This window comes from Hibiscus syriacus, unplaced genomic scaffold (assembly GCF_006381635.1).
Source record: "Hibiscus syriacus cultivar Baekdansim isolate YM2019G1 unplaced genomic scaffold, ASM638163v2 tig00110213_pilon, whole genome shotgun sequence".
In the NCBI taxonomy this organism is placed as follows: domain Eukaryota; kingdom Viridiplantae; phylum Streptophyta; class Magnoliopsida; order Malvales; family Malvaceae; genus Hibiscus; species Hibiscus syriacus.
In genome coordinates this window covers 56,694-172,851 of record NW_024062630.1, presented here as the reverse complement: position 1 = coordinate 172,851, position 116,158 = coordinate 56,694, and the positions used below count along the sequence as shown (strand labels likewise).

The window sequence follows — 116,158 nt, the reverse complement described above, 5'->3', positions numbered from 1 at the left end:
GGAGAGTATTTGGATGCGTTAATTATGGGTGTCCTAGGAGAAATTGTAATTTCTTTGTTAGATATGACCCCCCATTGAATCCACCTTCATGTACTGATATCATTGGTTTGCTCATGAAGATGAGAACCATTGAGAGAGGAAAAATGCTTGAGCGAATGATTTGGGTGGTTTGTTTGGGGATTTTGTTGTTGTTGATTATGTTGGGTTAATTGGTGGGAAATTTAGCCTTTAGGGTTTTATTTTGAGGATTTAGGGTTGTTACTTCAAATTCAATTTGATATAATAGATTTTGAGAATAGATTATGAATTTGGGGTTGAGCATGTAATTGAAGTACTTTGGAATTTGAGCTTTAGAATATAATTGAAGTATTTTGAAATTTTGGGTTAAGAATATAATTGATGATTGTGTGGCAAGTCTTAAAAGTTTGATGACCTAAATGCAAATACCTAAAAAGTTTAGTGACCATTTATATATTTTACCCTAATTTTTATAACTGCAACGGATTCCCCACTTGCCATGTCATCTTCGTCTAACGGCAGTGAAACGGCCGGTTACATCAGGGATCACATTGCAAACGAACTAAATGTTTGATGATTGTGTTGCAAGTTTTAAAAGTTGGGAACCTAAATGAAGCACCTGAAACGTTCAATGACCATTTATATACTTTACCCTTAAATTTATATAAATTGTTTACCATGTTTATAACATGTTTATTTAGATATGTCTAAAGATTTTAAAGTACATTTGATAGAAATCTACGAATTGTTGATGGTCACATATTTTTATAGAATCCCTCCCATTTTCAGATTTTTTTTCTGAAATTCTATTGAAAATTACTAGAAAGTTTACATGATCAGAAAATTTTATATTTCCAAAAAGATAAACTTAATGAAGTAATTAAATTTAGAAAACTTATATATTCATATTTTTATTTTTTAATTAAATTGATGTTATCTATTGACTTTAATACTTTCAAATTCAATCAGAAACTCTATTATATAATAGAAATAAAGATAATGGTAATTTTTTTTAAAAAATAGTGTATTAAAATATATATTTTAATTATAAATATTCTCATATATTTTGATTATAACCTTTTAATCGTACAAGATTTTGTAACATTTTTGCCTACAAGAGTTAAAAGTGTATTTGGTCCGCGAACATTTTATAATATTAATATTTTATATCAAAATTCTAAGTTTACCAAACACATAAAAATTAAAATATTCTTTTGTAGTGGAAGATCATAATAAATATTTAAATATAATTCTTATAAACACTTTGTATTATTAAAATAATATAGGATTAATATAAAAACAAATTTCTAAATTATATTATTTTTTTCTCAAAATATTGCCTAAGTTTTGTTGAGTAATTCAGGTGTCTAATATTACACGTTACTACGTTAGGTACATCGACAATAAAAAATTCTATAAAAAATCTTTTAAAAACCCTACAATTTTTGAAATTTTTTATTTATTCCCTAAACTCACGCCTATTGATGCCCTTTATTGTCTCCGAACCTCCATCTGACGACCAATAACCTCATGAATAGTCATAAAAACAAGAGCCAACGAACGGCGAATCATGTAACCCCCAACGAAGAACAAAGCTGCAAATCGTGATCCCACGTGATTTCGACAGTCAATCGACTACAAGTATGACGACATTTGACTAGGAAGATGACAAAGATGATGTCGACGATGATGGTCGTTGCCAATAAGGGATGTAAGGTTAGGATTAGGATTATAGGTTTGATTTTTTTTTGTTATCTAAGATAAATTAGGATTTTTTAAATTTGATACTAATTTTAAGTTTTTTAAAATAAAATTTTTAAAATTACTCGAAGATGACATGTGTCACTTAGCAAGGTTTTTTAATGGCAGTAGACACCTAAAATGATAACATTTGTAACATTAATCACCTAGATTGATTAAAAAAATTAAATAATACTTTAAAGAAAACAATATAATTTAAACATTTATTTTTATATTAAACCAAAGATATATAGTGCAAAAACTAACAATATACTTTAACGTTGTACAGGTGGGTGAGTAGGAATTTTCATCGGAACCCAACATATATTTGATTAGTTGAATAAAATTTAACATAACTTAAAATATTATGTGAAAACTGAAGATGAAATTGAATGTTGAAATAATAAATAATAGAAAAATTGAATTGAAACAAAGAGAAATCAAAACTCGTTCCACCCGGTAGCGTAGCCGGCCTAAGTTTGTATATCATGAAATGCAAGGTCGTTATTGGTTAGGGTTTGTATGTTGTACCATTATTTTGTTTGTATGCCGTCATATTTTATACGCTTTGAATACCACATATTGCTTTTTCAAAATATAAGCTCATTAAATGATTTGAATGATCAAATTGGACGTTATTATTTTATAAAGATTATGAATTTAAATAATTATATTTATAGAATGTTTATGTATTATTAATAAGTTATATTTTATTAAATAAATATTATTTTATAGCTACTTCAAATTATTTAAAAAAATAGTTACATTTTGATGGTGACAAAAATCTTTCTACTTATAATTTTATAGGAAATATTTTACTTAAACTTCGTTACTATCATTGCATTACAATACTACTTTTTTGTCACTTGCATTTTGTTCTGCTCTACGTTTCAATCTCACATTTTATCTTTTAGGATTAAATACGTAAAATATCTTTATATTTTAATTTATAATATTATTTTTATATTATTTTCTATTTAATAATCTTTATATTTTCACTAATTTCATACTATTTTATCCTTAGTTGCCGATTTGATTATTAGAATAATATGAATTAAATATTTTAATCCTATATTTTCTATTTTTTATATTCAATTTTTAATCTTTAAAATAAAAATTTATATTGATAGAGAATTAAAATAAATAGAAATATATATATATATATATATATATATATATATTTATTTATAAATGATACTGCTTTATAACATTGAAAATCATAAACAAAAACCCATACGCATGTCTGCTTTCGTGTTTAGCAGGATTATCCATAGGCACCGATATTGGAACAACGCATGTTTCCGCAATACTCTCAGACTCTCAGTTGAAATTCCACCTATAGCGGTGATGCAGGTTATTCACTTGCTGTACCTTTAAAACGAAATTTAGAGTGGCCTGATTGTACAATTAATCATATTACTCAAATATACCAAGTGATTTTAATAGTATTAACTGAATATTATTTTTTATATAAAATTTTAAATTTGAATAATTGAATTTATAAAATATATATATTATTAATGACTAAAAGAATATTATAAATAAATATTATCTTATAATTACTTTGTACAGTATTTTTAAGATAATTACTAAAATAATTACTTTTACTAATTTATAATTTTTACCAATTTTAGTAATTTTGATTAATGCATACATCTAAATATTCAAAGTGAATGTAGCATTAAAATGAAAATAATATTTTGGACTACTGAAAATTAGTTTTAGTATACGGATGTTAAATAGAATCAATATTAGTACTAAAATAAACTCAATGGTAAATTAAAGTTTAGTACCTAACCTATAACTTTTGCTCCTTTTTGGTTTCTAAACTTTATTTATTTTCCTTCCAAAAACATACTTAACGTTTAGTTTAAGTATTGGTTTGGTACCCACCGTTAAAAACTTAATAGACTCGACCATTTTATGGGAAAATTACATCATTCATCACTCAATTATCTTCTGACTCCTATTTTGGTCACTAAAAATTAAAAAAGTTTAAATTTAAATACTCAACTTTCAAATTGTTATTGTTTTAATCACTCTAATATATTATGTTAATATTTTTTGTGATATGACATTTATTATTATTATTTTATTAATATATAATTAAAATAAAAAAAATAAATTTAAAATTATACTCAAACCTAAAAATTCTATCACAAACCCCAAATCATAAATCTCTCATGTATTAATAAAATAAGTTAGAGTGATTAAAATATGAATAATTTGAAAGTTAAATGATTAAATTTTAAAAAATTAAACTTCAATGACCAAATAGAAGTGAAAAGATATTTGGGTGATGAAAGATATAATTTACCCATAAAATATCACGTATAAAAGTTTCATTAAATTTTTAACAGCCGATACCAAAATGAAACATAAATTAAACATTAGGTATAATTTTGAAAAAAAATGTAAAATTTAGATACCAAAACGAAAAATAACATTAATTAATGTATTAACAGTTTAATTTTCCCTAATTCAATTTATAGTTAACCAAAATCAATCAAGCTGATAGAAATACTATTCTCTTATTCTCTTGGGTGGGACCTTTTTCCTATAAACGACGTGGGGGGTTTTTGTCCGTACGATTCAAACAGATACGTCCAATTGATCATAAATATTAAATTGGTAATAGAAACGGACGCTTAATATCGACCGGCCCTGGCGAAGATTAATTGATTTGAAAGTCTATCTGAAGGCTGTGGCACGTGGCAACAGGCAACCCTCAAACAACACTTGCTTCGTCGTTTTGAGTTTTAAGTATGTGGCTGCATGGTATCTATCTCAGCTTTCATTTTTTAAATGAATTAATATTCATTTAATTAAAATTAAAATTTTTAATAATAAATTAGGTTTTGGAAAATATTTTCATATTAACATCTATATATTTTTAAAAAATTAATTTGAAAATATTTATTATTTAATTTAAATTCAAGTTTAATTGACCAAACCAATGCGAAAGAAACCTTATTCAAGCGACTCGTACACAAATTTACTATCAATTTATATTGTGTAATTATTCTAATGTTCGTACTTTTTACTAATTTAACTACAAATGTAAAAATGCGAAAGAAAAGGACTAAAACAATAGTGTTAATACAAAAGTAAGTGTTTAAATTTTATCTTGAAAAATATTTTAGTGTTTAAAGAAATTTTAGGTGCCTAACGTATTCGTTGGAGCATTTTTAGATGCATGAACCGTAACGGTCGTTAAATTTATCTGTTAAGTGATAGTGTTATGTTTTAATAATTTTGAGAATTTATTTAAAAAATATAAATATGAAAATATTTTTTTATTATTAAGAAAAAAACAATAACAACAACAACCTAAATAGCCCGTGTGCCCCTCCTCCTCTCCCCCTTTCATGGTCGTCGTTCGACCAGTCGTGACAGTCACCATCACCTTAATCGGCATTGGCGTCGATCCTCGAGCAAATCTCAATTGGCCTTTCGTCGTAAAATGTTATCGTTTGTCGTGGATAAGTGTATAAAGGTTCATCAGATTTTAAGTCACCGTCATTATTTTCTGTCAATTTCGATCGTTCTTGATGTCTATAAGCCACACTGCCACAACTATTCGAACTACATTATAATTCCGATAAAAATCCAAGTGTTCGGCGTTGATTGTAGCCAAAAATGATCGGTGACGGTTGATAATGGGTTGAAATGTATTTTAATTTTTTAGAGTTTTTTTTACAATTTCATTAAAATTGTGGGTATTTAAAAAAATTAAGTTTCTTTTAAAGGTTTTTAAATAATATTTTTATTATTAAACTATTTTAAAAATTAAAAAATATAACATTAGACACTTAAAAATATAACTGAAAAAATATTAGACATATAATTTTAGTAAAAATTTCTTTACATACCAAATATTTTTTGAGATATTATTTAGACACTTATTTTTTATTAAGTGAAAAAATAATTGTAATAATATAAAATATGATGTTTTTTCTTAATATTGCACTCTTCTTACAATTGAACATATTTGTTAGAATGGGATTGGAGTTGGAGTTGGAGTTTGAGTTTGATTTTGTTTTGGAAAAGCTTTGATTGAATGCTTCACCTACCACTGAACTATGAAAATGCTGCCATTCTTATTTAAATGGAATTTTTGTTGTATATGATTTGACATTTCATGAAAGAGACATTTCATCATGGCCCATATTAAATAGGTGGTTGAGTGCACGTTTCACTTTTTACAAATATATACGTTTAGTTTATTAGAATTAATTTTTTTAATTAGTTATTAATATTCAATCTATTAACCAATTAATTTAGATCAGATAATGTAGAGACGATGTTGACAATCCCATCTCAGTTTGCTTAATTTACAAACATCATGATTTGAACTATTAATTTTACTTAAGAAATCTAATATTTTATCTAACTATACCAACTAGTTGTTGATAGTTTATTAAAAATATTATTATCACATGTAAGCAACTAAACGAATAAGAACAAGAATATATTTATGTATGTTTGTTTAATTTTAATCAAACAAACACAAAAAATTAAATGAACAAAATATTTTGTTCGTGTTCGTTCGTTAAAGAATGTAGTTTATCCGTGTTCATTCATATGTGTTAGTTAAAATAATGAACGAACAAAAGTAAAAAAACATAAATGAACGAAAATAAAATTAGTTTAGTTTATATTTGAGAATATTTTTTATTTTCAAATAGTAATAGGGTTTATATTTTATTTAATTAATTTGAATTTTTTATTTGAGTTTAAAATTAATTGAGTTTTGAAATATTGATGGGTTAAAGGTTAAAATTTATTATATCTTCTGTCAATGTAGCTGAAATGAAAGAAAAAAAATACGAACTAATTGACCTCCATGATAAAGGAAATGTTGTTATTCCTTGAGGACCCGGGTTTGAGCACCATAGATGGTAAGAGTATAAACGTTTAATGTTGAGAGGTTAAAAATTATCTTTTAATAGATAGTGTCTTATACTTATCATAGATTAATCCAAAAAAAATGTAAAAAAAAGGCAAAAAGGGAAAATATATGAGTATATTATGCGAATTTTGTCCATAAAGAATATATGTTCCCAATATGTGTCAAAGACACATAATTGCATAGATACGAGTTAGGTGATGACAATGACACACGTGTATTATTCTTATGTTCAATCATGTGATAAATACATGTTTAAAAAGTTATACTTAAAAACTTGAAAATATTTGTGAATGTAAAGACTAAATTGAACACATAGTAAAAGTTAAATTTTAAAATATCAATTTTAAGGAGTTTAAGTTGGTAAAACTAAAAATTGAATATGTATAAACGAACACGTTCATGAACGATAAATGAATACATTTATGAAGATATAAACAAACATGTTCATGAACATATTCGTGAACAATAAATAAACTAACACAAACATCTTAAAAAATAAATAAATGAACACGATATTAAAAACTTAAATGAACACAAACCGAACATAAACACCTTAAAAGATAAACAAACGAAGACGAACATAACATTGTTCGTTCAAGCTATGTTCATTTACACCCCTAATCTTTATTAGATCTTAAGTGACTAGTTTTGTGTCAGTGATTATAAGAAATATCTTAATTATATTTTTAAATTATGCTTATACTTATAAACTTGGCGAATTTCCCAATTAACTTTTCTTTTTGATAAATGTATAACTTTATTTCCCTGTTAGACACCCGTTGAATTTTATTTCTCGATCTAACACCCTTTGTAAAAAGGCGCAGCTCATGCACCGCGCCTTATCCTGATGTGGCGCCACATGGCAGAATGTGCGGCCCATGCACCGCGCCTTACCCATAAGGCACGGTGCATGAGCCGCACCTTTTACCACGTATGGTATAGCCCAATGCACGGGTAGCGCCTTCGCCTTAAATCCGACCCCCACCCGCCCGTTCACACCCCCATCTCACCCTATAAATTCATCCATTCTCAATCATTCTCATCACATCAAATCCTCTCAACTTCTCTCAAATACTCTTAAATTAACTCATAGCTCTTTAAGGTATATTTTATTATATTTAATATTTTGTTAGTATTTTATTTAATTATTTAAATTTGTTAATATAGTTATAAAATAGAATGTGGCCTGCTTCGTTTGGATGGAAATCATATATCTAGACATTATGTTGATACGGTAATATTTTTACATTTTAATTTAATTTAAATTATTAGTAATAATTTATTTATTTATTTTTTGATTATTAGTTTATAAATTAATTTTTGTAATTATTAATATTTTTAGGATAGCGATCGTATATTAGATCCATTTATCTGGAACCTTAAGTTAGCAATACCAACCCGGGTCTAGCCGTATTTAGTCGAGGCTGGATTCGATCACATAGCTAGATATGAAGGCCATTGTAGGATAGAACCAAACCTGATTTCTGCATTAGTGGAGCAGTGGAGGCCGGAGACTCACACATTCCATCTTTCTTGCGGAGAGTGCACGATTACGCTTGAGGATGTTTCCATGCACTTGAGGCTTCCGGTAGATGGAGATGTGATTTCAAGGATGGCGTAGGGTAACTGAAATAGTTTGTGCGAGGAATATCTAAGAGGTGTCCCGCGAAATTTTAACGGTGGTCGGATACCGTTAAATTGGTTAGATGCAATTTTTCATAATTTGAGTGAGAAAGCCTCAGAGGATCAAGTTAAAAAGTATGCACGAGCATGCATATTGCACCTGATAGGAGGGTTGCTAATGCCGGACAAATCACACAACCAAGTTCACTGTATGTAGTTGGGGCATCTTGGCGATTTTCATCTGGTCAGATCAATGAGTTGGGGCTCAACAATTTTGGCATTCCTGTATAGGGAGATGTGTCGAGCGAATGACTATAGGAAAAATGCTATCGGAAGATGTCTCCTTCTGCTGCAGTCCTGGGCATGGTATCTTTTGCCCTTTTTATGTCCTGTTATGAAGAACTCGTTCGTATTCCCGCTGCTATTGAGTTAATTACAAAACTGATATCGTGTATTAATCATTTTATTTAGTGTATAATAAAAATTATTTCCTTGAATAGGTGGTCTATTGACAGGAAAAATCATCGGGATCTACCTGATGAATTAGAAATAATCAGGCTACTAATCGATCAGAAGGTTGGCACAAAGGTATGTATTTTAATGTTTGAAAACTTATTTTGTATTGTAATTATATAATTAGATTATTATTTTGATAAGAATTATATATATTTGTTTTAGTTTGAATCGACTCCTTATTGTAATGATGATATGAGGATGTGCATCCTACCTGAGTTAAGGGGCTTGTTTGATGTTTTGATGGTTGTGGTCCATATGATCTGTTATGCGATTGTCGAATGACACCCCACTGATCGTGTGCTCCAACAATTTAGTTTTGTACAACCAATTCTGGAAGCACCTTGAAATATGGACCAATTGCATAACACAGATCGACGCGGTAAGACGTATATAGATTAGGTGGTGAGGCATTATGAGTGGGTCATGATGTGGGAGGATTGACATCGACGCATTCCCCATAGAGAACCCATTTATGTTGACCATTTGACGGTTGTAGATGGTTTTTATGAGTGGTTCAACAGTAACGGGAAATCTTTTATGCTTTCTGAGGATGCACGAGGACGGAGCATTCATTGACGTCGACAGATAAAGATCGAATGAACTTATGAATCAAAGATAAGAGAATTATTTACGGGTGATATTTAGAGGTTGAGAGGATTATTGTTTGATGTTTTCGGTTAAGAGGTTGTTGCGTGAAAGTTTACGGGGGAGTGGTTTATTTATAGCCGTGAGGAAATGCTTTAAAGCCGAGAAGTGCGTATACAATTATACAAGGTACGACCCATGCACCGCGCCATTTTGACGCGTGTCAGAATGTCAGGAAGGCGTGGCCCATGCACCGCTCCTTACCCAGCGTGACGCCATGTCAGCATAAGACGCGGTGCATGGGTCGCATCTTCTGCCACGTGGCGCTGCATCAGGGTAAGACGCGGTGCATGGGCCGCGCCTTTCTGCAAAGGGTGTTAAATCAAGAAGTAAAATTCAACAGGTGTCTGACAGGGAAATAAAGTTATATAAGGTGATTTATTGGGAAATTCGCTTATAAACTTTCATTGTAATTTTTTAATATTTTAATTAAAACTAGCTGGTTTTATCTGTGTAAAAAACTACTTCTCCTATTGTACAATAGGTACATAATATATTTTTATTACACATTTAATTTTGATTAGTTCATATTTGTAATTTTAATATTATATAGTTAAAACGTGTTATTAAAATGTAGACGTTAAAACTTTAGATATAAATAAGATAATTTAAAAAAAAAGTATACCTAATCATACAAGAAAACAATATCTATTTAATTATATAAAATATAATTATTGCACTATTAAAAGAATTAGGTACCTAATTATATAAAAGATAGATATCATATTACCCACAAGTTATATATACCTTATACTAATATCACACAGAATCAGCCTGAACCGGACACGGCGGACAAATACCTCTGGAAAACAGGTTAAAGACCAACAATATTACCGTAGAATCAACCCCCAAGAATTTGATAGCAGTCAACAAAATCACCCTGAGAGAGTGTTGTTTAAGACAAAGGGTTAATTGCACGATTCTGAATTATGGGTTGAATTCTCTAAATAGCTTGTTAAGCTTTAAAACTTTCAATTAAATCCTCAAATTAAAGTAACACTCTAATCAAATCGCTCCGTATGTTTGACTTTAATTTATGGTGTTAAATGTTAAATCATTTCCAATACATTTAAATAATTAAATTTAAGGAGTGATCTCATAAACAAAGAATATTATGTTTTTTTTTGCAGGAGATTTGGATTCAAACAATGTATGTATAATGTGCTTGAGTTTTCTTCAAGTTAAAAACATAATGTATATTATTATATGGTCACATTATGATATTAAATATATCAATTAATTCACGTAAATTTAGAACATAAACTATCAACATTTAAACGTTAAAATTCACAACTAAACGAACAAAAGATAGAGAATCTAACATTATAAATTTTTAATGAAATTATATTTTATCTTAAAAAATATGTTTATATAAAAATATATTCATAAACTTATATTCAACAGATGTTTATAACCGGAATGATAAAAATTTTACTTATAATTTAAGATAAACTATGTATTTAGTTATTCAATTATCACTTTGGTTTTATTCTGGTCATTTAATTGTTTTCCAAAATCATATATAACATTACATTTTAGTTCTTTTTTGATCACCTACTATTAAAAATAAACTAAACCACTGATGTGATAATTTTTTTATCTTATTTAATGATGCCATGATATTATCTTACGACGGCATATTAACATCATCATTAATCATTTCACGGCGGATGACTAAACAAAACAAAAACATAACTTCAAGTATAATTAAAAAAATAATAATAGTTTAATGACTAAAATGTAATCAAAATGATAGTTGAGTGACTAAATCATGTAGTTTACCCTATTATTTATTTGTGACGTGTTCGATCTTTAATTATATATTTTTATTTAAAATATTAAAATACTCTATAATAATAATAATAATCATTTAAAAAATTATACTCATTTTATAATTAAATTGATATCAAATTAACTCAAAACACAACTTAATACTAAAAGTATAGATAATACAGATAGATTAAGTGCTAGTTGATTTCTGTTCCTAAGCACCCTTTCTTCCTCCCGTATGTAAAAAATATTTTTGTTCAATAATTAAGAATATTAGTATTTAATTGAAATTAAGAATTTTACCAGTACTTCTTCTTTCATGGCAGTCGATTATAAGGACAAACGCGTTTGCGTTTGCGTTTGCAAAAAAGCATGGACATCATTTGATGCAAAAACAAGTCTCCGATGATTTTTCCTCTCATCTTTTCTCCATGTGATCGGTTTAAAACTTGTAAGTTTCACTGCTCTTCATTTGACACCTTTATCTTATTATAATTATTATTTCATTGTTTTGAGCGCAATCCATATATTATTTGTTTATTTTAATGGTATTAAAACTCACTAAGCTTGGAAATTTCAGCTATCTGATTTTTTTATTGGTAATGTTTGAAACTTTAAAAAATTAAATACTTTTGTTTTGCTTCATTGTTGTTTGTGTCTTCATTAATCCAAATGGGCAAGTTTCGACATTGCATCGAAAAAGAGGGAGCATTGTTGGAATTTGGAAAGGGCCGGAGGGGCCCGTCTTCTCTCATGTTTCCCTTCATTTTCTGGGTTTTTGTAGGGTAAAATTCAATTGAATAATGGTGGATTTGCTTGTAACTTGGGATGAAGTTTTGTTTTTTGTTTCTGTTCTTGTCTCGTATTTTGGTTGCTTTTTTTATGGTTATTTGTTTCACCAATCATGAGATAGTTATTGTTTCTGCATGATTCAACATTATGTTTGATTGAAACTGAAAGAATTGTCATTAAAAAAATCTGGGAATTTGCTTTCTTAGATGATCATATTATCAGGAAAGGTAGTTTGTATTAATCTGGGTTCTATTTTGATTGATTATATAGCTTATTTTGTTACAAGAGCTTTCAAAGAGTTCTCATATTATGCTCTGCATGTCTTATTTCGTCTGGATGTTCAATTGCATACGAATTCATAATTTGCTTTCAGCATGTTGTGTTGAAGTATCTTTCTTATGGTTGAAATCTAGTTTATATCCTTTGTTACAGGGGAATAGAGAGTGAGGCGTTTCGAAAATAGGTGAATATATTTGGAGTAGCAATGGCTCCTGGTGGCAGTGTTTGCAAAGAAGTTGTTGAATCTCTTCCTACTGTTGCAGACTATGAAGTTGGTATGACAAAAACCGAGAGTAATCCTACAACAACAAAAAGTTCTGTTGGTTTCGTTGGCAAACACGTTCATTCAAACAATGGTGTTTATCAGCTCCTTGAGTGTCCTTTATGCAAAAATTTGATGTACTCTCCGATTCACCAGGTTTGTTACATGCCAACACTTGTTCTTAAAGATATAGGCTTCTTGTAGTGTTTTCTTTTACCTTTTTTCATTATTTTTCCTATTAGAATTTGCTTTCATACGCTTCTATGGAAATAAGTGTTGATATCTGTATTCTGGAGTGAAAATGGAGGCAAAGAGCTGGCTATGATGTCCTATTAAATTAGGTTGTTCAGTTATGTAATCATGAAGTGTACGGAGTCAAGCACAAGCAAGGGTTTATGGACATAGTGTTAGAGTGGAAAAAAGGGCTATTAATGTCTATCAAAAGAATAGCTTTTCATCTTGGAGCTTAGGTGCTGCATTGAAGAGTTATTTTCATGGGGGGAGATGGGAATGTAATCATTGTGCTTGTAAACTGATTTGGGAGGAATTGGGAAAGTTTTGTCGAAACATAGGCTCATTTGGTCTTTAGTGAAATATCATTAGTTTCTATGCGGATCTTGACTACGATAAAGAAAATTTGTTCGTAACATCAAATTTGTAAAAATTATTCGGTTACTGAAAATTTACACGGTTTGTGTTCAATCTTCTTTTTCAGTGCCCAAATGGACACACTTTGTGTTTGAACTGCAAGATTAGAGTGCACAATTGCTGTCCGTCATGCCACTATGATCTTGGAAATATAAGGTGTTTAGCTTTGGAGAAATTTGCGGAATCCTTGGAACTCCCTTGTAAATATCAGAGCCTAGGTTGCCATGATATCTTCCCCTATTACAGCAAGCTTGAGCATGAGCAGCACTGTCGGTTTCGTCCCTACAATTGCCCCTATGCTGGTTCTGATTGCTCTGTCACAGGTGACATCCCAACCCTCATTGCACATCTCAGGGATGATCATAAGGTCGACATGCATGATGGAAGTACCTTCAACCATCGATACGTGAAATTGAATCCACATGAGGTTGACAGTGCGACATGGATGCTTAGTGTAAGTTTATGCTACAATACATGACAATCAATGTTTCTATGCTTCTCCCGTAATAGTTGTTTGTGAATTGCGATAAACATTAAGGTTGTCAAGTTTAAGTCGCTCAAGTTCTTGCAAATACTGGGGAGATTATGTGATTTCTCTTATTGAAGTTATAGTTAGTGCTACTCTCAAACTGCAACTCTTATGCTTTGGAAACGATTCCTATACTTACTCTTTTGAGTTTCAATGCAATCTGTCATAATGTGTTGATCTACTGTTCTTAAGATCAAATTAAATCCTGTATTTCTGTGAATCCTGGTTCTACTTTTTAATGTTAACATCGCGTGCAGGTGTTTAATTGTTTTGGAAAACAGTTCTGCTTGCATTTCGAGGCTTTCCAGATCGGGATGGCACATGTATATATGGGCTTTTTACGTTTTATGGGTGACGATAATGAAGCAAAAATGTTCAGCTATTCTTTGGAAGTTGGTGCCAACGGTCGTAAGCTAATATGGCAGGGGATTCCTCGGAGCATCCGGGACAGTCATCGGAAAGTTCGCGACAGTCAGGATGGACTTATTATTCAAAGGAATCTAGCTCTCTTTTTCTCCGGTGGCGATAGGCAAGAGCTGAAGTTGAGGGTAACTGGCCGTATATGGAAAGAAGACTGAGATGCAAAACAGTGTAGAATTCAGGTGATTTCTACAGTTTTAAAAAATTTCCAAGTCTCGTTTGCAAACAGACGAAGCTTTCGATTTTCCCCTCGATTAGGGCTTTCTTTTGTAGTTTACATATCGTCTATGTCCGGCGAATGCTTAGTGCAGGAAATTATGGTTTATTTGACGCAATTTGGTTGCTTGAAGTTTAATGCCACATGTATGCAGAGTTCCTATTGAATCCTTGAAAGGCTTTTGGCATCTGGTTTGCAAATCTAGCTTGATTTTTCCTGCAAATTTCCCGAGGAAACACGTACCGTCCCTACTCCATCTGGAAGTTAGCTCAGACAAGAGACTTTGCACTCTGACGTCGAAGCAAAATTTGACTAAATTGAATCTTTTACAACTTTCATCCTCAATTCAAACAATTAGGGACCACATTGCAAACTTGCAAAATCATCATATCAATAAAAGATTTAGCACCGGATGTTTTATTAATAATTAATGAAATGTTGTAAATATAGGGACTATTTTGAAATAAGTATAAAAGCTGTGGCAAACACACAAGTTATACCGATAAAATACAGTTTTATAAACAATTACGTGAGAAATGGTATGATATATAAGTTAAGGTATTGATTATTTTTTTCTTTCAAGTTTGATGTTCTAAAAGTTAAAAAAAAAAAATGCATGAATGTCGATACTTATTAACACGTATTAACAAATAAAATTTAAGAATTTTATTAAATTTGTATATACCTCTAACCGTACAAGCACAAATAAAATTTTAAGAATTTTAGTATGTATCATTTAAATTATAAAAAAGAAATAAAAAATATTATAAAAATTTAAATGATTATTTTAGATGATACAGCTTCACGAATCTATTATGATAGATACAATACGAATCCAAAATTTTTTTCCCTTTTTATTTTGATTGTGAAGTTAGAATAAAAGCAGACTACAAATAGGAAAAAAAAGAGAATGGAATTGGGTAAAGAGACATGCAAACGTGAACCCACGTAGAATTTGGTTAGTTTGAAGATTAGCGGTTAAAGTATAAAGAGAGCCGAGTTCGTCGCAAAACAATGAACAAACATGCGTGTGTGTTCCAAAAAAGAGCCAAGGGGGAGAATTAACCTAAAAGAAGAACGAAACAACATTGCAAAAATTCTCTCTTTTTTTCCCTTTACATTTGTTTCGTTTCTTCTCTGCAATCAGCCTCCCCCCTCCCCACCCTCTCTATTCAGCCTTTCATAGCTTATTATTATTATTACTACTTTCCTTTGAATTTTATTTTATTTTTCGATCATAGCCTTTCGGGTATGTTTCCAATGCTTTGATTCGATTATAAATATTGGAATTCGAATGATTTTAATTTTCCATGCAGGATTGAATCCAATCTAAAATAGTTTTCTCTGAATGAAAAAAGTTTACAATTTAACATCCTAAGCTATGTCGTGCTGTGGAGGTGCGGAGGAGGAACTAGACGGTCCACCACCGAACCAATATCAAGCCCCGCCTAGTCAATACGGTGGTGCCGGTGATTGCTCCCCACATGCCCCGATTGTTCTATTTTGGTTAAATTGTGATTTTTGTCCTTATTAATTTTATTTTTACAGCGAGTGGAAGAGGTAGAGGAGAGCCAAGGGGTGGCCCGACGACTAAAAGTGGGGCAGGTTCTGAACAAATTCTACCAATTGAATTACCAGCCATTCCATTAGAAGAGTTAAACCGGATGACTAATAACTTTGGGCAACAATCTTTGATCGGAGAGGGTTCTTATGGCCGAGTTTTTTATGGAGTTTTAAGTGATGGCCAGCCTGCAGCTATTAAGAAACTCGACACCGGTTCTTCTCCTGAACCCGATTCTGACTTCGGATCACAGGTTTAGTTGTTACTTTTTTAATTTAAACAGCTTTAAACATTTCTCTGACAGGTAATTTTTTTTATTTTTTTTGTCAGTTATCAATAGTTTCAAGACTTAAACATGACCATTTCGTGGAGATGTTGGGGTACTGTTTGGAGGAGAATAACAGAATCTTGGTATATCAGCATGCAACAAAGGGATCTCTACATGATGTATTGCATGGTAAAATAAAATGCTCAGTTTCACCATTCATATGAAGAAAAAAGAAGAAGAAATCATTCTTATTATGTTTGATTTATTAGGGAGGAAAGGAGTACAAGGGGCTGAACCGGGACCAGCTCTAACATGGAGCGAAAGAGTAAAGATTGCATTCGGTGCTGCAAAAGGGCTTGAGTATTTGCATGAGAAAGTTCAGCCTTCTATCGTCCATCGTGATGTGCGCTCGAGCAATGTGCTCCTTTTCGACGATTTCGTCTCCAAAATTGCCGATTTCAATTTGACGAATCAATCTTCCGACACCGCAGCTCGACTCCATTCTACTAGAGTCTTGGGTACCTTTGGCTACCACGCCCCAGAGTAAGCCTTTCATTTTTAACATAATTAACAGAGATTTTGGTCAATTTTTTTCCAAAAACTTTTTTTTGTTTCTAGGTATGCTATGACAGGGCAAATAACACAGAAAAGTGATGTATACAGTTTTGGAGTCGTTCTTCTTGAGCTCTTGACTGGGAGAAAACCAGTAGATCATACAATGCCCAAAGGACAACAAAGTCTAGTTACTTGGGTATATCTTCTTCCCCCCCCCCCCCCTCTTAATACATACATACATTTGCAGCCCTTTAAAAGGTGTATCTAACTCATTTTTCAGGCAACTCCAAGATTAAGTGAAGACAAGGTCAAACAATGTGTGGATCCCAAGCTAAACAATGACTACCCACCAAAGGCAATTGCCAAGGTTGTATTTCTCTCTTGTGTATCTAATTAAAAACAAAAACAAAGAATAAACACTAATTTCCAACCATGATATATCCTTTATAAGATCTAACTTTACATGTTGGGGCTTCTGTATTTGGATACTTATATAATATATCAGCTAGCAGCGGTTGCAGCACTGTGTGTCCAGTACGAGGCGGACTTTCGGCCAAACATGACAATCGTTGTCAAAGCTCTTCAGCCTCTTCTAAATGCAAGACCAGCAGGAGCAGAACCTCCTCCACCATCATAAAATATATACACACACACACACACATACATACATGCATGCATGCTTGCATATATATGTTATATTGTTATATTTCGGACGTAATAAACAGTAGAAAAGGCTTGTGTAGTAGTAACTATTTTCTTCATATTTTGTATATATTTCCCTGTGAGGGTTTTACTTTGGCTGAAGAAGATGATACTATTTCTTGGAGATTCAATGGTATCATCGTAAAACCGATTGCAATGTGTAATTTTTTTGGGGAGTCTGAAGTGCATTAAACTGATGTTATTTGTTCATCTGCTAAGTTTTCAATTTTTATTTTAATTTTGGTTTTGTTTCCTTGCTACTTTTGCTTACTATTTTTCCCCATTTCTTTCGCATGATAGGCTATATTTTATATTAAAAATTTAGGAAATAAAAAACAAGTAAACGTGTTTAGTTATAAAATTTAAAAATAAAAATAAGTGAAAATTTTAAAACATAAAAAAACATTTTCAGTATTTTTACTAAAATTATTTCAAAATTTAAAAAAAAACAAAAGTTTTAGATTTTTAACTTACCTACCTAAATTTAAATTTTCTAACAATATTTTTTTTATTTAATGATATCTGAGTCCCTCAAACGTTTACAAAAAAAAATGTGACCCCTAATTTTTTTTATACTCAATATAACTCTTAAATTAAGTGAACAAAATCAATCCGACCCTATAATCAATGAAACTAAACGTTAACAATTAGGTTGTTGATGTTGTGTATCATTTTGCTTACGATATTATTTTTATTATATTTTTTAATTTAATTGGTGCTTAATATGCATTAACATTATCACTTTATTATACACTCAAATAATTTTTGTGTTATGAAGTTTTTATCATTTTTTTAATATTTACAACTCACGTGTATTTTTTTTATTAATCTAGGGTGAATACAATATAGCATATGTTCAAATATTTTCAATCATATGACATTGAACACTCATATCTCTGCCTACATAGTGCTTGAACTTGGGACCTCAAGAAATAAAAATAATCCTTTGACAACTGAGTCCGTTTGGTTCGTGTACATAACTCACATGTATGGATTTTTTTAATAATTATAATTTAATTCAATCATTTGTTAATTTATATTTTAATAAACAATATACTAAACATATTTATATTATTTTCATTTTTACAAAAAAAAATCATTTATATTAAATAAACAATTTTTTAAATTTTAAAAAATGAAAAATGTATTTTTAAAATTAAAATTAAAAAACAAAAATAGTTTTTTTCTAAAACCAAACGATCTTGTATTTTCTATTGAAATTTGAATATATGTCACAAGTATATTTATTTACTTTGCTTTCTCTCAGAATTAATCATATTACAATTACCAATAAGCGTGGTATATTGTTGTAATTATAATAATAGTATTTGTAAGAGAGATTTATATAAAATCCATTAATTTTTATCGAGAGAATTTTCTCCTCCTCAACCCCCAAACCATTCATTTGTTTTCAGAACTCTTACTATGACTGATGTTTTTTCATTTAAATTACATGTAAATTATCTTAAACTATTAAGCTATCGTTACCCATCAATGCAAACAATGTTCGAGAATAAAAATCATTTTATCTCTTATATCTAAAACATAATTAATTAATAATTTTTCGTACGAACTAAAAAGAAATAAATCATAAACCTCTAATTTAACAGTCGCTTCCTTATTATCTAAACTAAATCTCCCTTGAACATCAACCTTAAGCTATTTATCCTAAACAAAATCAAACTTCAACTAAAACACAAATAACATTAATCTTTTAAGATAAAAACCTTAGAAATGCATAATAGAGAATAAAAACTCGAATTACTAAGTAGCCAATAATGTATAAATTAATTAAACAGTAAAATGTAACTGGGGTACTTTATTTGAATAAAATATACAACTGATATACAAGGACGAAATTAATATACAACTTGAACCTAAACAAGTACGAAACAAATATACAAGGAGCAAGAAACAACCTTTATTTGAATAAAAAGGAAAAACAACAACAACTCTAAAATATTATATCTGAGGACGAATGTAAGATATTGTTGCGGAAGACGGCTATCGGATAGAGCAAAATCGCAACTGATAATTTGAGAAAATAAAAAATGAAGATAAAAGAGACACAAAATTTACGTGAAAAACCCCTAAAATATTTAGGGTAAAAACCACGGGCAACGGTAGAAAAATTTCACTATGAGAAAATAGGAATTACAACCTCTCTCGATCTACCAAGGAGAAAACAATGATAATTCTCTCTAGATAAAAAGGAGAAAACAACTCTCAAGAAACTCTCTAAAATCTCTCTAGTATTGAAAGAAAGCTAGAATGCTTTGGGATGATTTTGAAGCTAAATGAGCTAGGATATTTATAGTTGAAACCAAAGGACTAATTTGTAAATACCCTAAAATTTAGTGACTAAATTGAATTATCCCATTTTTTATATTTTCAACAAAAGGGGCCATGCACCTTTCGGTGCATTAATTTAGGCATCTTTCGGTGCTAGTCAACAATCTCCCACTTGAAGATTTGATTGGAACAATCATATCTTCACACCATTCTTTCTACCTTGTACCATCATGTTGCTTACGTTTCTGTCAGGCCACTAGAGGATCGACACCAGCTAAATTTATCAGCGTTGATTGCCTTCGTCATGAAATCTGTTATATTGTCTTTGGTATGGATCTTCTGCATATCTACCGTCCCTTCTTCCACCTTTTCACGAATGAAATGGTATTGAACTCGTATGTGCTTTGTCCTTGAATGAAATGTTGGATTCCTTGCTAGATGCAAGGCACTTTGACTGTCACAAAACAGAGAGACAAACTCTTGATTGTGCCCAAGCTCCTCCAATAGCATTTTCAACCAAATTGCTTCTTTACTGGCTTGTGTAGCTGCTACATATTCTGCCTCTGTTGTGGATGTAGCCACAACTGACTGTAATTTTGAAACCCAGCTTACAGCTCCACCAGTAACTTTGAACACATATCCTGTAGTAGATTTGCTTTTATCCAAATCTCCTGCATAGTCAGAATCGACATACCCATTTATTAGTAAGTTTGATCCTCCGTAACATAATGCAACATTTGAGGTCCCTTTGATGTATCTTAGGATCCTCTTTACAATATTCCAATGCTCTTTGCTTGGATTTGCCATGTACCGACTAACCACTCCCACTGCTTGTGCAATGTCTGGTCTTGTGCATATCATAGCGAACATTAAACTTCCCACTGCTGATGCATACGGTACTCGAGACATCTCCATCCTCTCTTCTTCACTGCTAGGACTCATACTGGAGGATAATTTGAAGTTAATAGGAAGAGGGGTAAAAATTGGCTTACAATCTTGCATGTTGAATCGTGACAAGATCTTCCTCAAGTAATTCTTTTGTGAAAGCCAAATCTTCCTATTACTTCTGTCTCGGTGAATTTGCATCCCTAGAATCTTGTTTGCTGATGCCAAGTCCTTCGTTTCAAATTCCCTAGCCAGTTGTGCCTTTAATTCTTCAATATGATCTTTGTTGGGTCCTGCAACCAACATGTCATCCACATACAACAGCAATATAACAAAATCATTATCACCAGACCTCTTGAAATAAGCACAAGGGTCTGCATTAAGTCTGTTGTATCCAAGGCACATAATGAAGGAATCAAATCTCTTATACCAATACCTCGGCGCCTGCTTTAGACCGTACAGAGATTTGTTCAACCTGCAAACCAAGTTCTTCTTTTCTTTTTCTTCAAAACCTTCAGGCTGGAGCATATAAATCTCTTCTTCAAGATTTCCATGAAGAAAAGCTGTTTTAACATCTAGCTGCTCTAGATGTAAGTTCAATGTAGCACACATTGCCAAGAGTACTCGAACTGTTGTTAGTCGAACCACAGGAGAAAAAATTTCATTGAAATCAATACCTTCTTTTTGAGCATATCCTTTGACCACCAATCTTGCACGATACCTCTCCACTTGATCGTCACCATTTCGCTTGATTTTGAAGACCCATTTGTTACCAATTGGCTTCCTTCCTTGTGGTAGTGGCACAAGGTCCCATGTATTATTTTTATGAAGGGCTTCGATTTCTTCTTGCATCGCCATCATCCATAATGAAGCATCTGAGCTGTTTATTGCTTCCTGGTATGTTGATGGCTCACCGTCCTCTGTTAAAAGGCAGTATGCAATATTACCTTCTATAATATAATCTGAGTGCCAATTGGGACGTCTTCTCACACGATCTGATTGACGAGTTATTGGAGCTTCAGAACTCTCTAGTTCTTGTTTATCATGAGTTGGTTCTGCTTCAGAAGAATCTCCTTGTTCAACCTCCTTTTCCACATGTATATGAGTAGTCTCTGACTTTTCAGCGCTAGCATCGTCTTCTTTTCTTTGTAGCTTATATTCTACAAAGATAACATCCCTGCTAATGATCACTTTGCGGGCAGTGGGATCCCACAAGCGATACCCCTTTACACCATCAGCATACCCCAAGAATTTGCATTTCCTGGATTTTGGATCTAGCTTTGAAATTTCTTGGGGGTTGTACATCACGTACACAATGCTTCCAAATACATGGAGGTTTGAATAATCAGCTGGTTTACCAGTCCACATCTCCATTGGTGTCTTCAGCTCTATTGCAGTTGATGGAGCTCGATTCACCAAATAACAGGCGGTATTGACTGCTTCTGCCCAGAATGATTTTTCTAAGCCTGCATCCCTCAACATTGCTCTTGTTCTTTCTAACAAGCTTCTGTTCATCCGCTCTGCCACTCCATTTTGTTGAGGAGTGTTCGCCACTGTGAACTGTCTTTTGATGTCTTCTTTCCTGCAAAAGTCATCAAATTCTTCACTTGAATATTCTCCTCCATTATCTATTCTGAAACACTTGATCTTATTTCCAGAATCAAGTTCCACCCGTGCTTTGAAGTTTTTGAAAGTTGAAAACACATCTGACTTCTTCTTAATAGGGTACACCCAATATCTCCTGGAGTAGTCATCAATAAATGAGACAAAATATTTTGCTCCGCCTAGGGATGTAACCGGTGCTTGTCATACATCAGAGTGAACCAATTCTAGAACACTTTTGCTCCGCCTAGGGATGTAACCGGTGCTTGTCATACATCAGAGTGAACCAATTCTAGAACACGTTTGCCTCTAGAATTTGATGTGTTGAATTTCAACCGGTGCTGCTTACTTGTTATGCAGTGCTCACACAAAGTAAGTGATACCTTTGTTAAGCCTGGAAGTAGTTTTTGCTCCACAAGGACTTTCACTCCTTGTTCTGACATGTGTCCAAGTTTCTGATGCCATAGCATTGCAGAATATGAATTACATGAGGCAACAGAGGCTTCTGCTTCTAGCAAAGTTTCTCCTTTTAGCATGTACAAGTTTGCTGCTATCTTTTCGCCTTTCAGTACCACAAGCGCTCCACATAACACCTTTATGATTCCTTTCTGTGTTTCAATCTTGTTAGCATTATTATCCAACAATCCGTAGGATAATAAATTTTTCTTCAGGCCTTTCACGTGCCGCACATCTCGAACAACTTTAATTGTTCCGGCATACATCTTCAATTTGATGGTTCCCACGCCAACGATCTCTAAGGCATGATCATTGCAACTATAAACAGATCCTCCTGAGACAGGTTCATAATGATGGAACCATTCTCTTCTTGAGGTCATGTGATATGTTGCTCCCGAATCAATGAGCCATATATCTGCAAATCGTTTTCTTTCTTCTACGGTGGTTGATGCTTCACAGCATAGAGCATCTCCATCATCTGAAGTGTTTGCAGTATTACCTTGTGGATTGGAGTTTTTATTTAGACTCCAACAATCATTCTTCAAGTGACCCTTCTTTCCACAGTTGTAACACTTTAAATTCTTCTTGCTCCTCGACTTCGATCTACCATGTTTGTGACTGCTGCTTTGGCCACGTTCTGTTGATCTTCCTCTCATCGTTGTCATCGTTGTCAACGCTTCTGCTTGTTGCAGATTTACTTGTCTGTCTTCCTTGTTCTTGCGCCGATTTTCTTCTAGTAGAACAGCAGCTGCAACATCATCGAAGACTAAACTGGTGACATTACTGTTTGTCAAGTTGATGATGAGTTGATCGTATGAATCCGATAGACTTTGAAGTAGAAGTTCAGCACGTTCTTGTTCTCCTATTTTACAGCTTAAGGATGTAAGCTGAGAAAATAAGGTGTTCAGTGTATTTAAGTGCTCTGTCACTGAAGTAGATTCTGGCATACGGAGAGTGTACAATTTCCTTTTAAGGAAAATTTTATTGTGCAACGAAGTGGACTCGTACAATTTGGTGAGATGATCCCATATCTCCTTAGCTGTCTTCTTCTCCTCGATGCTTGACAATACTTCATCTGCTAATGCTAGATGAAAGTTTGCCATAACATTCCTGTAGACACTCATTTTCGCCCGGAGTTATTGTGTTTTTTTATTATAGTTTGTAAAAATGTTTTTGACAAAATATAATATATAATTTTCAGAAAATGATTTTCGAAAATTTATATATTATATAGTTTTTGAAAATATTTTTAAAATATATATAATATATAGTTTTGAAAACATTTTGAAAACGTTTATATATTATATAGTTTTTAAAACATTTTGAAAACATATATAGTATATAGTTTTAAAAACATTTTTTGAAATTATATAATATATAGTTTTAAAAACATTTTTTTGAAAACTTATATAATATTTTTAAAACGTTTTGAAAACTATGTATATATAGTTTTGGAAACTTTTTTTAAGTATAATATATAGTTTTCTAAAACATATTTTTGAAATATATATTATATAGTTTATATCATATTATTTATTTTATTTTATTTTATTAATTTAATTTAATTTCATATATTTTTTCTCCAGATCCAAAAACGGGTCCAGAAACGGGTCCAAATCCAGTCAGACAGGCTTGATCTAGCCCAGAGGTCAAATTAGGGTTCCAGTATATGTCACAGCGCCACACAACAGGGGACCGTTGGATCAACAAAGAGATCAACGGCCAATATAGCAAGGGAATCAGGGTTTGTTTAACCCACAAAGAGCTATCAGCCGCAGCCGATCTTGGACCGTTGGATCTGACCCAATCCAACGGTCAAGATCAAATCAAGGTTACCAGAAGCCTGAACGCCACCACACACCGATCACCGAGATTTCCGGCCGAGGGGATCGGGACTGACCCATCCCGAAATCCCCGGCCAACCAACCACGATCCCGAGATCGTCAGGACTCCCAACGGCCGGTGGGGGTTATAAAAACCCACGACCAACACAGTACAGAGGGGGGTTATCGGGAACCAAACAGAACCCACAGAGAGCATCATCGAGAATTAAACAACCACAAACAAACAACGAGAGTGAGACCATCAACAAGGTCAAAGCAACCAACCACGAAAATCAACTGAAGCCAACAGTACATCAGAGTCACAAAAACCAGAAACCAGAAGACATCAAAAACCCATCAAACCACAACTACCAAATACATCCAAGATACAAAGCAAAATATATCAAAGAAAGGATCGAAACCCTTGGCGCGAGGAAAAGCACCACCGTGAGGAACGAAAAATGTCGGGATACGAAGGGTTTTAAGGGTAAAAATCGAATCTTTACGCCTAGATCTACGCCGGTAGGGGCATATTTTGTGTTTTTGAGTCACAGATTTAGGTTTACGGGGTGGGGTGGAGAGGAGTATTTTGAGGGGCTTTGGTTTTTTCTGTCGCCGCTCGCGGCGGCCGTCGGCGGTCGTGGACAGCGTCGGCAGGTGGTCGGAATCGCCAAGGGAGAGGGGTTCAGAGCCTTCTCTCGTTTGAGAGAGATGAATCTGTGAGGAAATGTTGAAAATGAGCTGAGAAAAGGTGTGTTTGGGCATTTATATACGAGGGACCAGTGTGCAAATAAAGGATTCTTAAATCCTCTCCGCAGTCCCTATCATTTTGAGTCGCAGTTCAATTTGGTCACTACCTGTAAATTTGCCTCCATATTTCTGATTTAATCAATTTGGTCCCTATTTATATTTTTTTATATTCTGTGAATTGGTCCCCTAACTTTTTATTTGTTCTTTTGCAGTTCATTTTCTAATTCATTAAGCTCAAATTGTTCCAATTTGATCCTAAGTTTTATCTTTATTTTTTTTATTTTACTTTTAAATATTTTTTAAACTTAACCTTTTATTATTATTTTTTTATTATTTCTTTCTTTCATTATTATTATTATTATTTATATATTTTTATTCATTTTTTATTTATTAGCATTTTGTTTTCGCTTTTTATCTAACATATTTTGTTTCAGTCGCGATTTCAGCCGATCAAATGGTAAGTAATTCGGATCGAATAATTTTAATTTTAATTTAAATTCTAATTTTCGCAATTAAAGACAACCGATAAATTAATTGGTACCGAAAGGGCGGTTCAAAGGTGCTAATCCTTCCTTGACCGTAATCGACTCCCGAACCCGACATGTTTTTGGTACAACGCAGATCAGGTAAAATGGTGTCCGACCCACCTAAATTCGCTCTAAATTGGTCGGTGGCGACTCCCAATCCACATTTTCCAAGTCGAAGCCCAATTCCGGGGCCCAATCGAAAGACGATTGCGACAATTCCCGTCCATCTCGTTCCATTTGATGTCATCTGCAAAATCCACCGGCCTTTCACTGATAGCCGCTAGACACCCGTCTTTCCTCAGGATGGCCTTCATCTTTAATTTCCACAATGAGAAATTTCTCCCATTGAACTTTTCAATATCAAATTTCGTTGCCATAGTTTCGGATAGCTCCCACTATTTCACTATCGTGAATAGTTCTCTGGAACCTTCAAAGAATGAGTAATAACTTCTTACTTTCTTATGTTGGATGATCCACCTTTTGGTGGCAACCACAAAGACAATAAGTAGATATTACACACTCTAATCTGGCTCTGATACCAATTGTTGCGGAAGACGGCTATCGGATAGAGCAAAAGCGCAACTGATAATTTGAGAAAAATAAAAAATGAAGATAAAAGAGACACAAAATTTACGTGAAAAACCCCTAAAATATTTAGGGTAAAAACCACGGGCAACGGTAGAAGAATTTCACTATGAGAAAATAGGAATTACAATCTCTCTCGATCTACCAAGGGGAAAACAATGATAATTCTCTCTAGATAAAAAGGAGAAAACAACTCTCAAGAAACTCTCTAAAATCTCTTTAGTATTGGAAGAAAGCTAGAATGCTTTGGGATGGTTTTGAAGCTAAATGAGCTAGGATATTTATAGTTGAAACCTAAGGACTAATTTGTAAATATCCTAAAATTTAGTGACTAAATTGAATTATCCCATTTTTTATATTTTCAACAAAAGGGGCCATGCACCTTTCGGTGCATTAATTTAGGCACCTTTCGGTGCTAGTCAACAGATATTATGTTAAAGTGATTATTTTTAAAATTTTAAAAGTGAACAGATTTATAAAATTATAAGAGAGAAAACAAATGATTATTTAAAAATGAAAAAAATTAAAATATATATTAATTTAAAATTTTCGAGAAATTAATGTTCCACTCGTCTCTTAAATCCATATGTGACCGTATCAAAGTCCAAATAAAATACTTCCCTGTACATAAAAGAATTCAAAATCCTAAATCAATACCCATGTACAATTAGTTCGGGAAAAATCATTATTAAAGATAATAATCTTTAAATCTTTTTATTATTTTTAAATTTTAAATATTTTAAAAAATATTTTTTCAAATAAACAAATAATTGATTATTATGATTTATTATTTTAAAATTGTATTGACAGACCCATTTTGACACACTGAGCTTGATTCTAGTGGTTTTTTCACTAAAAAATATCTCAAAACATGTGAATATCAACTGAAGCATTTCAGTTTCTCTGCTTTCGATCTCCTATAAGTGGACTTTGGAACATGTTCTAACAAAATGGAGTTCAGATTTAGACTTAGGGATCGAGACGAAGCGACCCATGAAATCTGGGATCAAACGACCACCATCTACAATGATTGATGTTTCATTCCTCACTTTTAGTCAGATTCGGAGCATGTTTTAACAAAATGAAGGTCGAATTCAGACTCAAGGGTTCAATACGAAGCGACCGATGAAATTTGGGACGAATGACCACCATCTACTGTCGACGATTACGTCCAATGACAACGAACAATGGACAACCACCATTTACTTGACATTTATATTTTAAATTATTTTTTATTAAATATTAAAAAAATGTCATGCCATACCAAAATAATAATAAAATAATTTAGAGTGACCAAAATAAAAGTAATTCAAAATTTTTGTAAGCAAATTGAAAAGAGATTAAAATTATAGTAAGTGAAATAATAGATAGTAAAATTCAGTGATGAATGACGTAGTTTACCCTAAATTAAATTTACCGACAATGATAAATTAAATGAAAGGGTAAAGGCCCACCGTATTTGTATGTTAGCAAAATTCCATCCTTGAGAACAGGGGTATACGTGGCTGTTTTTTTAGTGGGCATTGACATGTAATATTCGCCTATGTACTGACTGATTTGACCCTTCCTGTTTTCCTCATTAAACGGCGTAGCTTTGCACCTGCCCTCAAACTGCGGGCAATGGTCCCTTCACTGCAATGAAAAGCTTCGATTACTCCTATTGCACCCTTTTCTTCGAATGCAAACAATTTTAATTAAATTAAAAATGTTAATATATTAAAGATTATCACTTCATGCATTAATGGTGCTGAAATAAATCCACAGGAAAAGTTATATAGCTATAATGAGTTCTTTTTTTAGTTATTATTTTTTAACATAATTAAAGGACATATTATAATCATACAATCATGTTTATAGACAAATTTTTTTACTATATGTACATAAAATAATTACCTGAGTATTAATATTAATTTTTTATATATATTTAAAATATAAAAGTACATTAATCACAGTGGTTGTATTGTTGTATCATTTATGTCATGTTTTCCTAAATGATTTATTTTAAAAAATTAATGTAATCCGAAATAGAGGTACACAATTGACATGTCCAATCATCGTATTACTGGATATTTCACTATTTAATCTAATAGATCTATGTTGATCTTGACATAACTTATCGATATATGTCATACTCTATCCATCGATAGTCATCACATGTAGAGTATACAAAAGATTTCTCTTTCTCCTAAGAAAATGACAAGATAAATTATCTCTTTAATTGTTTCATTCTTTCTTTCTCTCTCCTCCTATGATGAGGAGAATGTGGAAGTTGAGCCAATGTTTTTATTTTTATAATTATTATTCTTCTAATTGTTGTTTAAAATAGAATAAATGAATTGTCTTTGATCAACATCATCGTATCCTTATTCAATAACTATTCACAGAAATAATAAGAGTTTAACTACAATCAAACGCTTTCAAATTCCCTAATTGTACAACAACATAATGATGAGATGAAGTGAATATTGTTTTTCTGCCAAATGGTAGTGGAAATCAAATCCTAAAAAAAGGGACGTCAAAAATTATTCCTCTTAAAGATGTCAATTTTTTTTTTGAGAATGAGTCTTGATCACTATGAGATGAAGCTGATAAGATCAGGATGTTATAAAAACAAATAGAAAGAGATCGTCAATACAAATAATATCGATAGGAAAAAATGATCTCATGATACAAAAGAATGTCACGAGAACTCCCAACAACTAAATACAATAATTATTACAATTCGTTTAGCCACGAGAATTAGTTAGAAAGAGCTAGCTAGAAAGTATAATGTTATAATTTGGGTAATTCATGGAAACAATTCAAATTTTAATATGTAATATGTAAAGTGTAATTAGTATTTAATCTACACGTTTAAAATATACTTAACGTCAGATTTGAACTAAAAGTTAATGTCAAATCACTATTAGACTGAAGGAAGAGTTTGATTATTATAAGTTTTTAAAAAGATAAAATCCTATAGTTTAGATACGTATAGTACAATTAGACCTATTTTTATTTAAAACTAATTATCTCCTACATGATTAAAAAAAACCCTATTATTTTTTATTTATTTTTAGCTCGGATAGTTAAAAACGGGTAATTTAAGTTTGGATTCGATCTTACTATATTGGATTTTTATTTCTCTTTTATTGTTTACTAGATCCAGTTTAGAGAATTTATTTAATTTTGATTTTGTGCCAATTTTTACTTTGGTATTGGATTTCTTGAATAATGAAATATACTGTTTGCTCAGAGGCGCTAGACATTTAGCTGCCTATTTTTTTGTTTAGAGCCAAGGCACTAATATTTTAGTGCTATTCCTGGTTTTGAATTGAGTATTGGAAGTAATAGAAACTCGAAATTTGATAATTAACTTCCAACCCTTTGGATTTTCTTTATACTCTTTGTTGAGCTCAATGTGGCTTCCTGTTGTTGTATATTGCCTTTTTTCCTTCTAATTTTTTGGTTATCAAACGAAAGTGACTGAGGATTTGGGAATTTCAGAAATGGTGCTGTTTTTCCTATTAGCAAGTTAGGATGGAACACCCAAATGGTTAATAACTTAGAATGTGAAACTCCAAATAACACGAAATGGTGTTTTTTTTCTTCCTATTAGCAAATAAGGTTGGGACACCCAAATAGTTAGATTGTGAAACTCCAATTTTGAATCACCGGTTTGAGTCCTTAAGATGGGAGTTGGCAGGGTCTATGGCACAAGTTAGTGCTACCCCCTGTTGTGTAACCCAAGACCTAGTCCTTCTCTGCACTCAGCTCTCCTTGCTCCAAGTTTATGAAAATAGGGGGGGCAGTTTTGATTATGCAATTTAATAATGGAGATGTTTTATAAATGTGATTTATTGATTTTATTTTCTGATCTCTTACTAAGAGCTTTGGTTTTGTTCTATAGTACTGGAGTGAGCTGTCATTACAAGCAAGGCAGGAGCTCTTTAGAATTGATAAACAAACCCTCTTTGAGCGACCTCGCAAAAATATATACTGCTCCAGATGTAACGGGGTTCTACTTGAAGGCTTTCTGCAGATAGTCATGTATGGAAAATCCTTGCAGCTGGAGGGAGTAGCTGGTAACCTTCATCACAACAGGTCAGGAGTCCCAAAAAATGGAATTGATGGTGGATTGAGTGTGACAAATGGGACACAAGATGAAATTCAAGATCCATCTGTTCATCCTTGGGGAGGTTTGACAACAACTCGTGATGGTTCATTGACGCTTCTTGACTGCTATTTGTGCCCAAAGTCACTTAAGGGTCTACAAAAAGTTTGTATTGATCAAATTGTTTTCTCTGAGCATGTTTTCTCTTTTCTTCTAGTTGTTAATGTTTCAATTGAATCAGGTGTTTGATAGTGCACGTTCAAGGGAGCGAGAGCGTGAATTGCTGTATCCTGATGCTTGTGGAGGGGAGGTCGGGGTTGGATAAGCCAAGGAATTGCAAGTTATGGAAGAGGCCATGGAACAAGAGAAACATGTGAACTGCACACTGCCAGGCTTTCTTGTGACACCTTGGTGGATTTCTGGTCTGCTCTTGGAGAAGAAACTCGGCGATCTCTTTTAAGAATGAAGGAAGAGGATTTCATTGAGAGGCTCATGTACAGGTGTGTTTGTGGCTGTTCTTTGTGGTTAAATGTTTTTCATTTGCTATATTGGTCTGCTAGCAAACATTATGAAGACAAGATGACTATTGATCAAGCAGCTCTCAGTAGAGCTAAAACTATAAGACTGGTGGTGGGAGTGTTAGAACTATAAAGAAGAAAAAAGTTCTGTTTGATGGTATTTAAGACATGAAAGTTTCATTTGCGTGCCTTTAAAAGTTGTAGAATTCCGTGTTCTTCTAATTGAATTTTCTGCAATGCTCACTTGCTTATTATCCTTTTTGTTACTTCAATAAAGTAAATATTTGCAATCATTATGGAGTCAAAATTTTCACTTTGTGTCTTTATCTCAGGTTTGGCAGCAAGAGGTTTTGCAGAGATTGCAGAAATAACGTTATCCGTGAGTTCAAGGAGTTGAAGGAGCTAAAACGCATGCATAGAGAACCTCGATGCACTGGTTGGTTTTGTGTTGCTGATACAGCCTTTCTGTATGAGGTGTTGCAACCATATCATTAAACTTTTAGTGCACTGACTATTGATTGATACTATCATATGCTCATCTCTTATTGTAATTGTCCATAAAGAATGTATACCTAAACTTTTCTCTTCTCTCTTTACTACTACCCAGGTATCTGACGATACAGTCAAGGCTGATTGGCGCCAAACTTTTGCCGACACTATTGGAACTTACCATCACTTTGAATGGGCAGTTGGAACTGGGGAAGGAAAATCAGATATTATGGAATTTGAAAATGTTGGCATGAGTGGAAGTGTTCGAGTCAGTGGTTTGGATCTTGATAGCTTGAGTTCGTGTTATATTACCCCGAGGGCATGGAAATTGGATTGCCGCTGCTCTGAAATTTCTGTAAAAGCCCATGCATTAAAGGGTCAACAATGTGTGCATTGCAGGCTTGTAGTTGGAGATGGTTATGTTACAATCACAAGGGGTGAAAATATTAGAAGATTTTTTGAACATGCCGAAGAGGCTGAGGAAGAAAAGGTAGCTCATACTCTGTGAGATATAGGAAAAAAATTGTTTGGATATTAGAGATGTTGAAACTTTAGCTCATTTTTTCAGGATGATGATTCCATGGACAAGGATGGAAATGAGATCGATGCAGAATGCTTCCGTCCCCAAAAGCATGCGAAGAGTCCTGAACTTGCTTGAGAGTTTCTTCATGATGCAGCTACTGTTATATTTAAGGAACAGGCATGTTCCAATCTTTTCTCCTGTGTTATGCTTTAGAGTCGTGCAATATGCCTGATAATTCTTAGTCACACTTTCATCCAATTGTTTAGAATAATGCTGTCATTAGGAAGGTATAAATGAATTGATGAATCTGTTAGCAGCTAGTTCTTAGTCACACTTTCATCCAATTGTTTCTTGAAAGAACACTGTTTCAATTTTTTTTACTCTTGTTATTTAGAGGAGAAGGGCTAATGAGAAATTAAGAAGTTGCCTTTGGTTAAACTTCAAGAAGGATAAGCAAATGCTTTAAACTTGATGACTGGGAAATACCTATATGAGAAATAAATAAAGTTGAGAACATTGTAACTAGTTTGAAAAATATTACATAGGATGTTCATCACAGTATAGATACTCCGCTGGAGCGAAGAAAGGCAATTAGTTTGTTGTGTAAGTAATGATATCATGAGACAAGTATGACCTTATTATGTTAAACTGGCCGCATGCTGTTAGTTTGTTTGGAGACAAATGCTAATATGACATCTTGTTAGTTGCTTTGAAAATTTATGTTAATACAGAGGCAGTAGCGCACTTTTTACTTGAGAAAAGCGTATGTTTTTGGGTGTAGATTATAAGGATACTATTTCTAAGAAATAATCAGCAGTAGTTTCAGTTGTTTGTTTTTGCATTAACAATTGAATTCTGATTTTCAGGTTGAAAAGGCTTTTAGGGAAGGAACAGCACGCCAGAATGCACACAGTATCTTTGTTTGTCTTGCAATAAAGCTGTTGGAGCAGTGACGGATCCATAAATTTAAGATTGATGTCCAAAATTTTAATTTTCTTTTTTTAAAATTAATGGGTATGCAAAAATTATAATTTTTTCATTAACACATTAAACTAAATTTAACCACTTTTTTAAAATAATGGGATGCACTTGACCCTAGGAGCTTAGTGCATCTGCCACTGTGTTGGAGGAACGTGTTCATGTTGCATGCAAGGAAATAATTACGTTGGAAAAGCAGGTCTGAATAATTGGGCATACTTCAGGATAGGCTTTCCTTTCTGCATATAGTAGATATAGGGGGTTACTTTTTAATTTTTGATAAATGTTACCAGATTCTGCAGATGAAGCTTCTGGAAGAAGAAGAGAAGGAAAAGCGTGAAGAAGAACAGAAGGAGAGGAAAAGGAAAAAAGAACGAGAGAAAAAGCTCAGGAGAAAGGAGAGGCTGAAAGGGAAGAGAGAAAGAGAAAAAATGTGCAGAGTCGAGCATTGCACCTGCTGCTCCTGATTTATCCAAGGAATTATCTTCAACAAATATCGAGGTTGAAGAAAATATTGCTATTGATTGCAGTGACTCCGTGAGTGAGACAGGTGATATGATTGTGTGTACACAGGATTCTCTAGATGATCTAGGAGAACAGTTTTTAGATGAGGATTTGACTACAAATTTGCAAAGTCACTCTTTTGGTAGTTCTGAAGGAGAAGATGTCAAAGTAACAATGGCTCTTTCACTATGGAACAATCAAAATTTTCTCGACGGAGATTGAAATTTTGCAAGGATGGTCAATTTGATACGTCTGTGAAATGGTCTGATCGCATCGGTTTGCTGTTTCTGAAAGTCCTGTTAATAGATGTGAAGCTAGATACAGAAGTGAAAACTTTGAGGTTCCTTCAAGGAGCACCAATGGATTAAATAGGCAGTCCAGGATAAGCAGTGCAAAGTCCAATAGCCAGAATTGTGGTGTTAAGTATACTGAAAAGTTTCAGTGTCCAAACAGTCGGAGCGACAGTTATGAATTTTGCAGTTCCGGCCAACACAATGACTACAGAGCCAAGGTTGAGTCATATGTTTCTGCTACTAGAGAAGGCCGAGAACCGAAGTCTGTAAGCAAGTCAAAATCTGCATTGGATATGTCCAAGCAAGTCTATTGTGGTAACAAGCATAATCAACAAGAGTACATGCGCGAAGAATGTGGAAGACTAAAAAATAAAATTATTGCAGGAAACAACCCTTCTGGTCGAGATTCAATTCTTTCCAAGAAAGTTTGGGAGCCAGCAGAAGCCCAGAGAAATTACCCCCGGAGCAATTCTGATACAGATATTACTCTAAGGTCATCTACTTACAATGAAGGAGGTGGGGCTGATAATAACTTTGTTAAGTCATCTGGTGAGACATGCTCAAGTGAAGCTAGTGTAAATTTGGGCAAAATTAATCATGAGCATAACAAAGTCAACAAACCAATCACTCTTGCAACAGATGAAGACTGACATGTTGAAAAGCAGGATAAATATTCTTTGCGGGATGCAGCATCCAAGGAAGTTGGAGTTTGTGCTTATAGAAACCCTACCTTGAATGGAATTTCTCATTCTACGATGAGTAGCACTTCTAGTTCTGATAACTGCTCTTCATGCCTTAGTGAAGGAGATAGCATTACCTCCTCTTCGAATCAAGGAAATTTAGAATCTTCATCATCAGATTCTGAAGAGGTCAGTCAACAATCAGACGGGAAAGATACTTCAATCTCCATTCAAAATGGTTTCTCTGAACATCAGGTGAAAGATATTGATAGCATACAGCATGCAAATGGAGGGGTTGCTTTGGAAAACCAGCCATTGTTTGAACACTCACCTAACGGGAGAGATTCTTCAGTCTGCATTCAAAATGGTTTCACCGAGTGTCAAGTGAAAGGAATTGATAAAAGTCAGGAAAGCCGGGCTTCGTTTGCACATTCACCAGATGGTGGAGGGAACAAGGTTTCCCAAAATCCACAGACAACCGTTGAAATTTCTGAAAACGAAAAACCAACTGCTATTATGGGTTCTCAACATCAAGGCATGTTTCCATCAGTCCATAACCAATCTATACAGTTTCCGGTATATCAAGCTCCTTCAACAATGAGTTACTACCATCATAATCCTGTTTCCTGGCCAGCTACACCTGCTAATGGATTAATGCCATTTCCTCCTCCGAACCCTTACTTTTACACCGACCCTATTGGCTATGGTTTAAATGGGAACTCAGGTTTATGCATGTCATATGGCACTCTGCAGCATTTTGGTACCCCCTCTGCTTAATCCTAGTCTAGTTCCAGTCTATCAGCCGGTTTCAAAGGCCAATGGCTTGTATGTTGAGGATCATATTCAGGTTCTCAAGTCAGTTACAACAAAAGAAGCTTTCACAGGAGTTAACACTGAGAGGGTTGCTCCTGGCAGGTTGCATACAATAGAACAAGCAGCAAATGGAGGAGGAAGGCGAAATGAGGTCTCTTCCAAATCACACAGGGATGACACTGGTTTCTCCTTGTTCCATTTCGGTGGGCCGATGGCTACTTCAACAGGATGCAAATCTAATCCCACCCCTCTGAAAGATGAGATTGCCGGAGAACTTTCATCTCAATTTTCAGCATCTCAGGTTGAGAGTGATCGTGCTTGCAATAAAAAGAAGACTAGTATCGAAGAGTACAGTTTGTTTGCAGCAAGAAACGGCATAAGGTTTTCGTTCTTCTAATATAATTTGTTAGGTAAAGGCGACTGATTTGGCATTTCAGTCCCTACCTTTATTTCACAGAATATGGACGTTTGTAATTCAGCATACAATAATCTTTTACGGTGAAAGGAAATCCAATTTTAGTTTATAGTTTTTGTTTAGTGGATTGCTACCCAAATTTTCTATCTTTTTAAATCGTAGAGGATGAAAATGTGCCTTTGAGGCTCTATGTATTATTCTTGTTTTCATTAATGAAGCTTTGCTGGTTTGAGGTTTTGCTTTCTCCCAATTAATTTGGATTTCTTTTCATTTCTAAATTGTTTGAAATGGCCATATTGCATCTCAATGCTAAAATCAAGTATGAAAATCAAACTTATTTGCATCTTAATGCTTATCATCATTCGAATAGATTGAACCCTATCTAATTTTATGCTTTATATAGTTAATAAAGAATTAAATTTATAATAATCAAATTTTAAGTCAAAAATCAGACTCATTTGTTATTTGAATAAACGAGTTTAATTGAATCTGATCAAGACCAAGGTTTACAAGTGAAGCTCAACAATGCACAAAATAAGCTTTGAGCCACGAATTTCAAGTCAACCTCAACCTTTTGTTTACTTGGATTCAATTCAACTCATTTACACCTCTACTGCAGTGAGTTCTTACAACTAAAATCAAATTCTACCCAATTACACCTCTAATACAGTTAAATCTGGAGCTGAAACAAAATAGAATTGCATCTTGTATAGAAAAACTAACCAATTGGGTTCTGATTCAATTTACTTCGATATTGTTGCAGGCACGTGGAGGTTGCAGATTCGAATAGGCTTAGACATCTAATATCCTCTTAAATAGTATAAACCCTAAACCAAAAAAAATCCCAGTCAATCTAGGAGAACAAACAGTCCCCAAAAATGGGATCTTCTTCACCAAGTTCTTGTCATTTGGGAGACCAAATTTCACCAGGGAACCATAATCTGTAAAACCCAAAGATTTGATTTAACAATGAAGACCATAGTTTTAAGTACAAATCCAAAAAACAAAGTTAACTGTTTGCCTTGGTAAATTTCAAAACAGCAAGATAAAATCCAGGCTCATCTACAAATTCAGTCATCTCAAAGGAATGATCAGCTGCAACTTTCTGCAACAGCTTTTTCTCCGGCAAGTTTCCAATTATAAGGTCAGGAAACTGTTTCCGTTGCTGCTCTAGCTTTTCCCTTCCTAGGGGATAGCTAATCACCACTCTCGCACCTATACAAAAGCCAGTCAGAATCTCACATTGCAGAAGAAGCAACAAATGAACACAATGGCTTAAACGGTTATATACACTCAGTGTTGGTTACCAATACACGTCTGGCATCAGCATGTTCAATTTTGTTTTTCCATGTATTTGGAGAGTTCTAGGATAATTCTTACGGATGGAAAAAATCTTGAAAGTGTCGACTTCTGAGTTCTGGCTGCCCGACCTTGTAGAGGCATTTCTTTTAGTATTGTTTTTTTTTGGGGGGGTGGGTTCCTTAAAAAATGACAATTTGGTCCATTTTGGTGATGACACACTCTAAGCTTGTGTCATGGAATCAAAGGGACTAAAAATTCAATTTCAAGGACAAAGTTGGGAAAATTTGCCGGACTAATGTAGACAAAATAGGTTCAATTGCCAAGTTAATGACTGAACTCTGATCACTAAAACTAAGAGTTCAAACCCAACATTCTATTATTATATCAGAAGCTATTGCATTCTAACCATGAAAATATCATAGTTGTAGCACAAACAATATATAAAAAAATAGCTGACCCTATTCCCATATATAATGGGATAAGGGGGAGGTAGGATAGTAGGCTGCCCCCAACGCCAGGTTGAGAGCAGCTTCCATGGAAGACCTCCGTTAAAAATGGATTACCTGATGAACAACGTTTAGCCATTGCCGCAAGGATCTGATCAAGTTCGAAAGGCAAAGCTGGCAGGAAATAGAGAAATACAACATCCAATGGCGACCATTTCTCAGGAACATAAATCAATTCCCCTTGCCAACACTTAACCTCATCATATTTTTCTTTAATCATGGCTAACACAAATATAGAATCATGGACTACAAGCAACAGTTGACTAGGTGAAGATTCAACTAAATAATCCACGAATCCTTCTGAACCGACCGAAACTAGAACCCTAGAAGTGTCTGATATATTTCCGGCGGATCTGATGCGTTCGATATTCTGCTTAGCTTGATCAGAATTTAACTCATCTGAATCAAGAAACGACCAATTTTTTTCATTGAAATCTTCAATATTGATAACTGACACCACCCCCTCACTCGAAGCATTTGCAGCTACGGCTAAGGGCTGGTGATTGTATAGTAATGACTTACAAGAAAAAATGGGCTGAAAAGAAAGGCGAAACAGGTATCGATCACAATGGGATAGGCGAGGGCTAATATGTCGAGGTTGAGACTGAAGTTTAGGAAAGGACCTATGGGAAAGTGATGGAAGGTGTAAAGAGGAAGGTACCAGGAGTGACCCCATTGAAGCTTAACTAGTGTGTTCAATAATGTTAGTCGAAATCGAGCAAATGCAAGCAATTTTAGAATACACTTTAAGAAGATCAAACATCCCCTTCTACACTAGCTTCCTGCCATCAACAACAGTAAAATGTCAATGCTTTATGCTTTAACCATAGACTCAAAAGTATAAGATACAAATATGACATGAAATTATATGTATAGAAATGTATATATATGACATGTTGAACAACATGAAAACGTCAAGCATACATGAATTACTCAAAATCTACATAATATGAAAATTTACAATGGAAACCGGAAAGCCAAAAACATCCTCCCTAATATGTATAATCAGATAGCTAAGAAATAAGAGTAAACGGAAAGTCCTAATTCTTATGAATGTTTAATTAAATAATAATATCTAAGCAAACAAAGTCTGGGTACCATAATTCAGCATAAGCAATTATGCCCAGAACTTGTAAAGAGAACATCCATTCCATACAAGCTTATCTAGAAAAACAAGGTTATTTGCGGAGGGCCCTCAATTATTTTTATGCCAATAAATCTACTGTTTCAAAAACTTTGAAATATTTTCTCGTTGTTTATAAATTTTGAAGGGAAATACAAAGGAAAAGAACAGAAGAGAAGCAAACTAACCTGGCAAAGCAACTTCTTTGAGGCATGAGCACAGTAGTGCCAGCTGTTTACAGGTTTAGGAGAAGATAAGGAGTAGACTCGGCGCTCAATGGGAAGCCCATCATCTTTTGAGTTTTGGCTAATTGGGTTCGAATGCTCTCTCATTTGACCCGACTTATCCTTTTTAAGGTCACTTAATTATAGGTTTTGTAATAAATGGGTCACTTTTTCCTGTTAAAAGTTATGAATATGTCATTCAATTAAAATATTATATATAAAAAATTACTCTGTCGTTAAATTTTAGAAGAAATAATGATACTTACTAGGATAATGATAGTTTTAATCCTTAAAACTTATATATTTTATCAATTTGATCTTAATAAAAAATAATTTAATAAATTTAACTTATTTAAAAATCTCATCATTTTTGTTTATTTTCTTCCAAAAATATCATACTATTTTCTTATTAATTTTTAAGCATAATAACAATTTATCAATAATCGATGATTATTTTGTGACATAATACATTTATCAAACTACTGCTTTGATCCATAATAGATCGCGATTGATTTAACAGTATTAAAAAAAGACTAAATTGATTAAAAATATGAAAAGTTAAATTTATTTGATTATTTTAAATTATGATAAAATTAATATAGTATATGAATGTTTGAGACTAGAAATAGTATTATACAGAACCACATTAGATATTTATTCCAGTGTTAATGATTTGATAATCTGTTTATAACAATATTTTACCTGTTTTTAACTTTTAGAAAGAAAAAAATGATAACGTTGAGTATAGTTTTTCTTTCTTATAAGAAAGAGTAAGATTAGATTTAATTTCTGGCTATTTGAGTTCGTCCAGCATTATTAATATTCTGCTTTAGTTTAAATCACTTGCAGGGTAAAACAATTCCCTTTTCAAAAAAAAAAAAAAAGTTAAAACAACTCCATTAATCAATGATATGGAATCAAAAAAAAAAAATCCAAATCACAAGGTTTGAGTTCAAATTATTTAAACAACATAACGGAAAATTATTGTTCCGATAATCCATAATTTTACCTTTTAAATCACAAGTAATTTTGAGTCCTTTTTTTTATATAAAAAAAATCGAATCAATCGACTAACAAAACTTTTAACAGTGTTAGTGGTATGGACTAGAAAACAACAACGACAACAACGACAACAACGATAAAAGACCGGATTATGCCAAGCCAAAATGCAGGGGACTAAATCCGTGAATTGAGCATAGTATAGAGATGAAAATCAAAATTTAACCATTTGTAATGATGAAAGTTTAAACCGCTACCCTCCATCACAATGCACCATCCCTGAATTTCCATATAGTTTTTTAATAAGTTTTCCTATAGCAACAACAAATTATAGTTGAACTGTTATTATACCAGAAAAATAACATAATACTTGTAAAATCAAGATTAAAATGATAAAAAAATTACATACGAAGAATGAAATTTATTGAATTGAACAAAATAAAAGAAATCTGATAATTTATGGAAATTTATCATTAAAAAAAAACAATGGATGGAAATTGGAAATTGAACAGATTGTTCAAATATTAAAATAAAGATGTTTAGTACATCAGAAGTGGGGGGAAAGGAAGAAAAGAATGATACTTGTTTTGCCATTGCCATGAATCTACTTCTGACTATTCACTTGTTATGTTCTACATTTCGTATGATTGTCATGGTTTTATTTAGAGAGTGATAAAATAATTTAAAACGGCAAATTGCATACCTATTATTATGACTGCCAATTACTCTCTTGTCGTCTCTCGTGTCTGCACTCATGCAACAACTGAAGAAGAGTTCATCTCATTCAGAATGCAGTAGTACGTAAAGAAATCCGAAGTGCTACAAAGCCAGGAATGAAATCTGAAAGGAATCTCAAAACCGCAGACAGGTGTGCGGGTCATTGGAGGTAAATGCTGCTTCCAGAAATAACGAGGGCTGAATGGTAGTCACCTGAAACAATTTAAACTATGATTTGGTGAAATGCCCTATGTTACTCGGATTCAAGTGCCAGTGTTAGATGTGAATATGTGCTGAACACGGGTATGTTTAGATTTTTCTAAGTTTTCCATGCATTTGGAGGAGGGTCAAATCCGGACATGGGTATTTCAAGGAAATGCCATCAAATACCTATATCTTTCCAGCAATTTCAAAATAAAGAATTAGGTAACAACCTATTGTTCAGAAATATGCATAGTTACAGCATGGAAAATTAACCAACATTTTGGTGAAACCAGACAAGGTTTCTTTGTCCAGGTCATGAAAGCCTAAAATATCTCAACAAACTTTAATAACGATGGCTGGATGAAGAAATACTACGCCCACAGTTCTAGATTCATAAAATTGGCATTTTACATAAACAACTAACATATTTATTTTCAAATGCAGCCATCAAATGAAGGATTACCTTATGCTTCCGTGCATAACGTAAAGCTTCAAGATAATATCCATCTTGCACCAGTAACAATACATAATCCTGATGCAAAGAAAGCTGCCTCAGCATACCTGAGCCCAGTTTCCTAATTTGAAAATTCTGACGACCAGATTCTAGCAGCTGTAAAGCAACTTCTTTCTAGGGCTCAATAATCTGAAACAGAAGAAATTGAACTATTAAAAAGTTTCAATCTACATCAAACATCAATACTTTCATTCTTTTCCAAGGAACACTTATTGCGAAGGTAAAAAGATACTTGTAAACCTTGTTTATGACAAACAAACCAAGTTCTGCATATTGTCCACTGCAGGCCAATAGTTGAATAGTTAACACGAACAGATTTGGATGCACTTTGACCTTTTCCAAATTGGCACTGCAGAAAGTAAACACACAAGATTTCACGGAACAAAGTACAAACCAAACCCACACATCCTTTTCATACGAATACCATAACCATGTAAGTCAATAAGCATGGGTTTAGCTTTGTTTGTGTATTTGTTAGACCATGCATTTAATATTCTTCTACCTGCTCTTGACACGGTTATATTTTGTTTTCCATTTTTTCCCCAGAGCATCATTATAACTGCTCTAAAAAGGAAGGGCAGCAATATCTTGTTAGAGTTTATTTGATGCATATATGTACACACGTATATTATACACTTCTAACTCCAAGTTCCAAAGACTTGTAATAAGGCCACATAAAATCTGTTGCTCAGTTGAAGGGTAGGCCAAGGACTTCCTCACAGTAACCGGGACATGAATTATTGAATATCTATGTTTCTATTGACCACATTAAATGGTTAAGAAAACACGATTCGACAACAAGCTTATCCACAACAGGGAGGTTTGTTTATATATCCAGAACATGACTATAGTAGCTCTTTAGAAGATTAAAGCCCATTTTAAGAATACTTTAGAATTGTTATACACAAGAGTCCTAAACCACTTCAAATGATTACCATACCTTCGAAAAAGTTCAAGAATAATGGAAACTAGATAAGAAGGCTCTCCAATCATCTCTTCCTTGATAGGAACAAATACAAATTTGTACATTTCATCAGGTGAAATTGCAGGTGAAGTGAGATGAGACTCCTGCTGCTCAGAAACACTAGCATTTAACGGATTATGAGTGGTAGAACTTTCAGCACCTGTATCCACTTTGCCACCATCAAATTGAGTATCATTTGAGCTGATTTTTTATGGTCAAAGCTGAAACTGTCTTCTGTCTCTGAAGACTAATAATTTGAAGGCCTACTGACAGATACACTGTTGACTCTGGAAGCAGATTCGTGTTGGACGGATTTTCCAAGTCCATCTGTTCTGCCAGTGTTTACGTCTATGCCTTGCCCTGGGCCACTCACATTTGACACACTCAATGAGGTCCTCTCAGTCTTTATTCCCTTGAAATAACTGCCATTTTTCAGAGAGAGGGCATATGAGGTGACTAAAACATCCATTGCCTTGGCAACCATGGTGATAGGTCTGCATTCTATAATCATAGTTTGTGTAATTGCCAAACATAGTTGTTTAGCCTGAAATATCGGAACAATATATATTAACACTAGTCAATGATTATATCACCGTTCATTGTGGAAAGAGAAAGAAAGTTGGCTGAGAATTGACCTTGTTGGCTTCCAATTTCCGTCTTTGCAAGAATTCTAATACTGATGGAACTTCCGAGGAATTAACAGAAATTGCCTACAAGGAGATAAAGGGGACAGCAATTACGAGAATTAACTATAACAAATTAAAGAAGTATGACCAACAAGACTTGCCTCCAAGTCCAAGTGGATCTTCCATAAACACTTATTTGCAATATCACAAATAAGGTTGGGAACCAAAAAGGTCCGGCCATCTCCATAAATAATTGCTTCGTTATCATTTGAACCAGAGGCCTCTACACTTTCACTTTCTTTGGTGCTGGGTCGAGATGTAAAATTATTGGATCTTGGAAAGCCTCTCAAAAGTACAGGAAGTGGAGCAGATATGGGAGCTCGAGAATCTGAAAATATGTCAAGAGTATAACAACCTTCGCATCTACTTGGTGCACAAGTAGCACATTATCAACCACACTCACAGCAACCTTGCTCGAATAAATTGGTAATGAGCCCTGCAAATGGAATGAGTAAGGTTATGATTCCAACACAAAACCAATTGAATAAAGCCTGTAACAGAAAGGAACTAGAGGGAGTTTTGAGTAGCACTTACCTGTTGGATAATAGCATCACGGTAAAATCTATATGAATGCAGTACCATTGAAACTCTATCAACTTGCAAGCAGTATATTCTCCCATAGCTGTCAAAAGTATAAAAAGCATATATAATAAACATATATACGATTTAGCAAGCAGTTTAGTGTATCAGCAAAAACAGGTAAAAGAACCATACACAGTGACGATATAAACATCTTCAGAAGCAAGGACAGGCTTACTGTTAGCTTTAGGTTTAGCCATTCCCATCTCAAACTTTGGTAATCGAATAATCCCAGCAGATGAAAGCTGAAGATAAGAAGAGATAGCAACTTATCAAATCATTGGAATTAGGGACAAAAAGGATCATAACCTCTCTGTACTGGTCATTAAAGGCTCCCTATCAGAAGGGAGTCAGGCACGTGAATACTACAGTCATGTGCACTTAGTAGTCGAGTGATTTCAATTTTTTACCATTTTCTCACATTTACCACCAAGACCAATTTCATTGTTTATTTTCTTGCATGGAGCAAGCGTTGTCCAGCCAAAGTAGAGAGCAAATCTAAGAGGATTCTAGAAATTGGGCTAGTGAAGCTCATAGCCATACCTGAAATCCATGGAAAGACTTGCACTGCATTCCTGAAGCAAGAAGTAACAATCTAATCTCATGCCTATAGGCATACCAACTAACAGCCATTTTCTTTGTCTCAACTAAGGCAAGTGACTTCGAAGGATTATCATAAGCAAACAAGTCCAACCTACTGCAATTAAATTCCATTTCAGTAAATAGAATACATAAAACCTTTGCTGACAATAGAAGTAGAAACATGCTAAGGGAAAACATAAATAAGAACATGCAACATAACTCAAAAAGGTAAAATAAGGATGATTATTTTCAACAACATGGACAATGGTAATTGCATGTCTTGATGGTTGACTTGATGATTTTAGGATGCACAATCCATTTAAGTTGCTAAATGAAATTTAAGTGTATAAAATATAAGGAAAATTGTTGATTTAGCTGAGGAAAATGCTGCTTAATCTGGATCCATGATAGAGCAGTATCTCCCCAAAAATAACTTTCAAATTTCATTCTCCATGGAGGTACTGGTAAAATTTCTAACAGCAAATATTTTCTGAAATAATAATCATTTTCCTCTTTCTTTTCATATTCATCACTTATGTCTTTGGTCATGCAACAAAGACAGCAAAGTTCCATGCATCAATAGCAAAAGAAAATCCATGGTGCCATGACTGAAACAAAAGTTCTAAAGCTTCTGCACCTGGTTGCATGACCTGAAAGAGTATCATTGCTATAAATAACAAGAGTAGAATAAAGGATGATTAGGTGATAATAACATTTTTTATGCATGCTAAATAGTTGGCAACTCCAAATTTCGCACTCAAGCTTAGTTTGAGTGTTATGGGTGGGGTTTGACTGAGAAGTCAAAAAAGTGGCAGGTGATAAAAAAAATTCTCATAAATAGAATAAGACTAGAAGCTTATACATTAGATATCCAAGTTATAGTAAACTAAGCATTCAGCTTCAAAGAAACATTTCTATTACATGAAATTTTATCCCCTTTCAGAAAAATCATATGTCAATTGAAGCTGAATTCTCACATAAAATATTAGTTTAAGATATTCAAATGCAAAATTGTTATCCAATGTGCAAGTAAAGGAAGCTTCTCCCTACCTGGTCTTCACAACTACAATATCACATGATGGGCAATCTGTCCAGAAAAAACCCAGAATACTCTAGTGAAAGCTTCACCTGTTTCTCTATGCAAAAATTGTATAGAAGTGTTGGACCGTTGGACTGCAGTTTTCATCTAGAGAAAATCGGATGGAGCAGATAGGCCCTTCGGTTATTGAATCAATGTTAGGGGCAGCATTTGGAGAAAATGGAGCAGTTTTCCATGAAAAGACCTGTGCAGGAAGCAATGTAAAATATAGAACAGCAATATCAAAAAAAATCTATCATACTATTCAACTTCAGAACTATTAGACCTGGTCAGATGTAGGAGAGAGGAGCTATTTATTTCCATCATCATAATAGAAACCCCTTGACCCAGGAATGTTGCAACGAAGAGGGAGATATTGTATGAAAACATGTGACATGGCACCAGAACCTAAACCACCAACACTGGCTTGCGTATTTGAAGCTTTCCCAGCCATTCTTCTAAGGTTATGTCGTATTTTCAACCTCAAAATTCAAATTTCTAGAGAACAATAACATAGAAAAGGCACAAAAGATAGTAAGAGTAAAATAAAGAATGACTCGCACCTTAAAGACTAGCATCAAAGAATAAACAGAAAAGTTTATCGGATTTACCTTATCATACAACTTTCAAACCCAAAGCTCAAAATGTAACACCTTTCCCCGGAGCTAAAAACCAAAAATAGCATAGAACTTTAATGTTAGCACACTTTTTTCAAGAAGAAAGAAGTTAAGTTATATGCAACCCAATTATCTACCACAGTATACTTCTTTCTTTTAATATATAAAAATATGTTTCTAAGCAATCATAGACAATAGATACCGTATTCTGCATGCATGTCTTCAGTGCAAGAAATTCTTTCAAACACATATCACGTTCAACTTCCGGAATTTTAGCTGCAACACAGGCCCCGTATTCTTTTGCCTGCAAAGACAACATTTTAGTTGAAACAATTAGCTCAGTGAAAAGAAATTTCAACAGCAATAATATATTTCCGTAATTATGTACTGATTGTTTTCAAGTTTCAACTTCAACTACTCATTATACATAAACTTAAATCGTAATGCTAACTGCTAAAACAAAAAATTCCAAAGTTAAATGTAATAACACTGAGTAGGCAGAGCAATTTAAGGCCTTATCGACAAACCTGTGCAGTACAATTCGCTAAAATGCGCCTTAGTTGAGAGAGTGTTTTCTTTTCTTTCATATCCACAGCTCTGTAAGAAAAGAAGAAGAAAAAACAAAGGTCGTACATCATAGTTTTCAAATTTTGGAAAGATTGATCGAGTGATAATTGTTCGTTGATTGACGAAATTAGGGTTTTCAATTAAATTGACAACAAAGAGTTTGAAAAATAAAAATCAAATCCAAGAGACTGATTACCTGGGCAATTCAACATTTTTATTAGGCGGGATCCAATAACAAAGTTTCATTCATATACCTTTTTTTTTGGGTACCGAATGTAAAGAGTTGGTTCTTAATCTACAAGGCGAGTTTACTTCTTCAACTACAACTAACGGTCTTCATCTCGACTCGTCGTACGGGAAGCAACCGCTCAAGGTTTTTGGGTAAACTATATAGATAGTCCCTAATTATAAGAAACTGTTTCTACGTTGTCTAATTGTACAAAATTATAAATTAATCACCTAACTTAATAAAAGTAACAAATTAGTCCTTTAATGTTAAAAAATAAATTATATGGCAATAATAACACTGATATAATTATAAACTTAGTCATATTGTATGATCCTAATTTTAAAAAATTCATCTTTAACATTTAAATCTTATATGGTTATACCAACTCAATCTTTCTTCTAATTCATTTTTATTTCTTCTCCATTCCACCATCTTTTTTACCATCCAAATTCCATATCACCTATTTAATTTATCTTTCGTCGATGTTATTGTCTCTTTGCTTTTCCTTCTTTTAGATTTCTGATTATCTCCATCATCACTTGTCAGATGTCATTATTGAACTAATCTACCACAACCATCTATGTTTTTATTATTATTATTAACACTATCATCATTGACCAATGTTGAATTGAGATAGGAAATCAACACCATCAGATAATCAAACATTGGACGATAATCAAATAAGCAATTATTCACCATAACAATCACCAACCAAACCATGTACAACTTCCTAAATAGCCTATGGCTACCTAACATCATCCTAAGAAAAACACTAATCAACTCATGTCTTGAATCGAAATTACGATTTGTTATATCTTCATAATTTGTTACTTCGATAATTTCACTGGCCTAATCATTACAATTTATAAATTGGGTAATTTAATTGCTTTAAACGATAAATTAAATGACTTGATTGTTCCAATTGATAAATTGAGTGATCTGATTGTTACAATTGATTGATTAAGTGACTTGATTTTACTGTCTATTTTATTTTTAATGATAAAGTGATGAATTTGTAACAATAGATTAATTGATTGATATATTTATATTTTGATAATTAAATGATCTATTTATAATCATACTAATAATGGAGTAGCCAGTTATGTATTTTACCCATATATAAATATAAAACGTGTGTTTCCAGATGATACATGGGCTTAAGATGTGGATGTAGGCTTCTGATCTGCTTGGGTGAAGTGACTCTTGTTTCCCTAGCCAGTCCAATCACATTTCATCCTATATAATTATTTACGATTAATTCCTTTAAAGATCCCCAAATTATCATTCATATTTTAATTTGGTTCTTAAACATTTAAATATTCTAATTAAATTCTTAAATATCAATATTATATCAATCATGTCTTGTAATTGATCTAACCGACAATTTAAGAATTAAATGTCAGCTTAATGTAATATGAAGTACATTAAAAATATTTGATCAAATTATAAATATGCATATTACATATTACATATTACATATTACATTGATAGTTTTGATCTAATATGTTAAATATTCATACTCCAACAACCATATAAGGTTAATAAATTTATCATTAAATTAATACCCATTAATACTTTATATATTTAGCATTAAAGAAGGGAAATTATAGAGTGAGCATCTTGAAATAAAATAAATTTAAGAGACAATCACATAATATATTATCAAATTATATAAATGTTACAATTTTTATAAACATTTTGTGTAATATTCAATTATTAAAATTATAATTAAATTAGATAAATAATTACGAATTTATGTAATTAACTAGTATTACTCATACAAAATATTATCAAAATTACAAAAATGTATATATTCTATGTAATTACCCATTAAATATACATAATTGGAGGTCAGAACTACCCATGAAGAATACGGCATTGGAAATGAGAGAGGCGCACATGGAGAAGTAAATTACATAACTTAGTACAAGGCAAGGCGTGGACAGTATTTTGTAATTGTTGTACACATTTGTTTTATACGTCGTCTCTTCCTTATGCTTGCCAATACGCTGCAGTTTCCTGCATTAATTATAACATTTCAAGTAAAAAAAAACTCGAGAAAGCTCTACCTTATTTTTGGTTGAAAAAAAAAACTTAAAATTAATTTTTCTCAATTTTTTTACAACAATTTTAATTGTTTGTTATTTTTTCCAGAATCACTCATAGCTATCTAACAATATTTTCTTTACATGTCTATTTTATAGATCTTTGATATTCTAAATATTTAATTTTTTCTTTGTTTTATACAAATTTTATTTTCTTATAAAAATATATTAAACTTTTATCTTGTCTCATATAAGTTTTAGTATTTTATTTTTGTGATTTTTTATTTCTTATTATTAACGGATGTTCAGTTTTCTTCCATCATATATATTTTTATTAGGTTCAGTGAATTATTAATACAATGGTGTATTACCTTGTTAAAATGGGCTTATTTTGAGAATATTATTTTAATTGAGAAGCTATTCTCATACTATTTTGATTGTATTTAATGATGATAATTATTTTGATATTTTTTTAAAGACTTATATATAAACTCGTATGTCTATGCAGATTTGATTACTCGAATTAAGGGAGAATAAAATTTACTTGTTCATTGGACCACTTCAAAAGTTCCACTTGGATAATGTTGATTCTTCGTGAAGACGTATGTATCTATATATTAGCTAAGTGACTAGGTGTACTTACTTGAGAGTAGTAATATTTTAGATTTTTATTTATTTATTATTATTATGAATTAAGTTCTGGATCAAAATATTAATAGTAATCCTAATCATAAGATCATAAATTTTCTTTTAAATGATCAACAAATGAAAAATGATTGTTTTGATAATTATAGTTGATCTACTGATATTTTTGTTTCTCGAATTTTTAAAATATATTTTAATTCTTGATTTTTCTAATCTCTTTCGGCCTTTGAACTTTTAAATCTCTTTGTCAAATTGAACTAATTAATAAAAAAAAGTAATAACTTTGTTAAACTAATTTGAGCTTCTTTTTTCATATTTTAATAACTTTATAATTTTAATAATTAAAATATATATTTTTATATATTGTCTTACATGTTCAAATATTTTATTATTTGTAAATGTAACATATGAAAGATTAAATCCAAAAAATTACAAATTGACAAAAAGAAAAGAAAGTGTTGACATCAAATAAAGAGAGGCCAAGGCCCACAATGTAAATGCAACATCTGAAAAGATGGCCACGTCTGTGGTCCAAAACCCCTCAACACAAGCAAAACAATTATCATTTTCAATGACCCACCAACCTTTAATTTACGGATGGGCATGAGATCCGAATTCGATAGATTTTGACTTGAATTGACTCCGATCGGATTGAGTTTTTTTTTTAAAATGGGTTCGGGTCAGGTCGATTTTTTAAATGTGATATTCGGGTCGAGTCGGATTCGAGTTTATGGTAGAAAATACCCAACCCGGCCAAGCCCAAAAATATAATTTTACATTATATATTTAGGAATAATTACAATAATGACCCTCTATATATTATTTTTCAATTAAATCACTTTTTTTATTTAATAAAAATAATATTTTATTAGTATTTTGGGTTGGGTCGGGTTCGAATTTTATCTTAAAAAGTCAGATCGGGTTCGAGTCGGTGGATGATATATTTTTTAGGGTCGGGTAGGGTCGGCCGAAACCCGAACCATGCCCATCCCTACTTTAATTCCATGGAGTTCAAACAGCTATCCTTATGTTGACAGTTAAAGTATATGTTTGAACAATACAATCTCATCTTCTCAAATCCATGCATTATATTGTTTCATTTTCTCTTAATATTTTATTTTTATATAAATAAATAGTTGTTTCAATCTTTTTCAAACATAAATGGATGGCTCTCATCGGCTTATCTAGATTCCAATTACATGTGTTATTTCACAACCACATTGCTCTCATTTCCCTATACATATATCCATCTTCAATTCTTTCAAAGAATACATTAATTTTGGGTTTTTTTATTATTTTGATTATCAAAATTTTGGATTTTATTTAATTGATAAGCGTAATCGCTCGACATAAAAAAATTTGACGTAAAATTTAACTTCTACAACCCTTATTGATTATAAAGCGAATCAAGTTGGATAGATTTAAACTTTGTCTCATTTCGTTCATCTTGTACTGTTGTATATGATAAATATTCATGGACATCAATTAAAGAGCTTAAAACCTTTCTTAATTCAATGAAGGCTTTGTTTGTTTCGCAATACATTTTTTGTCGTTGAGATATGTTAAAGATATCACTTTGATCATCGAACGTTCAAAATTTATAAATGATTATTAATTTTTTAGAATTAATATAAAATGATCATTAAATTTATCAAATTTGATATAAAATAATCATTAAATTTACCAATTTTTTACAATTAATTATAACATCATAATTATCATTATATAATCATTTAATAAATTTAATGAATAAAACAATTATTTTAACATAATTAAATGATCTATGATGTATTTTATCATTCCTATATTGCATGTGATCTCACATATGTCATTTGGTATTTGGGTTCCCCACATCAAAATTTGGGTAATATATACCCCAAAAGTTAATTCCCATCAAGGTTTGAATTAGTGATAATAACATGAAAGGATTATTAAAGAAATGGGACCTCTAATTTACAAAAATTGCAAGTAGTCTTTCCAACAAGAAGTACAGATTTTAATGACAATTTGGAACTTGGACCAGGTCAAGTAATGTCAAAAAATAAAAATAACAAAGCGTCTCTATTCAAGACCAATTAACATGGATTCAAAAGTACTCATCACTACGTTAAACAATTTTCCACTCAACAAAATAAATTAATGATTATCGCCTAAAAGTACATGTATTTAAGGTCGGATTAAGTGAACGATGTGATCGATTATTAAAAATTAAATGCTTAAAATATGTTTAATAACTGCATCAATATGTAGGTCTAAATTGGTTCATCTCTAACTACTATTTTCCTATGTAGCATTTTTTTTTCTTTTTTGTCAAATCATTGAATTTAAACTACACATTATTTCGGACCTCTTGCACTAATGTTTGAAATTTCTTGAAATTTTAGCATCTTAAGATTAAAATATTAAACAGTCCCTTCAACTTTGTTATTTTATTTAAATAAGTCCTAGAATTTTTAATACATACAAATAAATTCTTAAACTCCAATTTGTATCAAGTAAGTTCTTGATTTTAACTTGCATCCAAATAAGTCTCTAAGAGAATATGAGTAACAGCTTTTATCCTACATTCTCAAAACCCCTTCCTCCTTATCATCTGGAGCCTCTTAATTCCTCGGGTGGGGGGTCTAAAATTTTTACCCCAGTCGATTGCTCTAACGCCCAATATTTAGCCAGGTGATCAGCGCGTCTATTTCTCTCGCGCCATGTGTGTCTGATTTCTCTTATCCATATCTTCGCGGTCTTTTAGAAGTATGCAATATAATATCTCCTCCTTTGTACCTCCATTTAACATCCATCTCAACGATTATCTTCCTCACTCCTAACATATTCTAATCTTTAATTTATAACTAAATAATCTCTTACCGTAAATAAATATTTATTCGAAAAGGATAACTAAGTAAAAATCAAAATGATAAGTTTTTTTTTATTAATGAAATATTCCATCAGTAAAATGATAAGGGTTTTATAATAGTTTAGCCAAATTTTAGCTAAGTGGTTTTTTTTGGGAGCATGAAGATGGTACCTTATATACACACACGAGGTAGGATCCAATTATACTAGGATAAAATTAAGAGTTTTACACTTTTTTAAAATTATTGAATTAGGGAAATCAAATGTTAAGATTAACAGTAGGAAACGAGAAGATATTCATTGGAAACAAAAGAGGAGTTAATCTCAGCCTTTGATTTCTATAATATAACAGTCCTAAAAATGTGTAAAACTAAGTTGTACAATCAAGACCATAATGAATCGAGCTTGAATGATAATTTTTATTTTTATTTGATAAATTCATGGTGAATACAATGCAGCATATGTTTACAACCCTTTAACAATGAAATCCCATACCATTGGCATATGAAGTGTTTAGATCCGAAACCTCAAAAGATAACAATAAATCTGTTAACCATTGAGGTTGATTGGTTCGTGTGAGAAAATCTTTATTTAAATTTATTTGTGTATGATACGTGTTTGTTAAGGATTTTAAAATTAAACTCGTGCTTGTTTATTCAAAATTATGTATTTCCATCCATTTAATGTTTGCGAAATGTCCACAAACACTAAATGAACATATTGATAATCATTAAGCAAATATTTGCACGAATGAATTCATAAACATGTAACTAAATATGCTAATGATCAATTAAAAAATGTCCATAAATTTTGTCAAAAAGGTTGTCCATAAATAATTAACAAACATATCATAAATCAACATATTTATTATATTTAGGTATAATATAATTAATATAAATGTTAATAATATAATACAAATAAATAACATAAGACCTATTTTTTATTGTCTTTCATAGAAAAATATGAACCATAAAATAATAAACTAATAAATCAACTAAACACATATTTATTCAAACTCGTTTGTTTAATAAATAATATATACATAAATATATAATAACTCGACGAATTTTAATTTTCAAAGAATTGTTATTTTTAATAAATTGTTAATTTAAAATTAATAAGTAGGTAAAATATAATTGAAGATTATACACCTCCCACACTCGACATAGTTCCTTCCGGGAAACAACCAGAAACTCCAAACCACAACCTCTGCGACTACGACTTCAATGGCAAAGAAGGTGTTTGCATGAATGAAGTGTTCTTGTTTTAAGCTACATTTTAAAAACGTTATATAACTAAATGACAACCCCCCCCCCCCCAAAAAAAATAAATTATGACTTATAGAAAGAGAAAACGAACAAGACAGTGACATGTCATGAAATGGCAACGAAAGGTAGGGATGGAAGAATTATGATCTACAAGTGAAGGCATGCAGTTGAGAATAATTGAAACACCCACGACTCAAGCATGCACCAAACATCACACACTTTCTTTAGGGTAAACTAGAAGTTTAGTACCTAATTGTTACTCGTATTTCATTTTGGTACTTAAACTTTATTTTTTTTCTTCAAAATTGTACCTAACATTTAGTTTAGATTTTAATTTGGTACACCACCAGGTCCGTTTCTGATATTTTAGTGGCCCAGGGAGAACACATAAATTAGGCCTCTAATAACAAATATCGAAAAAAATGAATTGCCTTTTCTTTATTACGTTTAATAAACTATCTAATAAATATATTAAATTTTAAATTGAAAACATCAATAACTTTTATTAAACACTCAACTACTGAAACAAAACAAGCATGACCATATTTTAAGAAGGTACAGGTTTAGGTTCAATTTCAACATTCTCCATCTTCATAAAAAATAATAAAAGAATAATTAATTGAAAAATGAACAAAAAAAAATTATTACATCAGCATCGACGTTAATTTTTTAATGGTGTGTAATTAAAAAGAAAAAAATGTAACGTTAATTATGATTTTGGAAAAAGATAATAATTAGATGACTAAAAAATAATAATAGATGAATGACTTAATAAATAAATTATCCTTTTTTTTAATTATATATAGATTTTATAATTTTGCGCAGGCAGGTACCCCTCCTGTCCACGCTCAGATACAAACTTGTACACTACTGTTAAAAAATTAACATGATGATGACATGTCACTATAAGACAATATCACATCATCATTAAAAAAATGTAACGTTAGTAGTTATGTTAATTTTTTAACGCTGATATACCAAATTGAAACCTAAACTAAAAGTAAGATATTGTTTTGAAAAAAAATTGATTACTAAAACAGAATAAAATAATAATTTAGCTACTAAACGTATAATTTTATCCCTTGTTCGTATATATAAATAAGCTAAATTATAAAACCACACGTGATGATATATATATATATGTTTTATAATGCAATAGAATATATTTTGTTTTTTACCTTAACAGTTACATCTTAATAGGTTAAAAGAAGAGAGAAAGAGAACGCAAGAAATAGGTTGAGTGGGCAGATAACAGGTGTATTTGTTCAATAAATGGTGTAAATTGTGGTTAACATATTTTTATTAATGGAGGACCACGACAGCAGAAATAAAACAGCCAACCGCTATAAAGAAGCAACACCAACTAATATAACCCACCCCTGGACCATGATCCTTGAGAGAGATTGTTCTTTTGTGTTTTGCCTCCATGCTCTCGCATCACATGATATCTAACTAATTATACACGTATTGATTCTTAATGCTTATTGCTTAATGATTAAGAATAGCGAAAAAGAAATACTTGGTAATATTTAATATAAAGATACGTAAACGTCCATATTATATATTCATGAAAATAATAAGATTGCTAGATAAATCATAATCTGTTCTGGCCATGATGGAGATACCTTTTTGTAATGCAATCATACAAATGAAATTATTATAAAATTTATAATATTTCTGACCATAAAAAGGAACTCTTGAATGGGGAAGAAGTCAAACATATTTTTTCTGATGGAGATTAAATTGATTTTTAGGGAGATTAAGACCCATATTTGATTATGTTTTAATCCGATTTAAATATATAATTGATTAATTCGAATGTGATAAGAAGAATGAAAGAGGAATGATGTGTGGTCACAAATAAGATGTGAATTTAGAATTAATAACAAGCTATGTTGTTAACATCAGAACAAGTAGGAAAGGTAACATGTGTTTATATTGATGGCAAAAGAATACCATCATTTATTGAGAGAAATGTTGTAGTGATTAATTAATATCCTTTGGTAACTCATTTATTTTCCCGATTCATATATGACAAATCAAACTCTCTCTCATGGCCTCACGGTTTGGCATCATATACATACACATTTATTAATTGCCGCGTATTTTTGAACAAGGATGTTTTATTCCCTCGTAATTTTCTTTTTTTAGTGCCAATGAATTAATGATCAAAAGTGAATTGGTGCACTAAAAATAGGTTATGTATTCATTACTTGACACCAAACTAGTAATCAATAGTCTGCCGATATTCAAATATATTGTATGATTAGAATAAGTCGAATTTGAAAATAAATCTAATTATCTTTAATTTCTGTAACACGAAGATAAATTAAGAGGTGTTGGAACTTGGACTCTAATATGCTTTTTGATACTTAAATCAGGTTATAATGCATGATTATGAAAATAATAGAAATATTAATTTAATAAAAATGAAAGAAGATGATGATGGCTAGCATATTAAGAAGAAAGAAAGCATAACGAGAGACCTCCCTTTTCAAGGTATTAATACATATACATTATATTTAGGGATGATCGTGAGTCGGACTAGATTGAGTTTGTAATCTATTTGATTCAATCTGATAAAGATACATTCTTCACTTGAAATTCGATCTGAATTTGACTCGTCTTTTAAAATAAAATCTATACTTAATTTGATTTGTCCCAACTCGACATATGTGAGATTTTAAATACGCGTAAAACTAAAAGAGTTTTACACGATGTAATGGGATCCTATCCCCCATATATATAATTTTTAATTTTATTCAAAAAAAAAAATAGGGATCTAATTAAAAAATTAATATTAATAGTGATATTATTGTAATTATCCCTAAATATATAAGATATAATTATATTATTTTTTAGGTAAAATCAAATATTTTTCATCCTAAACCTAAATCAAACTCGAACATATATTCTAAAAAATCGATTCAACTAAACCCGAACTCAAAATCCTTTTTGAAAAAAATCAATCTAACAAAATAGAATCATATCAATACCCATCAAATTAGATCCGATACCTATCCCTAATTATACTTGGTCTTGAAATGGAGTATTACATAATCTTTTAGTTACTAATTATTTGGGCCGATTATAACAAAAAATAAAACTCGGATGGCCATGAAACGAAAAAATAATCGTCCCTTTGTCATCTTGCTCTTAGCCACCCGTGTCATATTCATGGCCATGGCTGCTTCATTCCTCCATCGATGAATCCCTTCAGAGGCGGGGCTGGGACATGTACAACTTGAGCGACGGAATAGGGTCCCGAAATAACAAGGACTAAAAAAATAGATTTATTATAATAAAAACCTCATTTTTTTTTCTAACTTCACTTTACAAGAAATGAGTTAATTTTTCATGATCTTTTTATCTCATACCGTTATAATTTGAGTTAGTAATATCACTAATCTCCCTATATATATTGCATTCAATCTTTGTAATTTTTACTAAGTCTCTTTTTAAGAATTTGCATGAGCCTCCAACATTCTAGAACGGCTCTAAATCCCTTCTTTTATAGGCCCCACCTCCTCCCATCTTAGCTACCTCCAGTTCTCTCCCTTTCCTTTCATTTCTCTTCTTCCCATTTTGGAGTCCCCTCAATTCTCTCTCTCCCAAAAAAAAATTAAAAAAGAAAGAAAGAAAGAAACTTTCATGGAGAAGAATAATGAGAAGGAAACGCACGATTTCATGAACGTGGACTCCTTCTCTCAGCTTCCCTTCATCCGCCCTTCTCCCATTAAAGAAAAGGGTATCCGTTTATTCGGCAAGGAATTCGGCGGCCGCGACTGTGTTGACTCGACTACGGCGGCCATCATCAACGACGCAGAGCCAGACTCAGCTCACAACAACAAAGACACGACCAAGGAAAACGAGAATGAAGATAATAACAATAGTAATAATAGTATCAGCCGAAGATTTGAGTGTCACTATTGTTGCAGAAACTTCCCCACTTCCCAAGCTTTGGGCGGTCACCAAAACGCTCACAAAAGGGAACGCCAACACGCGAAACGACATCATCTAACCATGCAACACAGTTCTTCATCTCATGATGCTCATAATATTTATGGGATCTTCAACTATAAGCTAGACTCACCTCCGACGCCGTCAATGGCGGCTTACTCTTCGTGGAACAATAGCATTAACAGTAGTATTAATAGTAGCAACGGTAGGTTTTATGGGAACCAAAGCTCGTTCTCTCAGCCAGCGCTCATCAATGGCAGCCCACTTGGGTTATGGAGAATCCCGGCTGCTACAGTTCAAAGTAACGCCTGTAATTTCAATCGTGAGCGTTCATCGACGCATCCTACGATGTTTTTCGCAGGCGATGAGTTGAAGCAGCCGTCGCGGGTAGTGGCCAGTGGTTCGAGTTCCCAGAGTCGTCGGTACGGTTATGAATCGAAACCTAGCGTTAATGACCATGTTAGCTTGGATCTACATTTATAATGATCATTTCGTAGTAACTTTCATCTTCTTCTTTTTTTTTCTCCTTTTTTTTAACATCTCGGATTTTACTTTTTTCAGTATGATTTCATATTGTAAATGAAATAATTCACCATCCCTTCATTAATCTCAGAAAAAATAACATTTGCATTTTATTTTATTCTTAAACATTATTTATGGATTTATTTCTGCCATATCCCTCGAGCTAAAAGATACAGTTGCAAACTGGGTCTTCCCTAGATTCAGAAAATCTCCACACGTGTGAGGAATATTTTTGTCTTCGAAGTGGCTATGAGAGAGGAGCACATTAACATATCTGTAGCTACACACGTGTACTGTGTACATAAATCTATACGCTGTCTGTCTGAAACTACTGCGAAGCGTGAGAAAAGTACTGCAACCAAGACAAAAATGCATGTACATATATGTGTATATATATTTCAATTCATTGAATGACCTCATTAATAAAATATAATATTATTTTCTAAAAACCTCATATTTGAGTAATTGTGAGTGTTTTAACAATAATTAAGAAGATTTTGACTAAGGAAAGGGAACATATACATGAACAGCTACCATCTTTATTTTCTCACCTTTCTTTGTACCCTAGACTTTTATGCCTGCACCAGAGAAATCAATGCACATCATTCAATGGAAATTTCTAACAATCTACTCATCTTCATCTTTTGTTTCACATTTGGGATTTGTGTTTTTTCAGCTCTCGCACCATTCTTCAAAGACAAAGCGTTGTCCTTGGATCAAATGCAATATATGGGTTAATTGCACTGACGTCCTCGTTTTATGGAATTATTTGGTTTAATCTTTAATAACAGACAAATATAATTAAAGTTTTATTTATTTTAAAAACTAGAGAATGGTTAGTGTAGCTCATCACTTCAAAATAGATGGGAAGAGGCTATCTGTGGTTTGAATTAGGGTTAAAAAGATTGCATGTCAATATTACAATGCTTGGTGAAGTAAGTCCATTGTTAAAGCAATTTCTAAAGCTGTGTTTATGGAGCCCTTTCAAGCAATGCCTTAACTTACCCACGAAATCTTGTTTTTTAGAATATAGCCTAAGTGCATTTCATGCGATGGAACAACTCAAAATATTTGAGAAATTTGTCAACATTGCTCAAAAACAAATTTAAAACATTCTTTTGGGGTATCCATCATCCCTTAACATCACATTAGTCTTTAGCAACTTAACAAAATTGAGAAATCATCTTTTATCAATATTATTATGCGTAGGGATGGAAGGTAGGAGATGGATGGGGAAGTCGTTTTTAGAATTTTTTTATGTATTTCTCTATTTTTCGTCATCTATAATTTTATAAGTTCATCTTTTACTAAAATATTAGATGTTTGCCCCTTTAAACATGAAATTTTGTGTCCGTCTCTAATTATATATTTAAATATATTATAATATAATAATATTAATTAATTTAAAATTTAATTTAGGAAACCAATGAATTGTAGATGTATACACTTTTGGAAGACACGAGATTAGCAAATTGAGCAAAACCATGTACAACAAATTTATTGACTGGTATGAAAAGAGCAACAATTAGATATGGCATTTATTGTGGGATATTTAGGACAAAACCTTTAATGGTGGGAAGATGCCTGGAAAGATAATTAATGTAGAAAAATAAATGCAATTCACTTATATACAGTGATTTCGAAACTGTAAATACTATTATTTTACTTGTTACCTTATTATTGTCACATTCTACCTCACTGGCTTGGCTTTTAGGACACCGACATGATATAGGTGAAAACAACAACAGCAACATATTTTTACCCTTGTTTTAAGCTAGATGGTTTACTAAACTAACGTGAAAATAAGGCCATAAATGGACTATTATTATAGTTTTTAAGAAAACGACAAAATGCAGAAGGTTTTGGACATGTTTTAAGATACGTTAAAATCTGCTGAGTCATTGTATTCTTTATGCATTTCTATTTAATTTTTAAAAATTATTTTTTTTTAAAACAATTAAGAATTCAAGTCTAATTTTTAACCCTGTTAAATTTCTTTAGTATTATTATTTTTAATTTGAGAAGTAGGGAAACTAGATTCCTCAAAATAAAAGTAAAAGGTCCAAATTCCAAATGCAAGAGTACAAAGACTTGAAATATATTTTAACCTTTAAGATAACTATAATCTATATAAAATTCAATACATAACGATTAATATTACATAAATGTCAAGCATTTATACGTGTTATTCTTTGTATTTTGTGTTATATGTATTGTACAAACGATACAAGGTGAATAATATCATATTCTAAATTTTTGTTTAAATATATCAATATTTTTACATAATTATTCTATGCAAATATAAAATATAATATGAATAAAAAGAAAATTGAATTTTATTCTATTTCTTTCAATGAAAAAGATCATTATTAGGTTTCTCTATTAAAATCTCTTAGACAGGCCTCAACAATGTCACAGATATGGGCTTTGATCGATTCACTCAAATTAAAATAACCAAAAAACTACGGAAGAAAAACAAAACCCTAGAAACGTTAAAGAAGCGGCTGTACGAAGATCAAAATTAGGGTTTTGTTTAACCATAAAGATCATTTGCAACTGAAGGGGGGAAAAAAGGAGGCGTGAGAGTGTGTGTAAAAAATGCCAGCAGGTCACGGTGTTCGTTCTCGAACTAGGGATTCATTCTCCAGGCCCTTTAGGAAGAAGGGTTACATTCCCCTGTCCACTTACCTCAGGACCTACAAGATCGGTGACTATGTTGACGTCAAGGTAAACGGCGCCGTTCACAAGGGAATGCCCCACAAGTTCTACCATGGCCGCACCGGTCGAGTCTGGAACGTCACCAAACGAGCTATCGGTGTTGAAGTCAACAAACAGGTATTAAAAAATTTGGGCTTGTTTCATTTTTGTGTTTGAATTTTGATGTGTTTCGAAATGTGAAAATTGGGGTATATTGTATTAAAAGGAAGATGTGGATTATTTTTCCTGGTTTTATTCTGCTGTGTTATGGTGAAATTGGATTTTTGTATATTGTTGTGTTGAATTCTGGTATTTTTAATGTTGGATTTGCTTAGTTATATGATGTAACTGATCAATGGAATGCATTCACCTGGTTTAGAGTAGTAATGTAGCTATCACAGAAAAAAGAAATCTAAATCGACTTTTTTGGTAGCTTGAATCAATATATCAGTTAGATGAGAGACAAATTCACATGATTTTTTTTTATTGAAATATGCTTTATCAAGCCTGCATTTCGGCTTGTGGTCATGTTCGAGCAAGATGGACATCCATGTATGTCTTGTTAACCCTTGTGCCGATTCCGTGCTCTTGTGCATCACTGCAAGCTTCAAATATCTGATTTGAAATTGGTTGACTTGTATAATATATCTCACACGAATGTACCAATTCCCTCTTTGGGATGAGCTTAAATTCTTATTACCCTAAGATTTATAACACATTTACATATTTTGTATTGAATGTGCCTTCATTTGAGGTTGTGATCATGTCTTGTTTAACCTTTACGCCACTCCGGCCTTCATGTCATTCACCGCAAGCATCTTATATCGGATATTCAAACTTGGTGTGCTTGCATTAACTTTATTGTCAATTTCAGGTAGGTAACAGGATAATCAGGAAGAGGATCCACGTACGAGTGGAGCACGTTCAGCCGTCACGATGCGCTGAGGAATTCAAGCTGAGGAAAGTGAAGAATGATCAGCTAAAAGCAGAGGCTAAGGCAAAGGGTGAAGTCATCAGCACAAAGAGGCAACCAGAGGGACCTAAACCTGGTTTCATGGTGGAGGGTGCTACGTTGGAAACAGTTACCCCCATTCCATATGATGTTGTTAATGATCTCAAGGGTGGTTATTAGATCTACGTTCTTTTTTCTTTTTTTGGTGTTTTTGGTAAACATAAGGTGAACTCGATTTGGATTAGACATTTGTTTGCTTTGTTTTCATCGTCGTTTTGTTTGAAGATACTGCTTTTGCTAAGATTTAACGGCCTTTTGCATCTCACAGATATGGACCACCAACAAATTTCACGTATTTATTTCTGATTGATTGGATCAAATATACGAGTTTGGACCAAAAGTAACAAAGATAGGTTAAGTTACTAGATCGAATTTACGAGTTTGGATCGAATCTGCGGTGATGACATTTTTTTCAAGTGATTCATTAAAGTGAAGATTGGTAAAGTTTTACAGAAGTAACAAGATCAAGTTCTGAAAATCATCTAAACTGAAGGTTTTTTATATAATTGTTAGTGAATTCACAAAATAAGATAAGTAGGTCTCTTACTTTCAACACAGAAAAAATGTGCTCAAATTAAGTGCAAGTCGGGAAAACTCATGTTAAACAGTGTTTTATGTTATGTAAACGATACGTTTAGTTCATTTTATTTAAATAAATGAACTAATATAGATTTTAAATATGGAAGTTTTAAGAAAAATAATTTAAGTTTTACCATTCCTAAAAATGAAGGGGTCTAGTTATAGTTTAAATTCCTACAATATGTTGACATTAGAGCTTTAACCTCTAATTTGGCAAATTTAGATTCCTCTACTTTTATAACATTTCTTGGTAATTTCAAAATGGTAATATTGCTAGTTAACGTTTATCGAATAGTATCTGTTAACTGACAATAGTGTCAAAGAATGATCAAACTAGAGTAGAAAGATGAAACAATAAATTTTAGTATAGTAAAGGGGCTAAAACCGCGATTAGACCAAAGAAAGGAGAAACGTAAATAAACACTAGATTGAAACGTTCAGACACTTTGAAAGCCAAAGGTTTTTGAAGCTTAAATGACAGTTTGAGGAAGTAAAGAATATGCGGTCATAGTTGTTAGCTTTGTAACATGTATAAAATCAACAAAAGTAACTTCAACAATTTATTCCTTCTTTGAATGAACACCTTTCCACTAATCATTCTTCACCACCTTTATTTCAATATAATCAAAGCTACATGCTCGAAAACAACTCCATTTTTCTGGCTGTCCAAACCACATCGACGATGAAGATATCCTTACTGTTCTCTCTTTTCCTCTTGTTTTTTGCCTCAGGTTTTTATCATAATCTTTCAATTTTCTCAGGGTTTCCGTTAACGTATTCTGAAATCTGCTTCGTTTTCTCCTGGTTACAGTCTCGACTGCTGATGGGTTAGGGCATTCGATGGGTATAAACGATGAATATGCAGCAAGGATACCAGAACATACTTGCCATAAGGTCATTGACGGCAACACATGTGAGTTGCAGAAATGTATCCATGAATGTTCCAAGGAACCTGCTGGTGTTGGACAGTGCAGAGACTACAATGTTTGTCACTGCACTTATTATTGTAAGGATCCTCCAATGTGATTCCGTTGTCTTTTATGTTTCGCCGAATTAGATATTAGAATAAAAACCAAATGTTTATCCGTATGGCACTGATAGCTTTGATTTAGAACAACAGACTGCCATTAACAAATGTCACTATTTACTATAGTTGGAGCAGATATGTATTTTCTCGTGTTCGGATTTCGAGTTGAGTTGTTATTAATATACTTATCAATATAATTTAAGACACATGATGATATTTTAATTTAATTTGTTAATTTTCATTTGACCTTAAATTAAGGAATTATGAAAAATTATATAAAATCTGATGCCAAAGTTATTGAATATTTTATTTTAAAATTAAGATAAAAATATTATAGGTATAATTGAAGTAAATTTTGAACAATTTATCTCAGTAAAGGATCGGCCGGCCATGATCGAAATCTGACGGGTAGGCTTTGAGCTATTTTGTCAAAGATAAGCTTCTGTTTTTGGGTTGAGAATAATAAATATAAAGCACGTTTCGATTTGGGCTTAAGAGTGAATCCAACATGTAAACAGGAATGAAAAAAAATCAAAATTTGTTGGGTTTAAACTTGAAAACAGTTGTCAATGGCTACACGTAAGGGCAGAAAAGAAGAAGAAAATCGCCAAAGAATATATATTTTTCGCCTCGATTTGTGATTCATTTACAAATTAATGTTCAAAGCCGAAACCTTCGTCTCCTCAATCAAAAACCTACTTTCACATCCACAAATTCAGCATCAACAATGGAGGAGCTTAGTGAAAGTGAGGCTGAAATGGGTCAAGAATCGGAGCCTAGATCATGTCATCGACACCGAGACCGATCTCAAAGCGGCCTGCCTCTTGAAGGATGCTATTAAACGGTCGCCGACCGGTTTTCTTACTGCCAAATCTTTCGCCGATTGGCAAAAGCTCCTCGGCCTCACTGTCCCCGTTCTTCGATTTTTGCGCAGGTAAATTTGTGGCCTTTTATCCTCCGTTTTTGAATACCCTTTTGCTGGTTTTGCAACTATGAATACCCCCAAAAAAAAAACTTCATTTTAATTTCTGTTTTTATTGTTTTATATTTGCATTGTAATGTTGAAGTTGTTAGTATATGATAAAAGCATATGGCGGAAACTAATATCGTGATTGGTTTCTTATGAAAATTGATTAAATGTATATCAAAATCACCCATTTTCTGTGGGGAAATTGCGCTTTAGTTTTGATTAGTCGGTATATATTTATATGCTCAATGGCAGAAACATAAGCAGTATCCTTTTGTAATTGCTGTAATGTTTACTCATTTTCTCATGTGACACCATATATTTGAACATGTAGAGTAAAATCCTTCAACTATTTGAAAAGAATTATTTTTTTTTTGAAAATATTTGTGCCAGACATATACTCGGTATGTTGTTTTCCATGTTCAATAAACTGTATTTTAACAATTGAGTTTAATATGACGGGTAGCATTTGGTGATTGCAATTAGTTTTTCTGACCTTGTTTTAGGTACCCTACTCTCTTCGAAGAATTCCCACATCCGCGTTACGCTAACTTGCCTTGCTTTCGATTGACCGTACTGCGCTCTTGTTAGACTCACAAGAGCAAAGCATACACAAGGCGCATGAGAATGATACAATAGAGAGGCTTTCCAGGTGCTTATGATGATGAGAACTAGGACTGCACCTCTTCAGTCCCCTTCATGCTTTGAAATGGGATCTCGGTTTGCCAGATAACTTCGAGAAAGTGTTGATTCCGAGATACCCGATCATTTCAGCTTTGTTAAGGCACCTACTGGTGTTTCCGCTTTGAGACTTGCACGGTGGCGTGAGGATTTGCTGTTTCAGCACTGGAAAGAAGTAATGAGAGTGGTGAGACGGGTGATGAGTACAGGCAGTTTAAGAGGGGCCAAACCACATTGGCGTTCCCGATGAATTTCCCGAGGGTTATGGAGCACAAAAGAAGGGAGAGCTTGGATGGAGGAGTTTTCAGAAGCTTCCCTACATATCTCCATATGAAGATTCTCGACATATTGATCCAAATAGTGAGCTTATGGAGAAAAGGGCTGTTGGTGTATTGCATGAGTTTTTGAGCTTGACGATCCATAAGAAGATCAAGAGGAACTACTTGAGAAGCTTGAGAGAGGAACTAAACATCCACATAAGTTCACTCGATTATTTACTAGATATCCCGGGATTTTTTACCTGTCATTGAAGTGCAAAACTACAACTGTGGCTCTCAAGGAAGGGTAAGGCAAAACTCGTGAACCCACATCCTCTTGTCCGTATAAGACGGAAGTTTTATCACGTAATGAGGCCGGTCTTCTTTATCGTGGTAAATGTGAATCTGATACCTCGGGAAGACTTTTTGCTTAAATACTCGGAGAATAGTGTGGAAGACAAAGAAGAAGATGAAAGTGAAGACGAAGATGAAGATGAAGAATATGAAGAGTTTGGAACAGGTGATGAATACAACGAGGAAACCTCCGATGCGGAAGATGAATTTGATAAAAAATAACAATTATCATCTGCTAGAGTCATCCACATTGCAGCTGCAATGAAAGGGAAAGACGATCAAAACTTGAGGTATTTACAGTTAATAGGATTCATCTCTAAACTTAGCACCAATCACAATATCGAATGTCAGGTTACATTATTCTGAGTAGGAAGATTTTCCCAGTCTTTGATGGGTAATATGACCATTGTTTAGTTTGTTTCCAATGCTACCATGACAGTGTCCTTGTGCATGCATAAAGTACCATCAAGATTGAAGACGTGCAATAACAAGATGTAAACCATATAATTTTACTAACCTTTAAAATAATTTTCATAGCTGTTTTATGCCATTTTTTTAAAAAAATGTTCTATAATTTTTGTTATTGGCGACATTAGAATAATTTTTAATATATTTGTATTAGTCTTTTTTATAGAGAAATTTGACATTTTCTTTTACTTCTCAAATACAATCATTAATTTTAACTTATTGAATATTTTTCCTAAAAATATATATAAGATTACTCTTCAATTCATTAAACTATTCTAAATATATATTTAAAACTTCCTCATTGTTTTCCTTTAAATTACGTTTTTCAAATTTATTATCAACAATAATTTTTGATATAACAATTTAAATTGAAAAAAAAACAAAATGTAACATTGTTTTTTATGAAATTTTTCAATATAATGTTTTGATAATTCTGATGTTTTTTCCTTCATGAATTTCGAAATATATTTAACTTTAAATAATAAATAGGTCTCATTTCCAGGAAATTATCAGGTGCAATAATTTTAATATACGGTTAAGTAAAGACGTTACCGGAAATGTTATTATTCTTTTAACATTTTCGGTAAAAAGTTATCTAAAACATTATTATTTCTACCGAAAATATTATTATTGGATGCTTTACCGGAAATATTTAACATATCTGATAAAAAGTTACCTAAAACATTATTTTTTTTATAAAAAATGTTAATATTAATAACTTTACCAAAAATATTAAAAAATATTAATAATTTTTAAAAAATAAATAATATTTTAAATAATTTTATAAAAAATATTAAAAAATATTAACATTTATTATAACGCTTTTCCTTATTCATATAAAGAGGTAGAAAGAGAGAATATTTAAAAACATTATTAAATAAAGAAAAAAAAATTCCCAATTCAAGTTAGATTAGCGTAATCCCTAATCCGGATAGCGATTTCTGGTTTCGATTATTTGAACTGATAAATCAAAGATGGGGGCTAATCCGTCACCAACAGACGCAACGACCGATCTTGATGAGCAGATCTCGCAGCTCATGCAGTGTAAGCCACTTTCCGAGCAGCAGGTGCGTTTTTTTATCTAACGATCTGCTTGTTTCCCTAGGAAGAACGGAAATTTTGATTTGTGACTGATCTATTATTAGGCTCTGTTCTGATGCGAAAGGAATATCCAAAATGACTTTGAAATGAATTCGGTATTACAAAATTTCAATATGTATAGTAGTAAATTTAATGGTATTTTAATTCTAAAGAAATTGCGCCTTTTCTTCATTCCTAAACAGAAAGAGAAAATCAAATTTTGATTTATGCGATGGTGGTAATTGTGAAAGAATAAGGGTACTTGCACGGAAAAATGTTGTGTTTGAGCTGTTCTCAATATGTGATAGTATTTTTTTGTTGCTATTTAAATTTTGATTTACGTTTACTTAATCCATTTAATAAAAGAATACAACTCTTTTTATCTCAGTTTAAAGCAGAAAAAAGATCAACCTTTTGATCTATTTGACTCTAGTGATTTCGAGAAATCAATGCAACTGCAAGGAAGAATGTTGCTCTCTTTTGATAAATGGAAGTCCTTTTTTTTGTATCTTGAATGAATATACTGTTTGTAATTCTATTCGTGTTGCCTTGTCAGGTCAAAGCATTATGCGACAAGGCAAAGGAAATATTAATGCAAGAAAGCAACGTCCAGGTTTATTATGTTAGCTTATCTTTAGTTTCTAATTCCAGTGGACAATGGTCTATATGTTTAATTACCGTGAACTTGGAAATATTGAGCTTGCTCATCTTTGAACTGGAAGATGTTGATTTATTTATTTTATACAGCCTGTGAAAAGCCCTGACAATGGACACTGGTCTATATGTGTTTAATTACCGGTGAACTTTGGAAATATTGAGATGCTCATCTTGAACTGGAAGATGTTGATTTATTTTATTTTATAACAGCCTGAAAGCCCTGTGACATTTGTGGCGATATTCATGGACTTTCATGATCTTGCTGAACTTTTTCGAATCGGAGGGAAGTACTTGTTCTAACTGTGACTCTTTCTTTTTATTAGTTCTGTTTCAGCTGAGGTCATATGTAATATAATTACCAAGAACCAATGTTTTGAAAATTGGAGATCCGCAGATGTATCTTGTTGCCATATTGTGGATATTTTATTTATGCTCTCTTGAATGTGTCAGATGGTTAAATTTTGTCTGTCATTTTCATGCATAAGAGCTATTTTTTATTATTATTTTTCTAATTAATGTTTTCCCTCTTTCAATTGTTAGATAGTGACCTATCAATGTCATTCAGGCATTCTTGGGATGTACTACAACTTATAATATACTTGATTCACCTCATCTATTACTCACATTTGCTTCTTTTTTTATTTTTAATTCCTATGCTCATGATCAGACTTTCTATTGAGCCTCTGCCTCACAGTTGGTTTTATCTTAAATGACAGTGTCCAGATACAAACTACTTGTTCATGGGAGATTATGTGGATCGCGGGTACTATTCTGTTGAAACTGTTACGGTATGTACAATTGTAAATTTTAAATTACAAAATGCCTTTTTCTACCCTTTCCATTAAAAATGTTTCTAATTTCTGCTAAAGTATGGCCTAGAGGCAGAAACAATATAAGACTTTTTGGTTTCTGGCTCTAGCTGCGTGACTGAATTGACCACATCCTTCTTTCAGCACTTGGAGAGGAGGGTGGGGGACTGACATGGTTTGATGCTAATGATTTTTAACACTATGAATTTGAGATGCCTTGCCTTTTGGAAGATTTCTTCTTTTGTTAGATTATACGATACTGGTTAGTGAGATGCTGAGTTTAGATTTCCTTTGGATAGGGTGCTTTGGATTTAGAATAAACTACATTTATCTTATTTATCACTTTTGGTTCTCTTAGAATAAACTACATTTTATCTTATTATCACTTTTGGTTCTCTGGTGGATACACATCAATTTTTTACATAACCCAGGATGTATTGTGCGAAACATTTTTCTGGCGGTTTTTTTAACTACTTTTACTCAATGAAATTATACTTCATGCTAGATTGATGCTAGATATTTAAATCACTAGAGTCACATGTTGTTGCCAACTGTTACTTTTTATGTTCATAAAGATGCATGTTATATTACTTTGTTCATAGTCTGTATTGCATTTGCTAGTACAATCTTTTAAAATTGGAAGTTAACCACTTAAGAGATGAATAGAAGAGTTAAGCAGTAAGTCATTTGTGCATTTCATTTGGATGACCCTATTTTCTGCTCAAACAGCTATTGGTGGCTTTAAAAGTCCGTTACCTGCAGCGGATTACCATTCTCAGAGGAAATCATGAAAGCCGTCAGGTATGACATCTGCGTCTTCTTCTACTCCTTCCACCTTGTACAAACATGTGTGCATACACATGCCCAAAATTTGACAAGGTGTTTATACTTTTCATATCCGAGTCTTAATTCAAAGTTTGTTATGAACTTTTGACAAACTATTATGTGAATGTCAGGCTAATCCTTGAGGCATTTTTTGTTTTTGGCAGATCACTCAAGTTTATGGGTTTTATGATGAATGTCTGCGAAAGTGAGTTTCTACTGCCAACCTTCTTTCGAAAGGGTGTAATATTATGACCCATAGATGTGTTAGCTCTACTAAAAGTCTTCCTATATTTTTCGTTTCAATGATAATTTTTATACTATTTTTTCCAGTTTATAAATTAAACTGCTATTGCATTGATGATATGATAACTAAAACTAGTAGATTTGAGTTTCTGGAGTTCTATCCTTCAGATAAATTGGAGTCATTTGTAGACAATTAGTTGCTTCTTCCTCTTGCAAATCCATTTTAATTCTTTTTATGATGATTTACTTACAGGTACGGCAATGCTAATGTTTGGAAGATCTTTACGGACCTATTTGATTATTTTCCATTAACTGCTTTGGTGAGTAGAACTAATATATGAGGTGCAGACTATTTTGATTTGAAACGCAAATTCTATGAAAGAAAGAACTAAGGACATACTTTTTGGTCGTAGCATCTTTGGTACTTTATATTTATGTCTTAGTTCTATTTCATTTGGCTTTGTAGATTAATACTATTCTTGTTCTCCATACTTCTATTATTGTACCAGACTACTAGTATTATATTGGCTTATATTATATTCATTTCTAATTAATTTTTAAGTTTCGAGAACTCTCATTATCTTTTTGGTTGGGCAAGAAAAAGTTGGGATTTCTAGGTTGCTTTGTTTTCTCATCACATGTTTTAGAAAATGATACCAAATCTTTCTGGAATGTCATGGAAGTATCTGGCTGTTTCTTGTATTTAATGGTTATCATGAAATCCAGATAGCCAACTTTATTACTATATTGGTTTAGTCCCGAGTAAAGAGATATATTTCCTTGGTAATTTTCAAGTCAACTTTGTACTTCCTAGAACTCAACTTTGTACTTCCTAAATGAAGGGAAATTATGGTAGTTAAAATGATTTGGTGTTTCCATTAGGTGGAGTCGGAAATATTTTGTCTGCATGGTGGATTGTCTCCTTCAATTGAAACTCTAGATAACATAAGAAACTTTGATCGTGTCCAAGAAGTTCCTCACGAGGGGCCCATGTGTGATTTATTGTGTCTGATCCAGATGATCGATGTGGTGGGGATCTCACCTCGTGGTGCTGGATATACTTTTGGCCAGGTAATTGATGTTCGAAGTGACCATTGTTCGAGTTTTTGTGTCTATCTTGCTTTTTTTTTTTTTCCAGCATTTTAATATCGAAATTTTATGGTCTTCTCTACAGGATATATCTGAACAATTCAATCACACAACAGCTTAAAGTTGATTGCTAGAGCTCATCAGCTGGTTATGGATGGGTTTAACTGGGCACATGTAATCCATTCATGTTTTTTATAAGTTAAATTTTATTATTTTTGCTTTTATACAGGGCATAAAATGCTTTGGGGTTTTTAGTTCCTAATCATTTCCATGTAACAGGAACAAAAGGTGGTGACTATATTTAGTGCCCCTAATTATTGTTACGCTGCGGGAACATGGCTTCGATTTGGAAGTCGATGATTGCAAGAATCACACATTCATCCAGGTCGTTTTCCCCCTCCTCCCCCTTTTCTTTTCGTTTCATTTTGCAAACACATACACAAAATAAGGTAAAACTTAAAGAGCAACAGTACTTTCGAAATTGAATCCCGAATGCCTTTTTTGTTTGTGAAAATTGTCAAGTTAATCTTGCTGCAGTTTGAGCCAGCTCCAAGGAGAGGAGAACCCGATGTTACTCGTAGAACGCCCGATACTTTCTCGAAGAAACTCTGCTATACTGGTTCTAGATACTTCACTTTTCCTCAACTCCTCCCTCCTGTTACACAGTCAGGTAGTCGTCGATCATTTGCCCGAAGTCTCTTGGGCATCTACTACCTGCCAGTTTTTACATTCCATGTTTCACTTTAATTTACTTTTCAATCTTTCTTCCACGACAATGATGAGTACCAAAAACATGTGTATCAGGCTAGGAAGATGGCCTTTAATGTTACACTTGAGTGTTGTGTCGAAAAGATTGCATAGCTGATGAAAGACACCATAAGATTGTAGATTTTTGTGTTGTTTTCAATTTCATGTATCCACTGCCCTCTTATTTGATTCTCGTATCTTTTGGGTTCTGTACCGGATATGCAAAAGTTCTATATTTAGTGGGTGTTTTTAGTAGTATGCAGTGATTACAACATGGTATAAGTTCATAATTTTTCTTGATCATTGATAATTTATACACCCTGCAGACACAATTGTTCGGATTTAGAATCTCAAGGGAAAGCAATATTCCTTTTAATCACTAAGATTAATCTATGTGATCATTAGCGAGTGCTTTCTATGTTATTTGGTCTCGGTTGTGTGTCCATCCTTAGATATGTGTCATGCAAATCTTTATTTGATTATCAAATGATCACTATATTTAGCTACCTTTGTTTCTATTAAGGGAGAGATAAACATCTTAAATTAAAAATAATATCTCATTTTTTTAATTATAATTAGATTTTATCTCAGTATTTTCTAATATTTTTAAATAACAATTTTAACTCATTTGTGATATTTATACATTACTTTAACATGTTATATGTCATATCTTTGATGAAAATTAAAGACACTAACGATATGATAATCTTTTAAGGATCATTTTATAATTTTTAAAACATTAATGATAAAAGAAAATCATTTCAACTTAATATAATGATTATTAGTGCCTTTTATTATTATGTTTTAAAAATAATAAAATTAAATATTCTTACTTTATTTGTATTAATAAAAAAAACTAATTTAATCCGAAGTACTATTTACATTTTCTGTCAAAATCTACTTATTATAAGGTACGCTTATTAAACTTATAATAATTTACTTATGAAATTAATATGATTATAATAGTGTTTTTGATGACAAATTTTGATAAAATACGTTCACGGTGACAGTGATAAATAGAGTAAATTCAAAATACTTAATATTAGTTGTTTATTTAACTAACGATGTGTGCATTGAAAATTTTTTTGTGTCCATTTCATATGAATTTTTTTTATTATTAATGTACATATGTCCGTCCTTAAAAATATTATAGATCCGTCACTTATTAAAATACTTAAATTCAATTCGTTCTACATATATATTATTTAAACCTGATTTTAATTTGATTTTGTTTTCAGTTCAAATAATTACGAGTATTAATGTTGTTTACGCTCTTACCGGCCAGGATGATCATGTTTCCGAACCATTGAAAAACGGGTATAAATTTGAACCGGACCCGAATAAACACGTCTAATTAGACGCAAGGCCAAGGCGGAGTTTTCAGTCAAACGTAAAAAAGCCAAAATGATCGTTGAAAACAGTTACAATGAATATAAAAATGAAGAAGGAGCGTCCTTAGGACTGTTCTTTTGAGCTTTAGCTCTCTTTTTCAGATTTTTTTCTTCTCTTTATTGAGATGACTAGAGATTTTCTTTGATCACAAATCTGAATTCTCAGCATTTCAAAATGATGGAGGTATTTTTGTCCTTTTTTTACGAGCTATGTTTGATTAATGGATTAATTAGAACTTCTTTCTCCATTTATGATCCTTCTAAGATTAATAATTTAATGCAGTTCTTCTTCTTCTTCTTTTGTTGAAATTTTGGTGTTTAGATCTGTAGAAAATGAATTGCAATTTGTTCTTAGGTAAGGTTTGAATTATTCCTTTTAGTTGAATGTATAATCTTGAGAGAACCACAGTGGTAAAAAAATGAAAGCCGATTTTTGGATGTTAAATCGTCAGATCTCCAAATTCTTCAGCAATTGGAAATGAGTGGAAATATCCCTCTTTTCATTTTCCTTTCACTTTTCGTTTTACAATTAATTAGTATAATAACTAGAATTTGATTTGCCAGTTATGATTCTTTTCGTTGCCCAAATCGGCTTGCTTATATTGTTTTGGTGACTTGAACTTTAGAAAATTAATTGAGATTCGTTATACACCAAATTAAGCACAAAGAATGAGCTGAAAGATTAAAGAAATTGAAAATTTGTTCACATGTAGGGTTTTAATTTATTTTACATAGATTTTGCTGCATCATCTAGAAATATTTCTTAATTTTTGTTTAGTCTTTAAATAGTCAAAGAGATAGCTAAATATATTTCATAGATCGATCGACAGAGGGATTAAATTTGGCGATGGTCATTGTTTTCGGATGAAATCTGCGCATCGATATAAATTGTTTTCTGTCTTTGATTTTGTCTTAGAAGTTCAATCAATAGGTTTCTTTGTTTCTGAAAGGGTTTAAGACTTGGAAGACTTTTTGGTTGTCAAGTAGATTTGTTACCAAACCAGATACTTATATGTATGGTTGACATCATTTTTTTGTAGGCATCACCAAGTACAGATCCGCCTACAACCACGAATCCACCTGCAACCACAGACCCCCCTATAACTACGGACCCACAGGCAAGTACAGACCCTCCTGCAGGTGATGTAGAGAATGTGCCAGACAAGATCAAAGATGCAAAGAGGCAGGTCCTGCATTTCACTGTGATATTTGTGATGCAGAACTGCTTTTCAAGATAACTCAAGCGCTCCTCCCGGGGTTAGCTACGGCTTGTGTCGACAATACAACCGGTGGTGTTTTCACGTCCCGGGTTCAGTAGCTGCGGACTTGAGAAAAGAATTGGTGGAGTATCTTACACAAAGAAGTGAAACTTATGTGACCGAAACTGTGTCTTGGAAGGTGCTCCAGAGGTGGAAGTATTTGACAATCCTTACGATATCATTGCTTTTCTTATTGATGAGTTGCTGTTTCAAAGAGGAATTGTTTAGCGAGTTTCAGCATTGCTACTTAGCGAGGAGAGAAGACAGTATCGATGATTTGCTCACAGATGGAAATCAATGGGTTTTGGCCGGTCGACAAGAGAGAAGTGATTGTACAAACTTTGCTGAAGAATGTTGATGTCAAGAATATCACTGCAACATGAAATTTGAAACTGCAGAAGAACTTCGTTGCATATGCCAACTTGCAGCTTTAGAGTAATGACCTGTACAAGTGAAGGGTTGTGATGCTAGATTTCGGCTAATAAAGCAGAGAAGCACGATTCAGTTTGCCCTTCAAGATAATTCCATGTGAACAGAAGTGCCCAGATTTCCTCATGAGACGGGATATGGACAGACACTGCATAACCGTCTGTCCAATGAAGCTGGTGAATTGTCCTTTCTTTTCAGTGGGTTGTAAAGCAGCCGTACCTAGTTGTAAGATTGAAGAACATCAATCTGAAGAACTCCATTATCACATCCTTTATATTCTTCAAGGCATGTACAAGGAAGCATCTGTGGAGGTTTTAAAAGAACGGGTGGATCGTATTGAGGAGGTAAGTCAAGATGTGATTGGGAATTTCTTGCTCTAATACATATATTTCTAAGCATTGGATATCTTTCTTACTGTTTTTTAAGTCATTGAAAGAATCATCTTGATGAAGAACTTTAAAGAGTTTTTTTAACACTAAACTTTTATCACTTAAAATTTCTCACTAGAAAACAACCTTTATGATCCCAGTTTCTTGAACCAACCTATGTACTTACAATAGCCGAGCAACACTATGTGCAGATGAAAAATGTTAATGAAAGTTACATCAAAAGGTGCCTACAAGATTTAGGATATCAAGATCGATACGATATTTGAAGGAGTTACTAATGCATATACATCTTGCAGATTTTCTTTCACGTATTGGTCTATCGCTTTTCAATATATGCTTTATATAGACGGTGAATGCGCATCTACTTGTGGTCTTGATCTTGCAGAGTTCGTTGTTGCATATCACTGATTGTTCCCAAACCCCAAGTCTTGGTTATGGAAGTCAATTATCGCCATGCTGCTATGCTGGTCTTTATCTGCTTTTGTTTACACGTAGATGACAAATTTCTTATCTCTTTCAATCAAAGCTCTTACATTTACATTTTCATGGCAGAAAGCCGGTGCTAGGCTAGCAAATGCCAAAACTGTGCGATCTCTAACATCGAAAGTCAAGGATATCGACGCGAAGCTCCCACCCTGGTATTGAGACAAAGAAAAAGAGGAAGAAACTTCAGAGACAGAAGCAAAGCCTGAATCTACTGAAGTTAGTGGCGCAAATGAGAATTCTGATAATGCTGCCGAAACTAAAGAAGTCGTAAATTCCAGAGCATTGCCTCTATCAGAAGTTACTCCATCAAGCAAAGATAGTGAAGAAGCTAATAAAACTGAAACTAAGGATTCTGAAGCAATACCGCGGTCAGTAGAAGCGTCACCATTAAAGAGAGACGGTGAAAAAGTTTCTGAAACCGAAACCAAGGATCCTGAAGCAAAGCTGCCATCGCAAGAAGTTCCACCGTCAAATGAAGATAGTGAAGAAGCTTCGAAGACTGTTGTCGAGGATGGTGAAGCTCCTGAAGCAACAATGGAAAATTCTGTCAAGGGTTCGGAAATTAACACAAAGAATGAAACTAGTGAAGAATGAAGATGGTAAAAGGCACTTCATGCCATCTGACTTTAACCAGCCATAGACTTGAGATGAAGAAAGCTTCAGCCTCTACAATATATAGCTCTGTATGTGGTTTCCCCCCCAGTATTATTTCATTTTGGATTAATATTTTTTTACGCTTGATCTCTCTGTTAAAAATTTTATTTTTAGCACGTTGAGAGAGTGAGAGACTAAAGAGGACACTTGGTTATTCTAATCTCTTCCATAAGAAGAAATTTAGAAGATAAATAAAATTCGGATTTTCTTTTATGCTTTTAACTATTTATTTTACATGTGTGTGTTCTCCCATATAGTATCTCCTTTATTATATATTGGATTATTTTCTTCAATCAAAGAAAACTAAAATGAAGAATAATGGAATAATAACGATAATAATTTAAAAGCTCAAAAAAATCCCAGGGCCCTTGGATAGTGAGTACTGACATCCATAGATTAAAAATACAAAATCTGATGACCAAAGTTAAATGACCTAATTCTGAACTGTAAAAAAGTAACATAACCACAAATTGATCATTAACTCTAGCTGCCGGTTGAGACTGACCATGCGAGCTGAAGCATCCATCATACAACCTCTCATTCCGGAACCTTTCCTCGCAGAATACCCTTCGGTTTCTCGTGACTGGCCTGATCGATCTCTTGAATAACCGGCTTCAATAGACTGTCTTAATGCCAATGGTCCGCTACGGGAACTATACCCGGAATCCACGGGACCACTTTGTCCCTTGCCTTCCTTGAGTGAAGGAATACCAGTCCCGGTGGCATATTCCTGGTTATCTCCCTTGATCTTTGCTTTCATCATAAACCTCTTATGGCGTATAATAGATGAGGTCACCACGCCTGGGAGCAACCTTAGGTTTGGCAGTGGACTTTAAATTACCAGTATGCTCTAACTTCTCCTGGATGTTTTGAGCAAGGGCCAAAAACATATATGACAGTCATTCGACATACTCACGAGTATGCTGATCAATACAAGGAACCACAGCTTTAAAATGACATAAGATTCAAATATTTATACTTAAAGCTAAATTAATAAACTTTTACTTGTTAATAAAAAAGAGTATGCTGATCGGACGGTTTAAACATGCCAAAGCAACGACTTACTACTAATTAATAACCATGGGCCTCACGACCCTAAATCAGATAACGAAACGACTAAGATGGACAGGTTAAAAAAGCCCAATCCAATGGGTATAACCGTCTATCCAATACATGTCTATATATAAAACACCACTCTAGGGTTTATCAGACGTCCTCGTCCTTCAAACTCTCGAGAGAAAGCAGCCGCTCCCCTATCCATCTCCTCCTCGAGGTTCAATCATGTTAGTTCTTAATTCTTACGGTTTTTGTTATCGTTTTTTTTATTCAACATTAAATTTAGTTATTTTAAGGAATATAAATCTTGTTCCCGTTTAGCTATTTTAGAATATACAGGGAACCATTCTTTTTAATCTCTGATGTTCAAAATTTACGATCAATAATCTCTTTTTGAGGAGTAAATATATAAGATACGATCCCTTTATTTGCAGAATGGATAGCCAGATTAAGTTTGCTGTGGTGGTAAAAATTATGGGAAGGACCGGTTCCCGAGGTCAAGTGACTCAAGTGCGAGTCAAATTTTTGGATGACCAGAACCGATTTATCATGAGGAACGTGAAGGGACCGGTTCGTGAAGGAGATATTCTCACTTTGCTCGAGTCTGAGAGGGAAGCTAGGAGGCTTCGTTGATCGGGGTTTTTCCATTTAATTTTGGTTGAAGTTGGTCATTAGCTTGATTTTAATTGTCTACTGTGTTTTCATGTGTTATTTCTAATAGATGTTTTCGTATACAGAGACCTGCAATTTGGGAGAATTGTTGTTCTAGAAGCTTGATTTTATGATGTTGAGATGAACTGAATTTGTTTTGCGTTATATCATTTTGCGGTCTTGCTTTAATCTTTTAGTAGTAGTATTAAACTAATAATCTTGTTTAATTCAGCCCAAAACTCAGAATTTTTGGTTTAAATTCTTGATCAAAATAGTGTAGGTGTTGAGGTTCTTCTATTCAAAGAAAATACTTATTCTGTATGTTTTTGCTTGGGTTGTAGCATTGTTCTACTCTATGGTCATATTTTTTAATTAACTCTGAATTTAGGGTTTAAATTGAGAAATACATATATGTCAAATAAGTACGTTCAGTGTTTCTTTCGTTAAAATTAATACTTGAGATTAATTGTCATATTTTGCTATCAGGCTGAGTATTATAAAGTGTAATTCATTAAGATTAGAGATTAACTTTATGTTTAAATAAATCTGAACAAGCACCTTAAGCCTTTATGGATGTCAGAATGGTAAATTGTCCTCAAACAAGATATGTAATAAATCAAAATTTTAGAATAAATGTCAAATATTGATATTCACCAGTAATTTTAGAGCAAACTCTAAATATATTAATTTTGTCACTAAGATCTATTAAAACAACATTGCCGAGACCCAGTTTTATCAATTTACCATTTAACCAGCCATTGCTATTAAGGCCTATTATAAGGTTCACACTGTAACAACAGGATATTTTTAAAATAATATTTAATTGAAATTAGAAGTTTTAATTATGAAAATCGGTAAATTGTGGGGATTAAATTGAAAGATTTTAAAATTTAGAGCTTATTTTAGAGTTAAAGAAAATCCAGGGACCAAGCCCTGAATTTACCCAAGAAAATTAGGTATGTTAAAACAGAAAACCACACCTCAATTGCTCCCAAATTTCCTTCCCCTACGCCGATTTCCGATTTAGATCCCGACGCCGTCCGAATTCCGATCGTCATTTTGAAACCACCGTTGTGTTCATCATCGAGCGAGGAACAAACCCTTCAAATTAATTGAAGCGAAACACTGCCAAACGTCGGGAATTTCCAGTCAAAGTCTCGACGTTTTTGTTAGCTCTATCGCCGGGAAAATCTTAAATTCACCGCCGATCGTTGCTCCGTTTACGACACCTCCTGTACCATTGTGTTCCTTGTGTCGTTGCGAGTCCGCCGGTATCAACCTTGTTCGCCGTCGACGGCGGCGCGTGAGAAAACGTTTGACCAGTTCAAACCGGTCTAAACCGATTTGACCGATCTGACTCGACCCGACCCGATCGTTGACCCGACCCGACCGTTGACCATTGACTGTTGATCGTTGACCGTTGACTTCCTTTAACTAAAACTTAAAATGGTTTTGACCGACCATTAAACGACCGTTAATCTTTTTGAGTATACCTATTCTGATAGTGTTCGACGTCCCGAATCCGTTTCCGAAGTCTGTTTCGTCAAATTCGAACCTGAAGGCCTCCAAATCAACGGTCAAAGTAGTTGACTTTGACTTTGACCAAGAATTTAAATTTTTCGAAAAATCATACTTTATGTTTTTCAACGTCCTGTTTCCGCAATCCGTTTGGCCAAATTCAAACCCGAAATCCTCCAAATTGATAGTCAAACCCGAAATGCTTATAACTTAGAATTTTAGCTTTGAACATTAAGTAGGATTTTGGGGCTGATAAATTATTATTGTTTGAAGGTACAAGAGACTCTCTAGATCGTTCGACAGCTCGACCCAGCTCTTCTAGATCAGTTAAACCACGTATGCCAGTATTCACCCGTTCGAAAACTGTAGCAGAGCGTGGTGAAACCAGCAATCAGTAGATCTACTATTTGAACCTATATCGAGGTGTGTTCCCTAATTATTACTGAACTGTTTTATTGGTTTAATATGAGGTACACTGAGTTCTTGGTTACTGTTTTATTGATGCACCAATTTAATGTGATGATTTATGGAAATTGTGACACGGTGCAATTGAACTTTTGGATTGAATTACAATAGTATAGCTCTGATCAAGCTAATAAATATAATGGGCCTAATGTGACTCTTGGGGCCCCAAGATACATTAGGTTGGCTTCCCTTGCTGTGTGCTTAGGGTAAGCTATATGGACTTGGACTTACGGGCCTAAGGATACAAGCTCTAAAGCTTATCCTTAGGTTGGCTTTCTTTGTGCTGTGTGCTTAAAGTAAGCTATATGGAAAATAGTTTTGGGAACTACTGATGGTGTACAAGAAAAGGGTTTAAACTATGATTTTCAAAAGTTAAACTCTTTTATGAATTTATGAGATTTACTGGACTATGATTTGTTTAATGTACCTATTGTGATTTTAAGGTAATATTGGGACACACTGAGCCTAGCTCACTTTTCGAAAATGTTTTCCCCCTTTCAGATACTGTTGGTTAGATACATCGGTTCGAGCACTTGGAGGATCAACATATCTCTTGAAGTATATTTGATTGTAATGTTTTTATCATTCAGGTTGACTTTATTTTGGTGACATTAACCTTATTTTAAAGTATTAGATTTTATAGTGATTACACTTTTGCTATTAATATTCGGTTTATCGTGATTTTGATTTTTAAGACATGTTTTAAATTAATTTTTACTTATTGGTATTATATTTATGAGTTGGGTTTTGATAGTATAATATCATGTCATTTATAATGTGATTTTACAATGATTGAATAACGGTTTCAGAAAATGTCTTTAAGAATCATATATGTGATCCACTAGACTTAGTCGAAACGCATAGGCTGGGTCTAGGGGGTTACATTTATTGGTATCAGAGCTTTTGGTTTTTAACCCTCGGACTGTGTATGAGTCCATATTGAAAATACGGTTTTGAAATATTTTACAAAACAAGTTACAAAGGCCATGTCACAAAATTATTAAGATTTTTAAATTGTGTTCGAGACTCCAAGTGTTTATCTAACCCTAAGTTTTATCTTCTGTAGTAAACTTGAGATCCATCAAAATGAGTGCTAGATGTGGTCGTTGAACTAGCCGTGGACGAGGTCGAGTGGCTAGATTTACAGATCCGATTGATGAGATACGAGTAGATCCCCCACCTCCGATAGGTGATCCTGCTCCTACGACCCCAACGAATCTGCCTCTTGCCGCTGGTATTGGCATGACTACACCGATCATAGGAGCGACCGATATTGAGTCAGAGTCTACCGGAGTTGTTTTGGATGAGAATTTTGGTAGTCAATTTCTGCAGTTGATACATGGAGCAGTCAGAGCTACTGGTGTTGTATCAGAGGTTCCTATTTCGCAGACTTTGATTTCCAATGGAGTTAGAACTTTTGGGGGACAGATTGGTGGAGCTCCTACTGAAGCTGAGGATTGGCTCCAGGATACAGAGAGACGCATGAATCAGTTGGGTTTAGACTCAACTAAGAGATATTAGGGTGCTGTGGCGATGTTAGATAGCAATGCCTACACTTGGTGGGAATCAGTGACCAGTAGTGTTCCTACCGATCGTTTGACCTGGAATTTCTTTAAGGATCGCTTTCGGAGCCGTTTTCTGGGAGAGCGCTACTTAGCTCAGAGACATCAGTAGTTTCAAGACCTGGTTTAGGGAGACATGACTGTTTCTGAGTATGATATCGAGTTCTTGAAGTTGCTGAGGTATGGATTCAGTATGGTACCTACTGAGAGAGATCGATGTCATAAATTTGCCCTTGGACTCAGATACGAGCTGCGTAGGTAAGTTGTAACCCATCAGGATGAGATATTTGATGTGCTGGTGGGAAGAGCCAAAGATGCTGAAGAGGTTGAGGTTTTAGCTTCTAGTAGAGAGCGTGTTGAACAGGAACGATCTAAGAAATTTTCAGGCTCGATGGAGTCATCAGCACAGTCCGGAAAAAGGACTCGTACTTCAGTCCCTCAAAGAAGCAATACACGTTTCAGGCCTGCAGCATCCTCACCGTTAGTTGGCAGTCGAGGAGGTTCCTCGTCGTATTATCATGGGTTCCTCTGTGAGTTTTGTGGTAAACAACACATAGGAGAGTGTCGTAAGAAGATGGGTCTTTGCTATCAGTGTGGATCTAGTGGTCATTTTCGGAGGGATTGTCCTCAGCTAGCTTCGTTTGAGCAGACCGCTACCCAGACTCCTGTACGTTATCAGACTACAGTACAGACTCCAATTAGAGATCGTAGCCAAGTAAAGGCTCGTGGTTCAGCATCCAGGACTGACAGTAGAGCCCGACCTCAGCAAAATAGAGGGCTAACAGTTTCTGAGGCTAGACAGCCAGCTTTGGTTTATGCTACTAGACGTCAGGATGACAGAGATGAGCCGTAGGTTATTGCAGGTACATTTACTATTTATTCTATCCCATACTTTGCATTACTGGACAATGGCTCCACTCACTCCTATGTATCGAGCTCGGTATCTCGAAACCTTCAGATTCCGATCGAGAACACTGAAAATAATGTTACGGTTACGAGTCCAGTAGGACAAGCGGTATTAGTGAATAAAGTATTTCGGCGTTGTCCTCTCGAGGTTCAGGGAGAAATTTTTCTCACTGATCTTATGGAGCTTCCTTTAGAGGAGTTCGATCTAATTCTTGGGATGGATTGGTTGAATAAACACAAGGTAAATCTGGATTGCGAATACAAGCGGGCTACTCTAAAGACTTCAGATGGTCGGACTGTTATGTTAATTGGTGAACGGCGTGACTATCTCTCCAATATAGTTTCAGCGATGGAAATTGATCGTATGATCCGGAAGGGATATGAGACTCTCATTGCTTGTATTTTGAACACTAAAGGTTCATTGTCCACGATCGAAGAGATCCGTACAGTTAGCGAGTTTCCTGATGTCTTTCCAGAGGAGTTGTCTAGTTTACCTCCTGATAGAGAGGTAGAGTTCGAGATAAAGACTTATCCGGGATCTACACCTATTTTTATGGCACCTTATCGTATGGCTCAAAAAGAACTTAAGGAGTTGAAGGTCCAATTGCAAGAATTATTCGATCGAGGATTTATTCGGCATAGTACTTCACCATGGGGAGCTCCGGTTCTGTTCGTGAAAAAGAATGATGGGTCGCTAAGATTATGTATTGACTATCGGAAGTTGAACCAGATGACGGTCAAGAATAAATATCCACTACCCAGGATTGATGACTTATTTGATCAGTTGCGAGGAGCTATTGTATTCTCTAAGATTGATCTTCGTTCGGGGTTTTATCAATTGAAAGTTAAAGGATATTATGTTGCAAAGACAGCCATTCGCACTAGATATGGTCATTATGAATTCTTAGTGATGCCTTTTGGTTTGACGAATGCTCCTGCAGCTTTCATGGATTTTATGAATCGGGTGTTCCGACCATATTTGGATCAATTTGTGGTGGTCTTTATTGATGATATTCTAATATCTTCTCGTACTGAGGCAGAGCATGACGAGCATTTGAAGATCGTTCTGCGGACTTTGAGAGAGCATCGTCTATATGCCAAACTAAGCAAGTGTGAGTTTTGGCTTCAAGAAGTGTCGTTTTTGGGGCATATTATTTCTGCGCGATGTATTCAGGTCGATCCAAGCAAGATCGAGGCTATTGTGAATTGGAAACGACCCAAGAATATCTCTGAGATTCGCAGTTTCTTGGGCTTGGCTGGTTATTATCGACTTTTGTTGAGGGCTTCTCGATCATTGCTTCTCCGGCTATTGTGAATTGGAAACGACCCAGAATATCTCTGAGATTCGCAGTTTCTTGGGCTTGGCTGGTTATTATCGACTTTTGTTGAGGGCTTCTCGATCATTGCTTCTCCTTTGACAAAGTTGTTAAGGAAGAATGTGCCGTTTGACTGAGGTGAGGCACAACAAGATAGCTTTGAGAAATTAAATGCGGTATTGACTCAAGCACCAATGTTGATTCAACCAGAGTCCGGGAAGGATTTTATAGTGTATAGTGATGCGTCACACTCAGGACTCGGCTGTGATTTAATGCAGGAAAGTAAGGTGGTGGCTTATGCATCCCGTCAGCTGCGACCGTATGAGTGTAATTATCCTACTCACGATTTGGAGTTGGCATCAGTAATCTTTACCTTGAAGATTTAGAGACACTGTCTTTATGGAGAGAAGTGTTACATTTTCACGGATCATAAGAGCTTAAAGTATCTTCTGACCCAGAAGGAGCTTAATTTGAGATAGCGACGCTGGCTAGAGCTTCTAAAGGATTATGATTGCGTGATTGATTATCACCCTGGTAAAGCTAACATTGTAGTGGATGCTTTGAGTCGAAAGGCGGTAACAGAGTTGAGATCTTTAATGGCCAGGATGAATTTATATGACGATGGCACTCTGTTAGCAGAATTACAAGTTAAGCCGACCTTGGTTGATGAGATCAAAGCTAAGCAGCCCCTTGATAGCTCCTTGCTTTCTATCTTTGAGCAAGTAGAGCAAGGGACAAGCTCATATTACGCCCTTGATCAGGATGAAGTTTTATGCTTTAAAAGTCGGTATTGTGTGCCTGATGATGCTGAGTTGAGGCAGACTATCCTTACGGAGGCTCATAGTAGTCCATATGCTATGCACCCCGGTGGAGATACGATGTATCGGAATTTGAGAGAGAGGTATCATTGGGTCGGCATGAAGAAGGACATCTCGAATTTTGTGGCGAGGTGTTTGACTTGTTAGCAAGTTAAGGCGGAACATCAACATCCATCAGGTTTGTTACAACCTATCAAGATTCCTGAATGGAAATGGGAGCGTATTACTATGGATTTTGTCATTGGTTTACCTATGACTCATTCGAAAAAGGACTCAATTTGGGTGATTGTTGACAGACTTACAAAGTCAGCTCACTTCATTCATGTACGGGTAAATTATACGTTGGACAAGTTGGCGAGGTTGTATATTTCAGAGATTGTTAGATTGCATGGTGTTCCGTTATCTATCATTTCAGATCGAGATCTGAGATTTACTTCAAGATTTTGGAAGGCGCTTCATACGGCTTTGGGTACGAGATTGGATTATAGTACTTCCTTCCACCCACAAACTGATGGTCAATCTGAGAGAGTAATTCAGATTCTGGAGGATATGTTACGGGGTTGTGTAATTGATTTTCATGGTAGCTGAAAGAACTTTTTGCCTTTGGCTGAATTCGCTTATAATAACAGTTACCAGACCAGCATTCGTATGTCACCCTATGAAGCACTCTATGGGCGTAGTTGTCGCACCCCGATTTGTTGGACTGAGTTGCGTGATAGGAAGACTTTGGGACCTGAGTTAGTGCGGGAGACGGAAGACACAGTCAGATTGATCCGTGACCGTCTGAAAGAGGCATTTGATAGGCAGAAATCTTATGCAGATCAAAGGAGGAAGGATATACAGTTTGACGTTGAAGATCAGGTTTTTCTCAAGGTATCTCCATGGAAGAAAATATTGAGATTTGGACGTAAAGGTAAACTGAGTCCGCGATTTATTGGGCCGTATCGTATTCTGAAGAAAGTTAGACATGTTGCTTATCAGCTTGAGTTGCCTTCCCATCTTAGTCGTATTCATGATGTTTTTCATGTGTCTATGTTAAGGCGATACCGTCCAGATCCAGATCACATCATTCAAGTTGATGAGGTAGAGCTGAGACCTGATTTGTCATATGAGGAGGAGCCCATCCAGATCTTAGAAAGAGATGAGCGAATTCTTCGGAATAGGCGTATTGCAATGGTCAAAGTTCAATGGATTAATCGAGGCCCCTCAGAAGCTACTTGGGAGATATTGGAGTCAATGGAGGCTCAGTTTCCTCAACTATTCTCATAAAGTAAATTTCGAGGACGAAATTTCTTATAGAGGGGGAGAATTGTAACAACCCGGATATTTTCAAAATAATATTTAATTGAAATTGGTGGTTTTAATTGTAAAAATCGATAAATTGTGGGGACTAAATTAAAAGATTTTAAAACTTGGAGCTTGTTTTAGAGTTAAAGAAAATTCAGGAACCAAGCCCTGAATTTACCCAATGAAGTTAGGTATGTTATGATATAAACGTGGTTTTCTGTTTCAAAACAGAAAACCACACCTCAATTGCTCTCAAATTTCCTTCCCCCTACGCCGGTTTTCGACTTAGATCCCGACGCCGTTCGAATTCCGATCGTCGTTTTGAAACCACTGTTGTGTTCATCATCGAGCGAGAAACAAACCCTTCAAATTAATTGAAGCGAAACGCTGCCAAACATCGGTAATTTTCAGTCAAAGTCTCGACGTTTTTGTTAGCTATATCGCCGGGAAAATCTTAAATTCACCGCCGATCGTTGCTCCGTTTATGACACCTCCTGCACCGTTGTGTTCCTTGTGTCGTTGCGAGTCCGCCGGTATCAACCTTGTTCGTCGTCGACGGCGGCACGTGAGGAGGTGGAGCAGTCAAAGATTCGGCCGAGTTGAAATCGAGCTCTCCGCCGTTCAAAAATTTGAACTGATCGTTGTAAGTATCTCGAAATCGCTCAAAATAATTTTTGGAAATTTTTAAGTAATTTTTAGACCCCCGGAGGCGGTCTCACGCGCCACACGCGCCGCCGCATGGAGAGTGAGCAGCTGGAAAACCAGTTTGACCGGTTTCGACCGGTTCGAACCGGTCTGATCGATTTGAACCGGTCTGACCCGACCGGCCTGACCCGACCGTTGACCGTTGACTTCCTTTGACCAAAACTTAAAATGGCTTTGACCGACCATTAAACGACCGTTAATCTTTTTCGAGTATACCTATTCTGATAGTTTTCGACGTCCCGAACCCGTTTCCGAAGTCCGTTTCATCAAATTCGAACCCGAAGGCCTCCAAATCGACTGTCAAAGTGGTTGACTTTGACTTTGACCAAGAATTTAAATTTTCGAAAAGTCATACTTTATGTTTTTCGACGTTCTAATTCCGATTCTGCAATCCGTTTGGCCAAATTCAAACCCGAAACCCTCCAAATTGATAGTCAAACCCTGAAAATGCTTATATACTTAAGAATTTTAGCTTTGAACAATTAAGTAGGATTTTAGGGCTGATAAATTATTATTGTTTGAAGGTACAAGAGACTCTCCAGATCGTTCGACAGCTCGACCCAACTCCTCTAGATCAATTAAACCACGTATGCCAGTATTCACCCGTTCGAAAACTGTAGCAGAGCGTGGTGAAACCAGGTATCAGTAGATCTACTATTTGAACTATTATCGAGGTGTGTTCCCTAATTATTACTGAACGTTTTATTGGTTTTAATATGAGGTACACTGAGTTCTTTGGTACTGTTTTGATGCACCAATTTAATGATGATTTATGGAAATTGTGACACGGTGCAATTGAACTTTTGGATTGAATTACAATAGTATAGCTCTGATCAAGCTAATAAACAGAATGGGCCTAATGTGACTCTTGGGGCCCCAAGATACATTAGGTTGGCTTCCCTTGCTGTGTGCTTAGGGTAAGCTATATGGACTTGGACTTACGGGCCTAAGGATACAAGCTCTAAAGCTTATCCTTAGGTTGGTTTTCTTTGTGTTGTGTGCTTAAAGTAAGCTATATGGAAAATAGTTTGGGACTACTGATGGTGTACAAGAAAAGGGTTTAAACTATGATTTTCAAAAGTTAAACTCTTTTATGAATTTATGAGATTTACTGGATTATGATTGTTTAATGTACCTATTGTGATTTTAAGGTAATATTGGGACACTGAGCCTAGCTCACCTTTCGAAAATGTTTTTCCCCTTTCAGATACTGTTGGTTAGATACATCGGTTCGAGCACTTGGAGGATCAATATCTCTTGAAGTATATTTGATTGTAATGTTTTATCATTCAGGTTGACTTATTTTGGTGACATAGACCTTATTTTAAAGTATTGGATTTTATAGTGATTACACTTTGCTATTAATATTCGGTTTATCGTGATTTTGATTTTTAAGACATGTTTTAAATTAATTTTGTACTTTGGTATTATATTATGAGTTGGGTTTTGATAGTATAATATCATGTCATTTATAATGTGATTTTACAATGATTGAATAACGGTTTCAGAAAATGTCTTTAAGAATCATGTATGTGATCCACTAGACTTAATCGAAACGCATAGACCGGGTCTAGGGGGTTACACACACGCAGAATTATAGATTCTTTATTAATCAAAGATTTGGATATTTTATGCATTGATGAATGAGATTTGATGATTCTTTTAATCGTTTACATTATTATCCGGTATGCTCAATTATTCATTTCAGAGCTAATAAGGCGAAAGGTGGAAAAATATCGATCTATTATAGGTGTTTTTAAGCATTTTAAACATTACAAGCCAAATATATATTTTTATTTGAAAGGATCTATCTAGTTTGAGTCAAAATTTATCATTTTGGCCTTAGAGCCTGAAACAATGACATTTTCGAGTATTAACACTTAACCTCGAATGCTTGATATGTCACTCACGACTACAACCCATAAAGGCTCTAGTATCGTCCTAGAATCCTCTCAACATAGCACAAGGGCATAAGAAGATGGTTAAACATGCTTATAACATTATGAATTTGATATTAAATCAGCAAGAACACTCTATGCTATTATCCCTCGAGGCCTCAAACTATCTAATACAAACAGCATCTCAAAGTTGGCGGTGCACTCGAGGCCTCGAATGTTCAATCATTGCGGGTTTTCTATGCTTAAAGAAATGGGTAAATCACCCTCCAAAGTCCCCCAACTTTCAAGTTTTCGATAAAACTCACATTTAGTTTTTTTGGCCTCGAAACCTAACCTATTGAGCCAAATCTTGGTCCCCAAATCAACTGAATCTCATACTATTATAGCTTAAAGTTAAGGTAATTATATGAACATTAACACCAAGTTTGTGAGTCGTTGCATCCTATTTTCAAGTCATGTATATATTTATCTACTCGGTTATCATATAACTCGATCTCTTTAATTTCTGTTACAAAAGTTTTTTCTAAAAAAATATAAAATTAGAAAATGGTTGACATTATAAAAAATGGAATATGAGGAAATAACAGTGAAAAGAAAGAAATAAATAAATTTTTAAACGATTAATATTATAAAAAATAATTTTAGTCGAAGAAAAATGAGGAGGCGATAGGGATAAAAAAAAACAAAGGAATTGCCCACGATGACAAAATAACATTTGCAACAATGGTTCTAATAGATGAAAAATTTTAAAATTGAAACAATGGGATCACCAATCACATGATTCATATCCAAACATAAAGATAATTATTATTTTTACATGAATCATATACGTATTTTATCTATCCAATTTATCAATTTCAATAAAAGACTAATTTCGATGTAAAATTACAAGGATAAAAAAAAAAAATTGATAAACTTATAAATGATTTTGATATCAAATTAAAATTTAATCTATCCTTAATTATATTATATTTTGTTTTGTTTTGATATAAAATTAAAGTTTAATCTATCAAATTAAAATTTGATTCATGACGAAATGATTTTACTTGACTCGATAACATTGATTACAGATTAAAATGAGCCATTGGGTTTCTTGTAGAACAATGGGCTGTAAAATTAATATTTTGGGTTGGATTATTATGTAACCCAACCAAAAGCCCTAAATCCAACGCCAATTTGATCTCTAAAAAAACCCTAACATCTGATATTTTTCCATCTATAAAAAAAATTGTTTCCTTAGGCCTCTTTGATCTCCGCATCTCCCACTGAAAGAAGCACTCTTCGGTTCTCGGTCGGCACTCCCTCTTCAGTTCTTTCTATATCTTATCAGAGTTTTTTTTTAATCTTTTAATTTTTTAACTAATTTTCCTCTCGAGACTCACTTCGAATCTCTCTTTCTTCAAAACCATTCTTATTATATAACTCAGTTGTTGTTTGCGCAGGTATGGCGACAGCCGTGGCAGCCACCGAGGTCCCCAGAGACCCAACTCAACCCTCCAACGAAGTCAAGCTTTTCAATCGCTGGTCTTTTGAGGATGTTCAGGTTTCTCCTTATATTTCCCTTTTGTACGCATGGATCTGTTTTTACTTCTTATATGAAATATCTCATTTAATCTTAATGTTGTTCTTTTTAGTCGTCTTTACATTTTTGTTACTATTATGTAAGTCTATCTGCAAAATTTCGTATGGTAACAGGATTTAGATTCAGTGTGGAATAGTCATGTTTTATCATTTTATAAATGGAGTTGAATTTATGCTTTGAAATTATCTATCCATTTATAGATTCATACTGATTTGATTGAATATGAAATGCTTGTTTCCTTTAGCTGCTGTCCCCTTCTATCTATAATTTGAGCCGACTTGTTTGTTCTCTTTGCTGCTTATTCTATTTCATAGTTACATTTTATGTTCTTTTATGAATTTGTCTTTATTTCTAGTGTCCTATTGTGGCTTGGGTTAATTTGATAAGATTTGAATTGTTAGATCATCGTTCCAAGCCTTTATATGGACCAGAGTTTACGAATTATGGTTTGAGTTAGGGTTTATGATTATGGTCAATGAATTTGGGCTTTAGAATTAGGGTTAATGACTAGAACTCTTGATTGTAAAGAATTTGGTTCCTGAATTTTTGTTCCTTGGAAAATTGTAATTCTTGGTTGACATGGTCCTTGACCGGAATGATTATCGATTTAGGTTACTGATATTTCTTTGAGTGACTACATTGGTGTTCAAGCTTCCAAGCATGCAACCTATGTGCCACACACTGCTGGTAGGTACTCAGTGAAACGTTTCCGAAAGGCCCAATGCCCGATTGTTGAGGCTGACAAACTCACTGATGATGCACGGCCGTAACAACGGGAAAAAAACTTATGGCCACTAGGATTGTGAAGCATGCCTTGGAAATTATTATCTCCTGACTGATCAAAACCCAATTCAAGTCATTGTTGATGCTGTAATCAACAGGTAGCCTAGACGAAGTCTTAAGCTTAAATACATCTGTTGATTTTGGGATCTTTATTGTAATGAATTTTAATAAGCTTTGTTACATTTCTTTGATTGGTTAACAGTGGACCTCGTGAAGATGCTACACGTATTGGTTCTGCTGGTGTTGTAAGGCGTCAGGCTGTTGATTTTCCCCTTCGTCGTGTGAATCAGGCCATCTATCTATTGACCACGGGTGCCCGTGAATCAGCATTCAGAAACATCAAAACCATTGCAGAGTGTTTGGCTGATGAGCTTATTAATGCTGCAAAGGGATCATCAAACAGGTAAATTACTTGCAAAATTGCTCAAATAGATTGGATCATTGTCCGTCCATTTCTGTTGATATATACTTGATTGTGCAGCTATGCCATCAAGAAGAAGGACGAAATCGAGAGGGTAGCAAAGGCCAACCGTTGATGAATTACACCGTGGCCGTGGGGAAACTTGATTATTTTAATCGCTACTTTATAGGCTATCCTTTTTTTGTTTTCTAAACATGCAATAATGTTTTGTTTGCTAAGTGGACTTGTTAGTACTTTTGTTTTTCGTGAGCTTCAGTAGCTTATTTATGTGAAAGAGTTTGCTGATTGTGATTTAATTAAATTGTTTTGTTTATAAAATGGTAAAATATTATAAAAATAACCTCATTAAAACAATAATTGTTCACTTGTGTACTAATAAAAAAAACTTAATAATAGAATCTCAATTATTTATGCTAATTAAAGAACATGATTTTGGTGGATGAGTCTTCAAGTGTGGTTTTTACATGTATAAGGATTTGAACTTGAGATCTGCTTAAATAATATGAAAATGTTTACCATTTAAATCAACTCTATGGTAGAAGTATGGTATGATTGATTAATAATGACAATTAATTTAGTCAACATGTGGAATTGATACGCTTTATCCTAATTTTTTTTTTTATATATAAAGAACATTGACACACTTGCAAGATGCTTGATTTATTTTTTGTATTTAAGAAGGCTTTATAGCAAAACAAAAACTTACTTATGCAGTAATTAAGTTAATTATTGATCCTTAATTTCCCATTGAATTTCGATACAAGCAACTTTCACAAATTAAAAATTTCATCCAACAAGTAATGACCTACTAATGATGGTGAAATCCTTCCCACGTGTTTTTATTATGATGGTTACATATAATAAAAAAATAAACATAAGGTATACTATATGAAATCTCAGTTTTAGTACCTTATCATGTTACATTTGATGTTTATATTTATATATATTTTATTTTATTTTATTAATATTAATATTGTTTCGTTAATCGGTTAATTCAGATTAGACACTTCAAAAAACTCATTATAAGATAATCGTCTCAACTTTACATGTTTTATTCACTTCGTTAATATTCAAACTTTAAATCTTATCTTTAAAATATAATATTTTAGTAATTAATAACTTTCTCTAATTTTATTAATAGTTACCATTAACTGGTGATGTAAAATATTTTATAATCATGTAATTAAAGTCATGTGCGAAGTTAGGAGGGCATGCAAGGATATTGGCCTATTATTCATGATAAAAATGACAGTGTAGTTCCTTAATTTTAAAGTTTAAGATAACACGATGATAAATTATATTTATTTTTTAATAAATAAATTTTCAATTTTTTAAAAAAAATAAATGTTCAAACAATGTTAAATTATTTGAGCTTGGAGAATTTATAGTTTTCTTTATTTCTCTTACTAGAGTTAGTGTAAAACTCAATCAAATACATTAGTAATAAAAATTTATATGTCAATGGTTAAAAAATTAAATATATTACTTGTATCATATCTTTAGGAATTAAATATAATTTATAAATAAAAAAGTATACATTAATATTAAAATTATATAACAAATATATAATAAACAATTAGAAGGAATCAAAAGAGAAGTTTGACAATATAAAAGATATTTAAAATCGGAGTATATTGATTTTTTTAAACTTGTTTAAGAAAAAAGTATAGAGGAGCTAATCTTTAGCGTCGTATCATCTATTTCATCATTATTTTCCTAGATTTTGTTGACTTGTTATTTGTTAGAAAAACTATATTAAAAAATAAAAAATAATCTGACATGGCAATAGTTGATTGGATGGTGTAAGTATCATTTTATAAGATATTTCGCATAGAATTGAATCTCATTAAAAAAAATTTAAAAAAAATTCAGGTAGTGTCGTTTATGGTCGACAGGGAAATCAAGAAACCTTAACAAAACTGAACCATAACAAAAGCGCTTACCCAACAGACAAAAATCCAACAAGAAAAGGTCAGGGTTTCCACTTTCTGATTTTTTTCCTTCAATTTTCCTCCTAATTTCCTTTTTCCCCAAACACAATTGCAATGATAACCGGTTTTCGCCTGGGAGACAGTTTTTTGGCTATTGGGGTTGGTGTCAAGCGATTGGTTTTCTTCAAATGAGAAGTTCGATAAATTAGAAACAAGAAAGAGCTCGACTTTTCTTCTCTAGAGGTTTATGTTCGCGGGAAAATTTACTTTTTTTCCAGCTCACTCTATCTCAGCTTCCACGGTTAGTTCATTTCCCCCTTCTCTGTTTCATCAATATATATATATATATTAGATTTTCTGGAGAATTTTTAGTCTTTAAATGTTAGCTGGGAATTATTGTTTATAAGGATTCCTGGAAAAATTATTCTGAAAAGGAACTTTTAGTTGCATATCTTTCATTAATTATTTTCAGGAACTTTCTTTGTGATTGATTTATCCAGGAGGAATTTATGTAGCTGGTGGGTGGAGTTAAAAAAGGGAGGGCAAATATTCATTGGAGGATCCGAGATTCAAAAGATACTTTATTAGTTCTACATTTTATTTAGATTCGTTTTTTTTTGTATTTAATTGTCAGAAAATAGTTAGATTGCTTGAGTTTGAATGCATATATTGATAAATGGAGTCAAAAGTTCTTCACCTTCAATTCCAAGAGATTTGGTAAAATGTTGTGATTGTGGTCATCCTTCGAGTACTTGGTTTCGGTCTGTGAAACGAAAATACGATGAGTTTGAGACAACAAGCAGGTTTTCTGTTCCAGAGTTGGATCTTGACTCCAATGCCAAAGTCCAAATCGAGAATGAATGTGCTCTTACGGGAGACGGTTAGCAGCCAACAGGCTGCAATACAGGAATTGAATAGAGATTTGGAGAGAGAGAATGCCTCATCATCGGCTGCTACTGAGGCCATGTCGATGATATTGAAGTTGCAGACTGAGAGGCGGAGCTCCAAATGGAGGCACGGCAATTCAAGAATTATGCCGAGGAGAAAATGGCACATGACCAGGAGGCCATAATGATATTGGAGGATCTGTGTTTAAGAGAGAACAGACTATTCAAGCTCTTACATTCGAAGCTCAGGCTTACAAGCATAGGATGTTGAGTTATGGGCTTACAGAGGAAGAGGTCGAAGGTGAGACAGATGGGGAGTTTCAAAACATGGCTGAGAGCTTTGGCGATTCAGATTATTTTCTTCCATATGATTATCCACATCCGAGTGCAATTTGAACGAGAATCCTGGTGATGATGTTGAAGATATTGAGAAATATTCATTTGTTGAGACCCCCCGAGAATACTTGAGAAATCTGGAACAAGGATCTGCCAAATGGAGAGGAATCTGAGCGCAGTCATCTGAGTCAAGGGGATGGATGTTTACCCTGCAACAAAGAATGTTTCAGAGAAGGTAGTTGAACATCTCCTAGGTTACAAAGACATTCAAGGAGGCTTTCAGGTGATAGTTCAAATTCGTTCCTTCCTAAAGAGACCGGTTCAGAATTTATCGGTGATTCTCCCAGGTTTGATAATAGCTTCAAGAAGATGGAGTTCGTTTCAGAAACGGACAAGATTTCCAGCTCAAGAAGAATGGATAATGCTTCAGAAATTGAAGATGATATGAGTGACAGAGTTATACAATTGATTCAATCCATACTGGGATGCCATATGAGGGAACCTCCAAGCCTAAACCTGGACTTGGAGATCGTGATGATTATGGATACGGTCAAAGGGATGCACTTGATCTGCCTGATGTTTGTGATCCCGATATCAAGAAGCTCTACGCGAGGCTTCAGGCCCTTGAGGCTGATAGGGAACAATGAGACAAGCATAATATCGATGCGAACTGAAAACGTACAGTTGGTATTATTGAAGGAAATAGCACACATTTGTGCAAGGAAATGTCACCTGAAAGACAAGTGACTGTGAGGAAGCCATCTATTCTTGAAGCCTTCCATTCATGTCATTCTTCAAGGTAATCCTTGATTGAACAGAAGTTGCTTTTGTATATTTACACCATCTAGCTCAATTATTGACATTCTCATGTCTGACTGTTGAAATAGCTGAATATACTGTCTTAAAGGTGTTTTACAAGATGAGTTGCATGTTTCCGAAAGTAATTGATATTAGAACTGCCTACCTATAGGTAGACTATGCAGAAATGAGTTAAATGTTTAATTACTTTGTTACATGAAGAATATCTGGTTGATATTGTCTATAGGCCATTTCTCACACCTCATCTTTCATTGTATTCTATACTCACTATTCTTTAGTTTCATTCCTCATTTTACTACTAACTATTCTATATTTTGTTTTATTGAATTTTCTTGTCTGGAACCCCTCATTTGAATGTTTGCTCTTAACATTGTCAGAAGCATCATCAATGGAACTGTTCTATGTTTCCCCAATCTGAACAAATAGTTCCACTTAAAATTTATCATCTTTTGATTTTTTTTTTTTTATTTCTTTCAGTGGATTATATCTTTATTTTTCTGGAAGCGGAATCGTCGAAGCAAGTAAGTAGTATACATGTTATGTAAATGGTTACTGTTGGAGTTTCCTAGAGAAATGATTATGCTCGTATTTGACTTTAATCATATATAAAGGTACCTGTATGGATTGTCACCAAACAACATTGGTTTGCTAATGCTTTCTGGACAAGGGACCTCGACTGAGGCAGTGGAGATGCTTTTAAGTACACAAGTGTGAAATGATTATCTCAACATGATGAAGTCCATAATGGTAATGGCGATTGAATAAGTTATCATGTATAGGGCTTGGAGCAGCTTTTGGTATATTGTTCAACGTTCTTTCATTACATTTTTTTATTTTAGTTTTCTCACGATTGAATACATTTTGCCGTGCTTGATCAGCAAACATGAATCTTTTATATTTCAGTTTAAGCTGTGCTTCTATTGCTGGTTCCTGTATATTTCAGATTCTTGTCTGATTTTCGCTTCAATATGCTTTGTTTTTTCTTTCTAATTCCAGCAATGGTTGGTTACGCTGCCGATCTCATTGAAATTCATTTCCATATTCAAGGATGGAAAATTAAATTAATGGTTCAACTACATTCGGAAAAAAATCTTTTATTTTTAATTTTAAATTATTCGAGTATGAATTATTTGAATAATTTAAATTTCGACTTCCATCAATTTTTTTGTATTAATAAAAAAATTCAGAAATTATTGACTAACTTTCGTCTAACTTTTGCATCAATAACTAAAAAGTATTATAATATACGAGAATTGTTGTCAGACTTCCATTAAACTTCCGTGGTAATAAAATGTTCACAATCTTTTTCCTTTTTAAAAAAAAAAAAGTGGATACTTTGTATTGAAGATAACACAAAGTATCAACGTAAGGACCTCGTTAAAAAACCTCCCTACACCTAAATGGAGGAAAAAGAGTACCCTTAAGGTGGAAAAATGTTCACAATCTATATTGTTTTTGCAAACAATAATACCTAGTCATATGAATTTAGATGCCTAAATAATAAATTTAGGTAATCAAGAGTCATATGCATTGGTTTATTTAGTACTAATATTTGATTTAAAATTCATGTAAATTGATTATTTATTTTGATTAATATAGTATTTAGTTTTTCTATTTCATAATGATTAGTTTTCAAAATAAAATTTTATTATAATAATGGTTTTAAAGGTTATTGTCGATTTCCATATGTATCTTCAATAATTATTATTTATGAAATTATCATTCATAAAAAAGATGAAATTCTTTAAAATTTATATAAAGATCATTGTACAGCTCTCGTCATCGTTTAAAGATCACATAATTAAATGGTACTATCATTTAATAATGGATATTAGGAAGGTGTTAATCATATAACTATACTTTTAAACTCCGTCTTTAACTTCGCAAATTAAATTTATTAAAAATCTATTTTTTTAAAGTGATCCGGTTCCTAGATTAAAAAATCATAACACTGTTTTTCTATTTTATTTTAATATTTCATCGATAGATCCGACCAAGTCAAAATTGTTGTCACACTCCTAAGAAGCTATATTTGATTATTGTAGAATAGTTAATCAATATTTAAACATAATCTGATTCATAAAAGAACATGTATTTGCATGTAAGTAAATGTAAATTACATGATCTGATATTATGATCTAGAACAAAATCAATATGTGGAGGTTAATAAACTTGTTTGTGATTAATTATTTCTATACACAAGCTAGAAATGCAACGAAGTTGGAGACATTCCAAGGGCTTGATCATCACCATCAAACAAATTATCCCATTTACTCATCTTCTTCAGATTCATCATCCTCTATCTGAGATGTCAATGTCGATGACGGCTTGTTCGTCGGGTCCTTGCCGGTAAGACGTTGCACGACGTTCATGAACTCCTCGGGTATTACGTGGATAATCTTCGGTGACCTGAGATAGACTACAACGGGTTTAATAGCCTTAGAAATTCGATTCAGATTATTGTGTGATGATTTCTTGAACGTCGTCGTGGATGAAGAGCTGCCGCCTACTCTTAAAGCTGAAGGCCTTGGACCTTGCAATTTCTTCCTCTAATGGAGTTGTTCTTGATTTCACGACTTTCACTATCCATTAGAAAAACTATGATTTTTTTTTTGGAGACTGAAGTGAGGTTTTAAGCTTTGAACTCGAGCTTACTGACCAACCATGTGTGTATATATATACATATACTGCAGGAAGTAAGAAGAGTCAATGTCTGCTTGGCTAGCAGAAAATGCGAAAAAAAGGAAACTGGGTCTGGGTTTTGAATATATCTTTGTTGTGTTTTTGGTAGAATCTGCCGGCGGATGGATCGGTTTGATTTGGAACAATCAATTGCAAGAGGAATTAGGAAATTCAGTCAAGACAAAGTCAAATCACCTTTTTCTTTCTATTTTTGCAGCCAATCCTAAATTCCAATAATGTCAAACCAGCTTTTTTTTATATATAAATAAATGAAAAAAAAAATTGTCAACCAACTCTCCTTTGCCATTAACTAGAGTCTTGACCTTCTGGTCCGGAAAATTAAAATTAATTAGTAAGACAATAAAGGGAGCGGTGTACTAACACTGACACGATGGGCTAATTTTTTTAAAAAATAAAATTAAAAGTTTAAATCTTAATATTATAAATTGAGTATTAAAATCATTTTTACTACATGTTTTAATTAGTTAATCAATGAGTCATGTTAATGATATATAAAAATATTATATAATGTATATTTGTATACCTATACAATATATTAAATGTTTAATTGAATTGGTGTTACCAATCGATTGAATCTCAATAAAATCGTGAAGTTCAAAACTTTTATTTTGTATGATTGTGATTATTATTATAGTAATATTTTTATTTTTTATATAATTATTTAAAGATGAGACTGCCACGCTCGACAAATCGTTGATCAATAACGATGAGAATCATTAATTTAATTAATAAAATTTTAAATTTTAAAAAAACACTACTCTTATAATTATAAATTAATTAAAAATCTAAAGAAAATTATTAAAATAAAATATTAATTATTATTTTCTATAACCTATTTTGGGTAAATTACATTTGATCCCCATATTTATAAATTCTATCGATTTGGACATTATTTTAATTCAATTTAATAAATTTAATCTCCAATTAGGTGGTGACACGTGTTACTACCAGATTTGAGGATATTTATTTATTTTATTTTATTTATATCCAATCAGGTGGTGACACGTTTCACCAACTTATTTGATAACAAATAATTGGATGATCTGATTGACAAAATTTCAAAAATGATGGTCAAAATGAAAAGGGACAATAGTTAGATGGTGAGTCATATAATTTACCCAAAAAATTATAAAATAATATAATTAATATTTTTTATATAATTTACCTTTAGCTTTTTAACTAATTTATAATTATATATTGAGTCATTTAGAACAATCAAAATCTATTTATTAAGAATTAAATACGAAATTAATGAGTTATGTAAAAATTTGTAGCGTTTTGCATATGCTTATTTGTTAGTTATTTATTAAAAAATATTATTATTTGATCATATCAAATTAAATATGAGAAAAATTAATATTAAAAACGCCATAAATACTGAACTGTTCGATGGTAAAACCGTATGAATCAGTCAGGCGATGGCTGCATAGAAATGGATTTATTTTTGGCAATAATAATTGAATGCATGCAATTACAATTGCACATGCAGTGGACGTCTTCTAAGGATTATTCTGTTGGCCTTCTTCCACACTGAATGCTTCGTCGCTGATATCATTACTTGTTATTTTCAAAGGTCTAAACCTACCTTAAATCACGCTTTCCTCTTCCCTTGTTGGGACGCCATCGTCCCTAAATGCTAAAACTATTGTTTTTCTAAACTATATTAATTATTTAATTTAATCTTTCTAACCTCTTAATTAAATATTTTTTTATTTTTTAAAATAGGGTAAAGTATTCAAATGGTCCCTCGACTATAGAGAGTTGATTTGTTGAGTCTCTCGACTATTTAAAATTACAAATAGTCCCCCAACTATAGAAGTTACTTTGTTGAGTCCCTCGACTATTAAAAGCAACATAATAGTCACCCGGCTATTCTTTATGTTTCAAAAATCGTAATTTTTCATTAAAATTTAACAATCATTTGAGTTGGATGTTAACATACTTACTGAGATATAATAGTCATTTAAGATTATGAAATTGAATTTTATATATCATATCTCAGACAGCAGATTCACGTCCAACTCAAAATGTCATTAATTTTAACGGAAAATGACAAGTTTGGAACATAATGAATAGTTAGGTGATCATTTTGTAACTTTCAATAGTCGAGGGACTTAAACAAAGCAATATCCTATAGTTGGGGACCATTTTGCACTTTACTCTTTAAAATATAACAATTCAATCTAAATTATTTGACACACTGACCCCTTTGAATCTTTTAATTTTAAGCATACTGCCAAAATTAGTCCCAACATTTATCAAATTATCATTTTAGCCCCTATTTTTTAGATAACATTTTGACCTTCAATTTCTTTTTGGGGCAAATAGACCCCTAATATTTAATCAAATAGTCACTTGATTCTTATTATTTTTAATCAAATAGACCCCTAAAATGTCTGGTTTCACAAAAAATTAGCTAACTCTATTCCCATATGTAATGGGGTAAGGAGGAGGTAGGTAGTAGGTTGCCCCCAACGCCAAGTTGAAAACAACTTCCTTGAAAGACATCCGTTATGAATTGTCCTTAGTGGGACTCGATCCCACGACCACAAGATTAAGAGCTCTGTGCTCTACCAACTGAGCTAGACGGACAATTCAAATACTTGTACCTAAATTACCAACAAGTACACGTAGGCATGTTGGACAGTCTCTTGTAGGTATAAATGGTCTAGGTCAGGCCGAATTCAACAAGGCCCATGTTTAGCACCATATGTTTGTCCAAGCTCGGGCTTCACTGAATATATCATATATGAATTCAATTTTATTTAAGTTTATCTATTTACAAAGAATAAAATTAATCTTTATTATTCAAGTTTGGCTTATTATTATTTTAAAAATATATTACTTAATATTTAGGGTGTATATATTTTTATTTTATTAAAATTTTAAACATAAGTAGTTTAATATTTGCCCGTCCAGCTCAGTTGGTAAAACGCATGGCTCTTAACCTTGTGGTCGTGGGATCGAGTCTTACGGTGGGCAATTCATAATTAACGGAGGTCTTCCACGGAAGTTGCTTTCAACCTAGCGTTGGGGCAACCTACTACCCTACATCTCCTTACCCCATTACATATAGAAATAGGGTCATCTAATTTAATTTATTCAATTACAATATCAATGATGGACCAATATATACACTCAATTAACAATATCAAATGATGGACCAATTATACCCACTAAACTCTTCAACCTCTCCTCTCTCACTCTTATAGCTATCACACTTGGATTCTTGTCGACTAATGATTCTTTGTCCATACCATAAGAGATAAATCATAAATAGTCAACTACACTTTCTCATTCTTTACCGTTTGAATCGTTTAAATCAATATTGGTGTTGTGAACTAATATGGGTAAAATGTTGCATATTTTTAATATATTTTATTCCTTATTTTGTTATTTATATATTAATCTATCACTTTTAGGTCTATTTTAGTTAGAAACTTTGTGGATTAATCAATCTAAAACCATTAGTTAAAGGCAGAATTGAAATAAACATATATTTTAGTCCTTGTGAATCGACTCTTCTCTGTATTATATTTTACCATTTAATTGAGACTATGATTGTTTTATTTGATAAATTTGACTCTTGTCATGAACATGATCAAACATATGTTTGTTAGATATTCAATCTAACATTTTTCTAATTGAGTATACGAAGCATGTTAAAAGAAGGTTGTTTTCCTCTTACATTATTATATCACGTGCAACATTGTTCATATAGAAAGTAAATACACATCTCTTCTAATTTATAGAAAAATTTCTTTCCCTCATTTGACTCCGTTGACCAATAATTATATGTCATATCAAAAGGAGTAAATTATCGATCTTCAAATAAATCTTCATTTATAATTATCTGAATCACTGTTAATTGTCACTTCATTCATCATCTATAAATAATAAATCTACATAAGATTATGAAAATAAATCCATATAAAATACCTGAATAAATCTAAAATTCTTTATTAACTTAAATATGGAAACATATTAGCGAAATCCATATTGCTACTTTCTTACTCTAATTATCAATCAAGGCTCCACTAATCTACATTATTTGCAATGCATAAAACCCCATCATATATTTGCTCCCATTTGCTCCCAAAATTGGCTTTTGGTTCAAAGAAAGGGCATTTGAGCAGGCGCTGAGATAAAAAAATCACCCGGATCCAAATTGAATCTTACGTTTTTAGGAACAATAATCTCATTAACTAGAAATAACATCACGCGATATAAAAATAAATAAATTCGATAAATTATAAATGAAATATAATGAGTTCGAGGATAACACCCATTATACAAAACATATGTGGATGCTGTCGCAACCGTCTTTCCGGTTGGGCCCCGGGATTGGGCTTCGACTTAGGGAAATGGATTGGAGTCGCCACCGACCACTTTAAAACGAATTTAGGTGGGCCGGACACCATCTTTCCTGATCTGCGTTGTACCAGAAACGTATCGGGTTCGGGAGTCGGTTACGGTCAAGGAAGGATTAGCACCCTTGAATCGCCCTTTCGGTACCAATTAATTTATCAGTTGTCTTAATTGCGAAAAAATAAAATTTAAATTAGAATTAAAAAAAACCGATTCGAATTGCTTACCTTTGATTAGTTGAAAAGTATCCCTAAAGTCAAAAATATTGTTAGATTAAAATATATATATATATATATAAAATATTAATATAATAAAAAGATAAAACAGATAAAAACGTTAGTAAAAAATAAAAAAATAAAATAAAATAAATAAACCAATCAATAAAAAGTACCAAAATAAATGAAGTTTAAAGATGGCATGACTAAACAAGGATTAACCCTTAGAAAATCCAAAACTCTTCAATTTACACAAACAATTTAAAGGGAAAACACAATAATTAAAGGAAAAACCGTCAATATACACAAATCAATGTTATTAGCTTGTGGGTCCCCTCCACTAAATTATGCGTTCCAGAACATACATATAACCTTAAGCTTAAGGTTATGAAAATCACTTTTCCAACAGTAGCCTTATGAGCTTGAATCAGGCACTTGCTATGTCAAACGTCGACTAGGCCGATGCGGATCTGGAGATGAAGCTTCGGCACCTTATTTTCGACGATCTCTTCTTTCGGTGAAGATCGTCCAAGATGAGTATCTCCTCTCTCTTTTCGGTGAAGATCGTCCAAAGATGAGTATCCCCTCTCTCGTGTCTTGTTGGTTTCCCTCACTCTCTAGTTTGGTTATGGGTTGATCTCCGTCCCCCCCCCTTCCTCCTTATTTTTGCCTCAATTTATAGCCATGAAACTGGCTATTTTTAGATAGATTTGTAGAGTCCTATTCAAACTGAAACGCTCCTTTATTCAGTTTTAGAGTCCCACTTGGACTCAAATGCCTTGATTTAGTATTTTGACTTGGTTGTTATTCTTGTTACCGAGAAATACGAGGATAGTATTGTTGGGCAAAAAATTAGTGTCTACAGCTGCCCCTCTTTGTCCTTTTTCGTAGAACGAAAAATAGGACAAAGATAAAAAGACACAAATTTTGTCCATATCGAACGTCTTCTGCCGTAGAGTTGAAATCCGATGCAATGACTGATCTGTTAATTTAAATTGAGTCACAAAATGACTCCCTCGTCGTGAGGTCGAGTTGAACTGGAAACTTCTGAGTACGATATCCTTCGTTGTGAAGTTGAAATCAAACTCAAAGCTTTTGGCAAGTGACTCCTGGATCGTGTTCTGGCTCAAGATGCTTCGTCGTGAAGGTGGAACTTGACCTGAAGACTTTGGTGTTGATGTGTTACAGATGACTCATTTGTCGTGAAGTAAGGTCAACCTATTAGGGTATGATACCCTTCGTTGTGAAGTTGTATATGTATATGGCCCCTTTGTCGTGAAGTTGAGCCTGAGAATGGGATATCCTTCGTCGTGAAGTTGAAATCCAATGTAAGTTGCGTTGTTTCGAGGCCAATATCCTTCGCTGCGAAGTTGAAATTGACTCTGAAACTGGAAAGTGTGTTGACAGACACTCCTTCTTTCAGTTGAATATCCTTCACCGTGAAGTTAAAATCCAATCTAAAGATGGATGTTGCTTGTGTGCACGATTCCCTTCGTTGTGAAGTTGAAACCGTTGGTGACCCCTTCGTCGTGAAGTTGAGTCTGGAATTGGATATCCTTCGTCGTGAAGTTGAAATCCAAGTAAGTAGCATTGTTCCAAGTCCAATATCCTCCTCGTGAAGTTGAAATTGGCTCGGAACCGGGAAATTGGTTGTTGACAACCAGCCGTCCCTTCGTTGTGAAGTTGAACTTGTGTTGTCTCGAGTCCAACATCCTTCGTTGTGAAGTTGAAATTGATTCTGAATGAAATTTTGTTGACAAGCAGGTCCCTTCGTCGTGAAGTTGAACTTGCGTTGTCTGGAGTCCAATATCCTTCGTTGTGAATTTGAAATTGGCTCTGAGATTGGGAAGTTGTTGTTGACAAGCAGCGGTCCCTTCGTCGTGAAGTTGAACTTGCGTTGTCTGGAGTCCAATATCCTTCGCTGTGAAGTTGAAATTGGCTCTGAAATCGGGAAAATTTGTTGACAACCAGCGGTCCCTTCGTCGTGAAGTTGAACATACGTTGTCTGGAGTCCAATATCCTTCGATGTGAAGTTGAAATTGGCTCTGAAATTGGGAAGTTGTTTATTGACAACCAGCGGTCCCTTCGTCGTGAAGTTGAACTTGCGTTGTCTGGAGTCCAATATCCTTCGTTGTGAAGTTGAATTGGCTCTGAAATTGAGAAGTTGTTTGTTGACAACCAGTGGTCCCTTCGTCGTGAAGTTGAACTTGTGTTGTCTGGAGTCCACTATCCTTCGCTGTGAAGTTGAAATTGACTCTAGAATTGGAAAATTGTTTATTGACAACCAGCGGTCCCTTCGTCGTGAAGTTGAACTTGCGTTGTCTGGAGTCCAATATCCTTCGTTGCGAAGTTGAAATTGGGAAGTTGTTTATTGACAACCAGCGGTCCCTTCGTCGTGAAGTTGAACTTGCGTTGTCTGGAGTCCAATATCCTTCGCTGTGAAGTTGAAATTGGCTCTGAAATTGGGAATTTTTTTATTGACAACCAGGGTCCCTTCGTCGTGAAGTTGAACTTGCGTTGTCTTGAGTCCAATATCATTCGCTGTGAAGTTGAAATTGGCTCTGAAATTGAGAAATGTTTGTTGACAACTAGCGGTCCCTTCGTCGTGAAGTTGAACTTGCGTTGTCTGGAGTCCAATATCCTTCGCTGTGAAGTTGAAATTGGCTCTGAAATTGGGAATTTTTTTATTGACAACCAGCGGTCCCTTCGTCGTGAAGTTGAACTTGCGTTGTCAGGAGTCCAATATCCTTCGCTGTGAAGTTGAAATTGGCTCTGAAATTATGAAATTATTGTTGACAAGCAGCGGTCCCTTCGTCGTGAAGTTGAACTTGCGTTGTCTGGAGTCCAATATCCTTCGCTGTGAAGTTGAAATTGGCTCTGAAATCGGGAAAATTTGTTGACAACCAGCGGTCCCTTCATGTGAAGTTGAATATACGTTGTCTGGAGTCCAAAATCCTTCGATGTGAAGTTGAAATTGGCTCTGAAATTGGGAAGTGTTTGTTGACAATCAGCCGCCCCTTCGTCATGAAGTTGAGCTTGTGTTGTCTTGGATTCAAGATCCTTCATTGAGAAGTTGAAATTTACTCTCGAGCAAATTGTGAGTTCGAGAGAAAATTTTCAATCGGTAGCTTCTTGCTGCCGAGCTAAGCAACCACCATCGTTCTTTAAAGGCGCTTACGAATCAAGTATCCTTGACTCTAAAAGCTGCAAAAATCATGTATGCTAAAATGAGGAATATGATGCACCTAATTATGTCTAAGATGCATGCAACATGAATGAATTATGTGTTATCTCTTCGTGCTTTGTCTGCCAATCTGGTCCATGGAATCGATCGTGCCCCATTTGCCTCTCGAGCTTGGGCTTTACAGACATTTCATATCTGAGATTGTTCTGAAAATGTTTTTCTCATTTTTCTTGTTTCAGGAGAGAAAACGATAAAAATGTTGTAAAATATTATTCGCAATTGAATCAAATTATAAACGTGAGTTCAAAGAATATCAAAGGAATCAATGACTCTTTTAACGTTTTCAGAGTTACAGCTCTTTGACCAGCGTTCAAATGGATGGGTTGGCTTTAGCTTGGCCTCCTTTCTAAGGTTTTGGTAAAAAAATGTCATTTTTTTTTTAAATATCACAACATGCTTTGGCACTTCAATTGGGTGCGGACAAAATGACGCAACTAGCATGATCACTTACTAGACCTTTTATTTCAGTCCTCTGAAATCTTCTATTTGTTCAAGCTTTGTAGGCTCCTCTAACAAAGGCAGTGCAAAAACATCGGTCTAAAAATGAAATTCTTGAGTGCTCGTGTGTAGTTGACTATAACAGGTGTTCCTTAACTCCCTTAGTCCATTTTACCGAAAATTTCTTGCTTAGATAAATTTGATTTAATTTGTCGTTATCTGACTAGCTGAATCCATAAAGCCGGGGCGTTAAACCAATTGCTTTAGAGGGACAGCTTAATATTATAATCACAGTTATCAAGTTAACTGAAGGGTTCATCTCATCACAGAGTCTTCAGCCTGACAAGAGCAGTGGAGCAAACACCGAATTGCCAAGTGTCCGAGCAATGTCATGGTTTGAACGTAATCTACTCATAAGGCCAGGGCTTTCAAGTTTCCTCTATAACCAATTGCCTTAGCGGAATAGCTCAGTTTTTACGGATTTAATTTCCTAAGATTGTCAAGAAGAACCTGTTATAGCCTAGGTGTTTTTTGAAAGTCAAGGAATCTCATCTTTAGAGTTCAATTTTCAAGCAACTGACCTAAACTGGATTCACCTACTCGACTCTTTCATTTGTAAAGATCATCATCGTCATTGAACGTCTTAAATAAAAAACATAGTAATTGTTGTCCGCACCTTATGAAAAGAAAAAGGGTATATTGGTTAATTACAAGAGCAGGGTATGGTGTTTGAGGGTATATTTTGGATAAGGTCAAAGTCCTTTTTTTTTTTAAATCATGTTACTTTGTCAAAGATCCGTAACTTTGGACCATTAACAGAGTTTCTTAATTCAAATGATATTCAAAGAATTGCAAGTTTGCAAATGTGATTTATTGCTCGCCATCATTAAAACAACATAAATTTATTTAAAAGTCCTTGCAAAAACTTGAGAAAATAATGAAAAAACAAATCCAAACAGAATGGCTCAAATGATGAAATGGTCTTCCTCACTTGGATGCCCCCAAGTTGTTGAAGTCGATCCGATTCTTGTTACGTATTTTATGTATGATTCTCTTGATTGTGGAGTAATTCTCGATAGTGTGCCCTGGGACTCCACTGCAATGAGCGTTCTCATCATACTACATGGGGTACGGGGCTTCATGGATTTCTCTGGATATGGTGACACCACATGTGCGTCAAACAACTGTTGGTAAAGCTCCTTATATGTCATAGGGTCGAAGTGTTCTCATTTTTTGATGAATCATGTGAAGATAGTTAATGTGAATGTAAAGAAATGAACAATATGCAAAATGTTTAAATGCATGAAGCATGAAATGTCCGAGGCATTGATCCGAAAAATGTGCCTATTATTCTGAATAATCTTTATTGGGGACAAAAATGTTACGTCTGAAGAGACAAAAACTTTTTGATGGTATAGATCCCGCACAGCCTCTGGCAAGTTGATTCGTCTTCCGCTTCTTCACCGGTTGAATATCCTGTCGAACCGTTCCAGCTCCTTTGGCTAAACTTGTGCGGGTGACGAGTTGTTTGCCCCAAAAAAGGTCTCGAATGACTGCATCTCCGGCCTTCACTCTATGCCGAGCTCGTTCCAAACGAAAGTGTCTTTGGAGCCTTCCATCCGAAGTTTGTCGACTTGTTTTTGGAATTCATCAATAATGGTCTCTAGCTTAGCTAGGGTTTCACCATCTTATTCTCGTAATTTTCGAAAGGATTCTCCGGGTCAATAACCATTTCCTCGTCTTGCCCCTGCAACCTTTGCCTCTAAGTATTCTTTAATCCCGGTTGGACTTCTGAGCTTTTTATCTCGTTGTATTATAACCCATTTGTCCATTAATGTAGACTATTTACGTTTAACAAACACATTTTTGGTGGATCAACACCTCGTTTTAATGATGCGAATGATCAAAAAAATGCAAAAGAACAGAAAATGAAAGGAGAAAAAAAAGTTAGTGAGACAATGATAATAAAAAAATGAAAATGAAAATGAAAAGTCCTACCCCACATGCTTATTATTCCTACCCGGACATGATCTCTATCCCGCATGTTGATTTTGAACAAGTCCTAACCGCATAAATTTCTAGTTCACATGCTTTGAACAGAAAGTAAAGCAGGAAATAATTCCAGCATCCTAGGGTTTGAAATGAGGTTTTGGGGTAGGCTCTAACTCCTTCAAAGTCTCCCAGTTTAGGTTCTAAAACACGGTACCCGAGTTCTCCTTGCTGGTGCCCCCTTGGGCTTACCAGACCCTTAGTCCTAAACCCATCACAGGCTTGTGTAGACTAAGTTAAACTCGAGAGGAAACATTCCCTTATGCTCGCACGGTGAATAAATTCACACGAAGACATAAGGTATATGAATCCCGAAGGCTACTTGCTAGGCATATGCGGTGAATAAATTCACACGAATGCGTCGCTTTCACCCCCACTTAAAACGGGTTTGGAGCTCGGGTTTAGAGCTTAGAGATGACAATTTTGAAAAAAAATCTGAAATCATTAAAAAACATCAGTACAACTATTTATTTGAAACAAAATAATCAAAGATAAATAATTGGAATCGAATAAATTAAAATTAAAATTTAACATTTTCACATAAAAAAAACAACCAAAAATTAATTTCGGCCTGACTCACTTACCTGGTCCCCAGTGGAGTCGCCAAGCTGTCGCAACCGTCTTTCCGGTTGGGCCCCGGGATTGGGCTTCGACTTAGGGAAATGGATTGGAGTCGCCACCGACCACTTTAAAACGAATTTAGGTGGGCCGGACACCATCTTTCCTGATCTGCGTTGTACCAGAAACGTATCGGGTTCGGGAGTCGGTTACGGTCAAGGAAGGATTAGCACCCTTGAATCGCCCTTTCGGTACCAATTAATTTATCAGTTGTCTTAATTGCGAAAAATTAAAATTTAAATTAGAATTTAAAAAAAAACGATTCGAATTGCTTACCTTTGATTAGTTGAAAAGTATCCCTAAAGTCAAAAATATTGTTAGATTAAAAAATATATATATATAAAGAAAAAAAATATTAATATAATAAAAAGATAAAACAGATAAATAAACGTTAGTAAAAAATAAAAAAATAAAATAAAATAAATAAACCAATCAATAAAAAGTACCAAAATAAATGAAGTTTAAAGATGGCATGACTAAACAAGGATTAACCCTTAGAAAATCCAAAACTCTTCAATTTACACAAACAGATTTAAAGGGAAAACACAATAATTAAAGGGAAAACACGTCAATATACACAAATCAATGTTATTAGCTTGTGGGTCCCCTCCCACTAAATTATGCGTTCCAGAACATACATATAACCTTAAGCTTAAGGTTATGAAAATCACTTTTCCAACAGTAGCCTTATGAGCTTGAATCAGGCACTTGCTCTGTCAAACGTCGACTAGGCCGATGCGGATCTGGAGATGAAGCTTCGGCACCTTATTTTCGACGACCTCTCTTCTTTTCGGTGAAGATCGTCCAAAGATGAGTATCTCCTCTCTTCTTTTCGGTGAAGATCGTCCAAAGATGAGTATCCCCTCTCTCGTGTCTTGTTGGTTTCCCTCACTCTCTAGTTTGGTTATGGGTTGATCTCCGTTCCCCCCCCCCTTCCTCCTTATTTTTGCCTCAATTTATAGCCATGAAACTGGCTATTTTTAGATAGATTTGTAGAGTCCTATTCAAACTGAAACGCTCCTTTATTCAGTTTTAGAGTCCCACTTGGACTCAAATGCCTTGATTTAGTATTTTGACTTGGTTGTTATTCTTGTTACCGAGAAATACGAGGATAGTATTGTTGGGCAAAAAATTAGTGTCTACAGATGCATTAGTCGATCGTCATATAGAACGAATCTTGATATGAGGATGTGCATTCAATAATTGTCGAGTTTCAATTAGGTGATAATTTATTTCACAGGGCCAAATTGCTGCTAGCAAGCTCGTGCAGACTTAAACATTTTCAAGGTCCAAAATCAACTAATTAACCCAAACCTTCGCTAAGCAATAAAGCTTAGAACGTTGCGAAAACAAAGTAATGAAGAACTATAAGATGGGCGCTCAAACGAAAAAGAGAGTTTTGAGTGAATGTTAATTTGTATTCCTCAATCTGAAGTGTGTAAATGAGGTGGGGGTGAGCCTCCTTTTATAGTTGGATTCCCCTTCAATCAACGGTTAAGATTAGATTATGTCAATGGCTAAGATGAGAGCCCTACTTTATCTACAAGTGATAATTGTGGGATTTATCTACAAGATAATTATTAATAATTATCATGCCTTATCGCATTCTCCAAGGTGAATGGGTCAGCTCTCCTGAGTCTTCTAGAAAAATCTTCTATAAAGTCTTTTGGAATGCCCAAAACGTTACAAAGATAGTCTTTGGCAGCCTTGAATGTATTGGACTCGATCATGGGTTGGCAGTCCGTGACACTTACCACAAGTAAATTACTTCGACGACTCAATATTTGACGAATTAAATTATCTACAAGATAATTATTGATAATTATCATGCCTTATCTCATTCTCCAATGTGAATGGGTCGGCTCTCTTGAGTGTTTTAGAAAATCTTTTGTAAAGTCTTTTGGAATGTCCAAAACGTGATAAAGATAGTCTTTGGCAGCCTTGAACGTATTGGACTCGATCATGGGTTGACGGTCCGTGACACTTACCGCAAGTAAATTGCTTCGGCGACTCAATATTTGACGAATTAAATTAGACGAGTCACTTTAAACAATAATCTTTGAACAATGAAGATCAATAAATTATATTAATTTATTAACCTATTAATTTATAATTTTATATTTAAAAAACCAATATATCATATATTTTTATTTTAATAGGGATAAATATAATTTTATTATATATTAATGTATAATTATATAATTTTAAAGAGGTTTATGCATAAATCTATTATTTCATGGACAAAGCATAAGCAAGTACAATGAAATATATTTTTAAAATATCTTAATATTTATTCTTTATATTTACTGTTACTCAAATCTAATTCATCAAAGGATAATAAATTATTTTAAATCACTAAAATCAATTTTGTAGGAGTCGGAACCACTATGTTAATTTTACCTGTACTCCAAACAATGAAGCTAGGTTGGTACAAATATAGTTTTCCTCTTTTTACTATATTTAACTTAAAAGTTATAGTACGAAATAATTTGACCTCAATGATAAAAGAATTGTTAATATTTCTGGAGGTTCTGGGTTCGAGTACTGGCAATATAAGGGATATGAGTGATCAATATCAATGGATAATAGTTGTCTTTGAATAGATACTACCTTATACTTACCCAAATTAATAAAAAAAACTTAATTAAAGATGTGTCATATATATTTTAAAATTTAATATAATTTTGTCTATTATTATTATTATTATTATTGATGTAATATTTTAGTCCAAGTGTTAATTTTTTCGTTAGTCTAACGATATTATCTATTTTTCTTTGAAGTATGATTCTTGATATTAAATTAAGAATTTTAAATGATAAATTAATTAATAAAAAAACAGTTTCACCTTTTTTATTGCATGAGCTTCGTATTTCCTGTTGTGGATTTGGAAGTGATTACGGTTATAATTAGAGACGGATGTAGAATTTTATATTAAGAAATGAATTTTTAAAATTTTAGGAAGAATGAATTTATAAATTCTAAGGAATGGATTTTCAAAAATATATATATATAGAAAAAATAATAATTTTAAATTTTTAGAAGACGATTGCTCTCATCCGCCTCTCTCTTTCCATCCCTAATTATAACATAACATTAATAACATTAGGAGATATGTTGTCGAATGTCGTTTAATTATATTAGAAAATTTAAGATAGATTACACAAATGTTGACAAAAATTTTAGGGTCTAAACCTTAACCAATAACAAGCTATTACGTTGATATATTCTTCACAAAATAATATTTGAGGATTGGTCTTGAATAAGATATGATTAAATTCCGAGACCCTGCCTTATCTCCAATTCTCATCTCTACTCTAGAGCATCTCTATCTCTACTTTAGAGATGAAACATTAATTCATTTCCAGCACTATCTCTACATTACCACCAACTCTACTTTATTCATAATATTTAACTATTATAATATTGATTTTACATATATAAAATAAAACATATACATTTCTAATAAATATCAAAATAAAAATATAAATAAAACATTCATAAATATAAATTAATATGTATTTCAATGTATTTTTATCTATCTTGCTATTTAATCTATTTTAATCTAATTTAATAATTAAAAAATTATATGTTTTTATGTTTGTTGTATTTTTATGTTTCAAAAAATTAATACGTTTATTTATCTAATTTCAATGTATTTTTATCTATCTTGTAATTTAATCTACTTCAATATAATTTAATCTACTTCAATATAATTTAATCTACTTTAATCTAATTTAATCATTAAAAAAACAAAAAACAAAAAAAAAAAATTGTAACGTAGCTACATGTAGCGTGAAACTGCTTGCCACGCTAAACTGGCGCTCATCTTTGGCGCAGCATTGGAGCTCCAAAGTGGAGATTTTACTCCACTATGGCGCAGGATTGGAGATGCTTTAAAAGTTTAAAACATAACTGTTGAGTCGAATTAAAAATTTGGTGTATTTATCATAAAATAATATTTAGATTATATTGTGGTTGACATTAATTATATTTATTTTATAAAAATATTTTAATTATTATATAAATTATAGTTTAAGTTAGGTAAATTACACTGGTAATCACTTTTATTTTTGGTCATTGATTTTAAAAAGTTACATTTTGGTCACTTTTTTATCAGCCTTATTTTGATCATTGGACCATTAACTATTGTCACTTTATTGACGTGACACACAAGTAAAAATATTTAAAAATTAACTTAATTTTTAAACTTCACATAAAATATTAATTTAATCATTGAACTTTAGATAATATATAAAATTGACTTATAAATTCAATAAAAAATTTCATCGTCAACCAACACTCATCATTGTCAACAATCACCGTCAACCATCATCTTCGATGAATTGTTAGATCTTAAAATTTCTAATTCACACACTTTTTACATCATGAAAGTAAATCTAATATATATTTGATAAAAATACTTCAAATTAGATAAACCCAATATAAAAACCTTCATTTTTTTAAAGAAAATATATAATAATACAACTCATATCTTTTGTAGTTTTATTTTGTTATACCTATATTAGGGTTAGGGGTGTTCAAAATTCGGTTTTAACCGAATTAATCTATCGAACCGAATTAGTTCGGTTAATTCGGTCGGCCACCGAATTAGTTCGGTCAAGGAACAGTTAAAGATTTTTTTTGAAATTCGGTTAACGGTTAATTCAATTCGAAATCGGTTAATTAACCGAAATAACCTTTAAATATAATTATATTAAGATACTTAGGAGGCCCAATCCATTTAAAACTCAAATCAATATTAACTAATTAAAATAATATCAAAACTAAATGCAAAATGTTTGAATTAAATTAATTAGATATTATTTATAATTAGATATTATTTAAATTAATTATAAAAAATTTAAATTAAAAATATTAAATTCTAAAATTCTAAAAAAAATCGGTTAATTAAAAAATTAACCGAAATTATTCGGTTTAGATAATATTTTAAAAAAATTGGTTCGGTTAACGATTAAAAAAAAGTTCGATTAATTTAATTAAATATATTTTAATTCGATAGGCCATCGTTTTAACCGAATGAACACGTCTTAGGGTGTTAAGATTTCCAGAATTCTCTTGTCCATCTTCCAATTGGCAATGACAGCAACTCCATTAACTAATTTCAGTTAAAATTTCCAATCGCGTGACCCTAAAACTCCACGTGGAAGCTTCTCCGATGGCCAAAGCTTCTCGTTGGTTCAACGTGTCAACGCAGTTCATTTGGTAACCGGCAGCCACTTAAACACTTAGTGACGTGTCCATTTAAAGGATTCCAGACGGTACACGTGGCTAAAGAATGACGGTAACCTATTTAGGAGCAAATATATACAGTAATGATTCTTCAAATAAAGTGCCACGGAATGAGAAATGACAAATTCAAATAATTTTGGCAAAAATCTTAACTTTTAAAAATAAAAATAAAGGAGAAGTTGAGACTCCCTCCGACTCTGTGTGACTCCTCTGACCTTATCACATGGCTTACCCTGGACTGGGCGGCACCGCCCCTTTTTTAATTTAGACTATGGTGTTTAATTGGGATGGATGGATTCGACTATATGATTTTTCTTTTAGATATATATTATAATTAATATAAAATACTACAGAAATTAAATTAAAATGAAATATTTTATATATAATTATTAAAAGTTATGTATTATCATATTTCTAAGAAGATGATTAAAGTTCAAATTTTAAAAGAAATATTATTAAGATATTGAAATCAAACCTTACATGAAAATAGAACAAAATGGTCGTTTGAGCAAGGGAAAGTAAAATGCAAACTTTGCTAAGATATTGAATAATTGCGAATGCTATATACAGAAAAGGCACTACAAAATATTAATGCTCCGAGTTTGTGTTTTTTGGGTACAAATTTGCTCCCATGAATCTATCATTTCGAGTTTGCTCAATTTTATTTTATTTTATATATATTGTTCTTATGTAATTGGTCCCACCATTAGTTAATACTAGTACATAGTAGCTTCTTGCCTTATAAATTCTCTTTTGTTCTTTTTAATAAATATTTTCCGTATATGTAACTATCTTAAATCTTTAGAATATACTTCGGCTATGCTTTGATACCTTAAATTAAAATTTTAAATGTAATTTTTACATTAATATAAATATGACTGTAACAAATTATACAAAATATAAATGAATGAAACATAACACAAAAGTAACATAAAAATAATTAAAATATAAACTAATGCAGTAAATCATGAACACAATACAATGCACAAAAACATAAACATGATATGGTACACAAAAAACATAAACATATCAGACTGTGTATAAGATCATTGATTTTAAAGTATATGAATTTATAACAAAGTGAAAAAATTGTATTTTAATTTAGTTTTGATATAAGTAAATATCAATTTTAGTATATAAAAAGATTCACATTATAGTTGAGTGGTTAAGCTTTCGGTCATAAATTTAAAGTGTCTCGTATTTAAATATTATAATAATTAAAAAATATTTATATTGTTGTGATACCATTATACAAGTTAAATATAAAATATGGTGAAATCAATTTAAATAACTAGCTTAGCTAAATGGTTGAGTGTATTGTATCTTATACAAGCGTCTCTGGTTCAATTCATAATGGTTGAATAAAATTAACCAAGCAACGTCGACAAAGAAAGATGGTCTGGAAATTAAAATAAAAATAAAAAATCGATATGTCATGTCACGTCAGCATTATCGTTGAGTTTTGAATGGTGAAGTATCAAATTGAAACTTAAACTAGACGTTATGTATGGTTTTGAAAAAAAAAGTTGAAGTACTAAAACGAAACAAAATAATAGTTTAGAACTAAATGTGTAATTTAGTATAATATACATACACTTACAAATTAATTTTACATAGATTTAAGACCATTCGATGAGTGAAAAATAAAAGATTGGGATTAATTCATTGTTTATATTTCTAATAAATATCTTATTATTTCCTATTGTTAATCTTAACCATAAATTTTCACTTATCTAATGATTTTAAATCAACATAAAAAAGTTTTACATCATGTAATTAGAAATAGAGCCATGATTGAATTATGAGGAGAGCAAATTGTTTAATTTTAAAACAAACAAAATTTTTAAAAATAATTAAATCAAATAAATTTGGGGTCAAGACTTAATTCCATTCTTTCTAAAACTGACAGTATCCTAAAAGTAACTATACCAAAAAGATTTGGGAGGAGCAAAGGCTTAATTGCAACCGTTTTGAAACCACCAATGGCTTAAAGGTAATTAGACCATCAAAGTTGGGGTGCCAATTGTCCCTCACTTGTAACGTAAGTCTGTCCCTGCATGTAATGGATCCTAGGGTTAAGATTTCTTTATACAATATAATTTTTTAGTTTTATATAAATGTAGAATCATTGGATGAGTGAGAATAAAAGATTAAAATTAATTCAATATTTATATTAATATATATATATATATATATGAATATAGTAAAATATACTTATATTATTTAGATTTAAGATTATAAAATGAGTGATAGACAACCAAACCAAGATTTCGTTTAACTCCTATCATTAGAAGCGGAGGGACAACCTGCAGCACGACGAGGAGGAATTGGAGCCTCAAAAAGAGAGGCTTCAAAATTGAAGAAACAA

General features: G+C 33.3%; 7 protein-coding genes and 6 pseudogenes across 8 annotated transcripts; 11 read left to right on the top strand and 2 right to left on the bottom strand.

The window, feature by feature from the left end:
- Positions 1-11,598: 11,598 nt before the first annotated feature.
- Positions 11,599-14,538, top strand: LOC120113754 (E3 ubiquitin-protein ligase SINAT2-like). Its single transcript, XM_039134802.1, has 4 exons — positions 11,599-11,675; positions 12,449-12,713; positions 13,273-13,659; positions 13,992-14,538. Exons 2-4 carry the CDS (start codon positions 12,501-12,503, stop codon positions 14,310-14,312), a joined length of 921 nt encoding a protein of 306 aa, XP_038990733.1. The 5' UTR covers positions 11,599-11,675; positions 12,449-12,500; the 3' UTR covers positions 14,313-14,538.
- A 1,154-nt stretch (positions 14,539-15,692) lies between these two features.
- On the top strand, positions 15,693-17,486 carry LOC120113753 (probable protein kinase At2g41970). The gene is made up of 7 exons (XM_039134801.1): positions 15,693-15,840; positions 15,920-16,185; positions 16,263-16,389; positions 16,470-16,743; positions 16,819-16,951; positions 17,036-17,122; positions 17,261-17,486. Exons 1-7 carry the CDS (start codon positions 15,753-15,755, stop codon positions 17,390-17,392), a joined length of 1,107 nt encoding a protein of 368 aa, XP_038990732.1. The 5' UTR covers positions 15,693-15,752; the 3' UTR covers positions 17,393-17,486.
- Positions 17,487-30,067: 12,581 nt separating this feature from the next.
- LOC120113644 lies at positions 30,068-35,816 on the top strand (annotated as a pseudogene).
- An 807-nt stretch (positions 35,817-36,623) lies between these two features.
- LOC120113752 lies at positions 36,624-38,893 on the bottom strand. Its single transcript, XM_039134800.1, has 3 exons — positions 38,803-38,893; positions 37,549-38,273; positions 36,624-36,898 (listed from the first exon to the last, which is right to left on the bottom strand). The coding sequence occupies exons 2-3, from the start codon at positions 38,165-38,167 to the stop codon at positions 36,693-36,695; spliced, it is 825 nt and encodes a 274-aa protein (XP_038990731.1). The 5' UTR covers positions 38,168-38,273; positions 38,803-38,893; the 3' UTR covers positions 36,624-36,692.
- Positions 38,894-40,474: 1,581 nt separating this feature from the next.
- Positions 40,475-46,651, bottom strand: LOC120113751 (annotated as a pseudogene).
- A 10,290-nt stretch (positions 46,652-56,941) lies between these two features.
- On the top strand, positions 56,942-57,852 carry LOC120113749 (zinc finger protein GIS-like). Its single transcript, XM_039134797.1, has one exon. The coding sequence runs from the start codon at positions 57,034-57,036 to the stop codon at positions 57,823-57,825; it is 792 nt and encodes a 263-aa protein (XP_038990728.1). The 5' UTR covers positions 56,942-57,033; the 3' UTR covers positions 57,826-57,852.
- A 2,558-nt stretch (positions 57,853-60,410) lies between these two features.
- Positions 60,411-61,727, top strand: LOC120113750 (60S ribosomal protein L21-1). Its single transcript, XM_039134799.1, has 2 exons — positions 60,411-60,699; positions 61,436-61,727. Exons 1-2 carry the CDS (start codon positions 60,463-60,465, stop codon positions 61,691-61,693), a joined length of 495 nt encoding a protein of 164 aa, XP_038990730.1. The 5' UTR covers positions 60,411-60,462; the 3' UTR covers positions 61,694-61,727.
- Positions 61,728-63,741: 2,014 nt separating this feature from the next.
- LOC120113747 lies at positions 63,742-65,935 on the top strand (annotated as a pseudogene).
- An 854-nt stretch (positions 65,936-66,789) lies between these two features.
- Positions 66,790-71,548, top strand: LOC120113748 (annotated as a pseudogene).
- Positions 71,549-74,531: 2,983 nt separating this feature from the next.
- Positions 74,532-75,634, top strand: LOC120113633 (TNF receptor-associated factor family protein DDB_G0277243-like). The gene is made up of 2 exons (XM_039134718.1): positions 74,532-74,779; positions 75,377-75,634. Exons 1-2 carry the CDS (start codon positions 74,561-74,563, stop codon positions 75,467-75,469), a joined length of 312 nt encoding a protein of 103 aa, XP_038990649.1. The 5' UTR covers positions 74,532-74,560; the 3' UTR covers positions 75,470-75,634.
- Positions 75,635-77,165: 1,531 nt separating this feature from the next.
- On the top strand, positions 77,166-77,835 carry LOC120113640 (40S ribosomal protein S28). 2 transcript variants are annotated; one of them, XM_039134724.1, is made up of 2 exons: positions 77,166-77,247; positions 77,455-77,835. In XM_039134724.1, exon 2 carries the CDS (start codon positions 77,456-77,458, stop codon positions 77,651-77,653), a length of 198 nt encoding a protein of 65 aa, XP_038990655.1. In that variant the 5' UTR covers positions 77,166-77,247; position 77,455; the 3' UTR covers positions 77,654-77,835. The 2 variants fall into 2 exon arrangements, with proteins under 2 accessions (XP_038990655.1, XP_038990656.1); XM_039134725.1 differs by having other exon boundaries at positions 77,167-77,237.
- An 11,551-nt stretch (positions 77,836-89,386) lies between these two features.
- LOC120113951 lies at positions 89,387-91,175 on the top strand (annotated as a pseudogene).
- A 1,689-nt stretch (positions 91,176-92,864) lies between these two features.
- On the top strand, positions 92,865-95,765 carry LOC120113961 (annotated as a pseudogene).
- The last annotated feature ends 20,393 nt before the right edge of the window (positions 95,766-116,158 follow it).

Coding starts and splice junctions, on each gene's coding strand:
- LOC120113754 (XM_039134802.1), top strand. CDS start 12,501: ATGGCTCCTGGTGGCAGTGTTTGCAAAGAAGTTGTTGAATCTCTTCCT. Junction 12,714..13,272: donor TGTACTCTCCGATTCACCAG/GTTTGTTACATG, acceptor CTTCTTTTTCAG/TGCCCAAATGGACACACTTT. Junction 13,660..13,991: donor GTGCGACATGGATGCTTAGT/GTAAGTTTATGC, acceptor CATCGCGTGCAG/GTGTTTAATTGTTTTGGAAA.
- LOC120113753 (XM_039134801.1), top strand. CDS start 15,753: ATGTCGTGCTGTGGAGGTGCGGAGGAGGAACTAGACGGTCCACCACCG. Junction 16,744..16,818: donor TTTGGCTACCACGCCCCAGA/GTAAGCCTTTCA, acceptor TTTTGTTTCTAG/GTATGCTATGACAGGGCAAA. Junction 17,123..17,260: donor CACCAAAGGCAATTGCCAAG/GTTGTATTTCTC, acceptor ATAATATATCAG/CTAGCAGCGGTTGCAGCACT.
- LOC120113752 (XM_039134800.1), bottom strand. CDS start 38,167: ATGGGGTCACTCCTGGTACCTTCCTCTTTACACCTTCCATCACTTTCC. Junction 36,899..37,548: donor GGCTAAACGTTGTTCATCAG/GTAATCCATTTT, acceptor GCTTTTGTATAG/GTGCGAGAGTGGTGATTAGC.
- LOC120113749 (XM_039134797.1), top strand. CDS start 57,034: ATGGAGAAGAATAATGAGAAGGAAACGCACGATTTCATGAACGTGGAC.
- LOC120113750 (XM_039134799.1), top strand. CDS start 60,463: ATGCCAGCAGGTCACGGTGTTCGTTCTCGAACTAGGGATTCATTCTCC. Junction 60,700..61,435: donor GTGTTGAAGTCAACAAACAG/GTATTAAAAAAT, acceptor TGTCAATTTCAG/GTAGGTAACAGGATAATCAG.
- LOC120113633 (XM_039134718.1), top strand. CDS start 74,561: ATGAGACGGGATATGGACAGACACTGCATAACCGTCTGTCCAATGAAG. Junction 74,780..75,376: donor GGGTGGATCGTATTGAGGAG/GTAAGTCAAGAT, acceptor TTTTCATGGCAG/AAAGCCGGTGCTAGGCTAGC.
- LOC120113640 (XM_039134724.1), top strand. CDS start 77,456: ATGGATAGCCAGATTAAGTTTGCTGTGGTGGTAAAAATTATGGGAAGG.